Below are 144,179 nucleotides of genomic sequence, written 5' to 3' on the forward strand. Positions count from 1 at the left end.
GATTTACAATTCAAAATATTTACATTGATCAGAAGACACAAAGATAAGTGTGCATTTATTTTTCTGCCCACAAGCAATGTTGCCTTCCATCTCTGAACTCCAATAGACCAGTCAAGCTATTGCCAATTATTTCACTAAGTGAAATTAATACAGCCAGATAGAAGTAATCAGCTCTACAGAATTATACCATTTTTTAACCTGGAATTGGTAAGGTTTGTAAAACCTTTCACATATTCTCCACACTATAACACTGTCTTTTATGAAGTCACAAAATTTCTTTCTGTTCTTTTAAGGGACCTAAGCAACTAGCTCCTTAACTTGCCTGTTTACTAGGATTCATAAGGCAGAATGGACTGAGGATAAGATAAAACGGTGACTTACAATGACAATTAATTCAGGTTTCAAGAAAACTTTTAGGAACTCCAGGTAAAGATTGCTACATGAATTAATTATAAGTACACAAATTTATTTTTACACTGGCTAAATGATGATAATTAAGGGGAAAAAATAGAGGCATAAATACATACTGGCAAATAGAATAGGAGAGGAATTACAGTAGCATTTGGGAAGCTGTTCTGAAGGACAAGTAATAAGTAACTTAACCAAACTATGGAAGCTAAATCCTAAACAAATCTGTTACATACTACAGAATCATCTAAGGGCTGAAGAACTGGTATCCATAAGTAACTCTCAGAATAAAGTTGAAAGTCAGACTAACACCAACATGATTTTCAAGAAGAAATTGTTAACCCCCTCAGGTCCCTTCCTCTACTCTATGCAGATGGGCAATTGTCCCCTCATTCACTAGGGCAGAAAATCAGAAGCTTATTGTCCTGTGGGTGTAAACCAGAGAGATTTTTGATTGGAAAAGATAGGGAACAAGATTGGAATGTATATCTCTTGGAAATGAGGCCTACATAAAATGGAAGAAGTAAAGATTTCAAATCAAGAGTTCCCCCAAGAGAATCAAGAACTACAATCCTGCAGCCTGTGGAACAAAAACCACATTCACAGAAAGACAGACAAGATGAAAAGGCAGAGGGCTATGTACCAGATGAAGGAACAAGATAAAACCCCAGAAAAACAACTAAATGAAGTGGAGATAGGCAACCTTCCAAAAAAAGAACTCAGAATAATGATAGTGCAGATGATCCAGGACCTCAGAAAAAGAATGGAGGCAGAGATCGAGAAGATGCAAGAAATGTTTAACAAAGAACTAGAAGAATTAAAGAACAAACAAACAGAGATGAACAATATAATAATTGAAATGAAAACTACACTAGAAAGAAACAATAGCAGAATAACTGAGGCAGAAGAACGGATAAGTGACCTGGAAGACAGAATGGTGGAATTCACTGCCACAGAAGAGAATAAAGATAAAAGAATGAAAAGAAAGGAAGGCAGCCTAAGAGACCTCAGGGACAATATTAAATGCAACAACATTCGCATTATAGGGGCCCTAGAAGGAGAAGAGAGAGAGAAAGTACCAGAGAAAATATTTGAAGATATTATAGTCGAAAACTTCCCTAACATGGGAAAGGAAATAGCCACCCAAGTCCAGGAAGCGCAGAGAGTTCCATACAGGATAAACCCAAGGAGAAACATGCCAAGACACATAGTAATCAAACTGGCAAAAATTAAAGACAAAGAAAAATTACTGAAAGCACAAAGGGAAAAATGACAAATAACATACAAGGGAACTCCCATAAGGTTAACAGCTGATTTCTCAGCAGAAACTCTACAAGCCAGAAGGGAGTGGCATGATATACTTAAAGTGATGAAAGGGAAGAACCTACAACCAAGATTACTCTACCCAGCAAGGATGTGATTTAGATTTAATGGAAAAATCAAAAGCTTTACTGACAAGCAAAAGCTAAGAGAATTCAGCATCACCAAATGAGCTCTATAACAAATGCTAAAGGATCTTCTCTAAGTGGGAAACATAAGAGAAGAAAAGGACCTACAAAAACAAACCCAAAACAATTAAGAAAATGGTCATAGGAACATACATATCAATTGCCTTAAACATTACCTTAAATGTAAATGGATTAAATGCTCCAACCAAAACACAAAGGCTTGCTGAATGGATACAAAAACAAGACCGACATATATGCTGTCTACAAGAGATCCACTCCAGACCTAGGGACACATACAGAATGAAAGTGAGGGGATGGAAAAGATAGTCCATGCAAATGGAAATCAAAAGAAAGCTGGAGTAGCAATTCTCAGATCAGACAAAATAGACTTTAAAACAGACTATTACAAGAGACAAAGAAGGTCACTACATAATGATCAAGGGATCAATCCAAGAAGAAGATATAACAATTATAAATACATAGTCACCCAACACAGGAGCACCTCAATACATAAGGCAACTTCTAACAGCTATAAAAGAGGAAATCGACAGTAACAAAATAATAGTGGGGGATGTTAACACCTCACTTACACCAATGGACAGATCATCCAAAATGAAAATAAATAAGGAAACAAAAGCTCTAAATGACAAAATAGACTAGATAGATTTAATTGATATTTATAGGACATTCCATTCCAAAAGAGCAGATTACACTTTATTCTCAAGTGCGCCCGGAATGTTCTCTAGGATAGATCATGTCTTGGGTCAAAAATCAAGCCACAGTAGATTTAAGAAAATTGAATTCATATCAAGCATCTTTTCTGACAACAACACTATGAGATTAGAAATGAATTACAGGGAACAAAATGCAAAAATCACAAACACATGGAGGCTAAACAATATGTTACTAAATAACCAAGAGATCAAAGAGGATCAAAAAATACCTAGAGACACATGACAATGAAAATACGATGATCCAAAACCTATGGGATGCAGCAAAATCAGATCTAAGAGGGAAGTTTATAGCTATACAAGCTTACCTCAAGAAACAAGAAAAATCTCAAATAAACAATCTAACCATACACCTAAAGAAACTAGAGAAAGAAGAACAAACAAAACCCAAGGTTAGCAGAAGGAAAGAAATCATAAAGATCAGCACAGAAATAAATGAAATAGAAACAAAGAAAACAATAACAAAGATCAATAAAACTAAAAGATGGTTCTTTGAGAAGATAAACAAAATTGATAAACCATTAGCCAGACTCATCAAAAAAAAGAGGGAGAGAACTCAAATCAATAAAATTAGAAATGAAAAAGGAGAAGTTACAACAGACACCACAGAAATACAAAGCATCCAAAGAAACTACTATAAGCAACTCTATGCCAATAAAATGGACAACTTGAAAGAAATGGACAAATTCGTAGAAAGGTATAACCTTCCAAGACTGAACCAGGAAGAAATAGAAAATATGAACAGACCAATCACAAGTAATGAAATTGAAACTGTGATTAAAAGTCTTCCAACAAACAAAAGTCACGGACCAGAGGGCGTCACAGGTGAATTCTATCAAACATTTAGAGAAGAGCTAACACCCATCCTTCTCAAACTCTTCCAAATAATTGCAGAGGAAGGAACACTCCCAAATTCATTCTATGACGCCACGATCACCCTGATACCAAAACCAGACAAAGATACTACAAAAAAAGAAAATTACAGACCAATATCACTGATGAACGTAGATGTAAAAATCCTTACCAAAATACAAGCAAACAGAATCCAACAACACATTAAACGGATCATACACCATGATCAAGTGGGATTTATCCCAGGGATGTAAGGATTCTTCAACATACGCAAATCAATCAATGTGATACACCATGTTAACAAATTGAAGAATAAAAACCATATGATGATCTCCATAGATGCAGAAAAACCTTTGTCAAAATTCAACACCCATTTATGATAAAAACTCTCCATAAAGTGAGCATAGAGGGAACCTACCTCAACATAATAAAGGCCATATATGACAAACCCACAGCAAACACCATTCTCAATGGTGAAACACTGAAAGCATTTCCTCCAGGATCAGGAAGTAGAAAAGAATGTCCCCTCTCACCAGTATTATTCAACATAGTTTTGGAAGTCCTAGCCAAGGCAATCAGGGAAGAAAAAGAAATAAAAGGAATAAATTGGAAAAGAAGAAGTAAAACTGTCACTGTTTGCAGATGACATGATACTATACATAGAGAATCCTAAAAATGCCACCAGAAAACTACTAGAGCTAATCAATGAATTTGGTAAAGTTGCAGGATACAAAATTAATGCACAGAAATCTCTTGCATTCCTATACACTAATGATGAAAAATATGAAAGAGAAATTAAGGAAACACTCCCATTTACCACTGCAACAAAACGAATAAAGTACCTAGGAATAAACCTACCTAGGGAGACAAAAGACCTGTATGCAGAAAACTATGACACTGATGAAAGAAATTAAAGATGATACCAACAGATGGAGAGATATACCATGTTCTTGGACTGAAGAATCAGCGTTGTGAAAATGACTATACTAGTCAAAGCAATCGACATTTTCAATGCAATCCCTATCAAATTACCAATGGCGTTTTTTACAGAACTAGAACAAAAAATCTTAAAATTTGTATGGAGACACAAGAGACCCTCAATAGCCAAAGCAGTCTTGAGGGATAAAAATGGAGTTGGAGGACTCAGACTCCCTGATTTCAGACTATACTACAAAGCTACAGTAATCAAGACAATATGGTACTGGCACAAAAACAGAAATATAGATCAATGGAACAGGATAGAAAGCCCAGAGATAAACCCACACACCTATGGTCAACTAATCTATGACTAAGGAGGCAAGGATATACAATGGAGAAAAGACAGCCTCTTCAATAAGTGGTACTGGGAAAACTGGACAGCTACATGTAAAAGAATGAAATTAGAACACTCCCTAACACTACACACAAAAATAAACTCAAAATGGATTAGAGACCTAAATGTAAGACCGGGCACTATAAAACTCTTAGAGGAAAACATAGGAAGAACACTCTTTGACATAAATCACAACAAGATCTTTTTTGATCCACCTCCTAGAGTAATGGAAATAAAAACAAAACTAAACAAATGGGACCTAATGAAACTTAAAAGCTTTTGCACAGCAAAGGAAACCATAAACAAGACAAAAAGACAACCCTCAGAATGGAAGAAAATATTTGCTAATGAATCAACGGACAAAGGATTAATCTCCAAAATACATAAACAGCTCATGCAGCTCAATACTAAAGAAACCAACAACCCAATCCAAAAATGGGCAGAAGACTTAAAAAGACATTTCTCCAAAGAAGACATACAGATGTCCAAGAAGCACATGCAAACCTGCTCAACACCACTAATTATTAGAGAAATGAAAGTCAAAACTACAATGAGATATCACCTCACACCAGTTAGAATGGGCATCATCAGAAAATCTGCAAACAACAAACGCTGGAGAGGGTGTGGAGGAAAGGGAACCCTCTTGCACTGCTGGTGGGAATGTAAATTGATACAGCCACTATGGAGAACAGTATGGAGGTTCCTTAAAAAACTAAAAATAGAATTACCAGGTGATTCAGCAATCCCACTATTGGGCACATATCCAGAGAAAACCATAATTCAAAAAGACACATGCACCCCAATGTTCACTGCAGAACTATTTACAATAGCCAGGTCACGGAAGCAACCTAAATGCCCATCGACAGACGAATGAATAAAGAAGTTGTGGTACATATATACAATGGAATATTACTCAGCCATAAAAAGGAACGAAATTGGGTCATTTGTTGAGACGTGGATAGATCTAGAGACTGTCATACAGAGTGAAGTAAGTCAGAAAGAGAAAAACAAATATCGTATATTAACACATGTATGTGGAACCTAGAAAAATGGTACAGATGAACCGGTTTGCAGGGCAGAAGTTGGAACACAGATGTAGAGAACAAACGTATGGACACCAAGGAGGGAAAACTGCTGGGGGTTGGGGGAGAAAAAAAAGAGTTCCCCCAAGAAACAGCCTCAGTAAATTATACCATAGGAAAGTTTAGGGTTGGCAAGCCTCATATATCTTTTCCTAAATTAAAACAGATTTTTAACCCTTTACTCTTGGGCATACAAGCAAGTATTACCAGAGTTGAAAACATGAATAAACATAAAGCAACTTGATGGAAACAGAGATCGAACAGACAAGCATATTTCTAAAATGAAAATTATTATTAATAGCCTCTGAAAGAAAAGTAACAACATTTTAAATAAAAAATGATTAAGAAAAAGGAGTACTGAAAATTAAAAATACTACAGCATAATTAAGCAACTGATTAGAAACAAAGTTAAAGAAAGTAGGGAAAGAAGAATATATTTGGGGAAAGATAACAAATAATGAGATAAGGCAATAAATAGAGAAGGCCAGGAGGTCCAATGTCTAAATAGTAGGAGTTTTAAAAGAGGTAACAGAGGGCTTCCCTGGTGGCGCAGTGGTTAAGAATCTGCCTGCCAATGCAGGGGACTTGGGTTCGAGCCCTGGTCCGGGAGGATCCCACATGCCGTGGAGCAGCTAAGTCCATGTGCCACAACTACTGAGCCTGCGCTCTGGAGCCTGTGAGCCACAACTACTGAAAGCTGCATACCTAGAGCCCATGCTCTGCAACAGGAGAAGCCACCACAGTGAGAAGCCTGCGCACCACAACGAAGAGTAGCCCCTGCTTGCTGCAAATGGGGAAAGCCTGCATGCAGCAACGAAGACCCAACACAGCCAAAAATAAATTTATATGTAAAAAAAACCTATCTGTTAAAAAGAAAAATGTGGTAACAGAGCAAATGCAAGGTACAAAGCAATACAAGAAATAACCTAAGAACTTTCCAGAACTAAAGAATGTGGATTTTTATTTTGAAAGGTGCCAGTGATTGCCTAGCACATTGTATGGAATAACCTTATCCCAAAGTACAGCATTGTAAAATTTTAAAACACAGGGGATAAACAGAAAAACAAGCTTCCAGAAATAAAAGAATGTGCAGGTGACATACATAGGTTTAGGAATAAGGATGATTTTGTATTTCTCAACATTACTACAGAACTTGGAGGTCAATGGAGTAATACCTTCAAAATTCTGAAGAATAATGATTTCCTACTTAGAATTTTGTACCAATCAAATGTGAAGTTAGAGTATAATTTTTTCTCAGAACGTATCAATAAGGTTACTTTTTTTCAGAAGCTACTTGATGTTGTGCTCTACCGAAATGAGGAAGTAAACCATGTGAAAGCAAGACACCTTCATGGTATCATACAGAACACATACATGGCCCTAAAAAATTCTCTGTGCTCTACCTTCTAATTTCCTCAGGCTCACCCCAACCCATGGCAACCACTGATCTTTTTACTGTGTCCACAGCTTTGCCTTTCACATAATGTCATACAGTTGGTATCATGAGGTATGTAACGTTTTCACGTTGGCTTCTTTTACTTAGTAACATGCATTTATGTTTCCTCCATGTCTTTTCATGTCTTGATAGCTCAATTCTTTTTAGCACTGAAAAGTATTCCATTGTCTGGATGGACCACAGTTTATTTACCCATTCACTTAATGAAGGACATCTTTTTTGCTTCCAAGTTTCAGCAAGTTTGAATAAATGTCCACGTGATCTGTGGTGAGGCCCCTTTTTCATTTCTGTGTCCTCTCTCATGTTTTTTTAGTTAGCTTGACTAAAGTCTTCAATTTTATCAATCTTTTCAAATAATCTTTCAAAATAACCAAAAACTGGTCTTTCAAATAACCAGGTTTTGTTTTCATTGATTTTTTTTGGATTGCTTTCCTGTTTTCAATTTTATTGATTTCTGTTCTAAGTCTTACTATTTCTTTTCTTTTGCTTACTTTGGATTTAATTTTCTCTGCTTCTTCTAGTTTCCTAATGTGGACACTTAGATTATTGATTTTAGATCTACTTTTCTGATATATATATATTCAATGCTATAAATTTCTCTCTAAACACTGCTTTTGCTGCATCCCAGAAATGCTGTGTTTTCATTCTAATCATAGATGTTTTAAATTCCCAGTCTGATAATTCCAGCATCCTTGCCATGTCTAGTTTTGATGTTTGTTCTGACTCTTCAAACCGTGTTTTTTGCCTTTTGGTATGGCTTGTGATTTTTTTCTTCCTGATAGCTGGGCATGATATATCAGGTAAAAGGAACTGCTATAAATCAGCCTTAGTAACGTGGTGGTGAGATGTGGAGGGGGGAGAAGCTTTCTATAGTTCTATGACTAGTCTCAGTCTTTTAGTGAACCTACACTTCTGGACTGTGACCCTCACAAATGTTTCTCAATTTTTTTCTCCCCCCTTAGTTGGGACAATATGTCTAGAATGGGCTGGAGTTGGGTATTTCCCTTTCCCCAGGTCAGTCAGGCTCTTACAATACCCCAGCAGGGGTATTAGGCTCTTGCTAACTAGTTTCCCCTGGGGGCAGTCCCTGTTAAGAAGAACATAGTACAGTTGACCCTTGAACAATGATGGGGTTAGGAGTGTCAACTCTAAAATCCTGAAAATCCATATATAACTTTACAGTCAGCCCTCCATATCTGTGGTTCTGCAACCACAAATTCTACCAACTATGGATTGTGTAGTACTGTAGTATGCATTTATTGAAGGAAGTGCAAGATAAGCGGACCTGTGTAGTTCAAACCTGTGTTGTTGAAGGGTCAACTGTACTTTAAAGTGTTTCAAAATTATTCTTTTTTCTCTCTCCCTAACATAAGCAGGAGGGGATTTTTCTCTGATATTTACTATGGGAACCTGGTTAAGCTCCTGGACGTAAAATGCACAATGTTGTTTGGGTCCCCTTTACGGCTGGGTTCCCCCAGAATTTTTAAGTCAGTTGTCCACATTGAGACTCCAGGAATTCCTCCATTACAATTCAGGTTTTCCTACCATAGTATTGATTCCCTTAACAGTTTCTGCTTGTAAATCTGGGCTCCAGTAGCCCATACACAAACAATTTGCCCCGTGTTCTCTCCTAGCAGATGCAAGAAGAGTTGGTGACTATTCAGTCTTTCAAGCTCCTAATATAGAGAAAAGGAAACACTGTTGGGTAGTTTTTGATGTTTCTTTCTGCATTCTAATAGAGATTGTTTTGTTTAAAGCTTTCTTTCTTTACTGGAACCAATTTTAGTAAATATTTTGTTCTAGGAAATTATCTATTTCATCTAGTTTTCAAATATGAATGTTCAAAATGTCCCTTAGACATTATTTTCTCAAAATGTCCCTTATTTTCTCTATTTGTCACATTTTTCTTGTTATTTCTTCTTTTGTACAACTTTATTTCCTTTTTTTCTTTAGGATTATGTTAATTAGGTTGCAATTAGTATTATTTTGTTTTTATTACTAATTTCTGGTTTAATCTTTACTGCCTTTCTTCTTTCCTTTGTCTTTCTTTTGGTTTGTCATTTATTTATTTTCTTCTGTAGTTTTTCAGCTCATCATTTGATTTATTTTTTCTGAAACTTTATTTTTATGTAGGTACATATTTGAGGCTATAAGTTTTTTGCTTTTCACAGTTTTATTAATATCCACAGGATACTGTATTTTCATAATCCATATTTTAAATAAATTCTGTAGTTTTAGTTTTATATTTTCTCCTGCAGATAAGTTTTTTTTTTATGAAAGGTTTTCCTACTCCTCTAATATGATAGTAATTTTGAGTTTTATTTTGGTTATAATAAATAAATAAATGTTGTTTACATTAATTCTACTCTGCAAAAGCTATTGGGAATTTTTTAAAAGGAAAACATGAAAACTCTTAGGAATATTCCAGGTATGTTTGAAAAGACTGTATATTCTCTAAATTTTAACATATGCTTAGAAGATCTACTTACTGATTATGCTGTTTAGTGCTTAAATATCTTTACTTATTCTTTATCCAATTGATCAATTTTGGACTGAAAGTGGTGTAAAACATTCTAGTCCTATCACTGTTTCTTGGTCTATTTCTCCTTCTACTTCCTGTATTCTCTGCTCTTTGAGGGTGCTTTTGGTGCAAAGATATAAAAAATTCTTATATTATCATTGTGATTTTAGTCTTTAGCATTATGAAGTGTTCATCTTTTCTTTTTAATATTTATTTTTCCTTAATTCTTCCTTGTGTGATGGATATGGGCTTACACTGGTTTGATATTATTCTCCCCATCTCTTTATTATTTCCATTTTTTTAAAGTAAAATTTAAATAGCATAAAATTCACCTTAATTATTATAGAGTTCTACTAATTTTGGTAAATGCATGCTGTCATGCAACTGCCATCACAATCAAGGTGTTGAACAATTTTATTACCTTTGAAATATTCCCTCATGTCTTTCTGTAATTCAACCATCCCATGACCTCTAGCTCTTAGAAACCACTGATGTGGTTTCTGATTATATATTTGCCTTTTTTGGAATGTTATAAAAGTGGACTCATCTGGTATGTAACCTGTTGAGTCTGGCTTCTTTCATTTAGTACAGAGGTCGGCAAACATTTTCTGTAAAGGGCCAAATAGTAAATATTTTCAGTTGAATGAGAAATATGGTCTCTGTTGGTCTCTGTTACAACTACTAAAATCTATCAGTGTAGCTTGAAGCAGACTTAGACAATAGGCAAATGAATGGGGTGGCCAGATTCGGGTCCCAGCAGGACAGATCTAGCCTATGGATCATAATTTGCCAAATCCTGATGACTATAATGCATTTAAAATCCATCCATGTTGTTGTATATTTCAATGGTTTATTTTTTATTGTAATAATCATTATATAGATGTACCAAAGTTTTCTTTTTCAATATCCACCAAATATATGAACATTTGGGTTTTCTAAGTTATTGGTGATTGTGAGTCAAGCCACACTAAACACTCTTATAGAGGTTTTAGGTGAGCATATTTTTATTTTCCTTGCATAAATACCTAGGATTGATGTTACTGAATCACATGGTAAGTAAATACTTAATAAGAAATTGTCAAATTATTTCTTTCTATATCATGTTGCATTCCTACCACCTTTGTATAAGATAACAAATTGTTCTGTAACCTTGTCAGCACTTGGAATGGTCAACTGTTCATATTTTTAGCAAGCCTAGTCAATACTGTAGTGATATATTATTGTCGATTTTAATTTGCTTTACCTAATGCCTAATGATGTTGAGTCTCTGTCATATACTTATTTGCTGTTTATTTTCTTTTTTGAATTATCGGTCCAAAATGTTGGACATTTTCATTGGGTTGCTTTCCAAGTTTTAAATGTTCTTTCATTATAATTTATAATATTCATTATCTTCCATTGTTTTGATTTTATTTTTCATATGCTCTTAAAATACATATGATAAATCTTTGATATCTTTTCTATCTCACTTTTTTCTTTTCCTTTTTTCCTCTTTTTCTTTTCTTGGCAGTATTTATTCTTTTTTGAGAGCTCTCTATTGTGTTTTTCATTGAATTTATTCTCATTTGCTACTCTGATATATATATATATATTTAAATATGTATTTATATATTTTTGTACTTATATATATTTATGTGATTTTTGAGGTGAATTTATGTTCTACCTCTGTGTTTTTCCTAGGCTTAGTTAATTCTTATTTCCCATGTCAATTCTGTAGCACATTTACATTCTGAGCTTTTTAATGTCTAAATCAAGGAATGTTTTAATACCTGCAAAAGTTTTTAAGGACATTAAATCAATCTAGGGCAGGGATTGGAAAACTATGGCCTGTGAGCCAATTTAGCTTACAACTTGTTTTGGGTTTTTTGTTTGTTTTTTGTTGATGTTGTCGTTGTTAGCTTACAACCTGTTTTGGATCACCCACGAGCTTAGAATGTCTGTTACATGTTTGAAAGGTGGTAAAACAAAACAAAGAAGAATATTCTACAGCAGAGGTCCCCAATCCCCGGGCCACAGACTGGTACCGGTCTGTGGCCTGTTAGGAACTGGGCCTTACAGCAGGAGGTGAGCTGCAGGTGAGCTAAGCTCCATCTGTATTTACAGCTGCCCCCATCCCTCACATTACTGAGCTCCGCCTCCTGTCAGATCAGTGGTGGCATTAGATGCTCATAGGAGCGTGAACCCTACTGTGACTGTGCATACGAGGGATCTAGGTTACGTGTTCCTTATGAGAATCTAATGCCTGATGATCTGAGGTGGAGCTGAGTTGCTGATGCTAGCACTGGGGAGCGGCTGCAAATACAGATAATCATTAGCAGAGACGTTTGACTGCAGAGAGACCATAATAAATCAATTGCTTGCAGACTCATATAAAAACCCTATCAGTGAGCGGCAAGTGACAATTAAGCTGCATCTCACGGAGTAGACTGGACATAAGCAACACACTTTGGGTGTCACTGTCTCCCATCAGACCCCAGATGGGACCATCTAGTTGCCGGAAAACAAGCTCAGGGCTCCCACTGATTCTGCGTTATGGTGAGTTGTATAATTATTTCATTATATATTACAATGTAATAATAATAAAGTGCACAATAAATGTAATGTACTTGAATCATCCCAAACCATCCCCCCACCTCCAGTCTGTGGAAAAATTTTCTTCCATGAAACCGGTCCCTGGGGCCAAAAAGATTTGGGACCACTGTTCTATAGAGACTGTATGTGGCCCACAAAGTCTAAAATGTTTACTCTCCTACCTTTTATAAAAAAAGAGTTTGCCAGTCTCTGGCTTGCAATATTGTGTTACAGCTTTTCTCGGAATTATAGTTGAGTTTTGGCAGGTGAAATTTCAGTACCTTTATTTTCTTATCATTTATATTTTTAATTATAGTAGCTTTGTATGAATGCCATTTTCTGTTTATTAATTTATTCACATTTTTAGTTCAAAAGTGTCCTCTGCTTTTAAGAATGTGACATTTCTTTAATTGATGGCACTTTCGGCAGGGGTGTGGCAGTGGTAAGTCTTTTAACATTTAGTTCTTTTTTTCTTTCTGTACAAACTTTAATATCCACCACTTGTTTACTCTCTCCTTCAGTATCAAGTGTCCAGGGGCTATTCTCCTTCTAAGTGACACTAAAAGCAGTGCCTTCCTAAAACTACAACTTTTTGTTCCATGGGCTTTCAAACCTCTCTCTTTTAGATTCCCCGGGAACCAAAGCTCTGATCCGCCATGACTCTGTTATTAATATTTTTCATTCAGAGTTGCATTACCTCTTTTAACATTTTCTCCATTTTAAGCTTTTACTGTTTTCTCATTATTTCCATATATTCTATTTGATTTTGATCTGGCCTGGAATCCAGAGATAGTTATGATCATTCTGGAATATTTATTTGCTTCTTTACACAGATATTAATGTTTATCTCACATTTTCTATCTTCTTGTTATGATAGAGTTGTTGGCTGTGATTGGGTTTATTTGCTGTCCTCACTGGATTGTTTGTATTTCTTGAAGATACATGGAGAATTAGATTTTTGGTAGCTACCATTGACATGGAGGAAACTGGGGCTTACTTATTAATTTAAATTACTGGTTTTTATTTGTGAAACCTAAACACTTCTCTTTTAGAAGACACTCTTGTTCCAAACTACTTATTTTTCTTTGATAGTACATGTATGTGTGTGTGTTTATGTATAATTTTTAAGATACTAGCATAGTGTTTGAGAATAACTTAAGTTCTGTATTATTTGATAGGTGTAATTTTAATCCATTTCAAAGAAGATGTACTTTTCTATGCTTATATTCGCATATTAACTTGAATGCTAACTGGCTCTCTCTATCTGACTTCCTTTGCAGCCTTCATAGTTAACTTGAGAAATTATCAAGAAGGTGTTGTATTCCATTTTTCAATTATCTTTTTAAATATGCTGGACATTTTTTCCCCTTTTTTCCATTCCTAGTTAGTTAACAGTGATCAATACCCTTCATCTTACTTATATTTATTTCCAGTGCCAGTTTCTATCACTCACAATTGAATTCCTTCTTCAATTTGTCCATGTATGTTGGCTACACTCAAAAGGTTATTATGGAGAGTTGCTTCAATTTTCAGTTTGAATGTTGCAAAGTCAAGTATTGATATCACAGCACCATGTATTTTCATAGTTAGACTTTGGTCCACTGGTTTTCTAAGTATTGAGATACTTTCTAAATTTAAGTGTTTTCACATGCCTAACTGGTAGAACAGATGATATTGAGAACTTTTTATAAAAGCCTTAAAAATGGGTAAAGAAGTTATATATTAGACTGTTGTCCATTCATGAATTCTACCTGAAGAGCTACTAAAGGACTTACATAATACCCATAAGATGCTGTATAGCACTGACTGGACGCAGTTCTAATTTTCCCTTAAATTAACAAGACACTGATTCCCAGACATTTTAAGTGACTAGTACATTGTCACAGTGCTAATGACAGTGCTAGGCCTTTTGCTTACTTCTGAAATAAATTTCCTTATATACTAGTAAATGCTAGACTTTTGAGAGATGTTAATAATTTATATTTAGCCATACAAATATTTCTGTACTATTATCCTATACAACAGTCATAATTTATAAGTACTTAATTAAATATTTTAGCAATCTCAGATTTCAGAGAGAAAAGTAGTTTACAGAGATAAATGGTAATTACTTCGTATGAGGGAAAACAAGAAGAGAGTTAAGAAAAGTGATTAGAAAGGGTATGGAGTTGCGATTTAATAACCATATAACCAATGGGGCTATTCATATTTAATCATATAGAAAATTAAAAGTTAAAAATCACAAGTAGGAGTGAGCAGTGTGTGTCTGTAATTCAATTATTTTTGAATCTTAATATGGAATTTAATTGGATGTCTCATCTTAATTTGGGTAATCACAGCAACATCCTTAGGCAAGGGTGATTCTATTTGTCTACTGTCATATCATTACAATATACATCTTCCGGGAGGCTTCCTGTTTTACAATATTTTGTCCTTACAAAACTCTCAATTTTAATGTGTTCAGTGCTTTTTGTTTTTGTTTTAGTACAGGCATCTTCAGTAGAGAGAATATTTATCAAAAGCCTTTATGCAGTGGGTGACCACAGTTGCCAATTTGCCTTAGGCTGCCCTGGCTTAAGTCTGTTTTTCAGGTGTAATTGTTAATAGCACCCCGTTTTACTCTCAAAGGCGTCCTCATGGAGAACAAATCATAATGCCATCTTATTTATGCCATCTAAGATCTTTTTAACCTCATCTGTTTTTGATGCCTTTGGTCATCGTTTCGCAGAGTTGTCACCACAGCAACCAAGTCTGAATAGACTCAGTCCAACTTCTGGCCACAGCAACCAACTTCACATAGCAAATTTCAACAGCACCTCATCTTAAACCTTCATCCTGTGACTCTCACCTCCTTCACCAAGGTTTTACTACTGCTGCTGAAGCGTAAGATTCCAGAAGATCTGAATGACACTGACAGATGAACAACATGGAAGGACAGGCGAATTAGTGGGAAAAATTTTGACTAATGGGAAGAGGATCAAACATAAATTATTCCCTTTTCATCTTTTGGGACAGACTTCCTGAAAAGGAGCAGTAGTCTTGGAGTCTCAAAGAGGGCAATTCTGTGACATGAAGTCATAATTTGAGCTTGATTCTAAGCATTAGTCAGCTACCTACATATTTGTCACTAACTCCCCTTTCCTCTCACTTCTGCTTCCTTGGGACTGCACCCACTAATAAAGCAGCAAAATATAAGCTTTTTATTTAAGGCTCTGCATTTTTAAGAAACACATATGATTGTAATTTGTAACTTCTTGGAAAGTGATTGAATAGGCTCAGAAAATGTTTTTTTTTATATCAGATATGACTCATTCAACCAAGGGATGATATTATTTACTCATACACACATATGTATATGCATATATATATATATATGTGTGTGTGTGTGTGTGTGAATGGGTGTGGGTGTGGGTTCGTGTGCATGAGATAGGTGTAACTTCATCATCACTTCTTTACCTAGAATGGTTTTGAATGCCTAAGAAGGTGAATTACTTGGAAAAGCAAGTTTAGAAGGGAAAATATCTTTATTGATATCTGCATTACTCCAGGTATTGTGTTGGATGTTTTCACACTTGTCACTGCTTGCATTTACATCTTACAGCCACTCTGCAAATTGGAGGACTTAAGTCATTGATTTCAGTTCATATAACTTACAGTATTTTGTATTACCTTTTTGTCACAATTCTTATTTTCCTCCTATTAAGTCCCTTGCTATAAGTGGACTGTACTTCCTAGTCACACTGACATCACATTTGGCATATGTCCTGATTAATTTAATGAAATGTGAGGGTAACAAATGTCATCTATGGACAAAATTTTTAAGAGCCTGCAGAAGGTTTCCCATATATACCTTCCCTCTTTTGCAAAATCTACATAAAACAAATTCACAGCTCACCCACAATGGAAAAGTAGTGTGAGCTAGAAATAAAACTCTTGTTGTGAGTCACTACAATTTTTAGGCCCTTTGTACTGCAGTATAACTTATATTCAGTTAATAAATGGTGGTGCAAACATCCAAATGTTTAGGTCTTAAGCAGAGAAGAATAGAATGCATATCCTGCTCTCAAAAGGTATGGAAGTTCATTCTATTTTTAGTTTTTTAAGGAACCACCATACTGTTCTCCATAGTGGCTGTATCAATTTATATTCCCACCAACGGTGCAAGGGGGATCCCTTTTCTCCAAACTCTCTGCAGCATTTACTGTTTGTAGATTTTTTGATGATGGCCATCCTGACTGGTGTGAGGTGATACCTCATTGTAGTTTTGATTTGCATTTCTCTGATGATTAGTGCTGTTGAGCATTCTTTTATGTGTTTGTTGGCAATCTGTATATCTTCTTTGGAGAAATGTCAATTTAGGTCTTCTGCCCATTTTTGGATTGGGTTTTTTGTTTTTTTGATATTGAGCTGCATGAGCTGCTTGTAAATTTTTGAGATTAACCCTTTGTCAATTGCTGCATTTGCAAATATTTTTTCCCATTCTGAGGGTTGTCTTTTTGTCTTGTTTATGGTTTGAAAATGAACAACAAAAATATATTGAAAGCACTATGAACTAAAGGGAAATGTGTAACTAATCTCATTCCCAAAACTCAGAGGATGAGCACAACACCAAAAATGAATCAGACTACAGAGCAAATAAGAAATTAATAACTCATAAAGTAGATAGAACAAGGAAACTGATAAAAATCTAAAAATTGGTTACTTGTCTAAGGGAAGGAAACCCAACAATCTAATATTCTTGAAAAGCCTAGCAAACAAAATTGAAATAAAGAGGGAACTACTAAAATCAAGACTGAGAAACTAGATATAGGGACACATATCTAAATTATTTTTAAAAACTAAGAAATGCTGCACACAATTCCGTGCTTACAATATTAAAAAACCTGAATAAAGTTGATTATTTCTATTCATCCCAGTTTCTCCTACCTCAACATACATTGTAAAAAATGAATAGTGTTTTACACTGCACAATACTGGTTTGTTACCTAGAGATACTATGTTGTATAGCAGATCTCTACAACTTATTCATCTTGGACAACAGAAACTTTGCATATGTCCAAACTCATGAAGAGTTTACATACATGAAATGTGTACAGTATTTTTGTGTATAAATTATACCTCAATAAAACTAAAAAGAAAAAGAAAATAAAGGTATGGAAGGTCATTAAGGATACAAGACTACAAACATAAAATATAAAGGAAAATATTAGTAAATCCATACAAAATCCTAAATGAGGGAAACAGTCAAGAGTTTTTAGAGGATTTCAAAGAAGATAATGATTCTTAATTTACACTACCATTTCCCCCCCCCCATGGTGTTATTTCTTCTTCTCCATACCCTGAACTTACCATATTTTATTTCATGCATTTATTTTAAAACTAAGCAAACTATCCTCTATTTGTACTATATTTTTAGTAACTATATGCAGATCTCACTATATTAATATATTGTATACATTATAAAACATACAAAGATAGATAAAATTAAAAGACAAATACTGTATGTTTTCACTTATATGTGGAATCTAAAAATTAGAACAAACTAGTGAATAACAAAAAAGAAACAGACTCACGGGTATAACAAACTAGTGGTTACCAGTGGGGAGAAGGAAGGTGGAATGGGCAAAATACGGGTAGGGGATTAAGAGGTACAAACTACTATGTATAAAATAAATAAGGTACAAGGATATATATTGTACAGCACAGGGAATATAGCTAATATTTTATAAATATAAATGGAATATAATCTATAAAAATTTTGAATCACTATGTTGTACACCTGAGCCTAATATAATATTGTAGATCAACTATACCTCAATTAAAAAAAGAGGGATAAAACCCACTGGGCCAGCCTGTTGACTTATTTAATCTCTACTTAAGACTCGATGACAGTGCTTCTCTTATAATTTAAAGACTCTGATTATATATTGAAGAATCATGATTTTGCTTGCAAGAAACAGAAAACAATGTCTGTACTAAGCACAAATAAAAATAATTAGATGAATATTGGAGCCCCACAGAAATCAAGGAAGGCCAAATTTGGACAAGCAGCCAGATTCAAGGTTGTTCTAGAAAGCCAAGATTATGGTTTTATAAATAAATAAGTAAATAAATAAATAAAAATAAATATACACACACACACACACATACATATATATATATATATATATGCCAGCATAAGAACTGACTTTCACTAAGACTATAGAAAATAGGGACCTTAATAGGTTTGCTTGAAGGACAGAAGGAAAAAAAATTCAAATTTTAACAATAGTCAGTTGAGATTCTCTATACCCCCCGTTTTAGCAATTTATGCACATTCAGGATTACTCTGCTTAGCATATCTTCAAACTTGCATTCTAACCCATTGAATGTTTTCCTAATAACTGTCACTCACCTAATCCACTTCAGTCATTATAGAAATAGTAATCATGTACACATTCATTATAGAGCTAATAGGAAATGATGAAATAATAGTTCAGATCTATAAAAAATTATCTATCTAGATCAATCTTTGTGCATTTAATACTGTTCAGTATCCATTTAAATTTGTCTCACATACAACAGAATTAAACATTAGAAGAATATTTACAAAAATAGTTTCATAATGCTAGTAATATAATTTTCTGAGAAAATTTTGGGAAAAATCCTGTTTAGTCTGGGTACTGAGAAGCCAAAGTTCCATTAATTATTTGCTGACACTCCAGATTAAATTTATCATATATAGACTGCAGAGGGGGAACTGACAGGACTATTTTTCTTCAGTTACGGTTCTTTATTACCTTTCTCTAAAGATCAGGATCACTGTTTCTGTGTTATTAAAGACATTAATCTAAAAATACCTGAAATGACCCTAACAATTGACTTGCTAGTGTGATGGTTTGTTCAGTGACTGATCATGTTAATTAGATTGAGGAACTACAGAAAATACCCTTAGTTTTAATGTGATACTCTGAATATGAGAATTTGGAACTTCCAATCAATCTGCTGTGAGGGAAGATAAGCCATCTTCGGAGTCAAAGGAGCTAATGTAAAATTGAGTAAATTATTGAATTAAATATTCTCACCCACAGAGTTCTTTAAGGACCTAGATACTATTCCAAGGAAGATCTTTAAATGGAGTGTAATATCACTGGAACACTTAGTACAAAAATTTAGGACATATTTTATTAGAATGCTTTCTACTATGTGGTTTAGATTGGGAGAAAATAGGGAAAACTAGAACATAATTACAAAATAAATGAGCTTTTTTCCCCTTTTGATAGTAATGGGGTGTTAACATTCTCTAAAATAAGAAAGAGACTGGAGCACTTCCATTCTTGCATATTTTCAGTGCATGTTGGTTATAGGCTTCAAAGAGCTACTCGATTTAGAAAAACACATAAGGAAAACCAGAAACTTAATACATGTAAATCATAATGGCAATGTTAAAATGTTGGTAAAGTCAGGTAAGTACCCAGGGGAAGTCATGTAGTAGCAAGTGGAGGTGGATGTAGCATTTATGAAGGATCAAAAGAAAGCAAGGTCAATAATTCTTAAGGAGGCTTCCAATATATTTCCTAGTATTTTAAAAGATTCAAGCCTTCCAAATGTGGACTTCTCACACTTAATTCTGTATAAAGATTTTTAAAAAGTCACTATCTTTTCTGACCTAGATTGAAAACTCCCCTAACAAGTCTTCTTGCTCCCATTCTGTTTCCAATGAATGTATATTCTACAGTTCAAAAGACAGAGATCTCTTTATATTAAGATCTCTTTATGTTATAAAGTGGGAACAAGATCCATGGCATTCTTCTGCTTGCCATTATCACTTATAGTAAATGTAAATGCTTTATCAGATGTGCATGGTCTCACTCCAGCCTTGGCCCTTACTAACCTGGCACTTTATTTCTACGCTCTAACTATGTTGGACTTCCAGGGATTCCTAAAATGCCTCCAGTTCTTTCCATTTCATGAACTGCACATCCACCCTCATACCCCATTCCTCATTTCTTAGCGTGGCTAACTCCTAGTCTTCAAATGCCAGGTTAAATATATTTTCTCTAATTAGCCACCACTAACCACTTAATCTGAAGTAGCTGCCTCCTGCTATCTGCCCTTAAGCTCTATGCTCTCTTCTGCATAACATTTAACACAGGGTACACCTGTGTGTTTGTATTAATTAGGATATAAGCTACACTGCTGGTAAGCAAACAAACAATATCAAAAACATGAACCCAAGATTCAGTAGCTTGAATGAGGTAGAAGTTGATCTCACTTCCCAAACAGTCCAGAGGTGAATGGTCTTGTGCCTGGTGCAGAGCTTATGCAATTTTCAGCATGTGTTTTTTTAACCTTTGAGTTCAAAACAGTTCAGTTTTTCACCAATATCCAGCCATCAGGTAAGGCGAAAGAAAGGAGGGTGAGGCAAAGAGTGTAATACACACTACTTCCATTTCCTCTTACTGGACAAAACGTTAACTGTATGGTCACACCTAATTGAGAGACAGGCTGGGGAATGTACCCTATGTTGGCAGTCACTTGTCCAACTAAGTCAGTGACAAGAAAAAATAAATAGTGGAGAACAAATAGAAGCCTTGGCTAAGGTAAATTTTTTAAATGATTTAATGCCTGTCTTCTCCACTAGCCTGCCCATGAAGATAGAAACATAACTCTGTTTACTTATTATCTAGCTCAGTGGCTGGCACCTAGAAAGCACTCAATAACTAGACTTTAATTCAATAAATAAAATCAACTCTGAATCATACTCTGAAGTAATTTAGCACATTCTTTTATTACAACCCTCACAGGTACCTGATATTAGATAATTTATGTATTTGTTTAGGTATGTATTTTCTGTCTTCCTTACTAAATTGTAAGTTTGAAAAGAGTAGGCACCTTTACTATTCATTTCAAAGCTATATTCCCAGTACATAGTACAATGTGAGCATTAAATTAATGCATGTTGAATTAATAAATTAAGGTAAAAATGTAATTGGTTCCCCAATTTATAGGATTTTGACAAGGTTGGGCAACTGACAAATTCCAGAGCTTTTTCCTTTACACCAGTATTTCTCTACATTTTTCTCATTACCATCCCATCCATCCAAGGTGCTATCTGAAACATTTTTTCTATGCAGTACCCCATGTAAGTTCAGTACCACAGATCTGTTTATGTGCTGTGGTCCTTTGGAGGGCCATAGATTATTGTAATATTTAAGAATATTTGCCTCTCCCCCATCCCAGGAACGAATTTTTGCTTTCTTGGGGATAATATAGCCCCTGTTGAGAACGCTTGCTCTATAACATGACATTTACTATTTTAGTTTATGTTAAGGATGACAAGAGATTTCATTCGGGGATATCACTGATGAGCTACATAAAACCAAACTAAATTTTGCTAAAGAAATATGCAAAATTGTGGGTTTGAAAACCAAGTATATGGCCCAATAATAAATTTAGTTTAGTCTACATTTCCTCTGTTTTTAATTTACATTTTCTCTATGGATATCTATAACTACCATTATATGAGTATTATAATTTGTTAGACACAGGCCTAGCACTTCACATAAGTTTTCTGATAGAAATCTTGTTTTGTGGGAGAAACTGTTTAAAATTTTGGGGTTCAGTATACTTCAGGGTATTATGAAAAGGAAAATGATATCTTTTGCAATAGCCGGAAGAGGAAAAGAAATACTGTAAAATACTTGTGTGGACAAGGTTATTTGCAGTTTTTTATTAAAATTAGTATTGGCTATGTACATTATTATAATTTTGTGATAAGTTTATTTAGAGTAGATAGTATACAGTTCTAAAATTCCATTAGCATATTATATGATTTAATAGAGAATTTTTTCATGTCAGTGAAATTGCATACGCCTGACCTGTATCTTATTAGTTAATTACAAATCATGACTTTTCTCAGTTATACTTTAGAATAGATTATTATTATGGCATATTACTGGGGCTAAGTTTATATACAATTCATACAGTTATAGAGAAACCCAAACAAAGTATGAAGCTATGCTCTGTTTACAAAAAGTTTATTTGTTTTTAAAAAATTCAATAATTTGTGAGTTAAATTTGACAGTTATCTCCCACATGCATTTCCATAAAATTAAATATTTTAGTTATGTTCAAGGATATCATTCAGGGACATCATTGATGGATCCCAAAAAATCAAACAAATTTTGCCAATAGAACAAGAAAAAATGTTGATTTGAATATTCTAAGATGTAACACGCTGCTTATCCCAAAATCAGTTTTATGGAAACCTCTGTACTCTGGAACATAGCATACAAGCACCAACTAAAACAATCAAATAAAATAAAAATTATGAACTGCTAAATAGTAATCACAACAAGTGTATGTTTAACATGTTTTAACCTGTATTCAAGCCTCTTCTCTGGCCACATCACGGTGATAGCATTTATCACTTATAGTCATTGATTTATTCTCTATCTTTATACCATTAAAATATAAATTTCTTAGTAGTAAAACTCTATTCAATTTAATGTCACCTAGGAGAATGGAACAATGTTGAAATTACAGTGTAAAAAAATTCATAGTGTATCCAAAGATTACTATCTCATGTAGTATGTCTTATACATCTTTATTAACCACCTAATACTGACCTCAGTGATTTGTATATTTTTGTCCAAGTTAATTTAATATATAACTATAATAAATGTGATAAACTTTTCTTTCTCTTTCTCACACCTAATTAAAAGTGGTACCCTAACAGAGCTAGACACAAGCACCAGAGCCACTGAAAAAAGGAAGAGGAGCAGAGGGGAAAAAAAAACAAAACACAGGTGTCAAAAGAAAATGCCAATGGTAGGGCAGAGAATAAAAAGTGAAAGTAATAATTAGTTACTGGAGTCATTAAGAAAATGTTGATGATATTCCATATAATATCTTTAAAAGCAGGCAAGTATATAATGCAATACAAAAATATTCTCATCCAAAAATATGCAAAATTGAAAGGTGTTGGCTCTTAAACCAATAAGCTTTAGCTATATGGAAAATTACTTTCTTAAAACAGATTATTCACATATTATGCTAGATCAAAGATATTACTGTATGGATAATTCAAGACTCTATTTTGATTCATTTCAACTTTTGAAGAAATTTCACATGAAAAGCCTATGATAAGTTCTTATAAGAACAAGAATTTTATTTGCTTTGGAAGCTTCTCTGACACCACAAATCCTTTTTTAAGTTCTTACTCTATGCTAAAGCTGGGTTGTAATGATAAACAGTATGATATTGGATTTGCATTAGAGATTAGCATAAAAAGATGATAAAGAGGAGGTAAGGTTAGTACTTAGAAAAGTCCTGCCTTCTCAGTTAATTAATTGGTAGGAGACAGGTAGGTGACTCCTTTAGACAAATAGCTGAATATGATATGAATTTATTCATTAGAGTCCTACCAGATTACATTCTTTGTTGTATTTCTTAAAAGAATAAAACAGAGTGCAAACTTTGAGATGTAGGCATACATGTCAGAAACTTTTACATGTCTCTAAAACTCAACATTTCAGGTTAAGATTTTTGTTTTCTTTGCTCAGGTAGCCAATTTCAAAAGGAACCACCCAGTTTCAGGACAACCTCTAAAAATATAATCATATTCTCATTGATCATGCTTTATAAAATATTCAACATGGTACTCTGCACCCTTCAGATGGTGACTCCTCCAAGCTGTTTTTAAGGAAAAAATTTATTTGACACATTACGGAACTCTTTTCTCACATGCAGGTTCTGATATATCATTTGGGAGCTCCATAGCAATAACCACTACCATAAAACCAAAAACCACCTAAAGATTAAAATCATTTTTAAAAAGTCTTGGAAATAGTGAAAGTAACTTAGAAATTATCGTTACTACCATTCTTGTTTTGCCCAAAATGAATCTGAGGCTCAGAGAAGGGAAGTGATTTGCTCAAGATCATATATATATATCACATATATATATATTATATATATGTGATGTATATATATGATATATATATATAAAATAATGGCAGCATATGGTGAATGCTTAGTAGACACTATAGTTAAGTCCCTGACATGGATTGTTCCATTTCATCATCTCAACAAAGTTATGAGGTAGATATTTATTGCTATCCTTATTTTACAGATGCATCTTGGTGAGGATAAGAAATGTTTTTAACTATGGAAGACTCTAACACTAGAAATTGTCTTGCTTTCTAGAAACTTATTTTTATATCACATTTTACTGAATAATTAATCTACTATTTAGATAAACAAGATAAAATTTAAATTGTATATGTTATACAGGCTTTATATAAAATTTAAAAACATTTGGAGAATGCAAAACCTTGAGCTAACAAAGAGTAGAACTGGAGCCATTGTAAATAATTTGGGGGCATGTTTTATCATTAGAGACAGCTGAGAAACTCTCAAGCCATAACATGAGTATCCATTTACTTCCATATTCTTAAAGTCAGTTAAATCATATTTCACTGGTTCTGAGATGCATTTTTATTTCACTTTTTTAAAACTTTATGAAATCAGAATGCTTCTTATAATTGAAGGCATATTATAAGTGATACTGGTCAGAATATAGATATTACAGTTACTGTTACAAAACATGTGCAAAATTGATCTTGTACATGAAGTAGCTAGACAACAAGATATTTTTCTTAAGTTTAAAAACTAAAAACCAGTTATGGAAAAATATGAATACTGGTTGTTCTCTGAATACCATCAGAGATCATCTTATAAGATCAAAAAATTCTCAGCATCTAAACTTGGAGTATAATGGCAGTATATACTCTTTAAAGAAACGTTACACCCAAAATGTATAGGCAAGAAAGACTTTGATCCCACATGAAAACCCTTTGGCTATTGTTAAGTTTAAGTTTAAAATATTAAGAAGCATAAAATTCTGCCTACTAAGAAACGAGAAACACCTCAATAAATTTGTTACACTTACATTTTCTTTTTTATGCACAAACATAATATATCATAAAGCATCAACATATAAGTATGTCAACAAGAGATCTTTAAATATGTATAACAAAAAATTTAGTGATTTTAAGTCAGTATTTTAAAGTTTAATTAATCGCTTTTTTTTTCAAGAGACAAAGTTTAATATATGCACCCAGTTTTATATATAATGCAGCATCACACCATGTAGGGCATTTACTCTTATTTTATACATTCAGATATGTTTGAAACACTTTTTAATGCTACAAAACAGAATATAGAAAAATAAACAGGAATATATTCAACACTTACAAAAGTGATATGATAAAGAATATAAAGTACTATTTTCTTCAACACTTCAAAAGATGTATATATACTTTTTTTTACAAGTAACATCACAAATGATCACATCTTCACATGCTTTAAGTATTATTTGTACTCAGTGTAAGACTATTATCATTTTTTTTCTAGCTCTGTAACAATGCAATTTTTAATCCATTCAAGTAAATTTAACCCCAAAGTCATTGTTTCCTAGAATTAAGACATGCACCCACCCCTCTTGCAGGATTTTTCTAAAATTTGTATTTCAGGGGAGAAAAAACCTAAATTAGTGGGAAATCCTAATTAGTGGGAGAGTAAGTGGCTGCCACTAGTAGCAAAACCTTAGTTCTTTGAAATTGACATACTGGAACTGAGCCATTACATCTGAAACAACACAGTAGCATTTAGACATTAAATAGGAAGCAAAATACAGTAAACAGAAACAGTGTAGCCAAATATGCAAATATGTAGTCTCTTCAGCTACACTAAAATGGACCTTGCTTAGTACCCATAAGTGAAAGACTAAGGTAAAATAAATGAGGCATATATAAATATTGCTAGTTTCTAGGATGGCTGAATGGCTTCTAAACCAGAAATGGTTAGAAAGGAACTTTATTGCACCAAGTCAATCATAAGCAAGTTTGATGATTTTGTTTACTAAACTCTAGTAAATAAAAGAGTTTAAATAGAAGAGTTTAAATAAAAGCAAACATTTTTAAACATGACAAAATAATTTTAAACCTCTGGATGAATAATGACATAAGTATAGCTAGGAAAATTTTGTGAAAGAAAAGATCAACACGGACAAATCTTATAAACATAATGTTAAGCAAAATGCTAGGCACAAAACATGTTTATTATATAATTCCATGTAACATACTATTAAAACGTTGAGCCAATACTTGATTTTGGTGGGATGAAGAACAGGACAATATTGTAAAGGATTATGAGGAATGTTCTAACTGTTAATGATTTTCTATATTTAACCTGAGTTGGTAGCTGTGTTGGTGTTTGCTTTGTGATAATTCACTGAACTGTTCATTTATGTTTGGGGTGCTTTTTATATATGTGCTATATGTTCCAATGCAAAAAGGGAATCATTTTAACATTTTAAAAAGCATGGAATAGACACAAAATAGAGTCAGAATGGCCATTAGAATTTATCTTGGAAGCCATAGCCCGTATTCCACAATAGAGACTGTGAAACTGAGAGACGGTAATATTCAACTTACTTAGTATCATATATGCAATCAGTGCTCAAGTTGGGAACTCTGACTCTAGAATGCCATGTGCAGTTAATTAAACAGGATTAACTAATGCACAAGATATAGAAAAAAAGTTAGAACACTTAGGACATAAGGCAAAAAAATTAGCAAAATTTTCCAAGACAGAGATTACAACTTTATGGCCCCAAATCTTCCCCTGTATGTGAACATGTGAACAATTACAGATGATAATGTTTGGGGGAGTGAGAAACACATCAGGATTTCCATATGCATAACTCTTTTCCTACAAACCAAGCTTAAAATATATGATAAATATAATCCTGGAGCATTTATGTTTGCAGGTTTATCTGTATATGTGCAGGAGACCAACTCACCTAAGTGGTCCTTCTTATGTTGTATAATGCCCCATATGTAATACCCAATATATGCAGGAGATGATTTATAAAACATCCATATACCAGTACATAATAAATTATAGGCTCTAATTTTATTAATAATTTTCTTCCAAATTTAATTTGTGCCTTTCTTATTCACTTATCGGATGATTTAAGAGTAATTGTAATTTTTAATTATTATTATTACTTTTCTACCTAGTAATTTCTCCTCAGATCAGTTTGTTTCTATGCTGACTCCTTTAGTCAATGGCTAGAATTCAATTTTCAAATACATACACACACACACACACACACATATATATATAATATATACACATATATATTTATTTATATTTACATTTATATTACATATAATTATATTATATGTAATTATACATAAATGCATTTATATGTATAATTATTATTACTTTGGAAATCTTGCTCATGGATAATATTTATGTAAATTATATATTCATAATTACAATAAATTGTTATTTTCTAATTCCAAAATTAAGACATCACACAAAAATCCTGTTTGTATACAGTTTCATATTAGAAGTTAAAAATCAGGATTGGCTTTAGGCTGATTAATATAGAAAAACTACAGCTTTCAGAAAGCAATGTTTTGCCTTTTACATCTGCCGGAGAAGGATTAACTGCTATGGGAATTGCCCTCCTGCTGCATGAAACCAGAAAACTGTACAAATGTTTTCAGATAGCAGGCAGTGTTGGAAGGAAACAAATGAAAACAAAAATTCTATGCTTATCCTAGCTTCTTGCATTCTTCCTTGCTGCAGAGCAGGGATAGAAAAGAAAGCTCAAACAGAACTATGTAGTCTGAGTTGAGAAGACATATATCAGAGCTTAAATATATCAAGATGGCTAGAACTTATGGGATACAATGTCAGAGAGAAGACAGTATCACACAAAAGTAGTTGAGACCTGGGATGAGTATTAGGGCTAATTTATTCCATAAAACAAATGCTGCTCTGGAACTGGCTTAACAAACCTTACAGTCAAGCCTTGGAAGGATCAAATTGATACAGGTGTAAAATAACTGACTGCATGCGTAAACAGGTTCAACATTCTTTGAAGTATTGTAACAAAATCCAATATGTAAGAAGGTAAATCACAATGTCCGACGTCTAATAAATATTACCAGACAAACAAAAGGAGAAAGAAAATATGACCCATAACCCATGCGGGAGTTGGGGATAGGGTGAAAATCAATCAATTAATAGGAATTCAAAAATGCCAGAAATGAAAGAATTGGAAGTGTTCTTAATACAGCTATTGCAAACCTTGTGAGCATATTCAGTATGTAAAGGAAAATGATACCATAATGAAGAAAGAAATGGAAGATTTTTTTAAAAGATACAAATTAAAATTCTAGATATAAAATATATAATAATACCTAAAAGGAAAAATATATTGGATGGGATTAACAGCAAATTACACAATACAGAAGAAAAGAGTAACATGAAGACAGAGGAATATAAACAATTGAAAATGAGCCAAGGAGAGAAAAATTAATGGAAACAAACAGAATATTAATGACCTGTGGGACTGTATCAACCAGTCTAATGTGGGGTGGTGGTGGTGGTGAATACTTGAAGAAGAATGGTTGAAATTTTCCAAATTTGATTAAAGTTTTAAAACTATAGATCCAAGGCGCTAAATGAATCCCAAACAAAAGAAATATAAAAGAAACCATATCAGAACAAATCATAATCAAATTGCTGAACACCAATGATAAAAGAGAAAATTTTAAAAGCATCCAGGGAAAGGGGAGAAATGTTACGCACAAAGAAGAGAAGCACACTTCTTAAAAACTATGCAAACCAGAAGGCAATGGAACATCTTTAAAGTACTAGTAGAAAAAAGAATACTCTCAACCTAGAAGTCTATAACTAGTGGAACTACATTTCAGAAATAAAGGCAAAATAAAGACTATAAAACAAACAATCAGAAGCTGAGAGAACACATGACCTTTAGACCTCCACATTCAGAAACACATGACCTTTAGACCTCCACATTCAGAAAAAAGTAATAACACTAGATCAAAATTTGTGTCTACACATACTAATGAATAATGCCAGAAGTGGTAAATGTGTGTACACATAAAAGATAATTATTTTATTTCTTTATTTTCTCTAAAATATAATAGCTTGTAAAACAAAAATAGTAATAAATTGGAATTTTTGAATAATATTATGAGATCCTGAAACCACATTGTTTCTACATATATCTTGTACCTATCTTAGCTCCAATTAATTTCTAAATGTGTTTTTAATGTTACCAACCTCAGACTGTGTCTACTTAAGCAACTGTGCTTTTTTTATGTACAATATATGCCTATACATCTCAGACAAACTTTTGCCAGCTCCCATCTGTACTATCCAGTATTGAAAGATATTGCAACAGTCCTCAAATCTGTGTGTGTGTGTCTGTGTATGTGTGAATAAAAGTGGGTATTATTTTAGTTTTTATGAGTTGAAAGCCATAGTAAATGAAATATATTGATTTAACCTTAATTTTCTTTTTCCTATGAGAATATCTGCCTCAATTGGATGGTGGTCTACAGTCTTTAAAACATAGCCCTGCTCAGTTAAAAGAAACCATAAGTAAACCATATTCATTCTCATGCAATACATGGATGAATTGTGGAAACTCTGTGCTATGAGAAAAAAAAAAGCCAGAAGCTAAAACTATATTCTGCATGATTTAGATTATAAAAAATTCTGGAAAAAAGCAAATCTGTAGTGACAAAAAGCTGATTAGTGGTTGCTAGGGGCCAAGGGTGATGGGAAAGGACTGACTATAAATGACTAACTTTTTGCAATGGGAATATCCTACATCTTGTATGAGATAGCAGTTATATATCTGTATATATATATTTAAACCCATTGATTTTACACTAAAAGGGTCAAATTTGTTATATGTAAATTATACTTCAATAAAACTGACTCCCTAGCTACCCCACCTTCCAAAAAAAATAAAATTATTTTTACCATGATCCTCATACTTCATTTCTGGAGATAAACTGTCTAGAGATTTAGTCAGACTAAGGCATATGCTATGTCTTGCCTATGAGTTCTCTGGATAGTTTTGTATCCACCATTATTCATTATTCATGTTCCTGAAGATATTGTCTGCATATTTAATCAGCAAAATTTTTTGAGCTGCTTCTTCCTTAGCAGTTCATTTTTTGTTTCTGACATCACTCAAGGTATTATTGGAATCCCTGCTTTAAGTTAATGAATGTCTTTGTTTGGTGAGTGTCAACTAATGCCCCAAAAGCAGATAGTTGATAGCTACTAAGCATTTCCTAGGCTACTGAGCGTTTCCTAGGTACCAGCCACTGTTCAAAATTCTTCACATATATTCATTATTTGTTGCTCATAACAATATTGGGGGTGTATTTTCCTTATTCTATGGATGAGGAAACTAAGACACAAAGAGTAGATAACTTGCACAAGCTCACAAAGTCAGTTAAAGGTGAAGCTGGAGTAACTGTCAAAAGGTAAGTATTGAGCAGATACGTCAGTCAACTGTTGAGTGCCATACTCTAAATGCCACTGTTTTTATTCTCCTTCTGGATTTTACCAGAAACTCCAAACAACATAGGTTTCTATTGACAATACCTTTAATTTCATAAAAATACAAAAATTCAACTTTTCTTTTGTATTTTGACCTGATATTATCAGCCAACTCAGGGACATCAAGTTGCACACCATGTTCTCCAATTAAGAATGTACTGTTCCTGATGACTATAGTTAACACCCATGTATGATATACATAAAAGTTAAGAGAGTGAATCCTAAGAGTTCTCATCACAAGGAGAACATTTTTTTCTTTTTGCTTTTTATTGTCTCTATATGAGATAATAGATGCTAAATAAACACTGTGATAATCATTTCACACTATATATAAGTCAAGCCATTATGCTGTACACTTTAAACTTACACAGTGATATATGTCAATTATATCTCAGTAAAACTGGAAAAAATAGATTAAAATAGTAAAGAAATGTACTCTTCCTTAGAAACTGTTTTTTACTAATACTAAATCATCAGTATAATTAATTTTAGCTCTGGTAGTGATTTTCCAGTCATTTTTTTATTAGATTAGGACAATAAGCAGGACATTACAATAACTTTGGCCAGCAGGGAGGGCAAAAATATATTTCATTACTTCTTATGTAAAGTAAGCTCTCTCTGGATATCTCTTGAAAACAAATAGAAAAGAAAGCATTAGTGGAATAAAGTAGCTTGTTCAACTTTTCTCCAGCTTGCTACATTTCCTCTCCTGTAGTGACTGACAGTGACGTGATTAGGAAATGACTTCCCTCAGCATTGAGAATCACCAAGGCTTATCAGCTGTTGGTTTTAATGGCCAGACAGGCTTATTATATCAAGAGTTTGAAAGTATCAATACACCTACATGTATCATTTCTCTAATGAACGAATCCAATATTCTCTTGTCCTTCAGGGAGTTTGAGCTATTTGAATTTTATCACAGCTCTCCACTTCAGTAACTCTAGAGGTTTTCAATTAGCAGGTTCAATTAAAATTTGGTTAATTACAGATTTTGCTGTACCCTAGCCACCTGATCAGTAGTGGCTGGGTTTCCTATTCACTTATAATACCTAGATCACCGATGCATTCTGGTATTTGAGTAAACATCACATCTCTCAAAATGGAGATGTTACCAATATTTATATTGCCACCATCTTTTTATTACTCTATCCCCTTATTCTGCCAAAAATATTACAGAATATTTGTTAGAGCATCTAAAAAAATAATACAAATTGAACTTCAATATTTAGAAGTCAAAGCTTCCCACCATGAGCCCTTCTATCATGAATTAGTACACGGCCTGAGATGTCTCACAAGGGATCTCACCAGGTTACATGTCCTGCCATCAACTGGTATTTTATCCTTATTCCAATGTTATTTTCTCTATACAGGAGTTTGAAACTCTATTTCATTTGTTGATATTTCTGTTCCCAAGTCCTTTGCTGTTTCTCTTCCTCATTATCAAAATTAGGTTATGTGTTGTAAGCAAGTTTTAGTAAAGACAGAGTAATATTTACAGAGAGCACTCTCTCCTCTAGTTCATGTAAGGCAGCACCAGTACATTGGGAGATCGACTATCAATAACTTATTTTTCCATTTCATGAAACTAGCCACCAAATTTATACAGTTTTTACTATTTTCTTTATCCCATTCTTTACTATAACCTTTGTTTTCCCTCCAATTTCCTTTTGCTTCCTTTGTTATCAGCTAGTCTCATGTTCAGCAAAATTTCCCCAAAACTAGACCTTAAAATGATAACTTGAGTGTCATTTTACTTGGGAGGTGAGCCAAAGATCATAAATTAGATTATGGGGAAAGTGAGACAGAGAAAGGAAAAAGGTCCCCAAAAGAGTATGTTAATGAGTGCAGTAGAGGGTTGCCAGATAAAATACAGGATGCTTAGTTAAATTTGAATTTCAGAAAAACAGTACATAGCTTTTTACTTATAAGTATGTGCCAAATTTTGCATGGGGCATACTTACAGTAAAAAATTATTTGCTGGTTATCTAAAATTCAAATTTAACCGGACACTCTGTGTTTTTATTTGGCAATGCTGGTGTGTACCACCATGGATAACTAGAAATCATTCCTAAGAAACCATAATGAACGTGTTCTTTTTGTTTGTTTTTTTTTTTCTAAGCAACTCTCCTTTATTACTATTTTTTTGACATATAGTTGATTTACAATGTTGGGTTAATTTCTGCTGTACAGCAAAGTGACTCAGTTATACACATATATACATTCTTTTTTATATTCTTTTCCATATGGTTTATCCCAGGATATTGAATGTAGTTCCCTGTGCTATATACAGTGGGACCTTGTTGTTTACCCAAACTATATATAATAGTTTGCATCTACAAATCCCCCCAGGCCATCTCTCCCCCCTCCCCCTTGGTAACCATAAGTCTGTTCTTTATGTCTGTGAGTCTGTTTCTGTTTTGTAGGTAGGTTCATTTGTGGCATGACACCATAAAACTCCTAGAGGAAACCATAGGAAAAACAGGAAACCATAGGAAAAACATTCTCTGACATAAATTGTACCAATATTTTCTAAGATCAGTCTCCCCAGGCAACAGAAATGAACACAAAAATAAACAAACGGGACCTAAGCAAACCTACAAGCTTTTGCACAGCAACGGTAACCATAAACAAAGTGAAAAGACAACCTACGGAATGGGAGAAAATATTTGCAAACGATGTGACTGACAAGGGCTTAGTTTCCAAAGTATACAAACAGCTCATACAGCTCAATAACAAAAAAACAAACAACCCAATTGACAAATGCGCAGAAGACCTAAATAGACATTTCTCCAAAGAAGACATACAGATGGACAATAGGCACATGAAAAGATGTTCAACATCGCTAATTATTAGAGAAATGCAAATCAAAACTACAATGAGATTATCACCTCACACCAGTCAGAATGCCATCATCAAAAAGTCTACAACAACAAATGCTGGAGAGGTGTGAAGAAAGGGAACCCCCCCTACACTGTTGGTGGGAATGTAAGTTGGTGCAGCCACTATGGAAAACAGTAAGGAGGTTCCTCAGAAAACTAAAAATAGAATTACCATATGAGCCTGCAATCCCACACCTGGGCATATATCCAGACAAAACTATAATTCAAAAAGATACATGAACATGTTTCAAAATTATTCCCTCAGTGGACAGGATAGCTGAATTCCTTCCCCATTATGTTTAGGGTTGCTCTGATTGCTTAATCCTGTGTTCCCTTTCCGCTCTCCCAACTCCATTCAGAGTTATGGTTGCCTGATTCAGCAAGTTCCTATGTGTGTTGTGCTGGAGAAAACCCTTGGTAGAGAAGAGAGACACATGGGCTTGAAAGGGAAAAGTGCATCTCTGGCCATGGCTTCAGTCCCTTATGACTACAGCTCCCACCAGGAAGCCTTGTCCCCATGGCTGCAGCTCTGAGTGAGCTCCATCTTCTCTATATCTTCTCCCTCCTTCTTCAGTCCAAGGGTTGGTAATGGCTTTCAACACATTTTGGTCCCTAGGTTTCTCAATGTCATTTGTCTGTCCTTTAATTCTGCATCTTTCTTTGATTAGTCACTTACTAAAATATTTTTATTTGAACCATCAGAGGTAAATTTTATTTCCTGCTAAAATCTTGAGTGATAGCCTATAAAATTCTATGTACTTTTCTGAATATGCATGTTATTAGTTCTCAAAATAAAATAAAAATAAGCAGGATAAATAAGGAAAGAGAGAAAGAGAGAGCTTTCTGATCAATTGATACGTGGCATGGGAGGAAGAATCTGTATAACCAGAGCTTGGTCCTTTCCTTCTGTGGGACTGGCCTGTGTACAGGAAAGTTGCATTCTGGTCTAATAAGTGAGCTCAGTGGGCCAGGTTAAAATAGTGGTGGACGTGCTCATTTCAAAGAGATGTCAGAAAATTCATCTGGCTTCATGCCTAAGTCACATCTTCCAATATTTTTATTCAATAATAAAGTTGATTTTTTATCATTTGTCTAAGTCCTGTGTATATCTTCCAATAATTTATTAAAAAACAAGTTGAAAAGAGAAATGCATTATATATGGGGCAACGTAAAATTGGATCTGGTGGAAAAAAAACAGAGGGAAGAGGCATTTTTGATGTGCATAAAAGATTCTAATTAAGGCCTTAGGCATTAGCAATTAGTGACCACACAGATTTTTTTACTTTAATGATGTTCACTGACTTATATTGTGGTAGGAGGTTTGTTTTTCACTTTTGTTGTTGGCTTTTAACTGTCATAGCTAGGGCGAAAGGTGAGTCTTTAAACTCTCCAAAGTACGAGCCACGAGGAATTTTTATCTTGTTAAGTCACTGTATTTTATGTCTGCTTGTGCATAGGCAAATGGTTGCCTTCGTATAGTTAAGAGCTTTTAACAGATATTAGCATTCAGGCTCTTACATGACCTTGAGCTTCAGATTCAGCTAGGCCTGGTATTGCAGGTGAGCCTGGGACAGAGATTTGGTCCTTTTAGACATTTTTGGGAGGTACAGTATTTTCTACCTTTAACTCTGAGCCAGATTTTCAAGTAGTGTCTCATAACAGAAAGATAGCTATCTATGTTCCATGTGTACATGTGAAAAATTCTTTTATTCACTAATGCCAGCCTATGGTAGACAACGCTGAATCAACTCTCACAAATAATAATAACTGCATTTAGAAATAAAGGAGTAAGCTAGAGGGGCTATAATTTCATACTATTTGTCTTATTCATAGGTTTTATGGGTCATTTCATCTACCAATGCCCATGGTCTCAGACTGACTCTAGATTTGCTAACTAGGAAATGCTGACACTGGCTTTAGACTGCAGAACCCACACTGTGAGAGACTTTACCCATGGAAAGCTGATGGATTATGTTAATTCACAGAAAAGGAAAAAAAAAGCGGGTGGTTATTACGCTATATATATATATATAAAAGAGTATATATATACTCTTTTATTGGGTTGATATAGATTAGTATTGAGGGCTCAAAGGATAAGACTCCCTTAAGCTCTAACTTTAGTAATCAAGTTTGCTTACTATATCAAAGAAAAACTTGAACAGTTAGAAAAATGACCTTAAGTTTTCTATCAGAATAGTAGTAGTGGATTAGTGGGAGTAAAAAAAAAAGAAAAAGATTAATGAAACAAGCTGCAGAAAGTTAAAAGAAAATTCTTAGAAAAAATATTTTTGATAAAGAAAAAAAGGATTTCGGGCTTCCCTGGTGGTGCAGTGGTTGAGAGTCTGCCTGCCGATGTAGGGGACACGTGTTCATGCCCCGGTCTGGGAAGATCCCACATGCCGCGAAGCGGCTGGGCCCGTGAGCCATGGCCGCTGAGCCTGCGCATCCGAAGCCTGTGCTCCGCAACGGGAGAGGCCACAACAGTGAGAGGCCCGTGTACCGCCAAAAAAAAAAAAAGGATTTCAACATAAAAATTAGATATTTACAGTTAGGCTAGACAGAGATGAAAGAAGTATGCATATACCTAGGACCAAATGCTCTTAACAATTATATTAGAAAAGAAGATGTGCTAAATTGTTTGATTATTTGAAGAAAGAAAATGACTGCCCAAAATCTAACAGGAAGAAGAGTATACTTTCAAAGGGCTGAGAAGTCAGAATAAACAAAAAAAACAGACAGACAAGAAAAAAAAAAAAAACTGTTTATAGGTAGCCTTTTTTTTTTGCAATGTAAAATGACTTTTAGTTAAAAATATACAGTATTAATCTATTCTGTGTTGGATTTACCTGTCTTATATTAATTGACTTTATTGTTAGAGCAGTTTTAGGTTTATAAAAAAATTGAGCAGAAAGCATAGAGATTTCCCATATGCAATAGCTCCTCTGCTTCCCATGCACTACCCCACCACACATACAATTCCTTGTATTATAAACATCCTGACTTAGTGTGGTACACCTGTGATAATTAATAAGCCAAACTGATACATAATTAGTAACCAAAGTCCACAGTATATATTAGGGTGCACTCTTGTATTTGAAATTCTATAGATATAATATATAATGTATAATGACGTGTATCCACCATTACAATACTATTATAGTATCATACAGAATATTTTCACTGCCCTAAAAATCCCCTGTACTCCACCTATTCATTCTTCTCTCTCTGCTGCCAAAGTCCTGACTACCAATGATTTTTTAAAACTGTCTCAATAATTTCATCTTTTACAGAATGTCATATAGTTGAAATCAGTAAAAATGCTTTCCACATTGGCTTTTTTTTTCACTTAACAATATGCATTTAAGTTCCTTCCATGTCTTTTTGTAACTTAATAGCTCATTTCTTTTTATTGTTGAATAATATTCCATTGTATGCATGTACCACAGTTTGTTAATCCATTTATCAATTACGGGACATCTTGGTTACTTCCAAGTTTGGGCAATTGTAAAAAAAGCTGCTAAAAAGCTTTGTGTCCACGTTTTTATGTGTATATAAAGTTTCAAGTTATTTGGGTAAATACCAAACAGCATGTTGTTGGATTGTATGGTAAGAGTGTTTACTTTTGTAAGAAACTTCCAAATTACCTTTCAAAGTGGCTATACTATTTTGAATACTAATTTGAATTCAGCAACAAATGAGGCTTCCTGTTGCTGCACATGCTTACAAGCATTTATTTATTTTATTATTATTTTAAAATTTTTATTGGAGTATAGTTGCTTTACAATGCTGTGTTTCTACTGTACAGCAAAGTGAATCAGCTATACGTAAACATATATCTCCTCTTTTTTGGATTTCCTTCCCATTTAGGCCACCGGAGAGCATTCAGTAGAGTTCCCTGTGTCATACAGTACGTTCTCATTAGTTATCTATTTTATATATAGTAGCGTATATATGTCAATCCCAATCTCCCAATTCATCCCACCCGCCCCACTACACCTTGGTATCCATACGTGTGTTCTCTACATTTATGTCTCTATTTCGGCTTTGCAGAGAAGATCATCTATAGCATCTTTTTAGATTCCACATATATGCGTTAATATATATTTGTTTTTCTCTTTCTGACTTACTTCACTCTGTATGAAAGTCTCTAGGTCTATCCACATCTCTACAAATGATCCAATTTCGTTCCTTTATATGGCTGAGTAATATTCCATTGTATATATGTACAACATCTTCTTTATCCATTTCTCTGTTGATGGACATTCAGGTTGCTTCCATGTCTTGGCTATTGTAAATACTGCTGCAATGAACATTGGGGTGCATGTGTCTTTTCGAATTATGGTTTTCTCTGGGTATATGCCCAATAGTGGGATTGCTGGGTCATATGGTAGTTCTGTTTTTCATTTTTTAAGGAACCTCCATACTATTCTCCATAGCAGTTGTATCAATTTACATTCCCACCAACAGTGCAAGAGGGTTCCCTTTTCTCCACACCCTCTCTGGCATTTCTTGTTTGTAGATTTTTCGATGATGGCCATTCTCACTAGTGTGTGCTGATACCTCATGGTAGTTTTGATTTGCATTTCTCTAATAATTAGTGATGTTGAGTGTCTTTTCATGTGTCTCTTGGCCATCTGTATGTCGTCTTTGGAGTAATGTCTATTTAGGTCTTCCACCCACTTTTTGACTGGGTTGTTTGTTTTTCTGATATTGAGCTGCATGAGCTGTTTGTATAATTTGGTGATAATCCTTTGTCAGTTGCTTTGTTTGCAAATATTTTCTCCCATTCTGATGGTTGTCTTTTCATCTTGTTTATGGTTTCCTTTGCTGTGCAAAAGCTTTTAAGTTTAATCAGGTCCCGTGTGTTTATTTTTGTTTTTATTTTCATTACTCTAGGAGGTGGATCAAAAAAGATCTTGCTGCAATTTATGTGAAAGAGTGTTCTGCCTATGTTTTCCTCTAAGAGTTTTATAGTGTCTGGGCTTACATTTAGGTCTTTAATCCGTTTTGAGTTTACTTTTGTGTATGGTGTTAGCAGGTGTTCTAATTTCATTCTTTTACATGTAGCCGTCTAGTTTTCCCAACACCACTTATTGAGGAAGCTGTCTTTTCTCCATTGTATATTCTTGCCTCCTTTGTCATAGATTAGGTGACCATAGGTGTGTGGGTTTATCTCTGGGCTTTCTATCCTGTTCCATTGATCTATATTTCTGTTTTTGTGCCAGTATCATACTGTCTTGATTACTGTAGCTTTGTAATGCAGTCTGAAGTCAGGGAGCCTGATTCCTCCATCTCCATTTTTCTTTCTCAGGATTGCTTTGGCTATTCTGGGTCTTTTGTGTTTCCATACAAATTGTAAAGTTTTTTGTTCTAGTTCTGTGAAAAATGCCGTTGGTAATTTGATAGGGATTGCACTGAATCTGTAGATTGCTTTGGGTAGTATAGTCATTTTCACAATACTGATTCTTCCAATCCAAGAATATGGTATGTCTCTCCATCTGTTTGTGTTGTCTTTGATTTCTTTCATCAGTATCTTACAGTTTTCTGCACACAGGTCTTTTGCTTCCTTGGGTAGGTTTATTCCTAAGAATTTAATTCTTTTTGTTGCAATGGTGAATGGGATTGTTTCCTTAATTTCTCTTTCTTATCTTTCATTGTCAGTGTATAGGAATGCAAGAGATTTCTGTGTGTTAATTTTGTATCCTGTGACTTTACAAAATTCATTGATTAGCTCTAGTAGTTTTCTTGTGGCATCGTTAGGATTTTCTATGTATAGTATCATGTCATCTGCAAACAGTGACAGTTTTACTTCTTCTTTTCCAATTTGGATTCCTTTTATTTCTTTTTCTTCTCTGATTGCCATGGCTAGGACTTCCAAAACTATGTTGAATAATAGTGGTGAGAGTGGGCACCCTTGTCTTGTTACTGATCTTAGAGGAAATGCTTTCAGCTTTTCACTGTTGAGTATGATGTTCTTTGTGGGTTTGTCATATATGGGTTTTATTATAATGAGGTAGGTTCCCTGTATTCCCCCTTTCTGGAGAGTTTTTACCATACATCGGCTTTTAGTAAGTCTTGAAGCTAAGTACTGTAAATTCTCCTACCAATACTGTGTTGGCTACTCTGGGTCTTTTGTCTTTCCATGTAGACTTTAGAATTGGTTTGTCAGTTTCCATAAAATAACTCGCTGGGATTTTGATTAGGATTTCATTGAATATACAGATGAAGTTGGGAGGAACCTATATCTTAACAATACTGAATCTTCCTGTCCATGTTCATAGAATATTTCTCTATTTAATTCTTCTTTGAATACCTTCATCAGAGTTTTGTAGTATTTCTTATATAGATATTCTACATATTTGTTAGAGTTATACCTATCTACAACATTTTTTCATACTCTAAAAAAATTAATAAACAGAAGCCTCAATTAAATAGAGTCAAGAGACCAGAAGGGAGTGATCCCATGCCCTGCAGTGATAGCAGAGCCCAACAGGAAGAAGAAAGACTCCTCTTATCCTATGAGAAAAGGAGCCCTTCCAAGCATAAAGCCCATAATAGAAGATTTCAAGGCTCAAGGCCTCATTATCCCTTGTATTAGTCCTGTAATACTCTTATTTTACTGATGAGAAAACCTAAGGGTCAAGAGTAGAGGTCTGTCCAGGACCTCTGAGCAATAAACAACATTGTTATTCCTCAACAGTCTTTTGCTCTTAACCCTCATACATCACTAACATCCATTCCCACCAGAAGTAAATTCTTTACTGTAACTGACTCATGCAGTGCATTCCTTAGTATTCCAGTTGATGAAGCGAGCCATTACCTTCTAACCTTCACTTGGGAAGAAAAACAAGTTACCTAGACAGTAATGTCTGAGAGTTTTTTGCGGTACGTGGGCCTCTCACTGTTGTGGCCTCTCCCGTTGCAGAGCACAGGCTCAAGACGCGCAGGATCAGTGGCCATGGCTCACGGGCCCAGCCACTCTGCGGCATGTGAGATCTTCCTGGACCAGGGCATGAACCCATGTCCCCTGCATCGGCAGGCGGACTCTCAACCACTGCACCACCAGGGATGCCCTGAGAGTTTTACTAAGAATCCTTCTATTTCTTGCAAATCCTGAAGGCTGATATGGATGATACTAAGTTCCCAATGGGTTTTACTTGGCTGCAAATGTGGATGATTCGTTTCTTTGCTCTCCTTCTCAAGCCTCTTCATAGAAAGAAAGGAACCACTAGCTAAAGCTTTTAGCCTTAAAGGGATATAACGTCACCAAAGAAAAATTTCAGTTTGCCCAAACTCAGATTCAATATTTAGGGCATCTGATATCAGAACAAGGGCTACATTCAGATCCAGATAAACTTCATGGTGTCCTAAGTTTCCAAAAACACAAACTAGCACCAACTGTGAGCTTTTCTCAGGCTAGTTGGTTATTGTCAAAATTATATTCCAAATTTCTCTCTTATGGCCAAACCCCTGTATATTTTACTCAACAGTAAGAACCCTGACCCAATTTTTTGTGAAGAACTGGACAACATAGCTTTCAAGGCTTAAAGTAGAGTTTGATGAACCTGCCCTTGAGAATCCCAGTTATCAGATTCCCTTTCCCATTTTTGTATATGAAATAGAAGGAAATCCCCTCGGGGTGCTCACCCAAAAACATGGGGATCACCCATCAACCCATAGGGTATTAGAGCTAGCAACCAGATCTGGTGACATTGGGGTACCTTCTTGCCTTAGAACCATTACACCACTGTCCTTTTGGTTAAGGTCCCTGAGAAAATCATTGTGAGACATCCTTTAATCAGTTTTCTACTTCATGCAGTAGACACTATTCTGAATTCTCATCTCAACATTTCTCAGTCAGCCACCTCACCTTTTATTAACTGCTTCTCACATAATTTTTTATGTTGTAATAACCTCAACCCTACTACTTTTCTCCCCTCCAGCACTGATGAAGTCTTTCAGGATTGTCTACCAGTGATGGGTCACCTCCTGACTCCCCATGATGATCTACAGAAAATTCCTCTGAGTAAAACTGACTTCCCATGGTTCACTGATGGTACTTATTTAAAAGGTGACAATGGCAAATATTGTGCTGGGTATGCTACTGCAAGTCTTTTTGATGTTGTTGAGGCAGCATCTTTACCTCTGGCTACTTTAGCCCAACAGGCTAAATTTTACACTCCTACATGGGCTTGTACTTTAGCCAAGGACACAACTGCCAATACTTTTACTAATAGCAGATATGCTTTTGGATTAGCTCTTGATTTTGGAATGTTGTGAAAACAACATGTTTTCCTTACTTCCAGCAGAAATAAAATTTAAAATGACCCCAATGTTCAGGAATTATTGGATATATTATTTTACTGCTACCTGAGCTACTATTAAGATTCAGGAGCATTCTAAACTTAACTCTCTGGAAGCTAGGGGAAATCATCTTGCTGATGTTTCCATAAGAAAAGCTGTCCTTAAAGGGACCATCAGCAGCCAAACCTCACTCATGGTCCAAAGGGACATTTATTCAAATGATAACTTGGAAAAACTGGCTGGAGAAACCAGACATTTTGCCTCAGGCAAAGAAAAATAAAACTTAAAATTCAGTAATTGTTGGTTTGATAAAAAGACAAACCAACATTTGTTTGTTTGGACCAAAAAACAACCCAGTCCTACTGGAGACTCTAAAATTCCCATTCCTTACCACTGCACATTCATTAAACCATTGGCCTACTGACAAAATGATAGCATCAATGAATCAATGTTGTTAGGGAAACATTAACAAGGCCACAGACACTGCCTATCTCACGTGTCTTACTTATCCAAAGTACAACTAACTCACTGAAGCCTGTGTGTACTGCTCCCAGACATTTTAAACTACTTAATGGACTATTTGAGATCTGGCTAATGGATTTCATACAACATCCTCCATTTCATGGATATAAATATGTTTTAATCATGGTCTGTATGTTTTCACACTGGACTGAAGCCTTCCCTTGCAGACAGACTACTACCTCTTCTGTTGCTAAAGTCCTTCCAGAAAAGATAATCCCTACCTGGGGAACTCTCAGACTTTATAGTGATTGAGGAATCCATTTTACTGGCCAGGTGTTTTGACAAGTCTGTGCTGTTTGGCTGGTTTTACAACACTTTCACTTTGCTTAACATCTTCAACGCTCTGGTTTAGTCAAACACACTAATGTCATGATTAAGACTCAGTTGGCAAAATTTGTAGAGGCCCTCCAAATACCTTGGCCAAAAGCATTGCCATTGGTCCTTCTAAACCTTTGATCCACCGTTTTGGAACTCATAAACTCTCACCCTTTGAGATAGTCACAGGATGCCCAATGCACTTGACTCTTGCTTCTTTTGCCCCAGAGCTCATAAAAAGAGAGATATTTCAATATTGCAATAATGAATATTTGAATGATATTTGAATATCATTATGAATGATATTTCAATAATGGCTTCTATCAAAAATAACCATGTTTTGGTAGAGCGACCTTTTCACAGTATGCTCTTGTGATACAAGGATCTTAAGCATCACACCTCACACCTTGCAACCTGGAAATTTGTCTATTGGAATAGGCACCTCCAGAGGAACTCTTCCATCTCATTGGAAAGGCCCCTATCAGGTATTGCTAACCAACCCTTGTGCCACCCAACTCCAAGGAATTGGCTTTTGGATTCATGTGACACACCTAGAGAAAGTACCAAACCCCAACATCCCCTTTGAAATGTAAATACATTCCTCAGACAGGTAAGTCTCTCCCACTTGTCTGTCACTATTTTCCTACCCTTTAACTTCAAAATCTCCTCCATGACCCAGGTACCAAATTTCTCTTCTCAGAAAGGCTTACCCATGCAGGAACATAAATATTGTAAATAATGCTGCTATGAACACAGGAGAACAAATATCTCCTCAAGAACCTGATTTCAGTTCTTTTGGGTATATACCTAAATGTAGGATTGCTGGATTATATGGTAATTCTATTTTTTAATTTTTGAGAAACTGCCATACTGTTTTCCACAGTGGCTGTTCAAATTGCCATTCCCACCAATAGTGCACAAGAGTTCCCTTTCTCTACATCCTTGCCGAACTTGCTATTTTCTGTTTTGTTTTGTTTTTTTCTTTTTAATAGTAAATATCCTACTGAGAGGCAGTATCCCATCGTAGTTTTTATTTGCATTTCCCTAATAATTAGTGGTGCTGAGCATCTTTTCATGTGCTTTTTGGTTATTTATATACCTTCTGTGGAGAAATGTCTATTCAAGTCCTTTGTCCATTTTTAAAATCAGTTGTTTGTTTTCTGTTGTCAGAGTTTTAGGAGTTCTATATATATTCTGGATATTATTCCCTTGTCAGATATGTGATCTGCAAGTAATTTCTCCCATTTTGTGAGTTGCCTTTTTATTCTGTTGATAGTGTCTTTTGATATACAATTTAAAAAATATTTTCATGAATTCCAATTTGTATATTTTTTTCTGTTGTTGCCTTTGGTGTCGTATATAAGAAATCAATGCCAAAGCCAATGTTGTGAAGTTTTTGCCCTATCCTTTCTTCTAAGAGGTTTATAGTTTTAAGTCTCATATCTAAGTTTTTGATCCATTTGAGTTAACTTTTGTATGTGGTGTTAGATAAAGGTCCAGCTTTGTTCTTTGGTATGTAGATATTCAGTTTTACTAGCACCATCCCCCACTGTCCTTTCCCCATTGAATGGTCTTGGCACCCTTTTCAAAAATCATATGACCTTATACTAGAGGGTTTATTTCTGGGCTCTCTAGTCTTTTCCATTGGTCTCTTTGTCTTTCTTTATCTTAGTACCTCACTGTTTTGATTACTGTCGCTTTGCAATAAGTTTCAAATCAGAAGTGTTAGGCCTCCAGCTTTGCTGTTCTTTTTCAAGATTGTTTTTGCTATTTGAGATCCCTTGAGATTCCATATGAATTTTAGGATGAGTTTTTCTATTTCTGCAAAAAATGCCACTGGGATTTTAATAACAATGAGATTGAATCTGTAGATTGCTTTGAGTAGTATTGACATCTTAACTATATTAAGTATTCTAATTCATGAACATGCAACATGTTTCCATTTATTTATGTCAAATTTCTTTCAGCAATGTTTTGTAATTTTCATTGTACAAGTCTTTCACCTCCTGTTTGTAGACAAAGGGATATCTGGACATTGTTTCTGTATTAATAATAATTTTGCATGCAGTCAACAGGATGGGCTGCCTGAAGTTGCCTTGACAGATCACTCATCATGATTACTTAATATCTGAGTTACTTAACATGATAGATTCTATTCATTCTTAATGATTCTCAGGCTTGAAATAAATTGACTTAGAAATTATATTCATTTGTTTAGGCCACAGAGTACAATGTAGGCACTGTACAAGTAACCAGAAATTTAGTCTCATGTTAGAAGCAAAAGGGTTTATTAGTTTCTTCAACTTCAGTAATATAGTACTTCACTATATTTTCAAAAGTATAATTATAAATGATAATGCCACCAAGAATATAATAAGATTAAAAATGGTTGAATTCATTCAAATAACTCGTGTTTAAGGAAACAGAGTTATTGTTTGATAATTTGTAAAATCTAACCAGTTATTTTCAAAATAAATTTAGTACAATGGGTTGAACTTATTTGTGCTTATCCCTAGGCTTTAGCATGGGTTTCTTGGCAGTTTGACATTTATTTTCTAAGGGGAGAAAATAAAATTATAAATAGTTTGCATACATCTACTTTTATTTTCAGAATACTAAGCTTGAAGGATCTGTGAAAATATAATATAATCCGGATAACACCAGACTGAAATAGCACATGCTGGGTGCTTAAAATCTCTTTTTTTAAAGATGAATTTTTTTTCTGCTAAATTAAAAAAATGAAGAAATACTATAAAGTATTTGAACTCTAATTTCCTTGAGTATTTTGAGCTAAGTCATATTATATTGCTGAGGCACTTTATGAGTCTGATGGTTTTAATTTAGTAGTCAGCCGTTCTTTTCCTGTGGAAGACCAAACAGTGATTTTCTTATGATTTGCAGGCTATAGAGTTTGTGATGTTTGATGTTTCTGTTGAGATACAGGGCCTTGGAGCTACTTACTCTGCTGTTTTTGCTGACATCACCCTATTCAACAAGGCCCAATCTGAATCACACATATTGGGAGAAAGACCCTTAGCTGGCTAACAAAAATGTCCACATTAAGCACTGCTGGTGCATACCAATATGAGACAGTTGTTTGAGGGAAAAAAAACCCAAAAACAAAACCTTCTAAAACATGCAATTATTTGAGCTGCAAGCTGAAGTAACTGCTCTTTTAAAACATCATTTAAATGGAAAGAATGATCTATATTCAAATTATGGTAATCAGTCTTGGGTATTTGACAGATATTTCAGAAATGAATGAAGTGAGCACTGTATTTGTGGGAAATGGTAAAGCTGAGATTTTAAGTGAAACTTAAATTTGTGGAAAACTTATATTTGCCACCATAAGCTTGAGAATTTCCCAATGAATAAATACTTCTGTGATGAGATCTTTGCTTATATTAACAAACATTTTTTGATATTTATGAAATCTGCTGACATTTGGAAAATCTGGATAACTCAGTTAACAAATATTTTTTTACATGATCAATGCATGATGTTACACAATCATGCATATAGGTTAAAAGCCTATACAATGTTCAACACATAATAATGGAGTAGAAAAAGATTACTTATATGGTTTGCAATTTCACGTTGAAGCTATCTTTAAATGAACTACCACTTGTCAAGTTTTGGTGTAGTATCAAAAAAGAACATTCAAAGTTATCTGAAATGGCTAGTAAAGCACTCCTCCCTTTTCCCATTACATGTCTGGGTGAGGCAGAATTTTGTTCATATACATCAACCAAAATAACATATCACAATTAATTCAATGCAGAAGCAGAAACAAGAATCATAGTGTCCTTTCTTAAGCCAGATATTATACAGATTTGCAAAAATATAAAAAATAACATATTTTTGGGCTTCCCTGGTGGCGCAGTGGTTGAGAGTCCGCCTGCCGATGCAGGGGACACGGGTTCATGCCCCGGTCGGGGAAAATCCCACATGCAGCGGAGCGGCTAGACCCGTGAGCCATGGCCGCTGAGCCTGCGTGTCTGGAGCCTGTGCTCTGCAATGGGAGAGGCCACAACAGTGAGAGGCCCGCGTACCGCAAAAAAAAAAAACAAACAAACAAACATGTTTTTCACTGATATTTTTATTTGGGAAAATACAGTTATTTTCATTAAAATGGTATTTATATTAAATTATATATAAATTTATATTTATATATAAAATGTTATTTATATTTTCATTAAAATGGTATTTATGTATTATATATTTGTATTTCATTAAAATGTTATTATATTTATATTTGTTTTTACTGTTAAATTCATAAATTATTGCTTGTATTTTCGCAGTTTTAATTTCTAAATTGGCAAAAATCGATATGTAAAATTTATGCAAGTATAAGTTCTTTAGAGTCCTTAATTTTTTTTTTTTTTTTTTTTTTTGCAGTACGTGGGCCTCTCACTGTTGTGGCCTCTCCCGTTGCGGACAGGCTCCGGACGCGCAGGCTTAGCGGCCATGGCTCACGGGCCCAGCCGCTCTGCAGCATGTGGGATCTCCCCAGACCGGGGCACGAACCCATGTCCTCTGCATCAGCAGGCGGACTCTCAACCACTGCGCCACCAGTGAAGCCCAAGAGTCCTTAATATTTTTGAAGAGCATAAATATTCTAGGATGAAAAGGTTTGAGAATCATTGCTTTATGAGGTTCTTTACTTTCCTGGTTATGCTCACTTTGGCATCAATATCTTGAATCCAAAAGACAGATATGTAAGATGATAATAAACAAACTTGTGAGAAACTGAATTTTTTACATATATGTTTCATTCTATGCAAATTTAGTGTAATTAATTTTAATGGGAATATAATGTTTTCTGAAATTAGACTTTGGTTTCCTTTCATTAAGACATCAATAAACCTTTACCATATGATCCAACAATCCCATTCCTGGGCATATATCTGGAGATAACTCTAATTTGAAATGATACATGCACCCCAATGTTCATAGAAGCACTATTTACAATAGCCAAGACATGGAAGTAACCTAAGCATCCACCAACAAATGAATGGATAAAAAAGATATGGTATACACACACACACACACACACACGCACAATGGAATATTACTCAGCTATAAAAAAGAATGAAATAATGTCATTTGCAGCAACATGGGTGGACCTAGAGATTATCATACTAAGTGAAGTCAGTCAGAAAGAGAAAGACATATATCATATGACATCACTTGTATGTGGAATCCAAATCATTTTATGGAAATGAGCACTATCCCCCTCTGTGAGAAAGAGAAAGACAGAAAGAGAGAGGGATTAACACTTTTATCATTACAATTATAAGAGTATATATGTCAATTAATATATTTCATCAGTAAAATCATTTATAATATGAAAATAGCTCCTTTGTGTATTAAAGATAGATTTACTCCTGCTAAATTAAATGTAAAAACTATACTAGTAAATATACTAACAAATGTATTAAATCAATAATAAATTTTAAAAACAGCTCTGGTGTATCCAATTCTCATAACTCATCTACAGCTAACATAATTCTTTTAAATACTTTTATAATAGCAAACCAATGATACATATGCTTACATGCAAATTTAACTGGTTTTTATCATTCATTTCTTTTTATGGGATCCAAAACACAATTTCTCTCAGTAATTTCACTGGTTGATTAAATACATAAAATGCTTATTAAATTTTAACACTTGCATTCCTAGTTGATTAATGCATTTTGGACACCTATTATACACCAGGAAGTACACAGAGTACTCACAAAGAACCTTGACATTCAAATTTGAAGTTAGTTCTATTCTTCCTTACATTTTCCCACGCAATGAAAAAAATCGATTCTTTGCTTTTCTGCTCCTCTTCTTCCTTGCTGATGGTTGGAAATCATTAAAGCAATCCCTAATGACTGTGTTTAGGATGTCAAGTCTTATTAAACAGAGATGGGATTCTTTCAAAATTTCATTCATAGTGATATCATTACTTTTGATTTTAAAGATTTATGGTTTTACATTCAACCATTACTACAGATATATGTTTTTATCCTTCAACTATCAATACTGGCATTCACATTTTTGGGTGTGCATATCTATAGTGTTGAGGAAAAAATCCATATATTCCTTTTTTATTAGAAGCTTTTTAAAAATAGGAATGAGTACTTAATTTTATCTAAATCTTGATACATCCATGGAGATGATAATATGGAATTTATTGCTTCACATTGTTATTATTAATTTATTATTAATAGATTTTCTACTATTGAATCATACTGCATACACAGTTTAGTTTGCTTAGCTAGTTTTTCACTTAAATTAAAAGAATGCAAAAAATGTGGGTAGGTAAAGATATAGCCTAGAAAGTGTGGCAACTTGTTAAGAAGCGGAACAAGATGGATTTGTAATAGGTAATAGCCTGGCCCAATCTACGGGGAGACTATCTGCTATGCTCTCTGCCGTAACAGATTTTGTTACTTGCTTAGAACATGTTTAAAGCCAAAGAATAGTAAGAAAGTCCCTCAGCTTTAGTAAAATACTATTTACCTTAACCAATAGGCTATGGGGGAAATGACTAGAAAAAACTATCAAAACAAGCCATCAGGCCTGTGTACCGCAAAAAAACAAACAAACAAACAAACAAAAACAATCCATGGAAAAGTCTTCATTACTCTTATAATGAAATATACTGTTGTTTTTATTTTCAATCCAGTTTTTACAGTCTGGAAAATGCAAAAGTTCAAAAATTTTACAATATTTACCTAAAATTTTGAAATGTTCTACAAATATTTGCCCTGTTCACCAGATTTCCCCTGATATCAACATCCCTTCCCTGCAACATCCCTTAGTTTCCTGGATTCTATAAAACTTACATACCATTTATTGAAAACAGTATCTAATCAATGCATAGTCTGCAAGTCCCATATCTTTGAACCCTGCATTTAGAGTCATCATTTCTTTCTAATTTTTTAGTTTTTCCTCATACTATATGAGAAAAAGAAAAGAAAATGACTGACTTTGCAGTGGGTGATACAATTCTCAATTAACGGTGAAACAGTAGTGAACAGTGGTCTGTATCTTACTCATCAAAAAATATAAGGTTATTTCAAATTTTAAAAGTTGCAGATATCTATCTATATATGCAACTTTCAGTAGTATTTCCTTTTTTGACTGCCTTTTGGGATTAAAAAACTAGGTATAAACTCTTGTTAATACTTCAACTATTTAAGTTAGCATTGTAAAGGAATTGGTTAAAGTTTATAAATAAAAGTAAGGCATTCTTAGCAGTCATATTAGTAGTTTTGTTCTTATAAAATAACGTATTTAAAACTAAATCAACAATTGCAACTTTGAAAAAGTTTTCAAACAGGAACACAATTTACATAGCACATTCTAAAGGACAGAGAGACTTTTTATAGGTGAAGTGGAAATAGCTCCTTAGTCAATTAAACAAAACATAGTCTTTCTTCTTTATTACCTACAATAAAGAAGTACGTAAAGACCCCATTCTATGCCATCATTATTCATCTCTTCAGTAGAGTTGAAAAGAATTCATGAAAATTAATGTTCACAAAAGTTAAGTCTTGGTAATTAGAATAAGGAAGGATAGAAGACAAAGACATCAACATAATTGCCTTATCCTCAATCCATGGTTATTCCCAAGGTTTGACTGTGATATTGACTGGTTCTCAGCAGCCTACACTGCACATGGGAATAACATACCTAAGGATCAGGATGTCCCACTTTTTTATGATGGTTTTGTCCCAGTGCCTGGCAGAGTGTCTAAAACTGGCAAATATTCAATAAATATTAATGAATGAATAGATCATGCTCTTTAGAAAAATATTAAAAACAAGAGTCTGTTACGTTACTCATTTGAGAGTTTTGTGTGCTCTGGATTTTTTTTTACTTGACTTTATGTGGATAGATACCTTGATTTCTCAACTGAAATGATGGCTTTCTAAAACTAACCACAATGTTTTCCACAAATGTCTTTTTCACAGCAAAAAAAGCACATTGTATCTGTTGAAGAATGATTAGGGGATAACCAAATAATATTTCTTACAAGAAAGAAGTAATTTTGTAAATTCTTAATGCTATTACAAATAATATCAGATAAATAAATTATTAAAAATCATAATATTTATTTCCAATTTATTATATAATTCATATAATGGGTACTGTAGAAAATATCCATGTTATGTAATAAATTAGATGAATTGTTTTTACATTTAATATATTCTAATTTCCAATTAACTTTTCATTACACATTTAATTACATCACAGATCATTTTAATTACTTAGGAGTAGTAATGGATTACCTAGTTTTCATGGTACTTCCCATATCCCATAGAATCACCAAATAAAGTGTTATTCTCCTTTCCTTTCCTGTTAGAAATTTTCTCTAGTTACATACACTGAAAGCTCTCTTAAACTAAATCAATAATCTTTTTCAAATGTTGCAGAAAACATTTCTTGTCTTGACAATAGAAAATGCTCAAGACGCTGAGGGTCATTAATGAATTAAATATGAAGATTAATCTTTCTCTGTGCTAATATTAAGCTTGTCAATATTTTCAAGAGTGCATTAGTATTTAATTTAAGGTAAGTTCTAGAGCCAAAAGAAACCATGGAATTTAGAGTTTGACATGGCATTTTACTAAGAGAAGTCCTTGTCTGCATGGCAAACAGATGAAGCTGTTACTCTCTTGAGATTAATTTGCATATTATCTAATATTTTCATGCTAAGAAAGCACAGGCATCATTTCAATTTAGATGCATTTAGCAATTTCTACACACAAACCCCATGAAACAGGCCAAACCCATTTTTCCCTTAAAATGAAACTTTAGATATAGATTTGGCTTGCACCCTTGCTATCTGTAAATAATAAAACAGCTACCTGATTAAACACTACCAAGCTATTGAAAAAAAATTTTTTTCCTTAAATGTTTATTTGAAATAATATAATTTAATATTTTAATATATATATAAACATATATTGATTTGATGGTAACAAGAGGAAAGAATCAAGATGAAAATCCTATAGGTCTTTAAAAACTATGGATATTTAATAAGCAATGCTATTTGGGCATAGTTTTGGAAGTTTTAGCCACAGCAATCAGAGAAGAAAAAGAAATAAAAGGAATCCAAATAGGAAAGAAGTAAAGCTGTCACTGTTTGCAGATGACATGATACTATACAGAGAGAATCCTACAGATGCTACCAGAAAACTACTAGAGCTAATCAATGAATTTTGTAAAGTAGTAGGACACAAAATTAATGCACAGAAATCTCTGGCATTCCTATATACTAATGATGGAAAATCTGAAAGAGAAATTAAGAAAACACTCCCATTTACCATTGCAACAAAAAGAATAAAATACCTAGGAATAAACCTACCTAAGGAGACAAAAGACCTGTATGCAGAAAACTATAAGACACTGATGAAAGAAATTAAAGATGATACAAATAGATGGAGAGATATACCATGTTCTTGGATTGGAAGAATCAACATTGTGAAAATGACAATACTACCCAAAGCAATCTACAGATTCAATGCAACACCTATCAAACTACCAATGGCATTTTTCCCAGAACTAAAACAAAAAATTTCACAATTTGTATGGAAACACAAAAGACCCTGAATAGCCAAAGCAATCTTGAGAAAGAAAAATGGAGCTGGAGGAATCAGGCTCCCTAACTTCAGACTATACTACAAAGCTACAGTAATCAAGACAGTATGGTACTGGCACAAGAACAGAAATACAGATCAAGAGAACACGGTAGAAAGTGCAGAGATGAATCCACGCACATATGGTCACCTTATCTTTGATAAAGGAGGCAAGAATATACAGTGGAGAAAAGACAGCCTCTTCAATAAGTGGTGCTGGGAAAACTGGACAGCTACATATAAAAGAATGAAATTAGAACACTCCCTAACACCATACACAAAAATAAACTCAAAAGGGATTAAAGACCTAAAAGTAAGGCCAGACACTATCAAACTCTTAGAGGAAAACACAGGCAGAACACTCTATGACATAAATCACAGCAAGATCCTTTTTGACCCATCTCCTAGAGAAATGGAAATAAAAACAAAAATTAACAAATGGGACCTAATGAAACTTAAAATCTTTTGCACAGCAAAGGAGACCATAAACAAGACGAAAAGGCAACCCTCAGAATGGGAGAAAATATTTGCAAATGAAGCAACTGACAAAGGATTAATCTCCAAAATTTACAAGCAGCTCATGCAGCTCAGTATCAAAAAAACAAAAAAAACAATCCAAAAATGGGCAGAAGACCTACATAGACATTTCTCCAAAGACAATACACAGATTGCCAAAAAACACATGAAAGCATGGTCAACATCATTAATCATTAGAGAAATGCAAATCAAAACTACAGTGAGGTATCATCTCACACCAGTGAGAATGGCCATCATCAAAAAATCTACAAAGAATATATGCTGGAGAGGGTGTGGAGAAAAGGGAACCCTCTTGCACTGTTGGTGGCAACGTAAATTGATACAGCCACTATGGAGAACACTATGGAGTTTCCTCAAAAAACTAAAAATAGAACTACCCTATGACCCAGCTATTCCACTACTGGGCATATACCCTGAGAAAACCATAATTCAAAAAGAGTCATGTACCACAATGTTCACTGCAGCTCTATTTACAATAGCCAGGACATGGAAGCAACCTAAGTGTCCATCAACAGATGAATGGATAAAGAAGATGTGGCACATATATACAATGGAATATTACTCAGCCATAAAAAGAAACGGAATTGATTTATCTGTAGTGAGGTGGATGAACCTAGAGTCGTCATACAGAGCAAAGTAAGTCAGAAAGAGAAAAACAAATACTGTAAGCTAACACATATATATGGAATCTAAAAATAATGGTCATGAAGAACCTAGGGGCAAGACGGGAATAAAGACGCAGACCTACTAGAGGATGGACTTGCGGTCACAGGGAGGGGGAAGGGTAAGCTGGCACAAAGTGAGACAGTGGCATGGACATATATGCACTACCAAATGTAAAACAGATAGCTAGTGGGAAGCAGCCGCATAGCACAGGGAGATCAGCTTGGTGCTTTGTGACCACCTAGAGGGGTGGGATATGGAGGGTGGGAGGGAAGGAGATGCAAGAAGGAAGAGATATGGGGATATCTGTATACGTATAACTGATTCACTTTGTTATAAAGCAGTAACTAACACACCACTGTAAAGCAATTATACTGCAATAAAGATGTTACAATAAATAAATGAATAATAAAATAAAAGTAATTTCTTGCCTGTAGATAATAAGCATTATATAAATGTTTGTTATTGTTCTCTGTATTATTATGTTTCAGGTTATGTTTTAGACGCTGAAGATATTTTAGTAAGAAGGCTGACAAAGACTTTGATGAAAAGAAGCCTACCTTCACATGGGAGGGCGAGCAAACAAACAAGTTAACTAACTAATAAATAAAACAATAACATCAGCTACTGACATGTACTGTGCAGATAATATAAAGTTGATATAATAGACTAGGACCAATTGAAGAGGGGTGATTATCAAGCAGATTCTGGTACAGTAGCTGTGGAAGGTCTCTGAGATAATGATATTTGAATTGGGATGTAAAAAGTGCTAGCCTCATGAGGATGAGAGGAAATGTATTTTAGGTAGAGGATATAGAAAGTAAAACAAAGTCTCTGATATGAGAATGAGTTTGCTGTTTAAAGTAAATGGAAAAATGTCAGTGTGGCTAAAAAGCCTGTGGGAGTGATATAAGGGAAAGGATATATAAAACATGGGGAGAATGTGTTATTGTTCATAATAACACAGCAACTTGCCCTCCTAGTCTACACAACTATAAATTGGACAAACTCCATAGAGTAAGTGCTTCCTTTTGTTGGAAATCAGGTGATATAAGGCTGTGCCCCATGTTCACCAAGGATGTCTGACTGGGAGCCCTTTCTTCACTGCAGTGCAGGGTGATGGAACCCAATCAAAGTGGCCATCTTACTAAGTTGAGAAGGCAAATATCATAGCTCAGGGCTGCTGAAGTGGCTGAAAAGTATAAAGGTCAGTAGGAAATAGGTGTGCAGGAGGGTTAGGGAAGGTGGAGGGATAAACTACGAATCTGCAAGTGGCATTCAATAACAGATTTTTGGCAGAGGGTTTAGCTTCAGATACACTGGATAAGATACCATAAGGCCTAGTAGAAAGCAGATGCTCTGAGGCTGAGGGCAGAACACAGATACCAGAGGTCATGTATTTTTGTGAAACTTTGGAGTTCCTGCCTAGTAGGTGAGGGATCTTGCTGAGCCTCTCAGGCATTCAGATAAGATAATGAAAGAAAGACCAGGACACTGCAAAAAGGGCTATAAGGACTATGCCTTAGAGCAAGCTCTGGAAAACATTTTCTACAAAGGAACAAATAGTAAATATTCTTGTCAGATATCCCTTCTTTTTTTTTTTTTTTTTTTGCAAATCTTTATCAATATAAAAAATTCTTAGCTATGGACAAAAACAGGACATTGGATTTTGTTGCACTGTTCTAGTTTGCCAACCTCTATAAGCAGTATAAGATCTATGCTATAAGGCTAAGAGTAAAACTAAAATAAGTCCATCCTAATAAAGAATAAATTCAAGTGTGATAATCAAAAAATATTCCAAAATAATTTAACTGCTTATCAGAAAGGAAAACCAACCTTCTTTAAAGCAAGATGTTTTATAACTGACTATAGTGTATTATCAACAAGGTGGAATATAAACCCCAAAACATGTATATAAGCAGGAAAATGTGACCTGTAATGAAAAAAATGAAGGAACCAATAGAAACAGATGCCAAAATTACCCAGATGTTAGAATTAGCAGACAGGAATTTAAAACGTCTATTATAAATATGTTCACAGATTTAGAAAAAAGCATGGTCATATTGAGGGAACATATGGGGACTCTCAGTAGAGAAATGAAAACTATTTAAAAAGGAACCAAACTGAAATTTAAGAACTAAATTATAAAATACAGGAAATGACAAATTCACTAGATGAGCTTAACATCAGATTGGAGACACCAGAGGAAAGGGTCAGTGGCCTGGAAAACAAATCAATAAAAATAATCTAATGTGAATAACAGAGAAAATAGACTGAAAAATAAATAAACAGAGCCACAGTGACAGGGAGCACATTACCAGGCAGTGTAAAATGTAATTGGAGTCTCAGAAGCAGAATACACAAAAGGGCAGAAAAAATATCTGAGGAACTTGTGGTTAAAAAAATTCTCAAATTTGGTGAAAAACATTTCAACTTAGAGACACATGAACTTTAATGAACCTCAAGCAGAATGAATACAAAGAAAAGCATGCCTAGGAATATCATCATCAAGCTACTGAAAAGCAAAGATAAAGACAAACTCCTAAAATATCAATCAGAGAAGGACATGCTATGAAGACAGAAACTAACGTGCACATTGGAGGCCAAAATACAAGAGAATGGCATAGTTGAAAAGACAAAGAAAGAAAAAACAAGATATGTCAATCAACAATTCTAGTTCTAGAGATGATATCCTCAAAAATGAGGCAAAATAATTTAAAAAATTGAAATAAATGAAAGTTAAAAGATTTCAATGTAAAAAAATCTGTACTACAAGAAATGCTAAAGGTCATACTTCAGAGTGAAAGCAGACAGAAAATAGGATCTACATGAAGGAATGAAGACCAGTGGACATGGAAAATGTGTGCTTAAATATAAACATATCGCTGTATTTTTCTCTTTTTGATTTCTTTGAAAAACAACACAATCTTACTATGCCAGTTAAGTTAGAGTAAGTCCGCGAGAGCAGTGGTTCCCAACCTTTTTGGCACCAGGGACCAGTTTCGTGCAAGACAATTCTTCCATGGACCAGGAGGGGAGAATGGTTTCATGATGATTCAAGCTAATTACATTTATTACGCACTTTATTCCTATTACTATTACATTGTAATATATAATGAAATAATTATACAACTCACCATAATGCAGAATCAGTGGGAGCCCTAAGCTTGTTTTCCTGCAACTAGATGGTCCCATCTGGGGTCTGATGGGAGACAGTGACACCTGAAGTGTGTTGCTTATTTCCAGTCTACTCCATGAGATGCAGCTTGTCACTTGCCACTCATGGATAGGGTTTTGGTATGAGTCTGCAAGCAATTGATTTATTATGGTCTCTCTGCAGTCAAACCTCTCTGCTAATGATAATCTGTATTTGCAGCTGCTCCCCAGCACTAGCATCACCATCTCAGCTCCACCTCAGATCATCAGGCATTCGATTCTCATAAGGAGCCCACAGCCTAAGTCCCTCGCATGCGCAGTTCACAGTAGGGTTCACGCTCCTATGAGAATCTGACACTGATCTGACAGGAGGCAGAGCTCAGGCGGTAATGGGAGGGATGGGGCGGCTGTAAATACAGATGAAGCTTTGCTCGCTCGCCTGCTGCTCACCTCCTGCTGTGTGGCCCAGTTCCTAACAGGACACGGACCGGTACCGTCAATGGCCCGGGGGTTGGGGACCCCTGGGCTAGAGCCTTTTTTTGCTACTGATTAAAATCTCTGCACAAAATAAAAGAGTAATTAGCATAGGTTTCTGAAAAATAAGCAATAAGCTAGCGAATTGTGAAAGGACGCTAAAGCTTGAAGAGACAGTAAGTACAGAGGTGAGTTATCCATTTAACTTTAGTTTTTTTAATATTAACTTTTAACTTTGAGCTGAGGGTAGGCACCCTGACAGAGCTTCCATGAAATAATAATCAGATAAAACTCCAGCAGAAACTTCATTTTTCTGAGGTTTACAGGAACCTCCTCTGTACACAAAGAGGTAATCGAGGAGTGTCTCTTTTGTTTATTTGATTTTTACTTTTTTTCCTCTTAGCTTTCACCCAAAGCAACCCTCTTCCCAAAGTTTTCCAAAAGATAATCTAACCTTCTACTTTAAAGAAGTAGAATACAGAAAAGTAAATTAACTTCAAAGGAAGCAGAAAGAAGGAAATAATAAAGATGAGAACATATCAATGAAATTGAAGACATAAAACCAATATAGAAAATCTATAAAGTGAAAAGCTAGTTTTCTAAGTAGGTAGTTGAGAAAGTAAGGTAGAGGACACACGTTACCAATATAAGGAATGAAGAGAACCTAGATATTTTGAAAATATAATAAGGAAATATGACAAAAAATGTATGCCTAGTTTTCTTAATAATAAAGAAATGACAAATAAATCTCATAATAAAGTTTTTACTATAGATGTGTGATAAATTTAGCAAAAATATGACATTTGGATACCCCCAGCAATATGCACTTAAAGGTCAAAAACAGCAGGGAAAAAAATAAACCCAAACTTCATCAAAGATTTTTTTCAACTTCTGGAGTAGCTCTGTCCCATAGAACTTTCTGCCATGGTATAAATGTTATATAATAAGCACTCTCCAATATAGTAGTGGTAGTCTCTTGGGACTGCTGCATTTAAGAACTGGAATTTTAAATTGCATATTATTTAATTGACTTAAATTATGTTTATTTTATTTTCTGATGTGTCAAGATTATGGAAGTGAAAATGTTTCCGTATTTTATCCCATATTTCCTTTCCTCGAAAAAAGGTTCATACACATTTTACTCAATCACCATAATTCATATAATGATTTACAATGCCTCTGTTCATCTAGGCCACATGAAACAATAAAAAGAATAAATTATACATGCACACATGGACAACCACACATACTACACGTGTAACTATATGACTGATGTTGGTGAAACTTTGATTCTCTATGTTTCATTGAATTTATTCAAAATGCTGGATTTGCTTTAGACAAAATTTAAGTGAAATATTTCCTAAACTTTGCCTTAGCACAACACTTCACTGATTTCAAGGTGTGTCCATGTTCTTACTGATCTTGATAAAGAAAATTAAAATTTTATAAACAAAATGGCATTTCAGAAAAATTGGTTTGTAAACTCCATACATCTGCTGACAAAATCCGCTGTTTTAATCCTTCTAGTGGAAGCTTTATTAGGTAAGCTAAAGTCAAATCAGAATTGTTTTTGCCTGTTTGTTTAAGAAGTAAATAAATCAACAATGCCATACTGCTACTACTTTAATTTAGTTTTTCAGATTTTATTAAAATCTTCTGTCAAATTGAACACAGCATACATGCAAAATCTATAAAATGTCTTTCCTTGCTTATTGCATAAAGCAAATTAATAAATAAATGCCTCAAAACATATGTTACATTGAGCAATCCCCAAATGCTTCCACCAATATATCCTATTTTGTATTAGATTTCAAAAAGGTCATAAGTCTACGGGAAGCTGAGAAAGCCCCACCGATTTTCATGTCTTGGCTTGGCATTAACAATTGCACTGTCAAGTGTGGCCTTCAGAGAAATTCTGACCTACTGGAAAACAGGCAGTTCAGCTGGTGACTCTGTGGAGGAATTCACTTGATGTGCATGTTTGAAGCAGAAAAAAAATCCTTTCTCTGCCTAATTCTCAGAAAGATTTTTATATGCCAAATTTTCACTTTCATTTAGAAGAAAAAAAATGAAGTGAATATATTCATTCAGCAATTACAGTCATTATGCAACCTCATAAATTTAAAATCTTTAGAGCTTGTCTCTTGGTGTAGTCTATTCTATTGTTCATTAATTTGAGGGTGATAAAAAAGGAAGCATTGGAATAGGAAAGGAAGACAAGTTGAAGTTCAAGTTTGCATTCTGAGTACTCTATTCATAATAAAAGTGAGACCATCACCATTTTGAAAACCTTGGTTTTGGAAAAAAAAAAACACTCTCTAAAATAGATAAGTGGTGAGTGTTATTAGGAAAATCTTCTCTGTACAAAGTTGATATTTTGATAAACATTTTTTCTTTGCTTAACTCTAGTTTGTTTTTTTGTTCAAAAATCAATTTTCCTTTTTTTTTCTAAATAGGGTTTTATCTTCGTTTCATACTAAAAATTCATAACCATATCATTTTATATTAACAATTATCAAAGTTTTCTACTTTTTCTGTATTTCTCAGACAGGAAGAAGGGGGGCAGAGCCTCCTTTAAATAAATGACAACCTTTAAAATAATGACATAGCCACTAAGGATTCAACAAAAACTAGCTAGAACTTACTAGGCCCGAGATGGTGGAAGATTTGACTTCCAGAAGACCTTGAGCCTCATTATACGCTCATTGTAATGCATTAGCATGCAAAATGACACACCCACAGGCACCATGACAGTTCCAAGACTGACCATAAAGGTCAAAAAGTGGGCCATGGTCCAATTCCTGGAAATCCCCACTCCTTCCCCAAAATAGTTGGAATAAACCTCTCACTTGTTAACTTATGAAATTACTCAGTCCATAAAAACTAACAACCCCATACCCTGGGGCCCTATCACCTTCTGAGACAGCCCACACTCTGTTTATGGAGTATGTTCCTGAATAAATCTGCTTTCACTCTACTTTGGCTCCCTTTTAAATTCTTTCCTGCTCAAAGCTAAGGACCCTCACATGGCGTCCCATCCCAGGGACTTGCCAGAAACCTGGGATGTGACCATTCTCTCATCCCTCTACAACATCTTTATTATATTTATAAAACATAAAATTTTATACCAGTGGTGAAAAGGCAAAAAATACCTCTTTCTAGTAGAGGTAATACTGGAAGTCTTCCTCCAATGGAAAACGTAAGTAAGTGGTGCTGCAGGAGGATGTGAGAGAATGGCAGCTAACTTGTAGGTTTCCCACATCTGTAGATAAACTTATCTCTGGGACACTTCCAGAGATGAAAGGATATGACATGTAAAGGAAGGGGCTGGGCCCTGGCTCTGCAGTTGGACAGACCTGGGCCTAACTACCCAGATGTGTGGGTGAGGTTTTGAACCTCCTACAACATCTTTATTAAATTTATAAAACATAAAATTTTAATATATTGATAGGAGTAGATGCAAGAGAGTAAAAGTAAGATGCTAAGAGGAAAATAAAAAATAACGGTTGACAACTTTTTAAAGAAATTATTCTGTAAAGCTGAGCAAATAAATGAAGCTAGAATTGGAATTATGGGAACATGATATTGTAATTTTTTAATGTTTGGACTTTACACTGCATTTAATATTGATGAGAATAATGCAGTAGTAAGGGGAAAAATTACACTAAAGGAGAGATGAGGAGGAACGATGTCTTGGAGAAGGAGAGCAGGGATGAGAAGCAAAAGTGGAGGATCTGGTCCTAGATAGCAGCATCAAAAGCTCATTCATTTTAACAAAAGAGAAGGTAAAATGTGTGGGTTCATAGGCAGGTTGGCCATTGTAGTTATGTTGTGTGGGGGTTGGGGGAGATGTCAAAAATCTAAACAAATGTGATGTAGGGATGATTAGCATTACAGGGTAGATTCCCAGGCATTTCGTAGGATCACCTACAGTTTCCTTCCCATTATTCAACAAAAATCTCTTGTCAGGGACAGCAATTATTTCTGTATTGGCCAAATGAATGCCATTTTTCATGTTCATCCCTTCATGTCACTCTAAATAAAATCAAAGCCATTACATGGCCTTCTGCACGCATCATTTTGCCTCATTTTACTCCATCCACCACACTCTTTTCTCTAGTGTTCACATGGCCTGCTTCCTCTTGTTGGTCAGTTCCCTCCTCAAGGACCCTTTTTTCAGAACTCTCTGCCTGGTAGGAAATAGCACCCTCCCTCCAAAGGTCATTCTTTATCCCATTACCTTTGTTTTTTCTCTAAGCATTTATCACCTTCTGGTATATTATCTAACTATACTTCACTTATATAGTTTTTTTCTTCCAGTCTTCTACCCTAAAATATAAGATGAAGGAAAGGATTTTTATCTTTCATTCATTATTGTATCTTCCAAAGCTTAAACTTTACAAATAGTAGAGTCTCAGTATGCCAGCTGAATGAATACATTTTCTCTTAGCATCCTCAGCATTTCTCCATTACAATACATGATCAATTATTTTGCAAACAAAATGGTTATCTTTATGTGTCTGTTTTTATTTTTTTATCTATAGTATATAGCTATATACTACATTAATAGAGATTTAATACACTTTATAAAAATATGCATTGTATAAAATGTGCTTAGTAGAAGCTTAAATACATTAATTGATGGATTGTTGATGATATACTACTTTCTCACTAACTGTGAAATGATTTTTTTTTTCAGATCCACTTTTGGCAAAGGCTTTATGACTCACTTGAATAAATAATGAGTCATTGATTTTTATTTATTTGTTCTTGGAATTTTTTGAAATTTTATTTGTATATCAATTCATGTATGTATGTATGTATGTATGTGTTTATGTTCGTATTTGGAAATGTCAGTATATTCAGAGTTGCTGATAACTGATGGTAAATTTTTATCATTGCATGTAGTATTAGGTAGTATTTATTCTCCATGGGAAAAACAAATATAATACCACATGTCAGCTAAAATATCTAGTGACAGAATTCAATAGATGTCTGCTATGTTCCATGCACTGAGAGAGGAAAAGGGTTGAGAAAATGAACCCATCAATCGATGCTTACTGAATAAAAGGGCAAAACTACTATAGGCCTTAGTTGAAAAAAAATTCATAGGTTATTTCCTCATCCCAAGTGATGTTGGCATACTTAAATATTATACTACAGCTTTCTTTGATTTAATAAAGTTCACTGAGTTTCTATTTGTTGCTTTTTATGGCTTTAATAACTTGTTGTGTTTTTTTAGTGGAGTATAGCTGCTTTACAATGTTGTGTTAGTTTCTGCTGTACAACAAAGTGAATCAGCTATATGTTTACATGTATCCCCTCCCTCTGTTTTTGTTATTTTAATATTGTCTATACTCTTCAACTTGAAAGGCGGTTTATTTTTATTTTTAATGGTGTCTATGGTTGAAATATATCACATCTTTTCTGTGATATAAGGTTAGAATTTGTCTATTCTTAAACTTTAAGCTGAGGAATACCTTCCCTTTTGCAAGTTTGTAAAACATACGTGACTTGTTCTTGTCAAGACCTGTGAAAAGTATGAGACTTTATTTACACGCTAACAAGTTAGGCTGCAACCGTTTTTGACTCAAGAAACTACTGAGTCAGAAATGAGGACAGAATATTACTCCCAGCAAATGCATGAGCCAGAGTAGCAGCAATTTTTGTGTCAGCTACCTAAGCCCTGAATCCCACAAGAAAACTACAAGAGGGCTAGACGAAATCTGCCCATGCAGTAGGCTGTGTTGTAGGAGAGGAACCTCCTATGAGGCCACCAAGCACTAAATTATAGCGCTGGTCTTTTCTTTCCCTGCTGGTTGATATGTTTATTTGTAATTCACCCTGACAATTTTTTTTTTTGGCCGCTCGGTTTGTGGGTTTTTAGTTCCCAGACCAGGGATTGAACCTGGGCCCCTGGCAGTGAGAGCACGGAGTCCAAACCACTGGACCACCAGGGAATTCCCTCCCATGACAATTTAAGAATCTTTGAAAATGAGAAATTATCTCTTCAGAGTTTGCCAGTGGGGGTCAAACTTGATGTTGGATTTAATGTGCTTGTGATATCTATTGCAGCAGATTGAACTAAGTGATTATTGTCAACATAAATGAGGTAAAAATGGATAACACCTCTTAAGCATATCTTTTGTACCAGGCACATTGTTAATTGTTGTTTTATGTATTATCTCTTTTATTTCTAATGGTGCCTTTTTAGGCAGATAATACATCATTTTTGAGAAAAGAAAAAAGTACGTAGCATAGAGAGGCTAAGAAACCAAAGTGTAGAGGAGTTCAAGTGTATATATATTGTCAAACATCAGAAAGAAGTAAAAACACAGCCTCTAGAAGGCACTACCTTAACCTCCTTTTTCTTTCCACACAAGAGCAACAGTTCCATAGTGGTGACTTCCAGATGTGTGGGAAAAAACTCAACTTGGCAACCTGACACACTCTTCCATAGCAATGATAGAAATAGCTAATATTGATAAAGAAATTTTTTCCTGCATCACTGGATATCTCAATGCCATATGGTAATTTTGTGACAGAATCTGGCAAAAACTATACCTTCCAATGAATCTGTACTTCATTAAAGTGCACTTGATGTCAATTATTTGGTGAAAATACATTCTAACAGATTGAGCTATGGGTGTGGCTCATTTTAATAAAACTCACTTTAAATAAAGCCAAAGTCTTAAGGCATAAATTAGAAGGTAATAAAATACTTCATAAAAAAGATTCTTCATAGTATAAACCAATTTATTAAAGGGTTATTCTAAGTGGATAACTCTCCCCTTAGCTTTAGAGTAAACTTAATCTTACTTAATAGACACACATACATACAGCAGATTTTATAAAATGTGTGCATAATTCAATGGTTGAATTTATTTTTCTAAATAGAGTCACAAAATAGTTCATTAGCCTTAGAATAACCTTTATTCAAACCTCTAATTTTATACATGAACAAAATTACAGCCAGTTAAGTGATCTCCAAAAGTCACTTCAATATTTTTATTGATAATTTTTGTCTGATTAATGTATCAATTATTGAGGCAGTTAATATTACACAACTAGGGAAATATATTTTTCTCGGAACTATTAATTAATTGGGAACTATTCCCTAGTTCCCAATTTTATATATTCTTAAATTTGGCTGCATAGAACAATAGAATTATTATAAATTGCTATAAACTGATTCTAAACTTTGATCATTATGCAGTTACTCTCTTCTCTAGTAAAGCTTTTTTTCCCCTGAATGTGTAATTTGTCTGATATTTGTATTGTTCTGCCTTTTTTTTGTTGTTAATATTTCCTACTTGCAGCCTTTTGGACCACTCTATTTCATTGTGTATCTGGTAAAAGCATATTATAATAATATTATAATAATATTGCCATTTCTAGTCTGTCAATCTCTATCTTGTAAAAGGATAGTTTAGTCCAACTGAAAAAAATACTGATTTTCTGATTTTTAAAAATTCAATTTTCTTATTTGTTTTCATATAAGTTTTTATACTCCTTTAATGACATTTTTCAGATTGAATTTTTAAATTACTTTTTATTAATTTGGTAATCATACCTATTCTTTTAGAGATACAATAAAAATGTTGACTTCATAAAATGTGAAATTTGATTATTTTTATAATTTCAAATTAAAATCTAGCATTTCTACCTGATTTTTCTATAAATATGTTGGTTCTTTTGTGATAGCCTTGTTTTCTTGGACCTTACATTGAAAACTGCCTTGTCAGCAGTCTTTTTATGTTTTTAAACCAATAAATCTCCTTGTGTAATAATTTGAATCTATTTTAATATCTGCAATCTATTTAGGTTTGATTACATTGAAGTTTATTTTCTTGCTTTTATTGATAGTACCTCTTTCTATTGTACCTCTTGCTCTCCCAGCATTCCCTAAACAGAGCCATAACTGAAAAGATAAGTTTTCTATCAGTCTTGTTCTGGCATATGTATTATAAATCACTGAAAGTCACTGCTATTTAGAGATCTTGTTTTCTGCTGATGTCTTCAGTTTGGCTTCCCAGCTATCCCATTATCACATGCTTATGACTTTATTTTTTTAAACCCATTTTTAAATTATTTTTTTCTTACTTGTGGTCCATTAAATCTGAAACTCTAGGTAGATACACACAAGAAGACTGTTGACCTCATCACATATTTACCTCTCCATATTTTTTTCTTTCAAACTATTTTAGTTATTTATTACTCTAATGTTGATAACAAGTCATCTAGCATATTTAAAGAGTAACTCAGAGTCCTGCACGCCAGCTTAGATGATTGTTCTATTTAATTATTTAACCAGCTCATAATATGGCTTGTCAAATGGGGAAGAGCATTTTGTGAAATCACTTATTCTAATTCTTTGGAAGAAAACAGAAATCTCCAACCACTTTGCCTTATTCTTACACTGATAATACTGGTGAATAGGAAAGTATCATTATACTTCGAACACCTCTATCTCCATCTATTTGGAAATGCAGCATGCTCTGACTTGTGATACTATTTGCATTGTTTTACTAAGCCATAATTAAATTTGCTTACAATTTTGCTTAATATTTCACTTTTAAAGGAATTGCCTCTCTATCTGATAAATATACTGACAGAAGTGATGAGACTGCTACATCTTCTCATAGCCCCCAGAATCATGTATCAAATATTTTGGATATCTAACAAATACTTGTAGTTAATTCACAGACTTTAATTTTATGATTTATACTTAAAGACTATATCATCTGTCATTCTCTAAAATCAAATAAACTCAACCTATTCAATCTTCTCCACAGTATTCCTGTATTAGCATTTCTACTACTCTTTCACTAGTTTTTAATTTCTTCAAATATGTAGAGATTATAAGAGGACAACATACTTCAATAATTGTAGCAGCATGCTAAGTATAACAAAATGACTACTTCCTGGGTCTTGGGCATTGAATTCCTTTCATACACTCCATAATCTTGTTAACATTTTACAACATCAGCATGACTGATTGACAAGACGTTTTTAGTCAGTAGCCTACAATTTGTTTATGATGTTCTTTTGTCAAAAGAGTCATTTCCTATAATGACATTATTTCTTTCTCTCACCATCCACCATACATACACACACACACACACACACACACAAACATTCACAAACATCAAACACAAATGTTTGGCATATAGCATACCAGTCTTATTATGGGCACTTTGCGGTGCCGTATAAGTGGAAACAGATTTATTTAGAAAGAACAGGAAGTAATAAAAGAAGCTATTGCTTTGGAATTGAATCTAACACATAAGGAAATTATAACTATAAATGAGGAATTACTATGTATTCCTAGTTTCTAAGCTGTCTTACACCGATGTGAGTGTGTGTGTGTGTATAAATATATGCAGTGAAAACGGCACTAATAGTCACACGTATATACATATTACATATGAAGTTTTAAGTTGGTTTAATTTAAATTTATTATGGCAAAATTACCAAATGATATTTCTCTTCTTTGATATTCATGAAGGTTTCAGGTAACTGTATGGCACTACCAATTGATTTCATACTCCTTATTATTTCAACCAGAATATTATTGCTTTCCTATTATTTTTCTCTTTTCTCTTCCTATTATTTTTCTCTCTCTCTTAAGTTTTTCAACTATCACTTCTCTTCTGAGATTGCTGCTTGAGATTAATAAGAGGGACAAAGAATGAACTGTTACAATAATAGAACCAGAAACAGAACAAAATAGTTTCATGGAGAGCAAGAGAAAAATAATTTTGGAAAGTAACAGCAGTGTTAAACAATACAAATACATTAAGTATATGAGAATTAAGCACACACCATTTTATTTGGAATTTAGTGACCTTATTTGTAGCCATTTTCTGGGATAATAAGGTAGAAAGTAGAATACCATCAGTTGGAACTAAATGAGAATTGAACTATAGTAGAGTACTATGTCAGGATATTTTGGCTACAGAAAAAAAAAAATACTGCAGGGGGAGTATAACTTGCTAAGCCTTTTTTAAAGAATTGTATTTGTAGACCAAGGGAAAAAAATCCAGAGGGCAGAAAAAAATGAATATTGGAAAGAAATGATTAATGACACTCTGTGGAAGCTTGTGATGGGATTATATTCATAGCGTATGTAGAGGAATTGTGAAGAGAGAGTAAAATGTTACTCTCTGTCATGAAAATGACTGGGTGTCACTGTAGATGTACTTTTTAGATTGAATTCGAGTAATTTAAGGAAAAATAACCTGAAATTTTTCATGTTTTTGTATATGAAAAAGCAATTTTATCTACTAAAAATGAAGGGTAAACATGTCTAAGGTGCTTCCTACTGAAACATCTAGAAAACTGTATAATTAATTCCAACTACTGGATAATGGGTAGTGCTGTTCTGTGCTGTTGAGGAAAAAAGGAAACGAAGTGAGTATTTTACTTTGGCTTTTAATATGGAAGTACATTCTAGATGTCTGATGAAGGAGGGGATCCCCAAGTAAAAAATGGTCTCACTGAGTTTTAGAATGGTGATCAGAGTTTAGTGTTTCTGAGGAGGCCTGAAGTTGTAGGACAATTTTAGGAGTATACAAAGGGTCCCAGAAATCTACAAAAAGGTCCCTTGAGTGCTTGATGAGTACTAAAATGTGCCATGTGAAACTCAACTAGGGTGGACAAAAAATGACCAGGGAACATTATGCTTGACTGGTTACTAACTTTCACACAGAGTTGGGAGACTTTCCATTTTCCATCAGCCTGATTGCAGAGTTGTTGATCACTATGGGAATGCAATCCAGACCAAAGAAGGAAAACACCCTCTGTGGTGGAGCTTAACAATAGAGTAAAGACTTCTGTAGAACTGCCTTTACAGCGTTTACAGACAGACCTCAAAAGCACACTGAATTTCATACACCTTGACTGCCTGCCAGGATAAAGCTTGGCTTTCTTAAAAATGAAGTCAGTAAAATCCAGATATATACCAATATAAAATTCTATATATCCACAATCTTCATAAAATTTACTAGCTACTTAAGGAAGCAGAAAAATGAGATCTATGGCAACAAGAAAAACTGTTCAATAAAACCAAGCCCCACAATGATGATGGGGTTAACAGACAAAGATGTTATAATAGTAATTATGACAAAATTCAGCTATTTAAGGCAAATATGAACATAATGAGGAGAGAAATGAAAGATATAAGAAAACCTAAAGGGACATCTAGATAAAACAATAACATTTTAAAATCTTAAGTAGCTGGGTTAAATTAGAAGCAGATTAGACACACTAGAAAAATTAGAAGTGTCAAGCAGTTCAATGTCTGTGTAAATGGGGTCTCAGAATGATATGAGGAGTAGAAAAACATTTGAAGAAATAATTGCCAGGTATTTTCCAAATTTGTGTGAGAACTATAAACCCAGAGATCCAAGAACTTCAATGAACCTCACTGGACATACACAAAGAAAACCACAAAAAGACACACAATAATCAAATAGATGAACATCTGTGACAAAAAGAAAAGCATAAAAGCATTGAGAGAAAAATATACATTACATACAAAAAAAATAAGAAATTTTGTAGACCAAAAGATAATTGAAAAACATCTTTTAAAGGTGTTCAAAGGGAATAAAGCCAAAACATAATTCTGTATGAAGCTAAAATGTGATTCAAAAATGAGGATGAAAAGGCTTCCCTGGTGGCACAGTGGTTGAGAGTCCGCCTGCCGATGCAGGGGACACGGGTTCGTGTCCCAGTCGGGAAGATCCCACATGCCGCGGAGTGGCTGGGCCTGTGAGCCATGGCCACTGAGCCTGCGCGTATGGAGGCTCTGCTCCGCAACAGGAGAGGCCACAATAGCGAGAGGCCCACGTACCGCAAAAAAAAAAAAAAAAAAAAAAAAAATGAGGATGAAATAAAGATTTTTTCAAAGAAAAACTGAGGGAATTCATTACCATTAAAACTATGTTACAAAAAGTGTAAAAGATAGGTCTTAAAGCAAAGAAAAATGATACCAGGCAGAAATGTGGATCTTCACAAAAGAATGGAGAATAAAAGAAATGATAAATATGTAGACATTATTCCATTTTAAAATAATTTCAAAAGATAACTGGTTGTTTAATGCAAAATTAATGAGTATGTGCCATGTACCTATCTATTATAGGTAGAGGTAAAATATATGACAACAATACCATAAAAGACAGGAAATGGGCAAATACAGTATACCGTAAGCTTCTTCTATCATAAAGAAGAGGTATGTCTTAATCTTCTTACATACATGAAGTGGAATATCATTTGTAAGCAGACTGGGATGAGTTAAAGATGCATATTGCAAAGCACAGCACAACCCTTAAACCTATAAAGAGATATAAATACTAAACTAATAGTTGACGAAGAGTAAACTCCTCTAATATACTTAATAAATTCAAAGGAATCAAAGAGGAAGAATAAACAGAACAAAGAACAGATGGGAGAAAGAGAAATCATATGTATTAGTTTTCTAGAGCTGTCATAACAAAGTATCACAACCTGGATGGCTTAAACAACAGAAATTTATTTTCTCACAATTCTGGAGGCTGGAAGTCTAAGAAGAAGGTGCTGGTACCATTGCTTTCTCTGAGGCCTCTCTCTGTGTCCTGCAGATGACTGCCTTCTTGCTGTGTCCTCACGTGGCCTTTTCTCTATGTACACACCCAATTAAAAACTGCCCAAAAATCTAAACAGACATTTCTCCAAAGAAGATACATAAACTGCCAAAAGCACTTGAAAAGATGCTTAGCATCATTAACTTTCAGTGAAATCAACACCACAGTACCACTTCATACCCAACAGCGTAATTATGACCGAAAAACCAAATAATAATAAATGTTAGCAAGGACATTGAGAAATCAGGTATGTCCTATGCTGCTGGTAGAACATAACGTTGTGCAGCTGCTTTAGAAAAATGTCTGATAATTCTCAAATGGTTATATACAAAGTTATTATATGATCCAGCAATTCCACTCCTACATATATGCCCAAGGTATTATTTTGGATCATAAAGTATATCTAAACAAAATCAATGGATGAGATTATAAAGTATATATAGACAAAATTGAGGATATTTTCTGACTGTAGAAAAATAAATAACAAAAAGATAATCAGAAAGTTTCCAACTGTTAGAAATTAAGCAACATACTTTCAAACAACACATGGGTCAAAGAAAAAGTTACAATAGAAATTAGAAAATATTTTAAACAGAAAGAAAATGAAGACACAGGATATGAACCTTTGTGGAAAATAGCGAAAACAATGCCTAGAGGGGAATTCATAGCCTTAACTAGATATATTAGAAAAGAACAAAGACTGAAAATCTATAATCTAAGCGTCCATCCCAAGATGCTGGGAAATGTATAGAAAAGCATACAAAGTAAAGAGGAAAAAATAATTAAGGGGCTTCCCTGGTGGCACAGTGGTTGAGAGTCCACCTGCCGATGCAGGGGACACGGGTTCATGCCCCGGTCCGGGAAGATCCCACATGCCGCGGAGCGGCTGGGTCCGTGAGCCACGGACGCTGAGCCTGCGCGTCCGGAGCCTGTGCTCCGCAACGGGAGAGGCCACAACAGTGAGAGGCCCGCGTACAGCAAAAAGAAAAAAAAAAAAAAATTAAGATAAGATAACTCAATGAAAGATAAATACACACAGAGGAATACATTAACACAAGAGGTGGTTCTTTGAAAATATGGATGATTCTAATCAAATGCTAGCAAGACCTATCATGGAAAAAAATGAATAATTTACAAGTTACAAATATCAGATTAAAAAGTCATATCACTCTGGACCCTACACATATGAAAGTGAAAATAAAAATATATTATTAACTCTTTACACCATACATTTGACAATTTTTGAGAAGAAAAAATAATCCTTGAAAAGCATATTCCAAGATTGGTACAATAAGTAAAAGGAATATGAATAGTGTTATAACTATTAAGAAAAACATAATCCATTATTTAAATCTTCCTCAGAAAGATTACTTCACCAAAACTTTATTTCAAATATTGAAGAAAGATATTAAGCAAAACTTTTAACAGTAGTCCAGATTGTGGGGTGTGTGTGTGTGTGTGTGTGTGTGTGTGTGTATGCATGTGTGTATGTACAGCAGTCATTTTATGACATCTGCAAACCTTGATACCAAAATCTGCCAGGAAGCTTTAATTTTTTAAAGTAATTCTCCAATTTTTTAAATATTTTTACTTGAATATTTTAATCATAATTATTTCAAAGTCTTTATTAGTTAAGTTAATTATCTAGATCATCTATGGATGGTCTAGAGGGATCATGTAAATATTCTCTTGATTTTTATCTTGATTTCCTTACTCTTGGTATTTCTAGGGTGGTTTTTGTTTTGTTTGTATGTTTGTCTCTTGGTTGTTTTGTTTTGTTCTAGCCATGTTGTATTAAAAAAATAGTAGAAGCTCTAGGTTATACAGTCTCCCTCCAGAGGGGTGCACCTTTTCCTTTTGTAGGTAGATAGAGTGGCAAGCAAATCAATTTAATCCTATCTCGGATGGAGTTTAGTGGAGGCAGGGTTGAAGTTTTAGGAAGGCTCAGTCTACTTCTCACTCCAATCCTTGGGACTTAGATTCCAAAGTTTTCAATTTAGAGTTTACTGGACTCACCAGGACTGTTTCTCTGGAATATTCAGACTCTATCTTACCACTACCAGGGTACTTTGGCAAACACTTCTCTGCTTCTCAGAATGTTCCAGCTAAAACTGTGCCTGCTAGTCCACCCAAATTCAGAATCTGTCTACTGTCTTAAAAGAGAAATTGACACTATGTCTGAAGCCATTCAAGTTTCCAAAGTTGTCTCTTTAGCCCGGGTGTCAGTATAGCCCATGAACCTAATCCAGCCTATTGATTTTTCTATAGCCTATGAGCTAAGAATGGTGTTTACATTTTAAATGGTTGGAAAAATCAAAGAAGAACAATATTTCATGAGATATGAAATTATACAAAATTAAAATTTCAATGTCCATAGTTTTTTAGAACACAGACACACCCGTTCATACATATTATCTAGTTTTACTTTGGCTGCCATGGCAGAATTGAGTATTAGCCACAGAGAAAATATTTACTCTCTGGCCCTTGACAGAAAAAAAAAAAAATTATCATCCCCTACTCTAGTCTATAAAATCTCCAAAAGTTCTGAAAGTTTCTGTGTGCCCTAGCAGTGGCCTTCTGTCCAGGCAAAGCCCAGATTCTCACTGAAAGCCTACAAGAAAAAAATTTGGTTTCAGATTATAAATTTATCACTCGTAGTTCTCTCACTCCAAAATCTCTACCCTCAAGTGCTTTTTCCTTCAACATGCTCTGATTTTTTTAACTATATATATATATATATGTATCTATATACACACACACACATATATATATATTTTTCCTCTTTTATCTACCTTTTCCTATTTTATCTGGTTTTTCTTGACAGGAGCAATCATATATAGAAATCTCCATTCTATTTGCAAATGGAAGACAACCATTAATGTTAAGAGCTGGGTTATTGCTATATTTCATTTTGCTTATTATAAGAGGTATCCAGGGGAAAATAAAGGCAAAAGTTGAAAATATCTGGGTCATTGAAGAGTTTCTGGTTTGAAAGGAGGCAACAAATCTCCCAGTTCAATCCCTTATTTTGCAGGTTAATAAATCATGGCTTAGAGTGAAGTGTGAGAAGTTTGTCAGGATCTACCCTTAGATTTTAGTAGTCAGGAGTTGAGTCCTAAATCTCTGGATCTTGGAAACTTTACTCTGTTGTCCTCTGTGTGACCTTCACTGTACATGCACATATGTGTATATAAGTTTAGTTGAAGTGGTAGGCTGAGTCTGAGTGAGTGTGTGTGTGTGTACATGTACCTTTCGAGACCTATGTATATTTGTGTTATTGACACAATTAGATAATGCTCTGACATTTGAAGTTATTGAAAATTATGTTTGAACTCTTTGTCCTGTGTTGTTCCCAAGAGAGAATATTGCCTTCCTATCTTGCTTGGTAAAAATGAAATTATCGAGGATGTTTTCAGTTCAACTTAAATTTATCCAAAGTGATTTAAATATTATTTTTGAAGTAAAAGAATAAAGCGTCATTTAAAAAATCGGGTTAATGAGAGAAATGCTGACAGATTCCTAGTGCTAGTGTCACTGCAGACTAGTTCTTTATTCAAGGCACCAATTAAGTACAAATTTACATTTAACTTATCAGAAAGAAATATTTGTGAAATTTTTATTCAGCTTTTGTAATTTTAAGCAGAGTTTATTCTCTAATACCAAATAATATATGCTTACACTTGCTTCTATATATTTAGCTATCTAGGTAGATGGCATATCCCATATAGAATACAGTGGAAGCCCTATAATAAATATATTTCTTATTATAGAAACTGTCCAGAAGATTACACCAAGACTGAAGGATACCAAATGTATCTTATATCTAACCTTTTCATTGGCGCTAAGTAATATTTACCAAAATTATTAAGTTGGATCTATTTTAGCATCCAGGACAGACATATCCAGGACAGACTATCATTGATAACATATCTAATAATACATTTAAATTTAGAAATTTATTCAAATTTTCCAAGAAATTCTTTAGAATTAGACATTCTAGCTCTACTTTTTTTTTTTTACTATTAAAATTTATTGCAATAGGGCAGAACTCAGGACGAGGCATAATGAAAAAACATTTATTTTATTAGTGTTCTCCTTCCTACTGATACTAGTAATCTCTAACAAATATCTATTATTTAAATAAAATTTTTCCGGCTTAGCAAAATATATTTTCTTTTTTTTTTTTTACATATAAATGCTATATCCAGTTTATTGATGTACTAGATTCTTAAACCATATAGGGTCTTCAGTTCATGCTGACATTGTAGATTTTTCTTTTCTATAACCTAGACCCTCAGAGACACAGGAGTTGTAAAGTCTCATCTTACCAGCAAATTATAGATATTCAAATGGCTAGAGTGCAGAATTTAATCCTCAGTAGACTCATGCTGAGTTTTAATCCCTAGCAGAGAGAACTGCTCCTGCCTTTCATGTCATTATCAGGAAGGTTGTGTCAATATAATTCCACTTTTATTGAATGCCATCTATAAACTACAAGCTAGTACTGAATCCTCCTTCATCAAAGCCTAATGTGTTCATCTATGTGAGGTATAGGTTTACTAAGATACACCTGTTCAACCTGAGATACAGTTTCCCTAAGCATAAGAGATGACCATGGAACAAGAATTCACAATTCTTTATAAAGTACCTTAGTCAATGCTGTTTTAAAAAAAATAGAAATATTCAACAAGGTTGACACTTTGGTTATTTATCCAAAAAAGGGAGAAATAAAGCAAACAAACAAAAAAATGTAATCTGGATTCTGGTTTAACTCATCACTACTCGCATTGGCAGGGGTCAAAATGGGGGTTTGATTATTAAGAACGAACTTTTTCCCTCCCCTATCCTCCTTATGTCTAATGGGGAAGATTGAAAGGGAAGGCAGAGAACTCTGTGTGCCCCTGGTAAAAACTCCCTGCTTCCCCAATCCCCACTGTCCAATGATCACAGCCTGTGGTCAAGTCTGACATCTTAGAGGGACAACAATTGATGGTTCTCCATTATTTGCCACTTCCACTGTATTGTTTCAATACAGTGTATTCCACTGTTCTGTTTCAATAACAGTATAAATAATTACACTGTTATTGAAACAGAACATCTCACTGATATTTGGATTTTTTTAACAAGCTGTATAACAAAAACTTTTGACTCACCTATTCAAATCTCATGCCCTTGTTTTGAACTCTCAGCATCACTCATCTTTTTATTCTATAGTTTTGCCTTTTCCAGAATGTCATTTAATTGGAAACACACAATATATACCATTTTGCATATTGACTGCTGTCACTTAGCACTATGCATTTTAGGTTCATCTATGTCATTTTGTGGCTTGACAGCTCACTTCTTTTTGTTGATGAAAAATTGTCCATTGTATGGCTATACCACAGTTTGTTTATCTATTCACCTGTTAAAGGACATCTTGGTTCCTTACAGGTTTGGCTACTGTGAATGAGGCAGCTATAAGCATAAGCTACAGGGTTTTGTGTGGACATGAGTTTTAGAACAGTTTAAATACCCAGAAGTGTGACTGCTGGATCATATAGCAAGATTATGTTTAACTTTGTAAGAAACGACCAAACTCTCTTCGAGTGGCCATATATTTTGTACCCCTACCAGCAATGAATAAGAGTTTCTCTTGCTCCACAACCTCACCATCAACTATTATTATCAGTTTTTTTTGGATTTTAACCATTCTAATAGGTATGTACTGGGATCTTATTGTTGCCTTTTTTTTTTTTTTTGGAGTATAGTTGCTTTACAATATTGTGTTAGTCTATACTGTACAGCAAAGTGAATCAGCTATATGTATACATATATCCCCTCTTTTTTGGATTTCCTTCTCATTTAGGTCACCACAGAGCATTGAGTAGAGTTCCCTGTGCTATACAGAAGGTTCTCATCAGTTTTCTATTTTATACATAGTATCAATAGTGTATATATGTCAATCCCAATCTCCCAATTCAGCCCACCCCTCTCCTTTCCCTCTTGGTATCCATTAGTTTGTTCTCTGTGTCTAGAGACATGGATGGACTGAGAGACTGTTATACAGAGTGAAATAAGTCAGAAAGAGAAAACCAAATATTGTATATTAATGCATATATGTGGAATCTGAAAAAATTGGTATAGACGATCTTATTGTTGTCTTAATTTGAAGCTTTCTAATTATAAATGATGTTGAGCCTTATTTGTCATATGCTTATTTGTTATCTGCATATCTTGTTTGGTGAGGTGTCTGTTCAAATATTGCCCATTTTTAAAGAAGTGGGTTGTCTATATTCTTACTTGAGCTTTAAGAGTTCTTTGTTTATTTTGGATAACAGTCCTATATCTGACACGTGTTTGTCAAAGCTTTTTTCCCCCTAGTCTTTGGCTTGTCTTTCCAGTCTCTTAACAGCATCTTTTTCAGAGAAGTTGCTATTTTAGTGAAGCCCAACTTAACAGTTTTTTCCTTCATTGATTATGCTTTCGTCTTTTACCTAAAAACTTACTGAGATACCATTCCACACATTCACTGGCTATAATAATAATATTAGAAAAAAATGAAAAATGACAAGTAAAAATGGTGCCACCACTGTAGAAATAGTTTGCCCATCCCTTGAAAAGTTATACACAGAATTTCATATGACCTAGCAATTTTACTTCTAAGCATAAACTCAAAAGAACTGAAAATAGGTACTGAAACAAATTCTTGTGCATGAATGTTTATAGTAGCATTATTCACAATGTCCATTAACAGACGAATGAATAAACAAAAGTGTCATATTCATACAATGGAATATTATTCAGTTAAAAAAAAGAATGAAGTACTAATACATCCTGCAACATGGATGATTATTGAAAACATGCTAAGTGAAAGAAGCCAAATATTAAAGATGACATACCGTATAATTCCATTTGTACAAAATAACCCAAATAGGTATATCAGTGGAAACCGAAAGCAAATTAGTGGTTGCAGGTGAATGGGGAGTGACAACTTAACCTGTACAGGGTTTCCTTTTGGGGTGAGTAAAATATTTTGGAATTTGATAGAAACGATGGTTGCACAACATTGTGAATGTACTAAGTGCTTCTGAACTGTACACTTTAAAATGGTTAATCTTATGTCATGTGAATTTTGTCTCTAAAAAACGACAAGAAAAAAAAACTCATTGCCAATTCCAAGGTCACCTAGTTATTCTCTTATGTTTTCTTTTAGAAATTTTGTAGTTTTGTCTATTTTTATTAGTGTTTTAAACAATAAGATTTTTAAAAATAATAATAAATGTTCCAAGCTAAATATATATTTTAGAGCAGCGGTCCCCAACCATTTTGGCATCAGGGACCAGTTTTGTGGAAGACAATTTTTCTATGGACGGTGGAGGCGATGGTTTAGGTGGTAACGAGAGCTATGGTTCAGGCGGTAATGCAAATGATGGGGAGCGGCAGATGAAGCGTCACTTGCCCGCCTGCCGCTCACCTCCTGCTGTGCAGCCCAGTTCCTAACAGGCTGCAGATCAGTACCGGTCCACGGCCCAGGGGGTGGGAACCCCTGTTTTAGAGTATATATTTTGGAGTATATATTTTCTTAGTTACCTAATAATGTAGTTTTGCACATTCTTTTTTAAACAACTTAATGCAATTAGAATTTAATAAAATGTATTTTTATATATTAATTTTACTTTTCTACATTCTTCATTTATTCTAATATATCCATGTTTGTTTGTATAATAAATAACTTTTTAAATAAAAGGTAAACTTATTGGGCAATGTATGGAATAAAAACAAGAAACTAGTTATTTTATGATGCCTATTATAAATTAAAATATACAGAAATGGAAGTTTTTTGATTGCCATAATGAAAGGCAAGTTTAACTAGCATGTGTTGATTAAAAATATTTACACCTCTTTATATTTCCCTAATTATTGGGTCTGCATGACAAGCATACAAAATTAAAATTCTAATAAATTACAAAGAAAATTTTATTATCAAACAAATTCAAAATAATATGTTCTCCAGTTTGTCCTCTTTGAAATAGAAAAGAACATTATAAATGTGCAATACATGTTCAGGGAGATCAAACCAGAATTTACATTTTACTTTACATTAAGAACCTGAAAATTAATACTAGGAGGCTGGAGCCACCCTCAGTTGTGGTATTAATAAGTCATTATGAATCAGTTTTAATATTTATTATCCTTTAGTCACATTTTTCATCCTTAATATTGAATATAAATATTTGAATCATCTAAAATGTTATATTTTATTATTTGGATTACACAACTAAGTTCATTAAAGTTAGGAAAGGAAATAACCAAATAAAAGTGACTCAAAGCAAAGAGCATGAAGGCATTAGTAATATCATCAGAGTGACTTTCTTTACTGAATTCTAGCTAGAGCTGGCAGCCCTTCACTAGAATGTGATAGCTAGGCCATTGGGTAACTTTTTCCACTGAATAAGGTAATATTTTCCACTGAATATTTTATATGACAGTGGGATAATTGGGATATTAGTATATTTGGTTCAATGCCTGCCAAATTTTTCAGAAGCCATGGAGATATTAAGTTAGTTAATTAAAATAATATGTTTCGGGTGATATAAGAAAGATACATCGTTGTAAAGAAGGCTGTTTCATCATGTACAGGGGACAAAATATTTGGAGGAGAATAAAGATAATTTTATTAAGAATGCATATGAATGCTACAGGAGCTTCAACAATAGGAATAAGTGCATCCAGCTATATCTGAAATCCTTAGAAATAAAGATCTCAGAATACATTAGATTTTTCAGACGTATTTTCTATACAGAGTTTGAAGCACTTTCTGGCATGTTGGGCTTGATAAGAGTCTCACATAGCTCTTTGGCACATGCTGTTCTTGACACAAATCATATACCATTACCTACGAGAAACCTCAGCTTTGCTTGCTTCCCTTTCCTTGCTAAGGTCTGAATAGTGAATACACAATGTTTTAGAAAGTATGCACTCTGATCTGACAAAAATGGGAAATCGTTTTCCTTTGTTGTTTCCCTTTGTTGTTCCTTGGCATACTTACCTCATATCATAAGCTCATGATAAGGACTTAAAATGTGATCAAATCCATAATGTTCAAATCTTACTTTGAATAGCATTCGTTTCTGTTTCTAACACATGCCACCACATGTGGTACTGAGATTGGCCTGACTTACTTGGATCTAATGTGATGACTTCAATTTGGGCACTCAGGCATTTCTTAGGCTGAAAGACCGACCACCTGACAATCCAATAACGCAGACTAATCTCTCACAAGGCAGCACAAGGCAAAAGGTTCAGAAGTAGCAATGACTAATCCAGACAGTTAAGGTTAGGAGTGATTACTAGCTCCCTATTTGGGTTGATTACCCACCAGCCTAGTTCAGCTTTGCTGAATAAGTAGGACTGAGAAAAAGAAAGATTGTACACCACACGCAGCCATAATGTCAAGTTTAAAGTGGGTCACCTCCCTTGCTGAATAAATTGAATAAATAACACAATCATGACTCTGAATCTCACACTTTGACATGTGTAAGCAATAATGAACTAAGTTTTGCATGCGTCTACTAGAGGAAAGAAGTAGAGATTTTTGCAAGCCAGGCATCTGTAGCAGGTGTGTCGATGGAACCTACTTCCTGTTTCTAATACAGCTGCACATGTTTCTGGGAGGCAGCTTGAATTTGTGCCCCTCAACCTCAGTGATTTCATTTGCTTGGCTCTAGATTCTGGCATGTCTATGCATAAATTGTCAACTTTATTAAAGCTATAAAAGGCCTGAGTGTTAACATCAAGCATGCAGATGCAGTGCTCCCTTAGCCAAGCACACTTCCTGGACCACCACAATAGTGCAGCTGCAACCATTGTGAGCCATTAGCAGTGACATTCTGTAAATCTTAATCTATTAAACAGTGGCACCGTCATGAGTTGATACAAGGTAAAAAGTTGCTATTTCAGTTAGCTAGTGGGTAGATCTCTATAAACATGCTATTTTTTCCCTTAGAGTCTAAGTTATGTACTTGAAGTCAAAATGTTATTTATAAAAATTGATAATTTGTAATTGCTAATTTAGCAATAATTTGGTGAATTTTTTGTTAGCCTGTCTTTTGATATCTCATAGTGTTTTACTTGAAAAGTGGAAAATTATTTTGAAGTCAGAACTTCTATTTCATCTACTTCTAATGATATAGAGATTTGTTATCCTTGAAGGCAAAATTTGTGGGTCCTCTTTGCCTTTTTGGTTCCTGAAAATTGATTCACATTTCTTCAGATCATTCTGTTGAACAGTGCCAAGAAGAACAGAGTCAGTCAAGATACAGTAAATTAATATCACTTAATTATAATTTAAATACCAAAAGATCAGTGTCAGACTTTGATAAGTAAAGAAGAAATAAGCCAAACATGACCATAATACTAATTTATTTCAAGTATTTAAAAAAGCGGTGTTAAGATGACTGAAAAACAATATTATTGGCCTGAGTGAATAAACCTTCATAAATTTAGAAGTCATTAACACAGAGACATTTAATATATTAACTGAATATCAAAAAGATCTATTATTAGGGCATCCTTCCCAAAACTATTTCTTTTTAACCTGGTATGTGTTATTTATGTACTATGCCCAGGGGATACAATGGTAAAGAAAATATATGGTATCTGTCCTCCCTCCTGAAACTTGTATTTAGTCTTATAGTCTACCATGGTTATTAAATGAACTTTGAAATTCATAGAATGCCATTTCTCTAAATATAATTATAGTCATAACTCTCTAAATCAGTAGGGATTTATTTATTTTTAAGTTTTCTATTACTGCTATAGCAAATTACACAGATTTAGTGGCACAAAACAACACACACTAATCTTATAGTTCTGGAGGTCAGAAGTCCTAAAATCAAGGTTTCAACATGCTATTCTCCTACTGGACACTCAAGGGAAGAATCTATTTCCTTGCCTTTTGCAGCTTCTAGAGAAAGCCTACATTCCTTATTCCTTGGCTTGTGATCTCCTTCCTCCATTTTCAAAGTCAGAAGCAGGACAGTATCTTTAAATTTCTCTCTTTCTCACCTCAGCTTCTATTGTCACATCTTTTCTGACTTTGACCCTCCTGCCTTCACTTATAAGTACCTTTTGTGATTACATTGGTTTCACCAGGATAATTCAGAAGAGTCTCCTGATCTTGAAATCCTTAACTTAGTCACAACTGGAAAGTGCCTTTTGCCAGGTAAGGTAACATATTTGCAGGTTCCAGGGATGATGATGTAGACATCTTTGAAGAGCTATTACTTTGCCTATCACAAACTCTTTACATTAGGGTGACCCACTCATTATCATAGTTGATAATCTATTATATATTAACACAACATGTGGATGAAAAGTTGAGTTACCTAAATATTTTTCTTAAATATCTCACAGCCTGAAAATTTTTGGAATAACCTGGATGATGGACTGAAGTTAAAAATTTTTTTTCTTGCAAGTTGACTGCTACGTCTATATTTACATATATTTATCTCAATGGAACTTTATAGCTTTTGTCCTGAAATGGTAAGAAAAATCATTGATGTCTCCCAACCTTATTCTTTAATTTTCACAATTCACTACCATGATGTATGAATGTGCCATGTATCTGCTTTTTTACCTGGCTCCTTTTTCTAGGTAGCTGAGTAAGAATATAAGGAATGTGAATTACATTGATTTCATTAATACTAGAGAAATCAAATTTAAGTTAATTATTTTAATTGTCTCTACCTGTGACGGTTAACTTTCTGTGTCAGCTTGCATGGGTCACAGTGTCCAGATATGTGGTCAGATGCTATTCTACATGTTTCTGTGAGGATGTTTTGGAGATGTTAAGGAGATTTACATTTAAATTGATGGGCTTTTGGTAAAACAGATTGCCCTCCATAATGTGACTAGACGTCTAAAGAAAGCCAATTAGCTGATGCCTTGAGTAGAACAAAAGGCTGATCTCTTGTGAGAAAGGAATTTCTACAGCAGACTGCTGCAGAATTTCTGCTGCAGGAATTTCTGCAGCAGACTGCATTTGGACTTGAATGTTTTTCCTGAGTCTCCAGCTTGCTGGCCTCCCCTATTAGATTTTGAATTTGCCAAGCATCCCCAGTTGTGTGAGCCAACTCTTTAGAATAAATCTCTTTCTACATATATACACATCCTATTGGTTCTATTCTTTGGGGAACCCTAACATCCTAAGATTAAAGTTATCTGCAGTTTGAGGTAACCAGTTTAAATTCTTAAAATAACATATTAGAGTTATTTCTTAGTAGTTATCTATTGCTGCATAACTAATTATGCCAAAACATAGTAATAAACATTACTGTCATACATTTTCTGTGGGTTAAGAATCTGGGAGTAGCTTAGCTGGCTGGTTCTCATTTAGAGTCTTTCATAAAACTGTAACCAGGTGTTATGTTAGTCAAGGCTGCAATCATTTGAGGTTTGACTGGGACTGGAGGTTCAGAAACTAAGTTCACTCACATGGCTATGGCTGGAAGCTTCAATTCCTTGCTGCTTGGGCCTCACCATATAATTGCCTAACATTTGTCAGCTGGCTTCTCTCAGGGTATGTGGTCTAAGAGATGGAAAGCAAAACTGTGCTACTTTATATGGCCTAGTATTCTAGTCACATACTGTCATCAGTGAGTAGTTATTCTTTAAAAGTGAGTCACTAAGCCCAGTCCACACTCAAAGAGGGGGGACTACATAATGGTATAAATATCTAAAGGGTAGGAATCATTGGGACCATCTTGGATGCCAGCTACCAATATTTTTGGAGGAGTAAAGGGCTTTGAAACGTTTAATACTTATGCCCTATGGTTTAAATAATAATAAACAGGGGTTGGCAAGCTACATCTTGGGAGTCAAATCCATCCCAAGGCTTATATTTTTATGGCCTTTGAACTTAGAATGTTTTTTCACATTGTTAGAGGATTAAAAAAAAAAAAAAGAAAGAATATGTGACAGTGACCATATGTGATTAGAAAAGCTTAAAACATTTACCATCTGGTTCTTTATAGAAAACTCTGCCAATCCCTGGTTGTCAGGAACAATATTTGAGGCAATATCAGTATCATCACAGTTATATGAAATCAGTTAAGCAAATATGAATTTGCTAACTATATTATCTTAGGCCTACATTTTGTTTTCATTTATACAAGCCAGCAATAAACTTTTGTAATTACTGTTGTAGTTTTTTGTTGTTTTTAAAATTTTCTGTAATATCAACTCACATTAGTAATTAAAGAGACTGTTGTCAACTCAAAAATGAAACCATTCTCTTTTAGGAAGCCCTTGGTATCAAATTCACACTAAATTTCACTATTTCTTCAGCCGAGCCAACTGAAGAGTGGAATAAGCACAAAAGAACCATAACTAATACTGCTGTCAATGCATCAGAATTCCTTATATACAGATCAATCACTCCCCCTGGCCTCTACCACTCTCCTTTTGGGGCTACTATGTTCATAGAGTTTTTTTGTGTTTATTTCTCAGAATGACCATTACGCTGTGGATCAGTATGGCAGAAACCAATTGTTACTCCAAAGAGGTTTATTCCTATTGGTCCTAGAAGTTCTTCTATTTGAGATATTTCTCCACTGTATGGAAACATAAAGTCAAAACATATTTACTAAAAACTATATGTTAAATATATTTTATGTACTGTGGGGATCACAAAGAAATAAAAGGCTGTCACAGTGTAATTCATAGGCCAGTGGGGGAGCAAACCTTTGCAAATGCAAAAGTGGCTAACAAACAAGCCAATATGAGTGAAGTGCTAAGTCAGTGCTACATAGACGAAAGGTACAGAAAACATGTCCAGACGAATCTACACTTTAAAAGTAGGTCACTGTGTGATATTTGAGCTTATGGTCATGCTAGAATTTTGTTAAATACATGAAGCCTGGACTTATCTTTTGGACAGAAGTAGGGGAATAAAAACTCAATATTTGATTTTGCCTTATTCACCATTAATATTTCCTTTACCACCAACAGCCAGGGATGACTAAGAATTTAACTGTCCCAAACCTATTTCCAGAAAGCACCTGTTAATTATTCATAACATAAAAATCAAAGATAAGAGCTACTGCTGTGATGATACCATGAATATTTTCATCATCCTTAAGCAGCTGTCCAGCTAACATAATGTAACTGAACTGGTGAGAAATTAAACCTCTAATTGTTGCAGATTCTATGGATGAAGTCATCAGAGACTATCAGATGGAATGAAACAAATGACTATTTTAAAATGATTTTGTGTGTGTGTGTTTACTCAATTTTAATTCCTATATTAATTGATAATTGTGCCTATGTTGAATACTTTCCTAAAACATTAAACCAAACACTATTCAGGCTTTTAAAAATTGTTTTCCTTTTTTTTTTTAAGTAAGCAAATTTATTTGGTTTCCTAAGGTGGGCTCCTCTGTATATTTGATGCATGGGCTTTTGTGAAACTGAACATCAGAAAGGAGCAAGGAGGTTGTTAGAAATAAAACTTTTTTCCATCCCCTCCAAAATTTAGTTAACCTTCCTTCCCACCTTATCAAAGCAATTATCTGATACATATGAAAGTTAAATTGGTATAAGTATAAATGTATATTCGCAGGTCTGCCTGAAATTTCTATCTGATTTGAACATTGGAAATGCTTCTTTAAAAGGTAGATTTGTTTGTGGTCTTCTTAGGAGAAAATCTAATGTCATACATTTATTTCAGGCAGGAATAATTTTCTGAAAAGAACACTGAAGAACTAAAGGCTTGATGAAGTATTCAGTTCTAAAAGTTCCCAGACAGTTTGAAAATGTCAAGACATGCATTATTCTGTTTATATTAAACAACCTGTCAGCCCAGCACATTTGTGAAAAATAACAGTGGTTATTTGTTTACTATTTCCAATGTCTCTTCATTTAACTCAAAATGTCCCTCCCCCAACCAGAGCGTGCATTAAAAAAAAATTCTTTAAAACAATGTAGTACCTTCTAGTCACTTAACAACATTATTAATGTTTAAACTTGAAGAGAGCTAGTGATATTGCCCTTACTATAGACTGAATGTTTGTGTTCTACCAAAATTCATATGTTGAAACTTAATGCCCAATGTGACGTTATTTGTAGTGAAACCTTTGGGAGGTGATTTGGTCATGAGGGCGCAGCCCACATAAATGGGATTAGCATCCTTATAAAAGAGACCCCAGTGCTTCCCTGGTGGCGCAGTGGTTGAGAGTCCGCCTGCCGATGCAGGGGACACGGGTTCGTGCCCCGGTCCGGGAAGATCCCACATGCCGCGGAGCGGCTGGGCCCGTGAGCCATGGCCGTTGGGCCTGCACGTCCGGAGCCTGTGCTCCGCAACGGGAGAGGCCACAACAGTGAGAGGCCTGCGTACCGCCAAAAAAAAAAAAAAAAAAGACCCCAGACAGCTCCCTCACCCCTTTTTCCAACACCTTAATCTTGGACTTCCCAGCCTCCGAGGCCATGAGAAAAAAATTTCTGTTTTTTATATGCCACCCAGTCTTGGTAGTTTTTTTATAAGCAGACTGAATGGACTAAGACAGCAATGTAACTCAAAAAGTAGTCAAGAAATGTAGAATATGAATAGAAAGTAATATCACAAAAAAGAGGATTAATCTAAAGAGAAAATGGTCTCCATATGACACATAGGGTCTAATTTTGGTACTGTGAATGTACACACACTAGTTATATTAAAAATACTTAATCTAATTCACCTAATAACCTTTTATAATAATACACATTGTCTTATTTCAGCTGAACCCGTGGGTGTAATTTTCAATTAAGATGTCTTGAGAGTTAAAATTTAGTTAAGACATCATGCTAGGTAGACACTATGGAGGAAACAGAGAAGGGGCTCTTTAAGACATGGTGCCCGGCTTGTCAAGCTGCAATCACTAGGAAATTGAAGAGAATAGAAAGAAATCAAAATAAAAGCCAAGATAGCTGGCCAGCATATAAAGGTGGGAGGAGTTAGATCTGTGATGTTCCTGAGAATTGAGGTTAAAATGAATGAGGATATAAGGTCAGAAACTGGATTTTCAGAAATATCTGTGCATCATGAACCATACAATGTCTTTCACTTCTCTTAATGGCTAGTGAATACTCTGAAATATCCCCCAGGTAAAAATTAACCCTATGAAAATGGGTAAAATATAACCAATAGACTTTTAAGAACATAGCTATATTCACAAAAAAGTAAGGGAAGTACACAAGGACTGTCTTAGTCATTTGGGCTGCTATAACCAAAGTACTACAAGCTTAGTGGCTTGAAGAACAAGCATTCATTTTTCTCAGTTCTGGAGGCTGGGAAATCCAAAATCATGGCACAAGTCTGGTAAGGGCCAGCTTCTTATTGACCACCAATGTCTTACATGGCTAAAAGGGCAACGGACCTCTCTGGAGCCTCTATTATAAAGGCACTAATCCCATCAAAATAAAAGAGGGAGATGGAAATGGAACCCAGAATGCTAATTTGATTCTAAAGGGTTGATTCTGTAGTTGTCCAGGGACTTCCACTTATTCCAGGAAATGAAGAAACTATAGAGCCGTGGGTTTCCTGTCTGTTTTGAGTCAGAATTTTGGCCTGAGCTAGGAGGAAGGCTGAACTGCAGCTCCCAAGTAAAGCCAAGATCATGGAAGCTGCATATTCAGTGAAAAGCAAACTAAAGAATAAAATTTAAATTCATATTTGCAAAGCAGAAATAGAGTCACAGATGTAGAAAACAAACTTAATGTTATCAAGGGGGTAAGGGGGGGGCGGAACTGGGAGATTGGGATTGACATACATACAATACTATGTATAAAATCAATAACAAATGAGAGCCTACTGTATAGCACAGGGAATTCTACTCAATGCTCTGTGGTGACCTAAATGGGAAGGAAATCTAAAGAAGAGTGGATATATATAAACCTTTAACTGATTCACTTTGCTGTACAGCAGAAAATAACACAACATTGTAAATCAACCGTACTCCAATAAAAATTAACAGAAACAAGAATAAAATTTAAAATAAAGTCTTTCCCTCAGCAAAGGGAGATTATAAAAATCTTTCCGTTAAAGTTTTTTTTTTTTTAATAATCTCCTCAAAGAGGTCTTGAGAATGAATTTACACTATTTGTGATGATGCAAGCTGAGAATTGAAACTAAAATGGTCATAAATTGTTGGTAATCTAGGGACTCTGGCAGAAGTAATACAAAACCTTTCCAGAGGAGTATATCCTGAAACAAGGCTAGGAATATTCCTCAGAGAAACTTGACTGCTGGTGAGAGCATTTATTGGAATTATTGATTTAAAAAGTATAAAATTATTATGAAAACTAAAAGAAAAAGCTAAAATTTGGAAATTTTTAAAATACCTCAAATAAACCTAAATTCAAATAAAATCATATTTGAAATAATAAAATATTCAGAACTATACAAAAATGAAAATGGTATCTAACAAACTAATGAGCTGAAGCTTATTTGACAAGTAATGGTAAGTGTATAGCTATATACTTCTATTAGAAGATCAAAGCCCCAAAATTAAGATGATAAATGAGCAATAAAAATAGATTAAAAAATTTTTTAAATACAAAGAATGATAAAGATAAAAGCCTAAAGTAATATGTGAGTAATAATGTTATTCAATAAAAATATATTGAATAACAATACTAAAAATAATAACAGTAATAGTAACTAGCATTTATAAAGCTGTTACTATCTGCCAGGTACCACTTTTATTTTTATTAATTCATTTAATAAACCACAACATGTAGACTACAGTTAATATTACAGTTTAAAGTTAGGAAAACAAAAACAGTAGAGAACTTTCTGAGGTTTACTTGTAAAACAATTAGTAAAATAGATGAACCACTGCTGAAGTTAATCAAGAAAAAAACAGAAGGTACAAATACATAACATTAGATAAAAATGGAAAATGTAACTTTTAGCGCCAATATTAAAATAATTATGCATATTCTTTGAATAATGTTATGCTAATAAATTGGCAAAATAAGATGAAGTAGATTTTTTAAAAACTAAAATCTATCAAGATGACACAAAAGGAATATAAAATCTGAATAAATTAATAGCCGTTTAAAAAAATTACCTCGGTAGTACTTAAAAATCCAACCACAAATTGTTCTGTCAAGCCTGTATAATTTCACAGATGATTTCTGCCAAACTTTCATGGAAAATAGAATTTCAGTCTTACCTAAATCTTTCTAAATAATATAAAATGAGGAGCTCATTTTCTGAGGCCCATATAACCTTGATATCCAAAACAAACTAGGGCGGTATAAAAATTAATACTGCAAGCCAATATCACTTAGGAACATAGATACGATCATTCCAAACATAAAATTTAGATCAAAATACCCATGCATTTTGAAAAGGAACAAGGTGATGTTATCTTAGAATACAATTATGGCTTCATTTTGCAAGTTATATTAAGATAATTCATACAATACTACATTATAAAAAAATACACCATATGATCATCTTAACAGAAACCATAATATTCTTTGATAAAACTCAACTTACATTCATATTATAAGTACTTACCAAACTAGTAATAGAAAAGAACATTCTTAATATGGTAAGAGATACCTATAAAAATCTGCAACAAACATTAAAATCAATGGTAAAATATTAGAGGTACTTTGTTAAAATCAAAGAATGAGAAATGTCTGTGTTCATCTAATCATCAAGTAAGACAATACAAATTATAAGGAGTTGAAAGTATATGTATTTTTTTAATGTCCTTGATGCAGATTTTCCACAGATTATTGTTTTGTATGTTGTAAAACATTATATAGTGGCACCACATTATATCTATTTTCTTCAAATGTGCTATTTTCCTTAATGATGTATTTTTGGAATTCATTCAAATGGACTGACTACTCTCTGTTATATTTTACTTATAGGTAACATTGTATGACAACTCCATAGAAAAAGACCCAACTGGTCCTTCAGATCCATTATTAGAATTAAAAAGAGAGTTTAGTAAGGTGGCTAGTAGTTACATGAGCAATAAAAAATAAAAGGTACATACCTATATTACAGCAAAGTTATCAAATATTAAGATACTATTTATACAAACAATACTAATATAAAGTAATTAATAAATCCAATGAAAAATATGCACATCTTTTGTAGAGAGAACTGTAAAACATTAATAAAGTTCTAAATGAACTGTGTAATTCACATAGAAAGCTGTAAATAGTTCTACCTGTTTCTTTGCAACAAAGCAGCTCTAATAATCAAGTTGATAATTTTAAAATGATAATGATATAAAAGTTTGCCACTAAAGACATGTTAAAAGTATAAGACAAACTGTGACTCAACATGAATATACTTACAATACATATGATAGAAATGAATCAATATTGGGAATATATAAACTGATCAAATATATAGATTAAAAAAAGAATCCAACAAAAATTTGGGCAAAACATATGCATAAGCATATCACAGAAGAGAAAACTCAAATAATAACAACAAGAAAACATCAAGAGATTTCAAATCTCTCTAGTGATCCTGGCAAGGAAAGACTATTACCACAACTTTCACTAAACTGTAATAAATTTTAAATCAGGAAGATCTATAAAATGGTTGCACGAATACTGGCACAAACACTTTGGAAAGTAATATGGCAATATCTGTAAAGTTGAAGATGTGCAGACCATAAAACCCAACAATTTTACAAACTGTCTTGTTCATGAATATACTTTGTTTATTTCATTATAACTGCAAAAACCTGAAAACAACCTAAAAACTCACTAAGAGGAAAATAGGCAAATAAATTGATATATGCATATGTTAGTTATACATTATATTTATAACATATACTGTACACAATTGCATACAAAAATATATATTGTATACTATAACATATATTACAATATATACAATATATAGTGCTATATTAGTATATATGTTTATATGAAAATTATACTATAGATATATATTTACATAGAATTTGACACATTAGTGGGAAAGAATGAAATAAAGGTAGCCATAACAATCTGCATTAAACTAGCAAACATTTCACTGACCAAAAATAATACAAAATAAATATCGATACATGAGTAATGCTACTGTGAACATTTTGTGCATGTCCTTGAAATTCACTGGTATTCATTGCTATTGAATATATACCTAGGAGGGGAATTACTGGATCTTATAACATAGTTAATTCTTTATGTTCTTACAGCAGAATTTGAAAGTTTTCCAAAATAATTGTACCTATTTTCATTCTCAACACCAATATATAAGAATTTCATTTGCTCCACATCCTTGCTAATTTAACATTTGGTATTTTCAGCTTTACAAAATGTAACCAAACCCACCATCTGGAGTATGGTCATAATCATGTATTTTCTGTTAGCTTGACTATCACTGTGCCCATCTAGTGATCCCAAAAATGGTGGGTTTTTTTTTTCCTGTTTTGAACTTTTATAAACTGAAACTCACACTATTTACTTCAAGTGTGTCCATGAACAGTCTGAATAAATAACCTGATCTCTGTTCACTATTCATCCATACCATCATTCCCTTAATAATTTAATTCAGGAACACAGAAGACAATGCATATAGGCCTCATCATATTCCTGATGTCTAACTTATCCTCCATAAAAGCTTCTTCATTCAACATTATTTTGTGGCTTTCTGTGATCTTTCACAATAGAGACCCCTTAACCTAATTCTCTTTCTCAGTAAGATTTCTCACTCTATTGCAAGCTCCCAACAAAGGAAAAATCTGTCTATATATCTTATTTTGGATTTTATTTTTCATAATGCTTTATATGTATTCAAGGACCAGGTTTGGTATATTTGTGGGCAAATTTAATAAGTAAATCCATATGCCTTATTAGCTATTTTGGAGTTCATGGAAATGAGCTGACATTTAATGAGCAAATACAGATTCCGCTGCACTGAAACATCTGCCAGTTGCTTCCTGAGGCTCTCTTATTGGTGGACTTATCCTTTTGGGTTTACTTTGTGTCTCTTTTTAAAGATTTGTTTAGATCAATAATAAAATGGTATTCTTTCTTAAACCTTGCCTAGGACCTTGAAAAAAACACACGGTCTTTAAAAAAAGATGTCTTTATTCTTTTGCACTTTGACTTTTGCTCTGGTTATGACCGAAATAGTCTGGGTTTTAAAAAGTGATTCATTTTCTTAAATGCTTAAGAAAAAATACTGAAGACAAAACGATTATTTTATCTCCTATATAGTGGTTCACAATAAATTCATATATCGGTTCTATTGAGAAATAAGTTAAAAAAATACTACAACCTCTGATTATACCTGAAGATTTAGCCAGAAGTCAACTGAAATCTTTTGAGCACTTCTACATGACAAGCAATTTTCACTATCTTTTTAATCCTCTAATTAATACTATTGGAAAAGTATTCTAGTTTATATCTCCTAATGGGCAATATTCAAATAAATAGATCTCATAAACAGTAAGTAGCAGAGTTTAGAAATTAAGTGATTGATTAATTATGTGTTTTAAAATCAGATTTTCATGTTGGGACTGTTAGAACATTAAAAGTAGCAGAATTGCTTTTTTTTTTTTTCACCAGTGTACCTGTGTTTCACATAGTGCCTGAGACTTAGTAAATATTCAATCAACATATTTTTAGGTAAATAAATGGGATGAATAATGTCATATGCTTTAAAATCTGACAGCAGCATACAAGATGAATGTGAATAGAGAGACAGGATGAATAATTAGATCTTTTTGGTAGTATTTTGAGTGTGAAAGTATTAAGAATCTTAAGGTCACTTCAGTGGGAATGGAAAAGAAAGGACAAAAATTATAAGATTGGCAGTCATATAGGATCTCTGTGTGGCTTATACCTCACTGAGGAAAATAATGAACCTGAATGACTAGTTGTTTGATACACTGATTACAATTATTATTTTGCAATCTTTATTATATGTTGTCACTGTACTAGACACAACTATTTTATTCATCACATCTTTACTCAACTTCCCAAAGACTCTCACTTTATGGCAAGCTCTCAGTCTGGAGAATTTTTGCTGGTAGTGTGGATAGAAATTTTTCAAAGAATTTACTGTGGATGCAAAATCAGGTGCACATAAAATTGAGATATGGCTCTAATTTAGGTCATGTTAGTATTTCCCTGGCTAACATAAAGCCCAGACCTTCAAGGAGCACATTTATTTATTTCACTTTGTACTTCCTGAAAATGGTGTGTTGTTTGCAAAATAACTACAGTTGTTTAAGTGAAATAATATTTTTGGCTCTTAAGGGATATTTTTCAAAGACAGCTAACTGATGTAAAACTTGAGTATCTAATATGAGTTAAAGGAAACCATTTTCCTAATATCTGAAGAAGTCTGCATGGGAATTCATCATTATTATTATCAGTAGGCAGTGTGTTGAACACCAGAAAAACTGGATATTATTCAGTCTGAAAGCTTTGAGGGCACACTATACATCACCTCATTGCTTTTTAATAGACTTGAACGTAGGACTTAGGTGTGTGGAGAACAAGAATTGCAATGGTTTCTCATATATTCAGAATTTTTAACCATGAATATCACATACAAAATAGACATTTTTTTTTTTTTCCCTGGTATCAGTTAAGAAATATAAATATATCTGATCTCGGGTGGCCTTGGCCTGCAGCAGCTTGAAGCAGGGTTTCGGTTCCCGGCCAGAGATTGAGGTCGGGTTGCAGCACTGAGAGCACCAAATCCTAACCACTATACCAGCGGTCAGTGACAAGGCCCTGGCCCTTCGGCTTTGCAAAAAAGAATTCCCACAAAGACGGAAAGTAGGGAAACAAAGTGTCTATTAGGAGAAAAAAGAGTAGAGTACATATGGATAGACACACAGGTGAACTCAGAGAGTCCCGCCCTCGTGGTAGTTTAAATCACTTATATGGGGCATTTCTTCCGGGTTTCTTTGGCCAATCATTTTGATTTGCCTAGTTCAGGGTCTGTATATCGTATATCTCAGGATCCTCCCATGTAAGAGCATGCACCTCTTAGCCAAGATGGATTCCACCTAAGAGGCCTATGGGTAGCTGGCATCATTTACTATGGAGTGATGCCCCCTCACTCCTTGTGGCGCCCCCTCACTTTTTGACCTACAAGGAGCCTTTCTGCGCATGTGTATTCAGGGAGGTCTCCTGACTTCAAGAATGAGAAATATGTGGTCTCTTATCATCTATCTGGGCAGGGCCCAGCCTCCTCTCTCAATTGTCCTGCTATTCTCATCTTGGAGTAACAGTCCACAGGGAACGAATCTCCAATTGCTTTACCCTGGGGGAGGGCCATCTACCTCCTGCCTCAAATCCACTTTATACCATATTGTTTATTGTGTCGTCAAGAATATAGAATTTTTTTTGTTTTTTTGTGGTACGCGGGCCTCTCACTGTTGTGGCCTCTCCTGTTGCAGAGCACAGGCTCCAGACGCGCAGGCTCAGCGGCCATGGCTCACGGGCCCAGCCGCTCTGCGGCATGTGGGATCTTCCCAGACTGGAGCACGAACCTGTGTCCCCTGCGTCGGCAGGCGGGCTCTCAACCACTGCGCCACCAGGGAAGTCCCAAGAATATTAGAATTTTTATACTTGAAAGTTAGATTGGCTATACTGTTTTGTTCTAGAGATGAAGTTACGATTCAAAAAACGTAAGTTCCTCTCTGGTGTCCACACCTTATGGCAGGGAAATAGTGTCTTTAAATTTCCCAAATCTTAGTAACACTGGAAACTAATATATTTTGGAACTAAGTTAATTTTGGAAAAGAAAAATCTGAGGTAAATAAGCTATTTGAACAACTTACAACTTTATTTATGAAAGTTGTCAAGTTACGTATGTTTTGAAACTGGCTCAGGGAACATAATATGTAAAGTATGGTTAGCTATTGACTTGGGAATCACCTTACTCTGCAATTTCTTTTCTTATTCATAATCAGATATTGGAGCAGAAGCTTTGCAGTATTTACTTGAACTCTATCTCACTCCTCTTTCTGAAAGTGGATGATTCTGAAATTTTCATGCATATGAGAATCACCTGGGGAGCTTATAAAAATCCCAGTGCCAGGCCACACCTCATGTGAAATAAATAGAAATCTCTGGAGACGGGACATAAGAATCAGTAATTTTTAAAGTTTCCTAGATGATTCCAATATAAGATTGAGAACTAATGCTCTAGATTCTGAATTTCCTCTTTCTCAGGTGAAATGTGTTGTATGAGAATATTAAATGCTTGGTATAAAGCTAAATGTCTAATTTCCATATTGAGGTAAAGTGTCAAAAGCTCTGAACATTTTATCCACATGCTCTTGCTCTAACATTAATCATTTGCCTCATCCTAAGGCAGACTTCTTGCTGTCAATTTTTTATTCTTAAGGCATCTGAGATAAAGAAGACACATGGTCCACCTTTCTTTAATACAAAAGAAGCTATCTGTGTGTTGGATTTCAATTACACTTTTTAGGAATTGATTCTATCTAAATAAATAAATGAAACTAATTAGCAACTGATGCTGGCTTGAGGCTGGAAAACCTAATTCCAAATGTATTTAATTTCAAACATGCAGCAATTGAAATAAATGGCAGATATTCACCACAGTTAAAATATCTATATGTCAAACACCAGATTGCTGATAACTCTTCTTTCTGTGAATATTAACTTTTGTGCTCAGACTTTGAATGAAAATGTAAGCCACCACAGGAAAGAAATGTGGAGGGAATATTGGATATGCTCTTTTTATTTTTTTAACCTTTAATTTTATGGGCATATGTGTGCTAGTGAATTTAGTAGTAGAAATAACTGTCTGCCTGGAATAAAACATTTCCTAAGTGCCTGGCCATGTGCTCAAGGGCTTCACATTTATTAACATATTTATTTTTATGATGATAATTATTTCCATTTTATTGGTGAAGAAACCGATGTTTATAGACTTTAAATAGCTTGTCTCCAAGTTCTCTGGCAGATCTAGAATCTAAACTTGATTGTGTATAATTCTAAAAGTACTTCCATGCAATCACCACGCTACACTAACCATTAATTAAAACTGTCAACTTACCATGAAAAATAGTTTATGAGGTTAATGCAAACGATGGAAAAATTACAAGATTTTTAACATTCTCTGCAATTTTATATCCTTTCTTCTCTTTGGTGCATAAATCCATTTATCAAACACCTATTAAGCATCTACTCACAGGCACACTGTTGGATTCTAAGAAAACAGGGATGAAATATACGGCCTTTCCCTCAAGAAGCTTAAAGTTGTAAGGGAGATGAAAGCTTGAAAGAGCAACTTTTCATTTATGGGTTGTTTGGTGTAAGATGAAAAGAAATACAATCCAGATGGCATAGTTGACATACCTCGAACAATTAAACAGTCACTTAGTCCACTGGGACCCGGTAGAAGACGAAAACATAGGTATAGGTTGGGCCTCCATAAAAAGTTTCCATTATTGTCAAGTTATCTGGAGAGTAATTTTTATTGTCAAATATAACAATGAACACACATACAAAACTCACAAAAACAAACACAAACACAGGGACATGTATATGGGGAAACATATTTTGAACATGAAACTGGCCGTTTGGCTTTATACATACTAAAAAACTCTAGAACTTGTTTTTGATTTTTAGTTATATTTTTAATTGATGCACAGTTTAAATGTGTTAAAAGTTGTCCTTTTTAGTGTACACTTTTATGTGTTGAGAGATGTGTAAAATCATGTGTCAACACCACAACATTTTTTCAAATTTTTGTTATTTTAACCATATGGATCCCTCTCCTTATAAAGAATGTGAAAACATATAACAGCAGCAAAAAATATTTCTATCTTTTGGCCAGTCACAGTCAAAAAAATATGTGTGAGTTCAACATGAGGCAAAATTCAATAATTAAGAAATTAGACTTTTTTCATGGAAATTGATCACAAAAGAAAGTGTCATGACATTAAAATGATCATATATGTACTACTTCTATAGAGCTTTTGTGCAACACTAACAAGTTTTTAAAAGGGAATATAGGTTTCCTTAAGTTACAAACTTCTAATGAAGAGAATATTAATGTGAACCAAGAATATAGGATATACATGTGACCTGATAAATTAAGACCAAGAGCTAAATAGTAGAAGTTGCAAAAGCATATTCTAACTAACTGGCCTTATTTTATTGGAAAAGGCCATGGGCCTACATTTTAAGATGTGACATTAGGTTAAAGATCATTTCTGTTCCTTGAGGTACATATGTAACTGAAAGCATGAGGGATTATTGACCATTGCAATATAGGGATACATGTCCATTTCTGGTTGGTCAAAACTTTACTAGCATCCTTTTTCCAGTCATTGGGATATGTTTTGCTCTTTGGTAAATAATCAAATCACTTATCAATTGAAAGTTTCTTTTTTTAAAATTAATTAATTAATTTTATTGAAGTATAATTGACCTACAACACTATGTTAGTTCCAGGTGCACAACATAGTGTTTCGAAATTTCTATACATTACAAAATGATCACCACAATCAGTCTAGTTACCATCTGTCACCATATAATATTATTGACTATATTCCCCATGCTGTACATTTCAAACCCATCACCAATTTACTTTATAACTGGAGATTACCTCTTAATCTCCCTCACCTATTATACTTATCCTCTCACCTCCCAGAAAGCTTCTTTTCTGATATGTTTCTTCTTTGACTTTATGCATTATTTGCCCCAAATCTCGGTATTATGTATAGATATACTAATGCTTATGATAAGGCAATTTCAATTGCAGCCAAAGCTACATACAAGCTCTGTGAAATTGCAGTAACATTAAAGTGTCTTGTGCTTAAGGTATAACATCTCTGATATGGGCTCCATGGGTCAGGTAAAGAGCTGTAGCAATGAGGAAAATAAGACCTTAGGGCGTAAAATTCATATTAAAATATCTTTAACCACTCTGCAGTTTACTAATGCATACTCTTACAGTAGCAGAGCATCAACAAAACTATTCATTTGATTTCCCACAATTGCTAGGCTTTCCAAATGGAGCTGGAGACCATTTTCCAATAGAGATTTGTCATCCTCTCTGACAAATAATCTCATCAGCCTACCCAGCCTCATGATTGTTAGTTTTAATTTGCTAGTGAGGAGACTTTGCTTTAATTCGTCTGCTCATGAGACTTTGTACCTGCTATTCTCTCATTACAGTGGTTTTAAAATATAGCTGGGAGTCTTTGACACTCCTCACTTTGAAGGGTGGAGGCTATATCCTCTCCAATTAAATGTGGCGTGGACTTAGTTACTTGCTTTTAATAAACAGAATAAATGTGTCATAAATGATGCTATATGACTTCTGAGACTAGGTCAAAAATGACCTGCTTGTCTCTTTCTTAGCTTGCTCATTCACGGGGAAGCCAGTTGCCATGTCAGGAATATACTTAAGATATCCTGTGGAGAGGTCCACATGGAGAAAACCTGAGATCTCCTACTAGTAACCAGCTCCTCGCTATGTGTGTTGGCCATCTTGCAATCAGAGGTTCCAGTCCCTGTCAGGCCTTCAGATAACTGCAGCCCAGCTGATATCTTATCTGCAACCTCATGATAGAACCTGAGACACACTGTCCAGTGAAGTTCCTTCCTAATCATTAACCCACAGAAACTATGAACAATAATAAACATATTATTGTTTTATGACACTAAATTTTGAGTTAATTTATCTGATAGCAATAGATGTAATACAGATTTTGGTACCTAGTAGTAGCATCCTCCTTTAACAAACCCTTTAACAAAATGAACTGCTATGTCCTCAGCCTCTCCCTCTGATGGGAGAACATGTTTGTTGTTTCATCTCCTGTATGTCTTATTTACATGTCACCTTCTTAGTGAGACATTCCCTAACCATCTTATGTAAAATTAAACAACAACACATCCAAAATTCTTATCTCTCTTCCCTGTATTATAACTGTCCTTAATATTAAATACAACATATTATACATTTTGCTTCATTATGACATTTTGTTTATCCCCTTCCTGCAGAATATAATCACAATCAGGGCTAGAAGTTTGTCTGTTTCATTAAGTGCTTTATTCTAGTTCCTAATACTGTGTCTGGGACACAGTAACAGTCAATAGACAATTGTTGAATGAATGAATGACCATGGGGAACAAAGCAATGTTGCATGATAATGAGTTCAAGGGCAAGGGCCATCTTCTGAGGGAGGTGTGGTTCTCTATGACATGTGTGCTTGCCTAGACCATGAAAGTGAGAATAAGTAGGAGTGAGTAGTGAGAATTGGTGGGGGAGTAGTGAGAATGAGAGGGGAGTGGTGGCAGAGGGTAGACACTGTTTCAAGATTAAACATGGCCAAGTACAAGGGACACAGCTGCTAAGGAGTTTACATAAGGACAAAAAGGAAAAAACAAAAACAAAACTTTCTATTTAGATTTCTTACTAACAGAAATATACACTCAAATTTCTTTGTTTTCAACCCACTTTTAATCAAGTTGAATTCTTTTTTATACATATAAATATTATATACACACACACACACACATAATATGTATAGTCCAAAAAGTTGTGATCTAGCCTTGATGTCTCACTCTCTCCTCCTATCTAATCAATAATGAATCCCTATTGCTTTTCTGCTAAAAGTAGTAGAATCTCTCATCTTCTCTGCCTCAAGTGTTCCTTTCTTTCAAACTTTCTTCTCTTTAATCTTTACTGAAATCATGTGCAGAGTAATTTTTTAACTTAGATCTAAGTTTATTGCTCTCATGCTAATTTTATCAATATTGTCATTTTGTCTTTAGAATAAAGCCAAAATCCTTAACGTTTGTACAGGAATCTGCCTCTTCTTGCAGTGTATAATTCAACTAGCTAGACTTACTTCCATGTCTATACTCTATATTATAGCAAGTATTTATTTATACCTTAGTTTATATAGTCTGTGAATTCATCTAATTCTTGCCTTTATCTTATTTCTATTATTGATACAATTAGCTTTTCTTTGACATACCTTATGCAATGACATACAGAGTATAGAATATTTTATACAATATCTTAATTGAGATATTGGGATAAATTAGATTATAAACAGATATTTATTCTAGTTAATCTTATTTATCAAACACAAAAATTATTTCCTGTGTGGATTTTGTATGTGTGTGTGCGCACAAGAGTCTCAAAGGTTAGTTGAGACTAAGTTACATACATTTTGGCTGCGCCTACTGATCTTTTGGTACTCCAGGGAGCCATTTAGCACACTGGAGCAATAACTAGCTAAATTGAATAAAGAAAGCAGTTACAGGGAGAGTCTGGCTCAATATATATTTCTGGAAACTTTTTTCTCAAAGACATCTACAGCAATATTTTAGGGAAAGAGTTAAACCATACTACATAATAATGTGATCATTGTTTTTAATATCCCTATGTTTAAGAAATTCATTGGTGTCCATGAACACACACCATATAACATATTTACTGGTTTAATTTCTAAATGAAGTAACACACACACATGTGTGTGTACAGAGAGATGGAGAGAAGCAAAATATTCTGTATCCATTCTTTTAAGTTCTAAAGTGTTCTGGAAATGGTTCCTGCAGGAAGGGAAATGTAACACTTATTTGAAAAAAGCTTCTGATTTTTTTTGATGGATCTCTCCATTTTATTTTTATTAGAAATAGTTAGGGCTTCTTTATTTTGAAGTTCATAATAACTTTGAAATATATTTATTTATGATATTAGTAAATTTGTAGCAAAAGATGAAACCTCTTGTTTTGACCTTTTCTGAAAGGGAAACACTAGAAGGGGACATCACAAATCTCTATAATATGATTCAACAGTTTACAGATTAGCAAAACACAAATGTACCTTTAAACATTGTGGCCAAAGACACTGAGTTATAAGCTAAAGTTTTCCTTCTGTAAAATCATAGCCTGAAGGAAGGGCTTCCATTAAAACACTACTTAGGAAACAGTGTAAACTGTTCCAATAAAAACATAAGAAAATTGCTCTTGTGGCCCTCCCTGTCTTCCTTCTGGCCTTCCCTTTATCAACCTCGTGTCTTCCCTTCCTAATTAGACCACGCATGTCCATATTCTCAAGGAGGCTTTCTAACAAGCCTTGGTCTCTCCAAGAACTGTGGGGAATTCAAGGAAGCTGAAAGTGAGGTACAAAAACAAAGTTGGTCTTCTCTCTCATTTTTCTTTTCTCTACCTCAATTAACCCATATTTGGGCTCAATTCTTTTCTAATTTCTCTCAGCTGCTTTCTGGTTGCTCTTATTGTAAAACATGATATATTGAATAATCTTTTGTAGATATATGGAACAAGATATATTTCTTGTTTGTTTTTGTTTGTGTTCGGTTGGGGATTATTTTAGATTTTTTATTCTTTAAATTCTTAGTTTTAAAATTAAGGCTTTATTTTTAAGAGCAGTTTTAGGTTCATAGCAAAACTGAGAGGAAAGTACAGATATTTCCTATTTCTCAACCCTACACATGCATAGCTTCTCCCATTATCAACATCCCCTACCAGAGTGGTACATTGGTTACAACTGATGAACCTACATTTGATACACATTATCAACCAATGTACATAGTTCACATTACAGTTCACTTTTGGTATTGTACATTCTATGAGTTTGGACAAATATATAATGACACGTATCCATAATTATAGTATCGCATCATGTATTTTCACTGTTCTAAAAATCCTCTATGCTCTGCCTATTCATCTCTCTACCACCCTCCAACTCCTGGCAACCACTTTTTACTGATTCCATACTTTTGCCTTTTCCAGAATGTTTTATAGTTGAAATTATACAGTATGCCTTTTCAAATTGGCTTCTTTCACTTAGTAAAATGAATTTATGGTTCCTATGTATTTTTTCATGAGTTGATAGCTAATTTCTTTTTAGCAGGTCTCGCCATTCTTTGGGAAGAAAATATTTATTTATTTTTAAATATTTATTTTTAATAGAAACACTTTTCTAGAAACATGTCTTCCAAAACTAGTCACTAATTAAAATGTATTATACTCTATGAAACTTCATGAAAAATTCATGTTCTAAGGAAAGAAGATTACTGAATTTTGAGGCAACCCATCATGTAGATAGTTACATGTTTAGTTAAATGATTCCTACAACATTATTAAATGAATTATCAGTCTCAAAATTCCATGTCTGTTCATTTTCTGAAATATGGGAGAGGGAGAAGTGCTATATTTTAATGTTATGTGATTTCCACCATCAGCGTAAACACATATTTACCAGAAAGTATTGGGTGTGCCTAGCTATAAAGTTCTAAACAACTTATAAATTTTCTAGGTGTGAGCAATATATAAAAAGAAAGAATCTTAGATGCATCATATCTCACTGACATAAATGGATGTCAGTTTTGTCTTTCTACTAAACTGAACTAGTTCTTGCAACCCCTCCCCCACCTTTCAATTTACAAAATATTTTATTGCCACTGGTGATTAGATACTTATTTAGAGCACCGGGAGGACACAGTTTTAGACAGAGAATTTGGGGCTCATTTTTATTGCTCTTAATTTATCTCCATCCTTTGGTGAAAGTAGATTTCTTTTGCCCTGATTTTAATATTGTTCTTTAACAAATACACAAATGTTTGAAAAACATTTGTGAGAAAAAAATTCATTTTATCCTTAATCTTCAATTGCAATTTGTAAACATTCGCCCACTCTCTAAAGTATTAATATTTTTGAAAGCCTACTTACATACACATACACACACATTACAAATATAGCAATACAATTTAGCCCTTGTTTAAACAATCCTTAAAGTGTCATTTTCGTGTGTATGAGAGTGTGTGTGTGTGCAACTATGTCTACACTAACTGGGTGGGGAAAGTGGCCCGTTGACACTGAGACCGTAAATTTACTGCCCTGCCACTAGGTTCATCAGTACCATTTTTTTTTTTTTAGATTCCATATATATGCATCAGCATATGGTATTTGTTTTCTCTTTCTGACTTACTTCACTCTGTATGACATACTCTAGGTCCCATCCATCTCACTACAAATAACTCAATTACATTTCTGTTTATGGCTGAGTAATATTCCATTATATATTTGTGCCACATCTTCTTTATACATTCATCTGTCAACAGACATTTATTTTTTTAACATCTTTATTGGAGTATAATTGCTTTACAATGGTGTGTTAGTTTTTCCTTTATAACAAAGTGAATCAGCTATACATATACATATATACCCATATCTCCTCCCTCTTGCATCTCCCTCCCATCCTCCCTATCCTACCCTTCTAGGTGGTCACAAAGCATCGAGCTGACCTCCCTGTGCCATGCGGCTGCTTCCCACTAGCTATCTATTTTACGTTTGGTAGTGTATACATGTCCATGCCACTCTCTCACTTCGTCCCAGCTTACCCGTCCCCCTCCTCGTGACCTCAAGCCCATTCTCTATGTCTGCATCTTTATTCCTGTCCTGCCCCTAGGTTCTTCAGAACCATTTTTTTTTTAGATTCCATATATATGTGTTGGCATATGGTATTTGATTTCTCCTCCTGACTTACTTCACTCTGTATGACAGTCTCTAGGTCCATCCACCTCACTACAAATAACTCAATTTCATTTGTTTTTATGGCTAATATTCCATTGTATATATGTGCCACATCTTCTTTATCCATTCATCTGACAATGGACACTTAGATTGCTTCCATGTCCTGGCTATTGTAAACAGAGCTGCAGTGAACATTGTGGTACATGACTCTTTTTGAATTATGATTTTCTCAGGGTATATGCCCAGTAGTGGGATTGCTGGGTCGTATGGTAGTTCTATTTTTAGTTTTTTAAGGAACCTTCATACTGTTCTCCATAGTGGCTCTATCAATTTACACGGCCACCAACATTACAAGAGGGTTCCTTCTTCTCCACACCCTCTCCAGCATTTATTGTTTGTAGACTCTTTGATGATGGCCATTCAGACTAGTGTGACGTGATACCTCATTGTAGTTTTAATTTGCATTTCTCTAATGATTAGTGATGTTGAGCATCCTTTCGTGTGTTTGTTGGCAATCTGTATATCTTCTTTGGAGAAATGTCTATTTAGGGCTTCTGCCCATTTTTGGATTGGGTTGTTTGTTTTTTTGATATTGAGCTGCATGAGCTGCTTGTAAATTTTGGAGATTAATCCTTAGTCAGTTGCTTCTTTTGCAAATATCTTCTCCCATTCTGAGGGTTGTCCTTTCGTCTTGTTTATGGTTTCCTCTGCTGTGCAAAAGCTTTTAAGTTTCCTTAGGTCCCATTTGTTTAATTTTGTTTTTATTTCCATTTCTCTAGGTGGGTCAAAAAGGATCTTGCTGTGATTTATGTCATAGAGTGTTATGCCTATGTTTTCCTCTAAGAGTTTTATAGTGTCTGGCCTTACATTTAGGTCTTTAATCCATTTTGAATTTATTTTTGTGTATGGTGTTAGGGAGTGTTCTAATTTCATTCTTTTACATTCTTTTACATGTAGCTATCCAGTTTTCCCAGCACCACTTATTGAAGAGGCTGTCTTTCCTCCATTGTATATTCTTGTATACAATGTATATTCTTGCCTCCTTTATCAAAACCCATATGTGCATGGGTTTATCTCTGTGCTTTCTATCCTGTTCCATTGATCTATATTTCTGTTTTTGTGCCAGTACCACACACTCTTGATTACTGTAGCTTTGTAGTATCGTCTGAAGTCAGAGAGCCTGATTCCTCCAGCTCTGTTTTTCTTTCTCAAGATTGCTTTGGCTATTCGGGGTCTTTTGTGTTTCCATAAAAATTGTAAACGTTTTTGTTCTAGTTCTGTGAAAAATGCAATTGGTAATTTAATAGGGAGTGCATTGAATCTGCAGACTGTTTTGGGTAGTATAGTCATTTTCACAATGTTGATTCTTCCGCTTCAAGAACATGGTATATCTCTCCATCTATTTATGTCATCTTTGATTTCTTTCACAGTGTCTTATAGTTTTCTGAGTACAAGTCTTTTGCCTCCTTAGGTAGGTATTTTATTCTTTTTGTTTTTTAACACAATTTGGCTTACATCATGAAGTAAACTTATCACAATAAGTTTAGTGAACATTCATCATCTCACAGATACAAAACTAAAGAAATAAAAAAAAAGTATTTTTCCTTGTGATGAGAACTCAGGATTTATTCCCTTAACTTTTATTTGTAACATACAGTGGTATTAATTATATTTATTATGTTACACCCCACATTATATCTCTAGTACCTATTTATCTTATAAATATGAATTTGTATCTTTTGACTACTTTTCTACAATTCAACTCCCCCGCACTAAACTCTGCCTCTGGTAACCACAACTATGATCTCTTTTTCAATGAGTTTGTTTGTTTGTTTTTTAAGTATAATTGATCTACAACACTATGTTAGTCCCTGTTACACAACATGGTGATTCTATATTTCTGTACATTACAAAATGATCACCATGATAAGTGAACATCTGTCACCAAACAAAAATATTACATAGTTATTGACTATTCTGCCCACAATGTACATTTCATATCTGTGGCTCATTTACTTTGTAACTGGAATTTTATGCCACTTAGTATCCCACACCTACTTCCTTACTCCCTACACCTTCCTCTCCTCTGGCAATCACCTGTTTTTTATCTATACACATAATTCCGTTTTTGTTTTGTTATATTTGTTCATTTACTTTGTCTTTTAGATTTCATATATAAGTGAAATACTACAGTATTTGTCTTTCTGTGACATATTTCACATAGCATAATATAATACAATATCTGCAATTGAGAGCTCACTATTGAGAGGTTAGTATTTATTTCCTCATATATATATATATACACACACACACACTATATACACATAATGAACATATATATATACATATATTATACATGCAATGCATATTTTATAATATCATATAATATATATTTTAAACAAATGATTGTAAAAAATAATTAGTAATAATTCCTCCTAGACTAGACTTTCTCTGAGGGCAGACAATAATGTCAATCTTCTTCATCTATTGGTTTTGTACTACCTACCAAATAGTAGGTGAACAGTTGTTAGATAAATAATAAACTGTTGTTAAATAAATGAATGACTTGCATAATAGATGACACACAATTCTTCATTGTATCTTGGTTCCAGTAAGAAAAACAAAAACAAACAAACAAAAATCTGAGTACCCCAGATCATATTAATGAGGAGATGGGAGTGGTGGTTAATGAATCAGAACATATATAAAAAATAATGAAATCCAAATATCTGATTTGGGATTTTAGCACCTTTCTTTTTTTTTTTTTTGTGGTATGTGGGCCTCTCACTGTTGTGGACTCTCCCACTGCGGAGCACAGGCTCCAGATGCGCAGGCTCAGCAGCCATGGCTCACGGGTCTAGCCGCTCCGTGGCATGTGGGATCTTCCCGGACTAGGGCACGAACCCATGTCCTCTGCATCGGCAGGCGGACTCTCAACCACTGCACCACCAGGGAAGCCCTAGCACCTTTCTTTTTGTAGAAATTTTTATTGGCTATATTCTATATTTTATAATTACTTTGAGACAAAATCTGGTATAGTAAAGACAAAAAGCAGATGTATAGCAAGAAGAACGGACTCGAAGCTCTTTTTTAAAACTCTTTGCTATTTCTGGCCCACTTGATCCTTTACTTTCTGACAGAAAGCTGTCATGTAGTTAAGCTGCTGCTATACTCAGTGGAAGCACAAAGGATAGTTATTAGTTTTATTCTGTCAAATAGAAGCAGACACTATCTTCAGTGTTTGGAACAATTAGCTGGTTTTATTGTAAGGGGAAAATACACACATTTGAGATGAAATTAAAAAAACACTCAAAAATATTTTCATTTCTTAATATTTTAGTCTGATTTATATTATAAAATATTTTTTGCCCCATTTCTTATTTTCACAGACCTCATGGAAATGAAGTGAATAGCTACTATCTACTTAAAGAAAAGCTTTTCCATGTCAAGTTGTTTCTACCAGATTATTACTAAAAAATACTAGGTGTATTATTAAAAAGAAAATCACAGGATTTGGTGTTCAATTTGGTCACTGGCTTTTTAAGTTAATGCAGAATGTATACTCACTATTATAAAGCTAAAATCAGTGCATCCATGCAAAAAATGCCGGAGTATTCTTGGTATTTGTTAAAACTTAAAAGCATATGGTTAGGTGTCAAGGCCAATTTATATCTGGGCTTAAGCTTACAGAATTGTTAGTTTAGTAATCTATATACTCACAGCAATATCATCAAGAATCATCAGATCCCTTAATATACTGGTAAGCTAGCATATTTATTAATATACAGATGCTTGTAAAATGACATAATAAGACCATCAAAATAGCCAGTGAAAATAGCTGTTGAATTCCCTCCTCAAATTTACATATTTCTCATTTAACTAATAAAATACTAGGGAAGAACTCAAACTCACATTACGGAATGGGCTATATGCAGTTTATTAGTAGTCTAGTTCACCTTCCCTAATGATTCATTAGGATTATTTCTAACCCAACTTGATTCTTCTTTCTATTATTTTTGGGGAGATTTTTTTCCTCTGTTCCTACAGTAGATATAGGTATTTTAGGAAGCCAGTTATCTATTTCCTGTTCTTTTTGGACAGCAATACCCGGATTTTTATTTAGAGTTCTACTCCATCCTCATGAAGCCTGTGTACTTCTAGAGAGGCTGTCCTCTCCCCACATACTTCAGTCATTCATCACACCCATCACTAGCTACAAACATGAAAACATGAATGAGTACATAGTGACATAGACTAAGGAACAGTTTAGACAAGCTTCTATAAGCTTATTCAAGTTAGCTTTTAATTGTATAGTTTGCATGCTAAGTATAAAATAAAATGATTACCCACATTGCACATGTTAAAGTTTTTATATCAAGTGTTTAAGAGTAGAAACTAAACCTATATCCCTTAATTCTAAAATAAAATATGCAAAATATAAATATTACCTTTAATTCTATAGGTTAATCTGAATTTATATAATAATAAATTTATGATGATGGCAATTAGCTGTAACAGAATTATTCTCATTAGAGGACAAAACAGGCTTGCTCATCACTATACTGGCTCTAAGCCTTCAGAACTTAATGAATGCTAAAATATTAAAATCTCATCCAGTTTACCATTGAGCCATAATTTACAAGTATAAATGCATAATAATCCTTTGGACTTCAGAGGTAATTTATGAGCAGTATTCTCACAGAGGATGATGATAATTCACTCTCAATTAGCCCAGCTTGATTTAAATCATTGATTGCCCCATGTTTAATAATAATTTAGTAATAATGAAATTAATACCTCCTTCTATTTTTGGATAAAATTATTAATGAATCCATGGTGAATTTTAACTTTAAACATGAATGCTTATAAATATCTTCTTCAACTCTTCTATCTGAGATTGGTTTCTCTTTGCAGGTATTGCTAACTTTATAGGAAGAATCTGATTTCCTTGAAAATGTTGAGGCTCTGGCCATTAAACTATGTCCTATCTCTGCCTTCTAGGAATCTCCAGATGTTCCAAGATCTGGTTTGCAAACGTCTGATTCTTCTAAAATTACAACCACAATATTCACTTTCAGAATATCTTATCAATATCAAATACCTCAGATTTGAAAAAGATATTGGTAGAGTTATCTATTTCTTATGATTTACCATTTCAAAAGAAAAAAGGAAACAGTTTACAAACTTTTTAAATTACAGTCTATGTCTGAAATATAATCATTATTAATTATGCAGATATTACCCTGATTCTGCTAAAATGGATTTATGAAATAATTTATATATTCAATAATTTTAGCAAATGAGGAAATTTTATCAAAGGTGGCAACACCTAATGAGATTGGACTCATTCCAGCTACACTATGGATTGTAATATGATGTTTTCTTTTGTCCATGGGTTGAGTACCTATTTAGAAAGCATAGATATAATGTGTGCTATCTGTGCAACAATGAGGTGACCTTGCTTGGTTCCATATTTTCTTCTGAGTTGAGACTGAGGAAAATGCCATTACAGCCTCATATCTCAATGGAAAAAACCCTGACAGTTCCTCAGGTTTGATCAGCAGCATCATCCCTAGAATAAACTTTTGCCACAGAATCATTGTGCTTACCTGATGATTCTGACAGCTGCAGAACTTCAGCGCTTAATTTTTCTTTAAAAAATGGCATAGCCTGTGGAAAAATATAAAGAGAATAGCAAAATAAGAAGAAAATAAGAAAAGTCGGAGTGCTGTTATTTTCCTCTACTTGGAAGCCAGTATCAATAGAGAGGAAAGAAAGATCACTGCAGAACTTCACAGAACACTTGAGTTTGTCTCCTACTTCTGTCATCAAATTCTTCTGTGACCTGGGAAAAGTTACCTCTCAGGCTATCAGTTGCCTTTTTTAAGAAGGAGAGGAAGGAGGTGGTCACAGAGATCAAAATTTCTCAACTAGGAGCATGCATCAGCATCACATTTTGAAATTAAACAAAATGCAAGTGTTGGAACTTCACCACAAACCTACTGAATTAGAAGCTCTGTGGCTGGAACCAGATAAGCGCATATTCAAAGTGCACAACTGTTACTCCTGAATACCTGTGGGGCAGATGAATCCTTAGTGTTCTTTCTAGTTCTGATGTTTCTCCATTCTTCTGATTTGATGAATTTTAATTAATAGAGTAGCATTATCTAGAGGTACTAACTAAACTACCAAAAGAGAAGAGGAGATAGTCAACCCTGTAACAGACACTCTGCTAGGTACTGCAGATAAATATGTGAAATATTAGAACTAAATAAAGGAAATTATTTCCTGCTTTCAATTAGTTCAGTCTATTTTGGTGATAAATATAACAATCATAGAAGAAATAGTTAAAATGAGAAGTGAGGCATAGAGAATTAGAAGATGGTGACGTATCCTACAGTTATGGAGTTCAGGAATGCTGCTGTAAAGGATTAGGTGGGATTTGGTTTCATTGCATCCTTGTGAGAAAATGGGGCAGATATAATAAGCCATTGTTTTCTGAACATACCCTAGAGTGATACTGATCATTTTCTTTTGCAAAATTGTATTCTATTGTATACAAAATAAAGCTTGTATATACGTTAGCTAGCTCATTTTCACCTAACTTCAAACTCTTTCCTCAGTGTGACAAATTCATGGAGGAAAGATTAAATTTTACCCAAGTAGAGCTGAAATAATTTATTATCCAAATTGGAAAAAAAGGCATTTTATCACTTTAAACTCACACCTCAATCAAAGATCAATTCCAGGTGGAATAAAGATCAAACAATAAAAGAGAACTTTAAAACATTTAAAAGAGCATAGGAGATAATAGATGCATGACCAGCAATTATAAAAGTTCTTAACGATAACTATAAATTGCAAAAGAAATGCTTGAAAAATTCAACAAGAGTAAAATTATACATTTTTTTCATTAAAAGACACAACAAAAAATTACAAACACAAATCACAAGCTGGGCAAAGATGTTTGATATTATAAACCAACATTTAATCTTCATAATATAATTTGGAATTGTGCAAATTAAAAAAGAAGAGACAAACATGCAAGAAATGATCACATAGTTTAGGGATGATAAACATAAATGTGCAAGAAGCACAAGTGATATGACCAAGGTCACTGGTAATCAAGGAAATTCAAATTACAACCACAAATATACAAAATGAAAAGTACACTAATTTGACAAAAATTTAATCAAAAATTATATAGGCTAATTAAACCACATGTTGGTGAAGGTAGGCAGCAATGGAAACTATTCTACACTGCTTGTGGAAGGACTGAAGCAATCTTGTTAGAAAACAGCAGGGTGTTATTATCTAAAATGAAGATATACACATTCTATAACTTCTAAAACTCTATAGAATGTCTTTCATACATGTTCCAAGAAACATGTACAAGTATACAGCATTATTTATAACAACAAATCTTAGGAAAAAAAACTATATTGTTTTCAGTAAGAAAGTTGATACATTTTATGATCATACAATGGACTATAATACAACAGAGAAAACATATGTTTCACAGCAATACTGATGAAAAAGCCTGTATTGCAAAAAAACTACTGTTGAGCATAAACAAAAATTGCAATAACTGCTATACTAGGTTTACAGTTCACTGGGAATACTCATACTTTCATCCTTGAGGTCTGACACAAATGTCCCTGTCTACTTTGAGGTCATATGGCTAAGTTTAAAATTAAGTGTAAAGGCATACCTCAAAGATATTGCAGGTTTGGTTCCAGATCATCACAATAAAGCAAGTATTGCAATAATGCAAGTCACTGTTCTTTTCAGTGCATATAGAAGTTATATTTATACTATACTGTAGTCTATTAAGTGAGCAATAGTATTTTGTCCCAAAAAAATACATACACCTTAATTTTAAAATATTTCATTGCTAAAAAATGCTAACCATCATCTGAGTCTTCAGTGGGTCATAATCTTTCTGCAATAGTGACATCAAACATCACTGATCACAGATGACAATAACAAATATAATAGTAATGAGAAAGTTTGAAATACTATGACAATTGCCAAAATGTGATGCAGAGACATGAAGTGTGCAAATGCTGTTGGAAAAATGGCACTGATAGATTGTACAACACAGGGTTGCTACAAACCTTCAATTTTGTAAAAAAACACCATGTCTGTATAGCACAATAAAATGAGGTATGCTTGTAATATAATTTCTTTTTATTTCTTTAAAAAATTGATTGATGATAACAACAAAAATTATAAATAGAGCACCAAATCCAAGATGGTTGCTATTAGGAGGTCAATGAAGGAACTGGAAAATATTTGTATATATACATTAAAAAATGACCATAACATTCAAGTTTATCAATCCAATTTATTTATTTTTAAAAGGCTTACTGTCCTTAAGCATCTTCCTTATGACAGATTTTCCTTCAGAATAAAAGTCAATTTGCCTCAGAGTACCCATTAAAATACTTAAAACTTCCTTAGCAAGTAGAGAAAGAACTAGAGAAAGAAGAACAAACAAAATCCAAAGTTAGCAGAAGGAAAGAAATTGCAAAGATCAGAGTAGAAATAAATAAAATAAAGACAAAGAAAACAATAGAAAAAGATCAGTGAAGCTAAAAGCTGGCTCTTTGAAAGATAAACAAATTTGATAAACATTTGCCAGACTCATTAAGAAAAAAAGGGAGAGGGCTCAAACCAATAAAATTAGAAATAAAAAAAGTGAAGTTACAATGTACACCAGAGAAATACAAAGGATCACAAGAGATTACTACAGGCAACTATATGCCAATAAAATGGACAACCTAGAAGAAATAGACACATTCTTAGAAAGGTGCAATATCCCAAAACTGAATCACGGGACTTCCCTTGTGGCGCAGTGGTTAAGAATCCACCTGCCAATGCATGGGATACAGGTCCAAGCCTTGGTCCAGGAAGATCCCACATGCTGTGGGGCAACTAAAGCCCGTGAGCCACAACACTGAGCCTGAGCTCTAGAGCCAAGCCACAACTACTGAAGCCTGTGCACCTAAAGCCTGTGCTATGCAACAAGAGAAGCCACCACAATGAGAAGCCCACGCACCGCAACGAAGAGTAGCCCCTGCTCGCCACAACTAGAGAAAGCCTGTGTGCAGCAATGCAGAACCTATGCAGCCAAAAATAAATAAATAAATAAAATTATTTTAAAAAACTGAATCACGAAGAAATGTAAAATATGAACAGACAAATCACAAGCACTGAAATTGAAACTGTGATTAAAAACTCCCAACACACAAAAGTCCAGGACCTGATGGCTTCACAGGTGAATTTGATCAAACAATTAGAGAAGAGTTAACACCTATCATCCTGAAACTATTTCAAAAGAACTGCAGAATAAGGAACACTCCCAAACTCATTCTATGAGGCCACCATTTCCTTGATACCAAAATCAGACAAAGATACCACAACAAAAGAAAATTACAGGCCAATATCCCTGATGGACATAGGTGCAAAAATCCTCAACAAAATACTAGCAAACCAAATCCAACAATATCTTGAAAGGATCATATACAATGATCATGTGGGATTTATCCCAGGGATGCAAAGATTTTTCAGTATGCATAAATCAATCAGTGTGATACACCACATTAACAAATTGAAGAATGAAAACCATATGATCATCTCAATAGTTGCAGAAAATGTTTTTGACAAAATTCAACACTCATTTATGATAAAAGCTTTCCAGAAAGTGGGCATAGAGGAACATAGCTCAACGTAATAAAGGTCATATAGGACAAACCCACAGCAAACATCATAGTCAACAGTGAAAAGCTGAAAGCTTTTCCTCTAAGATCAGGAATAAGACAAGGCTGTCCAATCTCACCACTTTTATTCCAGGTAGTTATGGAATTCTTAGCCACAGGAATCAGAGAAGAAAAAGAAATAAAAATAATTCAAATTGGAAAACAAGAAGTAAAACTGTCAGTGTTTGCACATGACATGATACTATACATAGGAAATCCTAAAGATGCTACCAGAAAACTACTAGAGCTCATCAGTGAATTTGGTAAAGTTGCAGGTTACAAAATTAATATACGGAAATATGTTGTATTTCTATACACTAACAACAAAAGATCAGAAAAAGATTAAAAAAACAATTCCACTTACCATTTCATCAAAAATAAATAAATACTTAGGAATAAACCTAAGTAGGCAAAAGACCTGTACTCTGAAAATTATAAGACACTGATGAAAGAAATTGCAGATGACACAAATAGATGGAAAGATACACCATGTTCTTGGATTGGAAGAATCAATATTGTCAAAATGACTATACTACCCAAAGCAATCTACAGATTCAATGCCCTACCTATCAAATTACCAATGACATTTTTTTTTGCAGATCTACAACAAAAAAAATCTTAAAATTTGTATGGAAACACAAAAGACCCCGAATAGCCAAAGCAATCTTGAGAAAGAAAAACAGAGGAATGAGACTCCCTGACTTCCGACTATACTATAAAGCTACAGTAATCAAAACGGTATGGTACTGGCACAAAGACAGAATTACAGATCAATGGAACACGATAGAAAGCCCAGAAATAACATGACAGAGGAGGCAAGAATATACAATGGAGAAAAGACAGTCTTTTCAATAAGTGGTGCTGGGAAAACTGGACAGCTACATGTAAAAGAATGGAATTAAAACATTCTCTAACACCATACACAAAAATAAACTCAAAATGGATTAAAGACCTAAATGTAAGACAGAATACTATAAAACTCTTAGAGGAAAACATATGTAGAACACTCCTTGATGTAAATTGCAGCAATATCTTTTTGGAACTACTTCCTAGAGTAATGAAAATAAAAACAAAAATAAACAAATGGGACCTAATTAAGCTTAAAAGCTTTTGCACAGTAAAGGAAACCATAAACAAAATGAAAAGACAACCCACAGAATGGGAGAAAATATTTGCAAATGATGCAACCAACAAGAGATTAATCTCCAAAATATACAAACAGCACATGCAGCTCTATATCAAAAACACAAACCACCCAATCAAAAAATGGGAAGATCTAAACAGACATTTCTCCAAAGAAGACATACAAGTGGCCAAAAAGCACATGAAAAGATGCTCAACGTTGTTAATTATTAGAGAAATGCAAATGAAAACTGCAATGAGGTATCACCTCACACTGGTCTGAATGGCCATCATCAAAAAGTCTGCAAATAATAAATGCTGGAGAGGGTTTGAAGAAAAGGGAACCCTCCTACACTGTTGGTGGGAATGTAAATTGGTACAGCCACTATGGAGAACAGTATGGAGGTTCCTTTAAAAACTAAAAATAGAGCTACCATATGATCCAGCAATCCCACTACTGGACATATACCCTGAGAAAACCATACTTCAAAAAGATACATGCATCTCAATGTTCATTGCAGCACTATTTACAATAATAGTCAAGGTATGGAAGCAACCTAAATGTCCATCAACAGATGAGTAAATAAAGAAGATGTGGTACATATATACAATGGAATATTACTCAGCAATAAAAAGAATGAAATAATGCCATTTGCAGCAATATGGATGGATCTGGAGATTACCTGAAGTAAGTCAGACAGAGAAAGACAAACATCATATGGTATCACTTACATGTGGAATCTAAATAAATGGTACAAATGAACTTATTCACAAAATGGAAACAGACTCACAGACATAGGAAACAAACTTATGGTGACCAAAGGGGAAAGGTAGGAGGGAGGGATTAATTAGGATATTGGGATTAACATATACATACCACCATATATAAAATAGATAATCAACAAGGACCTACTGTATAGCACAGGGAACTCTACTCAGTACTCTGTAATAATCTATATGGGAAAAGAATCTGAAAAAGAATACATATATGTATATGTACGACTAAATCACTTTGCTGTACACCTGAAACCAATGCAACATTTTAAATCAACTATACTCCAATATAAAATAAAAATAAACACTTACAACTTCATTTAAAATAAAGAGCTAACAAAAACCCAAAGACGACATTTAGAAAAAACAACAAAAACAAAAACAAAACAAAACAGAACTGTCTTAACAGTAATTTGTGCTGGAACCAAGCAAACAAAATTTGCAAAGTAATCCAGTCCATGATAGAACTGATGAATAATGCCTAGGCTAAGCACCTACTTTGGAATGACTGGGCTGAAGATTACTCTAAAAGCCATAGAACCTTCTGTTAGAAGGCTGAAGAGTTTACAAAGAAATTTCAGGAAAAGTTACTTATGGACTAAAATCTGCTATGATTGATTCAACATGTTGTAAAAAGCCCAAGCAGTGGATGTTACATGCCCTGTACTGTAAGACTTAGAAATGGAAATGTATTTGCTTGTGGCAGTTATGTATTTGTAGGTTTTTTTTTTAATCAAAATTGTTCTGAATAACTTGTAAAGAAAGGATTAAGCACTTAAGATATTTTATAATAAAATAATTGAATACATTAAATTTCCTCTGAGGAGAATTAAATTATGGAAATGTTTAATTGCATTTTTGTATACCTCTATATTTTAAGTTTCTTATATCAAGATTATATTGATTTTGTAAACCTAAAAAGTATAAGGGTTAAACCTTTAACACCAGCTATTTAAAGAGAAGGCTACTAATAAAATTATAAAGATATTAATTCTAAGGGAATTCATGCATGTTAGATTTTAATAATCAGTTTAGAAATACAGTAGCCAATACTTTTTAGCCTCTCATATTTACATAATTTACTAACCTTTCTTCTGAGTTATTCATTTTATTGTTCATGTTCTTTACAAAAATGTCATTATAGTCAATATTCTCTCTATATAAAGGAAAATATCTCTGTTGGACTATTAAATGAAGTATTTCAAACACATTTGGCAGTCTGTATCTCACAGTACCTACAAATATGTTTTACCACTAGCATGAAGGAAATATAATGCCTAGAAATTATATTCCTAAGAAGTAAACCATATAAATGAGGAAAATATTCCCTATAAAGAAAAAAATCGAACCTATTTTCTTTGCTTAAGGCAAACACCAACAAAATGTGACACAATGAAGATTTATAACACAGCAGCACATGCTGAGGTCGATAAATTAGTCAATTTAGCCAACATGTACTTAGATCACATTAAGGTTCATATTCATCAGTAGCTCTCAATAAATTCAAGATAAACTATAACTTGGAGGAATATTTTCTATATGTGTGTGAAATCTAAGCAAAAGAAGATTTTTGTTCCATTCAGAAATCAAGACAAATAAATAATAAAATTCATTCTTTATCCAAATGGACATATTTGAAGTGATAATCTCCAATACTGGACTCTGTTCTTTTAGTCTCTTTTTATAGTTTCTGTGTTAATGGATAAATATTCCTGATAAATTCATGAACTTAGAGAGCATGGGGTGCCTTTCATGCTGGCTGCATGATTTTGATTTTGTTTCATATAAGACTGTTGGAAGGTTTAACAATTTATTTTGCAAGAAAATTTCAGGACAAGGACTATGTTTCCAATTATTCATTCATGTCCCTAATCCTATTTCCCATGGTTATGATTATCTATGAACTTGACATCACATGATTTACAGGATGCAGTGTTCAGAGTAATCAGGAGAGAATTCTGAACTGCCAATATGCCCCTTAAGTAGTAACTATTGAGTGCGTGATTGTCTGTAAGAAAGAAAAAGAAAGGCATCTAAAATCAAGTGCTGAAACCCATAGTTCCACCGTAATTTAAGGATCCAGGGTCTATGGTATCAAAATATTCTAGAAACATAAATAATGTCTTTGTGGTATTCATTGTGCTCTCTTGGTTCTGAAATCCCTCACTGTCAACAATTGGTAATGCATTTCAGCTAACTCACTCTGTCATGCATTCATCTATTATTTTCAAACTTTTATTGTACACCTACTATGTGCCATACACTACCCTAATTATTGAGTATATAGTGTTGAAGCAAATGGAGATGGATGGCCTCTGCCTTTGTTAATAAAGTGCTATTAAGGAAAAAGTAATGGCACTGTGAACTATCAAAGAGAATAATTACGTAAGTGGTGACAAGCAGGAAGGATATTAACTTAGACTGAATATCAGTGAGGGACTCTTTAAGGAAAGACATAATGATAAAACCTAGATGTAAATGAAAGGTAATATTTTTCAAGGGAGACATTCAATGAAGAGGGGCAGCATGAATAGAGTCTTATGGATAGAAAGGAAGTTAGAATGTTTTAGGAAGTGAAATAACACATGATTCCTTGAACATAATAAAAAAGCAGGAAAATGAAAATAAGATTAGGCTAATGTGATTCACAGGAGATGGTCATACGGGGCATTTTTAGGCCACATTTTTCATAGTGTGATAGATAGACTTTTAAAGTATTTAAAAGCAGTGGTGAGTAACATTCAACTTATATTTTTAAAAGATCACTCCTGTATGGAAAATCAATAAGCGGGGAGTAGAAGGGAAAGTAGGGTGTTTATTTAGGGAGAGAATTGCAGAGGCAGTGGTGGGAGATTATGGCATGCTCCATGGTGCTGAATTAGAGGTGGAGGAGAGGGGTTAGCAGAATTTTGGAGGTAGACTTCAGTCAGAGACCTTGGTGGCATACTGCAGTTTCGTAATGCTGGGTGTAAAGAGGAAGTGACCCAAGTTGCTGCCTGAGTAACAGAATGAGTGGAGATTTTACAGACTGAAGGAGGAGAAAGATTTGGCAAGTAAGATTAAGCATTCAGTTTTGAATATGTTAAATTTGAAATTTGTGTCAGACATCCAAGGAGAGAGATAACAAAATCTGTTGGTTATATAAGGCTTGATCTGAGAAGATAATTTTGGTCTAGAAGTAGAAATTTTGGAAGTGTTGAAATGTAAACAGTATTTAAAGCTGTGGATACATGTTAAATACTTTATAAAAACTTCCTGGGCTCAATGTTCCTACAGTCATTAGGGAGAAAAATGTGTTCACATAGAAAGTTAATACCAGCTTAATGGAACTAATTTTAGCACATTATAGATTTCTGGTTGCTTGTTAGGACTACATTTGTTTCAAATAAAAGTGCTACTACTGCAGCTTTAAAAAGATAGAGGCTTAATTGTCCCATACCACAAAAAGTTAGGTATCAGAGAATTCAAAGCTAGTATTATAACTGAATATACCATCAGAGTACATTACTTTCCAACCTACTATACATCAGGATGTAAACCTTTAACATAATGCTACTCAACTCAATGTTATCAAATGGCCATTGGAGGTCACGTCTGCATTTCTTTCTATAAGTACTTGGGAAGACTAGCATTACAAGGCCATTCTTAGCTACACGGAAGCCTGGAGTACTAAGTATGTTTAACTGAGACATGGCTAAATGGGCATTTTATTCATAAAGACAAAAGAGGGGACCTTCTATTGAGTAGATAACTAGCAGTCACTAACGTTGGTATAGTCTATGGTGTAATACTCTTCAAATTTGAGGATAATAATTTAAATTTATTTTAGTTCTTTTATCAGTTATTTCCATAATATTATTTTCTCAGGCTTGTACTTTTCAGTTTGTAATGAATTGGAATATTCATGAAACTTAATATCCGAGAATATATTACAGAATGTTTTTGTTATTCTATAACAATCTAAAAGATATATACCATACACTGGCAACTGTTCATATGCATTTCATAAATGTGACATTATCTTAAAAACTAGAAAAGGTCTAAATTTCTACCAGTGATAAATTTCTACCATTGATAATGTATATCAATGCAGAGTGTAATCTGAAATAATTTAAATGACTAAGATACATCCATATATACTAACCTGAAAAAACACCAATAAGACAAGAGTTAAGTGAAAAATGTAAGCCACAGAAAATTATGGAAATCAGGGTCAGCAAACATATTTTGTAGTAATGTAAAACAGTAAATGTTATAGGCTTTACCGTCTACAGTTAGTTGCAACTACTCAACCCTGTCCTTGCACCATGAAAGCAGCCACAGACAATATGTAAACAAACTGGGACAATTGTTTACCAATAAAATGTATTGGTAAATTGGTAATTTATTTATAAAAACTGGATTTGGCCCACAGGTAGTGTTTTGCCAAATTCCAATGTAAAGGATGAGTCTACCAGAAAAATCTAATTTAATAAAAATGGAAATGATACATATAATTATTGATGAAAGATACATTTACTGAAAGAGAGAAGGAAAGATGGAGAGAAAAAAATTGGTTTTCTTTTGCAATGAAGAATTAATGGGGTTCAGCAAAAAGAGACTTGAGAGCAAGGAAACTAAAATTTTCACTTCTTACTTTATATAAAATTTAAATGATGAAATGTAATTTTTACTTGAGCATTCATAGTTTACAAATAAAAAAGTTCTTTAAGGAGGAACATATGGTTTTTGAAACTACTGATATATTTATGGCTGTACTTGAAATTAACTGACACAATAAAATCAGCTGTTATCTGATGCTGAGATCTTCCAGGTTCAAGAATTGATAACTAATAAAAAAGATTCTGATTTTTTTTTTTTTAGTTTTCCAACACATGGTTATTATGCTTGTAGTTGATGTACAGCACTTGCATAAAAACATATTACACATGTTCTGAAGTAAACATGGCTTACAATATGACAGGCACAAAATGAATGATAAAAATATATTAATAGACATTATGGAATTAAGAAGAGAATGAACTATGCATTTCTTCTTAATACTATCAGGGACATCAGTCCACTGGCAACCCCAGACTTTGTTCGGTTACCAATATCAGACCTCTGGTGCCCTCTATGGCCTTGTTGAAAATCTACTAGTACTCTTATCTTATCTCTAGGACCTAATTCCTTCAATCCCAAATAGATTGTTCCAATCTATTTTCATCTTGTATTTTAAATCCCATTTTGTATTATCATTTTACTACATCCCTTGAATACTCACAAATTCAAACAAATTATTATTAGCTACCATTATTTCCCCTATTCAAATGGCTTTTGTTATTAAATATTTACTCTGTGCCAAACACTTTGCTAAATTCTTTATGCGTTCCTTTATTTCATCTCCACATAACCCTGTGATATAGACACTTTTATTCCACTATTGCAGACAGGGTATCTAGAGTTTAGGTACATTAAGCATCTTGCCCAATGTCACATAGCTAGAAAGAGGAGAAAATTTGAAGCCAGAACAGTGGGATTCCAAAACACATTCTCTTTGTTGCCCATAGTTTCCTGTCTCATACTGACAATTTGGCTGGGAAAAATCACTCAATTCTATAACATATGGTTACATAGACTGTGTTATTTAACTTGACTGGACTCTAATGCCACCCAGAAATTTTTTACAATTCATCCAACTTCTCTCTCTTACTTCCCACAATGATTGTTGCAAGCAGGTCTTGCCCTGTCTCCTTCATCTCCTCTACCTTCATGCTAAGACATCACTGTCTCTATTTTACAGAGAATATAAGGAACGCCAGGCGGGATTTTCTAATACTTCCTGCTTACCCCCATGTGAACATCTTATTGGCATCAGCACTTAATTTCATTTCTTTTTATTTTGTCTTGATAGGTTATATATCTATTTTCCTCAAGTTAAATCCTTCCATCTCAATTTAGGATTCAAACTCCTTTTAACTTCCAAAGGAATTTCCACAAAAGTTAGACTTTTTTTCCTCTTCCTCCTTACTGGCTCTCACCTCTCAGGCATGGGACTGGTGATAAAGTCTTGGATTAAAATTCTAGCCTTGTAAAACAGGTTCTTAACACCTCCAAGCCTAGCATAAAAAAAATAATGCACAAAAAGAACACAGCAGGCCTCACCGAGGAGGCCTACCATTCCTACTGAAAGTCACTTAACAAAGTCAACATATTCTTGGCTTATCATCAAAATTCACTTACAGGGCAGCTCATTGTAGATGATGTTTCGCTAAAGGTGGTATTTGCAGAGGGAGATGTAGAGCCAATAACTGTTTTGTAAAAGTTTAAGATTAAATATATAGTCTTGTTAATGGTTCTTTTTTGTTCTCCTCTGTGGTTTAATTTTTTGACTGGAGATTTATTTCTCCATTATAAACGCCCTTTTTACTATGTTGTGGCATACAAGCCACCTTTTAGCCTTTACATTACTCGGCTAGTGGAGTAAGATGACTGGAAATTATTTCCTAGTTTACTAGAAAAAATGAAATAAGTCTGTTTCTGAGCATTTCCTAGGGGAAAGCTGGCCATGAAATGTATTGATATACTTGGGAACCCAGTCCCTTTTTATTTGGCTCCTGGATAAATTTCTTCTCTAGATATGTGTCCTTTTAATATCATTACAATAATTATGATACAAGTTAATAAACTTATCCATAGAAGTTAATCATATGATATTTATTTGATTTTCTCACATATTTTAATACTGAATTAATCAGATGTTTTATAAGTACCAAAACTCTGTATAAAGCACCATTTACAATGCCAAAGTAAAATTATTCACATGACATGAAGCTTGGTAGGTGAAGATTTCTTTATCTCATTTGGATAACTAATCTAGGGATGATCTTCTTGTTGAATTACTAAAGCAAGGAACAGCTATTATAAAATTCTGTTTTAGAAGGTTATAAACATCTTTCATTTCATATCTTGTACATTAGTTAATCATTCAATGCCTTCCTCAAATCGAATTTTTCCCGTGATCACACCTTCACACACATACCAGCCAGAAATAATCTCTTCCTCCAGTGTTCTCACATTGCAATTAGTACCTCTTATAATAGTCTGCCTATTTAAACCTTTTATTTCCCATTAATAACCTGGGTGTTTGGCATTTTGTAAAGACAACTGTGTATCCCACACGGTGTCTAGTACAGAGTTGTATTTGTAGTAAGTACTAAAAAACGTGATGATGACCAATTAAAATATATTCATTTTGAGTATGTTAAGCCTTAGATTTAGGTGTTGAGAAGCAATCATTCTAGTGTGTTCTTTGAGGCCCTGTCAGTTGATAAATTCAATGACAGAGGAAAAACCTCTAACTATGGGAGTGATTTTGGCAGGAGAATGAATTAAGGGGGTTACCCCTGGGTTGTATTTTATTTGAAACCCTAAGAGAGATTTTTTTATAGACATCTAAAGTTTTAGTTGCCTCAATTATAAAGAAGCTTTTTACATAGTGAGATTAAGTATACAAGATTTGCAAATAATTTACATTGTTAAGATAGACTGATAGAGCTCAGCAAGAGATGGGATGAAAGTATTTAGAAATCTAATTATCAGCTGGCATTGGAATGTGTCTGATCTGGAGACATTATTTTAAAAAAAAATGTATTAGGTAAAAGTTCTAGGGAGAATCATGCTTGTATGGCTTCAAGCACCAGAATATGGGTACTTCTTCTGACCTCAATTAACTTTCAGATATAAAATGTTTACAAAATTACTACTTATCTAAAGGTTAAAAGGTGTGAATGTCATGGTAACATGAGGCTGTATTTCTTGAATCCTGGTTAATAGATTTCAAACTGAAATATGGGCTTACAGGTGTTATTTGGTGTAACAGAAGATACTCTATAAAGAATATTGTGACAGAGATTACTAGCTTTCTCTGAAAGCCATTTTCCCCTTCTTCTATATGATAGAGTTGAATAAGGAATAGCTGTAAAGCTAAACGTTCTGCAGGCTTCTTTTTAACTAGACGTGACTATATGCTTAAATTCTGAACAGTAGAATACCAGTAGAAATGATGTTTCACTTCTGGTGCATATTTTTTTAAATTAATGTGGACCAACGACTCTTTCTTTCCCTCTTTCCTGCCACTCTAGACACAGTCTTTAGTGTTGGAACAGTCATTTGGACACAATATGAAGACAACAGTTCAGAACGGTAACACCTCCTTACCAGCCTAGACAACCTATCTCTGTACTCAAATTAATAAGGATGTAACATGTACTTTAAATTTAGCATAGCAGATAACTGTGGATAGAGAATGAATGTCAAATAAAACATGAAAACATAGCACAGAAAGGGGACAAAATTAAAGTGGAACTGTACCTTACATCACACACACACACACACACACACACACACACACTACTTAAATGTAAGGTTGACAATTGTAGTAAGCAAATATAGAGGATACCTAGTTAAGTTTGAATTTCAGATAAGAACTTTTAGTATAGGTTTGTCCCTAGCAATATTTGGAACATAATTATACTAAAAAGCTATTTGTTGTTTATCTGAAATCAAATATAACTGGGTGTCCTGCATTTTATCCAGACACTGTACTTAAATGTCAAAAGAAAAATGAGAGTGACATCAGCATCATAGCAGCATAAGAGCCATCTTTCACCCTTGTTTTTTTGCATCCTCCTTCAACAAGAAAAATTTGGCATCTATTCATAAACAAAAGTGGTTTTGAGGGAGCTGTGGGACCTAGCACCATACACCAAGGGACTGGGAAGGAGTCTTGTCCACTTGTGCATCAAGACAGACAGACCTCAGTCCTGGCTGCAGACCTTGCAGTGGCCCATAAACAATCACCCATGGGTGAGAGAGGCTTTGTGGAAGTACAAGTTTCCAGAAGAGAATTGCCAGCACACCACTGGAGCACTATGGAAAACAGTATGGAGGTTTCTCAAAAAGTTAAGACTAGAACTATTATATGTACTAGCAATCCCACTTCTGGGTATACATCTAATGGAAATGAAAACCAAATCCCAAAGAGATATCTGCACTCCCATGTTGATTGTAGCCTTATTCACAACACCCAAGTTAGGGAAACAATCTAACTGTCCCTCAATGGATGAATGGATGAAGATGATGTGAAGAAGATGTAATACATATATACACACACACATATGTATACTGGAATATTATTCACCCATATAAAGAAGAAAAACCTGTCATTTAATTTTTGGTAACATAGATGGTCCTTGAGGGCATTATGCTAAGTGCAATAAGTCAGAAAGACTAAGATAAATACTGTATGATATAATTTACATATAGAATCTTTCAAAAAGAGCCAAATTTGTAGAAACAGAGAATAGAATGGTGGTTCCCAGGGGCTGAGGGGTGGGGGAATTGAGGAGTTATTGGTCAAAGGGTAAAAACTTCCAGTTAAAACAGGAATAAATTCTGGGGACCTTATGTACAGCATGGTGACTATTGTTAATACTGTATTACATTCTTGAAAGTGGCTAAGAAAATAGATCTTAAATGTTCTTACCATAAAAAATAAATGGTAATTATGTGATGTGATGGAGGTGTTAGCTAGTGCTACAGTGGTAATCATTTTGCATAATATAATTGTATCAAATCAACATGTTATATGCCTAAAACTTACACAATGTTATAGGTTAATTATATCTCAATAAAGTTTGGAAAAAAAGAAAATATTATGACACAGGAAAATACATATCTCTCTGAATGAAGACTTTGAAAAGACTTCTTAAACCTCATACAAAGAACACTAACCTATAAAGGCTGATAAACTTGAATATTTTAAAGTTAAGAACTATGTTTGAGCAATAACACTTAACATAGAATGGAAAAAAAAGTTAGAATGTGGGAGAGGATGTTTTCAACACATATAACCTACGAAGTTTCAAGAAAAGTTATAAGGAAAGAAAATAAAAATTGACAAAAGACATAGACAGTCATTTCATTAAAGAGGAAATACATATGGCTAATAAACAGGAGATTTAATCTCAAACATAAGGAAATTATAATAAAGAACAAAATAAAATACCATTCTATCCTGATCAATTGACAAAAAAGAAGAATTCTAAAAATAATAAGTGCTGGAGAAAATGTGAATCATTAGGTTTTTAAATAACTACTGATTTCAGCAATCTGATGGGAGAAAAATGGTTTCTCAGTGTTTTTATTATTTTTTAAAATAATTGTGATTGACTTTGCCTATTTTTTCATACATTTAAGGGTATATATATATATATATATATATATGCACACGCACATATAATTTAAAAATATTGTCTGTTAATGTCTTTTTCTTATTTTTCCATTGGCTGCTAGTACTTTGTGCTTCACTTTTTGTTCATATGAAATCAGATTTTTAGCCTCTGACCTCCAGTATGACTCTTATGATTAAAACCAGGTTTTGTACAGATCATTCTTTATAGAAATTCCTTTTTTTTTCCCGTTACCAATTAAAATGTTTTTCACAATAATCAATTCTTAAAAGATACATTTAAAATCACTTAACTATGGTATTCTGAGAAACAAACAAACAAAAGCCCCCCACATTTATCTGTTTTTTTGTTTGTTTGTTTGTTTTGCGGTACGCAGGCCTCTCACTGTTGTGGCCTCTCCCGGTGCGGAGCACAGGCTCCGGACACGCAGGCTCATTGGCCATGGCTCACGGGCCCAGCCGCTCCGCGGCATGTGGGATCTTCCCGGACCGGGGCACGAACCCGTGTCCCCTGCATCGGCAGGCGGACTCTCAACCACTGCGCCACCAGGGAAGCCCTCAAATATTTCATGTTTATAGAACAGCAGTCCTCAACCTTTGGGTATTTGAGACACAGATTTGAAGAGCAGACTTTTGTATATCAAACTAAAAGGAATTACAACGTAAGCAACTGTTTGCAAAAGCAAGATAAAGAACACTGCAAATGCTTTCCATAAGTATGGTATTTTTTACTTGATGCCCTTTCAGTGCTATATTACCTTTCAGTAAAATATACTTTTGACTTGTCCTGTATTTCCTTATATATTCATGGAAGGGTTTCCTGGTTCCTGATTGATCTTATGCCTTGCAGAAAGTTCTACTTACTTCACCATATCCTGGTGTTTATGGCTTAATAAAAATTGACACATTATTAAATATTTGGCTTTATACTTGTGAAGACTTCACAAATAAGATGAGTCTAACTATTTTAGGAAACTAGAAGATCTAAACTGTATTTTCTGGCCAGAAGACTTGCTAATGAACTGTATACTGGGGATTAGGTAAAAGAAAGTGAAAAATAATACCTCTTAAAAACAATTTCACATTTCCACTATTTTTTAGCTCAGCATTTCAATTTTTTTACATTTTATGTAATTATAATCAGTTCTCATTTATTTTCTCACAATCAAGTTTTAACCACCATATCTCTGAAATAACAAAATATTTTAATGAATTTCTTAATTAACATTGATCTATAGTTTATATTTTTCCTCTTCTAGAGAGGAAAAAAAAGGGTGAATACTTAAGGGATTTTATTAGCTTTCAGTAGAGCTTCACTGATCAGTTTGATAGAACTGTGAAGAAATAATGCCACAAATGAAATAGTAGCTGTGATAGTGAAAATATCTCTAGAAGGAAGAAACAGTTTAAACTGAGAGAAAATATAATGTAAGATTAATTTGATGTAAATTGATATGAAAATAATGGGTTTGAAATTTTAGGAGGTGATTTGTCTGCTATGTGGCAAGCATTGTACTTGTGTTAATATATTTTGCATATTGCCACCTATTTAATCCTTAAAATAACATTTCAAAGCAGATAACACTGTCCCCAATTGACAAATGTGGAAAATGAATGCAGGAATATTAAAGTAACTGACTCAATGTCATATTGAGCCTGTTAAAGGAAGAGTTAGGATTAAAACCCATTGGGTTGTAAACTCAATGCTATTTCTATCATAACTTGCTGCCTCACTTAAATAAGGACATTTATTTTTATTTAACAGAGCTACTATGAGTAAATGACAAATTCTGGTAGTATAGTGACAGTCTGGGTATGAGTAAGACTCAGACCAAGTTTATATCTGAAAGATTGTATGTCAAAGTTAATTAGGTAAAATCAGGAATCACATTGAAATTATTTGATTTATATGACTCTTTCTGACATAATAACAGTTAATTTTAGTTTCATTGTTACTTTGAATTGAAGTTTGCATTATAAAGTTTTACAAAGCATTTTGCAAAGATAAATATCTGTAATCTTGAATTGTGTATTCTCTGAGAGTAGGATATGCAAATCTGAGTCTGTCAGATAGTTTATTCATTGTTATCACATAACTGGCAACTGTTCATACCAGAAACACGCTAAATTAGCCTATATGTGAAAAGATAGTGAGAATCAATCTAAAGTCCTCAGAAAGGGTACTAAGTAATGACAAGGAAGTCACATCCAGGCAGCTGGACCTTCCTATAATTTTCCCAAAGCATTTTCCTTAGTAGAGGCCCTAACTCTGACAAAGGACTGATATTAACATGTCCCTGGGAAGAATCTGTTTGTTTCCTTAGCAGCTCTCTGAGCAAGTAGCAGTCTGATCATTCTGTACCCAAGAGATATTTAACACAGACCAGGAAAATTAAGATCATACAAATAGATTTCTCTTCCTTTCAAAGAGGTAGCCCTGAATTAGATCTTCATCTTAACACTAGGTTAATCATCAACCACATAATAAAACTGAAACAAGCCTATGGTAGGGATGACATTTTCCTTGTCTCCAACTGAGTTTTTGAGATGCACAGGTTTCACAGAATATAACTGTATGTGATCAAACACCTTTGAATGATTCATAAATTAAACAAGCAAGAAATGAAAATAGCAGTGATTATTTTTAGACTGGTAGTATTAGTTCCCAGAAATAATATCTTCTAATTAGGATGCTACAGTCTTCTAATTAGGATGCTACAGGTGAATACTTAGCACAGTTGTAAAAAGCAAAGTGAAAATATTTGTAAACATTTGCATCATTCAGTTGAGAAAACTGAAAATATAAGTTACAAAAAGCTGTGCAGTCTTTTAATGCATTAGCAAAAATGTTTGGAGAAAATTATACCAAAATGGAATTTACAAACCACAGAAACAAGTTTTATTACTGGAAGGAATGTAAAAGACAAGCTGGTTACAAAGCAAACATTCAAGGATTTAAAGTGAAATGTTCCCATTATATAAGTGAAGCAAATGAAGTTAAGAGAACTTACGTGATTTTCTATCATATAAAATATATATTTAATAGTTCTAATTCAAACTCATTTTTAAATTTATGTACAAATTTGAGAAAAAATAACTAGCTTTTATCTTTCATCTTAATTTTTGAAATGAATGTAATAGTGCAAATACATTTTAGCCATATCATAATGCTATTAAGTCACACGAAAACTATAATTTCGATCTGTTACCACACTGAACTTAATCATAATCTATTTTTTCTAAAGAGTTTATTGCTTTATTTAATTTATTAGGTGTTATGCTAATTTTATCCAGGAGTTGCCTTGCGAAACAGATGGTTGATAGATGTACTGAAATTTATAAGTTTGTAATTACATTATTGAATTCTGGCCCTTTCACTTGTGTTGATTACCCTTAAAGTTGATGAATATACATATATAAATTTTTAAAAATACATTATTCTTAATATTTCCTGGGCCCTTGGGGAACAAATCCAAAAACCCGGAAGAGCTAGGTAGAAAGAAAGAAAAAAAAGCAATGAATAAAAGTAGCTAATGTTGTCTGACAAAATTAGCTGCTTTTCTTTTCTCCACTTATAGCAAGTAAAAAGGCCACCAAGAATAGATGATCCCTAGTACTACTTGATGTGGACACATTACTAAATTCTGTCTAATGCCATTTAAAGCAGAAATGTCCTGCAATAGCTTTCGGAGAGTTCTGTAAAGAGAGTGCTGATATGCAACCTTGGTCCCTCCTTAATCATCCCTTTCCCCATTCTAGCTCCAGGAACATAGATACCAGTCTACAACTGATCCATGTGAATGATACAAAGATCAGCCTAAGGATATAACAAAAATTACCTTGGAAGAAGTAGGTTGCCTGAAGACTTCATGAAGTAGAAGCACATACCAGCTCTGGATTGCTTATAGATTTTTATTTTGTTTACACAAGTGTTAATCTGATTCTCTATTACTCAGAACCAAACTTGACTAAGTGATATAGACAAATAGTCATATGCACATAATGAAGACAAAAGAAGAATAAAAGGAGAAATAAAGTTAGGGAAAATACAAAATCTTTTAGAGTTGATCTGGAGCATATGCTAGAATGGCTTCCTTTATCATAAGCAATCAAAATATTATCTGTGAGAGCACATGGCTATATTTTTCCACAAGTGTGCCGTAAGGCTGACATTTCCACAATAAAAAAATAAAACAAAATAAACAAAAATTCTGACACAAAGATAAAATCTTGCAGAAGACTGGTGTGAAGAATAAGAACTGAACCAAAAGAAACAAATTTCATTAATAAAATGAAATAAGAGCACCTGCATGAAATAAACAAGTGCTTAAAAACAAAATCAGAATGTTAACTTTAAAAAGTGGCAACTCTCACATGATAAATGTTGTGTTATAAGCAAGTGATTCACACAAAAAAATAGAAAATGGGAAAACACATGAAGTTATAAAGATAATTACAAAACGCTAAGAAAAATATTTAACCTTGCTTATAATTAAAAATAAAAACTATTACAATGAAGATCGTTCATATTTCAGTTTAACAATAGTTTCAAATTTTGGTATTACTTAAACTTATGGCTCACGTTGGTTAAACAGACACTTGTATATCATTAATGGGCGTGGAAACTGGTGTAAGTTCTTTGAAGGGAATTTGGCAATAAATGTTAAAATTAAAAATGCATGTGCTCTTTTACCCAAGAATCCTACATCTAGAATGTTATGCTGTAAATATACTTGCATAACTATGCAAAGACGGCCTTTGCAAAGATGGCCATTCATAAATACTTGATATTACCATAAAAAACTACAAGTAACATATTGTTTATCAAGAGATGACAGGTTTCATTCATTTACTTAATGGATAAATATCTTTTCATCATATCCTAAGTTGTTTTCCAGGGTTGAGAACCCAATAATAAAGAAGACAGGAAAAGTCCCTGCTCTCATGGAATTTATATTCTAAGGGCACAGAGAGAGATAAAGAGAGATAAACAATAAAAAAATAAGCAAAAAATTAACAAAAAGTCATCTTTTATATTGATAAATGTTGCAAAGACCAAAAAAAGGGGTATATGAAAGCTACATATTACAGGAATAGTTTTGACTGGAGGTTCAAGGGAAACCATTCTGAGGAGATGATAATTCAGCTGAAAGCTAAAGGATACTTTGAAGGCTACTCTGCAAAGTTTGAGGGTAGCATGCTCAAGATAAGAGCCAGTTCAAAGACACAGTTCATGAAGATGAGTTTGGTATATGTTTCAGTAAGTTTTCTGTAGTAGTAAAAGGCAATATGCTACGTCTTTCAAACAGAATAGAATTTCTAAAGGGAATGAGTGACTTTACAATTTTTGGAGGAGTAGGCTGGATTTCCAGGAATGGCTATTGGCCTACCAGAGAGCTGGCCTGCAAAGGGAGCTACCACTTTTGAGACTACCGTTGGATTCGCTGAGTTCCAGTTCATGCTGCCAAAGCTCTTATGCAGCAAGTTAGGATAAATCACATAGCTGTTGGTGTTCCACACTCACAAAGCTGGTGACCAGATACTGGAAAGAGAAATTTGACTACTTCCTCCACCACACCTGCCTCTCCACATCCAGAACACTGGAGAATGGATGCTTGAATACTGCTGTGAGAGTCCTTGGGTCCTCAAATTTGCATGACAGGAGAAAAAAGCCAAATGGACAGGAAGATGCCCACTGTTTCCCTTCTATTTTCCAAATGCTTGCACAAGTGCATCTGATTAGCAATTCCGATCTCCATCCAGAAACAGAGCTGAAAGGAAATCCAGGAAATGTAGTTTTTAGCTCTCCTATCTTTAGAGGAAAGAATGAATTGCAGTTAGACAAGCAAGTTGACAGTATTGGGAGAAAATTTTAGGAGAGGGAGCTGAGAAGGTAAGTAAAGGCTGACTCAGATAGGGCTATTTAGGTTATGGCAAGGAGTTTGTTTTTATCCTAGGTACAATGGAAAGACATTGAAATTATGAAACCGGAGGAATCTGTAACCTTGTTTACAGTTTGAAGTATCTCTCTGGGGCAATGCATAGATTGAATTATGAATAGAGAGGAAGAAGGAAGGAAAATAGTCCATAGCTATAGTATAGATGAGAGGTGACAGTGGCTTTGAATTATGGAGAAAATCAAGAGAAGCAGATTTAGAATATATTTTGGAAAACAGCTAATGGGACTTGCAGATGAACTGGATGTGGGAGGGGAGGTAATGATGAGAATTAAATTTAGACCCTTAAGTTTTGATTTGAGGACCAGGACACATGATGGTATGACACACTGTCATAAGGAAGCAGAGAAACTGTATGGTGTGAGTTGAGGGCTTGCAGTAGAAATAAAGAATTCTGTTTGTCTGTGAAAATTTTGAGATTCCTATTAAATACTGATGTATGGTCCGTGACAGAATGTTGAGAGTTATTGGAATATAAACAATATTTAAAGATATTGGATTCCTGGATATCATCTAGGATGAGGATATAAATAATGTAGAGAGAAAGGGAAGATATGTCCCAGGATTGTTTCAATATTAAGTAGTAGAGTTGCAGACAGGAATATTGATTAAGAAGAGTCATGAAAGCCTGGAGAAGAGAGTGTTTCAAGAAGGGGGGTATAATTAACTGTGATAAATTAATCATTATTTATCCATATGGTATGTTCCTATGCAGTCCTTAAAATAGCTGGAGCAAATCTATACATGCTAGTATAGAAAGAATTTCAACACCTATTATCAAGTGAGAAAAAATATCTACTAATCTCTTTATGTGAACAAAATACACTTGCACTTTTATAATAATGAGATATAGTAATAATAATGAAGAGCTATCATGTTGCAGTTTACTCATTTCAACTCACAGACACATTCGAATGTCCTGATTTATGAAACTTATTCATTCCTTTTTGGGAGATGCTTATACAAGCCTCTGAGGGACCTCTGAGGGGCTGGAACTCTTGAATAATAAGTGGGCAGATATCCTGCTGTAGTATACAAAAGCTATGGAGTTTTTAGTCCACTCTCTGGGGCTCTGTAACATTGACCTTAGCCAAGTAACTCAGACTTACAGAACCAGATAACCACACAGATGAAAGAGACTTGTTCAACTATACTTTTTAACCAGTTAAAAACAACATGCAATAGTGAAATATTGGGATATGTTTAATATAATTCTTATTTATCAATAATTAAAGCAAGACAACAGTGATAGTAGCAATGACAATGATGAGGCAATGACAGCAGCAGCAAAGCTTTCCTAAGACCCCTTCTCTTCAAGGATACCAAAAAAGTCCTTTTTCCCCTGGGTTCTTTCTAACTTAGAAAACCTGTTTCTTCAAAACTGCTATCATTTTTTTTTTTCTTTTTCCCAGCATCAGCTTGCTGAACTGGTACCAAAACTAACAAAAACAAACAAACAAGCAAACAAAAAAGTTGACTAGAACTGCTACTAATTAAATGTCTCCAAGTTCAGTTGATCTTTTAGCTTTGCCTGACAATTCTTTAATTTTTTTCTTGGTCATTGCTTTCTTTTCCAATCTCCCGAATAATTTCTGCAAACCTTAACAATGTACCTCCAATCTCTATAAAATGATAACTTTCTTATAACTTTGTGGAAATTTCAGAACATTGATAGTGATTATCTATACTCTTCCATCCTTATAGGCAACAAAATTATTATTGGTATCAGGTCCTATGTATGAGACTGTGTCCTAACAGTTAAATATATAAAGTCAGTGTTCAGGGATCTTTTTGATGACTTCTGACTCCACATAGAAGTAGATATCCAGAAGCACATGTAGAAAATTTTAAACTTTTTCAGAAAAATGGAGAAGTAAATGCAAGTAATTTACCTTTTAATTTCTAGTTTCTGAATATCCTGCATTCCAACCCTTGCTCATTCCTTGCCTCTTCACTTAGTCCTTGAAGCTAATCCATCCGGACACTTCTGAGAGCTGGTTTCTTTGTCCATGCCCTCTCTCCTGTACACTCAATACTTCCTGAGCCTACTTGGGGGTTTCCTGTTGCCCCAGCCAAGAGTTACAGCTGTAAAGAATGACTCCTCTCTATCTCCGTGAAAGATAGCATAAATGGCTAGAATCCCAACTTCCCTTTCAGACACCAGTTAAATGGAAACAAACACTTGTCAAATAGAATGATCACGTAAGGAACTATCTATAATTCGTCTGCCTGACAGAGCAATGCAATGTTGCCAGGACCACGTGAAAGAAATTCTGATCTGGCTTTTCAATATAGGAGCCGATATTCAGAAAATGCCATATCACAGATGGACAGGAAAATATCAGATTATTTCCCTTATTGTATGCCTTATAATATGATGCAGTAGGAAAGTACGCAGCACCCCTATTAAAATACCCTTACCTATAAAATTGTACTTTACATATAATTCTAACTTTACTTGTAAATCTAACTTTACGTGTAATTCTCAGAGGAACAAGTTAAATGACACCACTGTTTTGAACTGTTTGTCTTATGTCTTAGTAATATGTTTTTGGATATGTCTTCTCACACAAGGGAAACAAAAGCAAAAATAAACAAATGGAACCTAATCAAGCTTAAAACCTTTTGCAGAACAAAGGAAACCATCAACAAAACAAAAAGGCAACCTACTGAATGGAAGAAGCTATTGCAAATGATATGTCTGATGAGTTAGTATCCAAAATATATAAATAACTCATACAACTCAATATCAAAAAATAATTGATTAAAAAATGGGCAAAGGACATAAACAGACATTTTCCCAAAGACATACAGATGGCCAATAGGCACATGAAAAGATGCTCAACATCACTAATCATCAGGGAAATGCAAATCAAAGCTACAATGAAATATCACCTCACACCTGTCAGAATGGCTGTTGTCAAAAAGACAACAAATAACGAGTGTGGGCAAGGCTGTGGAGAAAAGGGAACCTTAGTATATTACTGGTAATTTGTGTAGCCACTATGGAAAACAGTATGGAGGTTCCTCAAAAAATTAAAAATAGTACTTCCATATGATCCAGCAATTCCACTCCTGGGTATTTATCCAGAGAAAACGGAAACAGTAATTCAAAAGGATATATTCACTGCAATGTTCATAGCAGCATTATTTACAATAGCCAAGATATGAAAGCAACATAAGTGCCCATCAACAGATAAATGGATAAAGAAGATGTGATTGTTGGGGAGGAAGAAATTTTCTTCTACTCTTCTAGGTTCTTCTGGCCAGACTAAGAATTAAGAGACAGATTAACTGGAGAAATAGCTGGAGCAAATCTATACATGAGAGATTAACATGAGACAGATTAACATGAGAAAATCAAACAAAGTTTAATAACATGTATACATGGGAAAGGCTCAGAATAACTGAATAACTCGCCAAAATGGTTCTTTCTTTGTCTATGGATGACCAATGGCTCCAGCACCATTTGTTGAAAATGCTGTCTCTTCTCCATTGAATTGTTTTAGTACCTTTGTCAAGAATCAGAAATTGGTTGGGTATACTTGTTCAGGTCTATTGCTGATATCTCCATTCTATGCCACTGATCTATGTGTCTATCTCTTCATCAATACTGCAATCTTGATTACGAATTTATATACAAAGTCTTGCAATAAGTCAGACTGATTCCTCCAACTTTATTTGTTTTCAAAATTATTTGAGCTATTCTACTTCTTTTGCCTTTTCATATAAATTTTAGAATAATCAATATCTACAAAAATTCTCAATGGGAATTTGATGGGAATTACATTTTACCTGTAATTTATTTGAGAACAACCAACATCTTTACCATGTTTTTCCAATCTATAAACACAGAATCACCTTCCTTTTTGAACTTTTTTTCCCCCACTACTTCACAGTATGCACCTTTAGGAAATGTTTATGCAATTCCTATTGTATTTCAGGCATTCTGTTGGCCCTTTTCATTTGTTACCTTGTGCAATCCTGAAAAAAACCACAAAACTTTGAAATTATTTATCACTTCCTCTAACTTACAAATGAGACAATTAAGACCAAATGATGTCAAACTTGCTCATGTTACACAGCTGATAAGTAGCAGAACAAAAACGGTATTTGTTCTATTCTGTATTTCATGATTTTTCTTCTATGTATCAAAGCTCCCCTTGGATGAAACTGGAACTTCTTATAAGGTACCCAGGATATACCACATTTATTTTCAGTTCTTTATGGCTCAGAACAGTCTTCTTCCCTCATATAGAATAATTTACTTCTCCACCTAGAACAAACCTAACCATACATTACTATTGCTTAGAACGTTCCACCAATCACATTAATCTTTCCATTTACCTGACCCCAACCAGATCTCTACTTTTCTGTGATCCAATTTTGTCTCTCATAAATATAACATATAATTTACAAGTTATTGACCATCAAATGATCTCAAGTGTTTATTTTTCCTCCAATGAGATGCTGAGAATATTAAAGATAAGGACAAGTTCTTAATTTTCCTTTTATACCCAACCTGCTCTACCAGGCACCAGAAACTAGTGTTAAGATGATAAAGTCAAGGAGTCAAGATGGCGGAGGAGTAGGAGGATGTGGAGTTCACCTATAGCCACAAATGCATTAAGAATACATCTACAAATGGAACAGTTCTCACAGAGCACCTGCTGAACACTGGCAAAGAATCGTGGACACCTAAAAGGACAAGAAAAATCCCCGTGTGACCAGGTTGGAAGAAAGAAAGAAGAAGGGAAAAGGAAGAGAAGAGGAAGCAGGACAGGACCTTCACCCCTGGGGGTGGGGGAGCTGAAGGAGAGGAGAGATTTCCTGCAACCGGGAAAGACCCCTCACCTGCAGGGAGATCAGTTGGGACAGAAAGAGAGCTTCAAGGGCTATCAGAGGAGAGAGCAGCAACTGGTCTGTGGCAGGCAGTACAGAGTGAGACTTACACAGATGGTCCTTAACACAGCCCTGCATGTCCCAGCCTGAGAGGTGTGTGCAACAGGGGCTGGGTGCTGGAATGTGGAGTTTGGAGAGCGGACACAGGAAGAGGACTGCTGTTGGCTGTGAGAAGACAGCCTGAAGGGATGGGAGAGAGAAAATCTGCAACTGGGAATGTTTGTGGAGGAAACCCAGCCTGCCATAGAAGCAATGCACCATTGTTGAGTGATGCACAAAGGGCAGGGCCACCACTGCAGCCTCTCTACTCACGCACTGGTCCCTGCCTCCCTGGGTACTAGGAAGGGCTACTGCCCAGGTGGCACTCTCACAACCCCACCAGCCTCCACCTCCTCCTCTGCACTTCGTCCCCAACATGGTGGGTGCTCTCCCAACCATAACCGCCACCACCTCCTCCTACATGCCCTCTCCTCACTGGGGTGGATTTGTGTGCTGCAGAACAGCTTTGGGAGCAGACCCCTGTGAGTGGCCCACATCCAGAGGTGGGGCTGAAACCACAGCTGAGCCCTAGGGGCGGTGCAACTAAGGAAGAAAGGCTGAAATCTCTCCTCACTGCTGTACAAACCACAGATTGACACCTCTGTAGCCAGCTTTGTAAACTCAGTGTCTGCAGAACATCTGAACAAAGAGTGCTCCTGCAGCCAAGATGGGTCTAGTTTTAGCAGCTGTAGACTTTCTGGGCACGTACACATGGTGGATGGACCAGGCTAGAGTCTGAGCTGTCCCTATAATGCCCACAGCAAATCCAGAACCATGATTATTGCAATCCGGGGACCTAACATCAGTGGATCTACGCTGGTGGCCTGGTGAAAATAACGTCTGAGAGACACCAGGGCCAACTGCTGCATAGCCACAGTTAGGGTGGGGTCAAGAGCAGTACCAACAACAGTGTAATCTGAGAGCTTGCACAATGGGTTAAAGATGATACAACAGAGCACACCCACAGGTGAACAGCTCCAGAGGAGGAATACTCAGTGGCTTCTCTCCCAGTGAGAGTGCTCCAGTCTTGCCTACTTTGTACCACAGATTAGAAACACAGCTAAGAAACAGATCTAGGGGCCTCTACTCCAACAACTAGGGAGCAGACCCCACCCCTGACAGGGCAGTGACAACCACAGAGCAAAGAGGAGGCCCGGCTCAATATCCAGGGCAGGTTCTGGTCACAACAACATTAGTCACACCGTCTATCAAGGGGATAATGGCCAGCATTCACTGAGGAAAGAGGTGGCAGACATCTATACTAAAAACAGCTTTCAACCAAAAAATATTAAACCCACACAGGCTATACAGGGACGTTCCCACATAAAAATAGACCTGCAAGACAGTCTGAGGGTCTGGCACTGGGAAGAAGAAGCCCCAGAGGATTTAGCCTTGAAGGCCAGTGGGGCTTGAGTGCAGGAGCTCCACAGGGCTGGGGGAAACAGAGACTCCACTCTTGGAGGATGCACACAAGGTCTCACATGCACTTAGACCCAGCACAAAGCAGTACCTTCATAGGAACCTGGGATAGACCTACTTAGAGGTCTTAGAGGGTCTCCTGAGGAGGTGAAGGTCTACTGTAGCTCACTGTGGGGGTAAGGACACTGGTTTCACAGGTCCCAGGGATATTTGATCTGAGTGAGCTCTCCAAGAGGTTCCCATTTCAGCACTGAGATGCAGAAACACCCAATAACCTTCAGGCTCCAGTGCTCAAAAGCCTCAGGGCAAGCCACCAACAAGATAGGAACACAGCCCCACACATCAGAAGACAGGCTGCCTAAAGTCGTACTGAGCTCACAGCCACCTCAAAACACACACTTTGACATGGCACTGTCCACCAGAGGGACAAGACACAGCTCCACCTACCAGAGGACAGACACTAGTCCCTCCCACTAGGAAGCCTACACAAGCCCCAGGACCAACCACACCCACCAGGGAGTAGACACCAGAAGAAAGAGAAACTACAACCCTGCAGCCTGCAGAAAGGAGACCACAAACACAGAAAGTTAGACAAAATGAGACAACAAAGATGTGTTGCAGACGAAGGAACAAGATAAAAACCCACAAGAACAACTAAATGAAGAGGAGATAGGCAATCTACCTGAAAAAGAATTGGGAGTAATGATAGCAAAGATGATACAAAATCTCGGAAAAAGAATGGAGGCACAGGCTGAGAAGATACAAGAAATTTTTAACAAAGAGAATATATAAAGAACAAACAGACAGAGATGAACAACACAATAATGGAAATGAAAAATACAATAGAAAGAATCAACAGCAGAATAGCTGAGGCAGAAGAACGAATAAGTGAGCTGGAAGACAGAGTGGTGGAAATCACTGCCACAAAACAGAATGAAGAAAAAAGAATGATAAGAAATGAGGACAGTCTCAGACACTTCTGGGACAACATTAAATGCACCAACATTCATATTATAGTGGTTCCAGAAGAAGAAAAGAGAGGGAAAGGGCCTGAGAAAATGTTTTAAGAGATTATAGCCAAAAACGTCCCTAACATGGGATAGGAAACAGTCACCCATGTCCAGGAAGTGCAGAGAGTCCCATACAGGATAAACCCAAGGAGAAACACACTGAGACACATATTAATCAAACTGACAAAAAGAAAAAAATATTGAAAGCAACAAGGGAAAACAAGAAATAACATACAAGGGAATCCCCATAAGGTTATCAGCTGATTTTTCAGTAGAAGTTCTGCAGGCAAGAATGAGGTGTCACGATATATTTAAACTGATGAAAGGGAAAAACCTACAAGCAAGAATACTCTACCCAGCAAGGCTCTCATTCAGATTCGACAGAGAAATCAAATGCTTTACAGACAAGCAACAGCTAAGAGAATAGCTAAGGACCACAAAATCAGCCTTAAAACAAATGCTAAAGGAAATTCTCTAGGTGGGGGGAAAAAGAGGTCACAGCTAGAAATAAGAAAATCACAAATGGGAAAGTTACCCATAAAGCCAAACATAAAATAATAGTAGGAAATCACTCACACAAAAATATGATACTAAAACAAGCAACTGTGAGGAGAGCACAAATGCAGGAAATGGAAATTGCATTTGAAATTAAGAGACCAGCAACTTAAAACAACCTTATATATACACAGACTATATCAAAACATCATGGAAAATGCAAACCAAAAACTTAAATAGGTACACACAGGAAAAGAAAAAAGGAACCCAAACACAACACTAAAGATGGTCATCAAACCACAAGAGAAGAGATCAAAAGAGGAAGGGAAGAAAAAAGACCTACAAAAACAAACCCAAAACAATCATGAAAATGGCAGTAGGAACACACATGTCGATAATTACCTTAAATGTAAATGTATTAAATGCTCTGACCAAAAGACATAGACTGGCTGAATGGATTAAAAAACAAGACCTGTATACATGCTGTCTACAAGAGACCCACTTCAGACCTAGGGACACATATAGACTGAAAGTGAGGGGATGGAAAAAGATATTCCACACAAATGGAAATCAAAAGAAAACTGGAGTAGCAATACTCATATCAGACATAATAGACTTTAACATAAAGACTGTTACAAGAGACAAAGAAAGACACTACATAATAATCAAGGGATCAATCTAAGAAGAAGATATAACAATTGTAAATACATATGCACCAGACATAGGAGCACCTCAATATATAAGACAAATGCTAACAGCCATAAAAGGGGAAATCCATGGTAACACAATAACAGTGGGAGACTTTAACACCCCACTTATACCAATGGACAAATCATCCAGACAAAATTAATAAGGAAACGCAAGTCTTAAATCAGCAGTCCCCAACCATTTTGGCACCAGGACTGGTTTCATGGAAGACAATTTTTCACGATGGTGGGGCAGGGGATGGTTTACATGGTAATGTGAGTGATGGTTTGGGTGGTAACGCGATCGATAGTTCAGAAGGTAATGTGAGTGATGGGGAGTGGCAGATGAAGCTTCACTTGCTCGCCCGCTGCTCACCTCCTGCTTTGTGGCACAGTTCCTAACAGGCCATGGACTGGTACTGGTCCACAGCCTGGGGGTTGGGGACCCCTGCCTTAAATGACACATTAGACCAGATAGACTTAATAGACATCCATAGGACATTCCATCTGAAAGCAGCAGAATACGCTTTCTTCTCAAGTGCACATGAAACAATCTCCAGGATAGATCACATCTTGGGCCACATATCAAGCCTCAGTAAATTTACGAAAAGTGAAATCATATCAAGCATCTTTTCTGACCGCAATGCTATGAGATTAGAAATCAATTAGAGGACAAGAACTGTAAAAAACACAAACACATGTAGACTAAACAATATGTTACTCAACAACCAATGGATCACTGAAGAAATCAAAGAGGAAACCAAAAAATACCTAGAGACAAATGACAACGAAAACAGGACCATCCAAAATCTATGGGACATGGCAAAAGCAGTTCTAAGAGGGAAGTTTTTAAGCAATACAATTTTATCTCAGGAAACAAGAAAAATCTCAAAAAACAACCTAACTTTATACTTAAAGCAACTACAGAAAGAAGAAAAATAAAACCCAAAGTTAGTAGAAGGAAAGAAATCATAAGGATGAGAAGAGAAATAAATGAAATAGAGATGAAGAAAACAATAGCAAAGATCAATGAAATTAAAACTGGTTCTTTGAGAAGATAAACAAAATTGATAAACCTTTAGCCAGACTCATCAAGAGAAAACAAGGAGTGGACTCAAATCAATAAAATTAGAAATGAAAAAGGTGTTATGAGTGACACCACAGAAAGACAAAGGATCATAAGAGACTGCTACAAGCAACTCTATGCCAATAAAATGGACAGCCTAGAAGAAATGGACAAATTCTTAGAAAGGTACAACCTTCCAGGACTAAACCAGGAAAAAATAGAAAATATGAACAGACCAATCACAAGTACTGAAATTGAAACTGCATTAAAAAACTTCCAAAAAACAAAAGTTCTGGCCCAGATGGCTTCACAGGTGAATTCCATCAAACATTTAGAGAAGAGTTAACACCTATCCTTCTCAAACTATTCCAAAAAATTGCATAGGAAGGAACACTCCAATGCTCATTCTATGAGGCCACCATCACCCTGATAGCAAACCAAAGATAGGTACCACAAAAATAGAAAATTACAGGCCAATATTACCGATGAACACAGATGCAAAAATCCTCAACAAAATATTAGGAAACCAAATCCAACAACACTTTAAAAGGATGATACACCAAGATCAAGTGGTATTTATCCCAGGGATTCAAGGATTCTTCAATATATGTAAATCAATCAATGTGATGCACCACTTTAGCATATTGAAAAATAAAAACCACACGATCATCTCAATAGATGCAGAAAAAGCTTTTGAAAAAATTCAACATGCATTTATGACAAAAAGTCTCCAGAAAGTGGGCATAGAGAGAACAATAATAAAGGCCATATATGACAAACCCGCAGCAAACATCATTCTAAATGGTGAAAAGCTGAAAGCATCTCCTCTTAGATCAGAAACAAGACAAGGCTGTCCACTCTCGCCATTTTTATTCCATGTAGTTATGGAATTACTAGCCACAGCAATCAGAGAAGAAAAAGAAAAATAATTTAAATTGGAAAAGAAGAAGTAAAATTGTCACTGTTTGCAGATGACATGATACTATACATAGAAAATCCTAAAGATGCTACCAGAAAACCACTAGAGCTCATAAGGAATTTGGTAAAGCTGTAGGATTTGAAATTACTGCATAGAATTCTGTTGCATTCCTATACACTAACAACAAAAGATCAGAAAGAGAAATTAAGGAAACAATCCCATTTACCATCTCAGCAAAAGGAATAAACTACCTAGTAATAAACCTACCTAAGGAGGCAAAAGAGCTGTACTCAGAAAACTATAAGATACTGATGAAAGAAATCAAAGATGACACAAAATGTGGAGACATATATGATGTTCTTGGATTGGAAGAATCAATATTGTCAAAATGACTATGTTACCCAAAGCAATCTACAGATTCAATGCAATCCCTATCAAATTACCAATAGCATTTTTCACAGAATTAGAACAAAATATTTTACAATTTGTACGGGAACAGAAAAGACTCTGAATAGCCAAAGCAATGTTGCAAAAGAAAAACAGAGCTGGAGGAATCAGGCTCACTGACGTCAGACTATACTACAAAGCTATAGTGATCAAAACAGTATGGTACTGGCACTAAAACAGAAATATAAATCAGTGGAACAGGATAGAAAGTCCAGAGATAAACCCATGCACCTATGGTCACCTACTGTTTGACAAAGGAGGCAAGAACATACAGTGCAGAAAATACAGTACCTTCAATAAGTGGTGCTCAGAAAACTGGACGGCTACATGTAAAAGAATGAAATTAGAACATTCTTTAATACCATATATATAAATAAACTGAAAATGGATTAAGGACCTAAATGGAAGACGAAATACTATAAAACTCTTAGAGGAAAACTTAGTCATAACACTCTCTGACATACATTGCAACAAGATCTTCTTTGATACACCTTCTTGAGTAATGAAAATAAAAACAAAAACAAGTAAATGGGACCTAATTAAACTTAAAAGCTTTTACACAGCAAAGGAAACCATAAACAAAGTGAAAAAGACGACTCACAGGATGGGAGAAAATATCTGCAAACAATCTGACTGACAAGGGATTGATCTCCAAAATACACAAACAGCACATGCAGCTCAATATCAAAAAAACAAACAAGCCAATCAAAAAATGGGGAGAAGATCTGAACCGACATTTCTCCAAAGAAGACATAGAGATGGCCAAAAAGCTTTTGAAAAGATACTCAACACCACTAATACTAGAGAAATGCAAATCAAAACCACAATGAGGTATCACCTCTCACTGGTCTGAATGGACATGATCAAAAAGTCTACAATTAATAAATGCTGGAGAAGGTGTGAAGAAAAGGGAACCCTCCTACACTGTTGGTGGGAATGTAAACTGATACAGCCACAATGGAGAACAGTATGGAAGTTTCTTTAAAAATTAAAAATAGAGCTACCATATGATCCAGCAATCCCACTCCTGGGCATATATCCAGAGAAAGCCATAATTCGAAAAGACACATGCACCCCAATTTTCATTGCAGCACTATTTACAATAGCCAGGACTTGGAAGCAACCTAAATGTCCATCAACAGAGGAATGGATAAAGATGATGTGGTACATATATACAATGGAGTATTACTCAGCCATAAAAAAGAAGGAAGTAATGCCATTTGCAGCAACATGGATGGACCTAGAGATTGTCATACTGAGTGAATAAGTCAGATTAAGAAAGACAAATATCATATGATATCACTTATGTGGAATCTAAAAAAAATGGTACGAATGAACTTATTTACAAAACAGAAATAGAGTCACAGATGTAGAAAACAAACTTATGGTTACCGGGGGGAAGGGAGGAGGAGGATGGATAAATTGGGAGATTGGGATTGACATATAAACCCTTCTATATATAAAATAGATAACTAAGAAGAACCTAGTGTATAACACAGGGAACAATACTCTTTAAGGACCTATATGCGAAAAGAATCTAAAAAAGAGTGGATATATGTTCATGTATAACTGATTCACTTTACTGTACAGCATAAAGTAACACAACATTGTAAATCAACTATACCCCAATTAAAATTTTTAAAAACATGTTAAATTCTTAGTACCAAGTGACTTTAGAAATAGTTCTTATATTACTGCTGATCCGTGCCCATCCTGCTATCATCTTGCCATTTCCTCTAAAGGTGTGCTTATGAATTTATTTCATGCTCCTCCCTTTTGAGTCAATAAATGCAGCAAAAGACTAAGCAAAATTGGAAAAACTTGTAAAGTGCTTTTTAGCCATTAAAGAACACTAGAGTAAAATTATCGGATATGTAACAAAACAGTGAATTCACTAAGCACTTAAGAATATATACTTCACCATGAATTTTGTCATTGCTTTCAATAACAACAGTTGTATATATGGCTACATAAAATACTATTGGTTATTGTCTATGTATATTATGTGGATTTCTTACACTCCTATATGCTAAATGCATGAGAGTTTTCCCTGATTCTTCATGAATTATATCACTCTCTCACCCAAGTATACACCTTTATGTTTAAAATTCCACTATTTATTGGTTGAATAGTATGCCATATCCAGTTTTGGAAACATATATGTTTTAATGTTTAACCATTTTGTAGGAATATAAGTTTTTCTCCAAGTTACTATTTTAGTCGCAGGAGGAGTAAAACTGTTTCTTGTTATATTCACCACAAAGTCTAAAATATGCACTTTACTATTCAATTGGTAAGCTGAGTATTTGATGCTTCACACGTATTTTTCATTTTGAACAGACTGAGCAAAAGACCAATGTCCATATTGGGACAGAATTGTCATACTTAATTTTATGTTGACTTAGTGCCATAGGAATATGACTGTTAATATGTATGACCTTGTTGAAGAGAACTGCAAAGAGAAGCAGGATGCTGATTAACTATTTTCAAATTGATGTATCACCTCCATGTGGCTTTGTATGAAAGTTTGCACTAAAGGTGAAAGTTAATGATGGTCTGATCAGGCCTGAACAGTGGCAGAGATCAAGAATGACATTTTGCATTCATATATCACAACAGCATCAAAGTATTCTCTGGAAAGCAAAGACTTTAGGTTTGGGAGCCTCAGAAAATCAATTTGACCATGTGTTTTACTGACCCTCAAAGAATAGGATCAAAAAACAGTAGAGATACAGGAAATTATCATTTATTATATGTGTTACTCCTAGGCTCTAGAAGGAAGGGCAAATGGCAAACGAACATCACAGCAGTCCTTTAAACTAGAAATGAGAGTAAGAATAGTAATTAATAAAGCTGAAAAATATAGTAAAATGAAAATTACCTTCACGCTAAATAGGAATT

This window comes from Monodon monoceros, unplaced genomic scaffold, assembly GCF_005190385.1.
Source record: "Monodon monoceros isolate NGI ecotype Baffin Bay Population unplaced genomic scaffold, NGI_Narwhal_1 Super_Scaffold_19, whole genome shotgun sequence".
Taxonomy (NCBI): domain Eukaryota; kingdom Metazoa; phylum Chordata; class Mammalia; order Artiodactyla; family Monodontidae; genus Monodon; species Monodon monoceros.